Source organism: Giraffa tippelskirchi, chromosome 5, assembly GCF_054371585.1.
Source record: "Giraffa tippelskirchi isolate mGirTip1 chromosome 5, T2T-mGirTip1v1.2.pri, whole genome shotgun sequence".
NCBI classification, from domain to species: Eukaryota; Metazoa; Chordata; class Mammalia; order Artiodactyla; family Giraffidae; genus Giraffa; species Giraffa tippelskirchi.
In genome coordinates, this window is record NC_137279.1 from 162,147,262 (window position 1) to 162,291,440 (window position 144,179).

Below are 144,179 nucleotides of genomic sequence, written 5' to 3' on the forward strand. Positions count from 1 at the left end.
GAGAAAATAATAGCAAACGAAACAACTGATGAAGAATTAATCTCCAAAATATACAAGCAGCTCATGCAGCTCAATACCAGAAAAACAAACAACCCAATCAAAAAATGGGCCAAAGAGCTAAACAGACATTTCTCCAAAGAAGACATACAGATGGCTAACAAACACATGAAAAAGATGCTCAACATCACTCATTATCAGAGAAATGCAAATCAAAATCACAATGAGGTACCATCTCACACCAGTCAGAATGGCTCCTATCCAAAAGTCTACAAACAAATGCTGGAGAGGGTGTAGAGAAAGGGGAACCCTCCTACACTGTTGGTGGGAATGCAAACTAGTACAGCCACTATGGAGAACAATGTGGAGATTCCTTAAAAAACTGTAAATAGAACTGCCATATGACCCAGCAATCCCACTGCTGGGCATACACACCAAGGAAACCAGAATTGGAAGAGACACATGTACCCCAATGTTCATTGCAGCACTGTTTACAATAGCTAGACATGGAAGCAACCTAGATGTCCATCGGCAGACAAATGGATAAGAAAGCTGTGGTACATATACACAGTGGAATATTACTCAGCTATTAAAAAGAACACATTTGAATCAGCTCTAATGAGGTGGATGAAACTGGAGCCTATTATACAGAGTGAAGTAAGTCAGAAAGAAAAACATCAATACAGTATATTAATGCATATATATGGAACTTAGAAAGATGGTAATGACAACCCTATACACGAGACAGCAAAAGAGACACAGATATAAAGAACAGAGTTTTGGACTCTGTGGGAAAAGGCGAGGGTGGGATGATTTGAGAGAATAGCATTGAAACATGTATATTACCTTATGTGAAATAGATCACCAGTCCAAGTTCGATGCATGAAAGCGGGCACTCAGAGCTGGTGCACTGGGACAACCCAGAGGGATGGGATGGGAAGGGAGGTGGGAAGTGGGTTCAGGATGGAGGACACATGTACCCCCGTGGCTGATTCATGTCAATGTATGCAAAACCCACCACAATGTTGTAAAGTAATTATAGTCTCCAATTAACATAAATAAATTAATTTAATTAAAAAAAGTTTGTAGGTGTTCTGAGTGCTGAAAAGACATCACAGTAAGGGGGATGGTGTGTACAACAGCGAGCTCATCCCAGCCACTTTTCTCTTTTCTCAGAATAGATTTGTCTACAGGATGCACACAGTCAATGTCCATTTGGAAAAGGCCTGCAATGCAGGAGACCTGGTTTCGATCCCTGGTTTGGGAAGATCCCCTGGAGAAGGGAAAGGCTATCCACTACAGTATTCTGGCCTGGAGAATTCCATGGACTGTATAGTCCATGGGGTCGCAAAAAGTCGGACACAACTGAGCGACTTTCAATTTCACCTTCACTTTGCAGCTGCCCGCCTTTGCCAGAGAGCAGTGGGTAAGTTTAATTCAGGGTGAAACATGAGGAAATCCATTACATCTGCCATGCCCTCCAATCCAGCCCATATCAGCTATCAAGTGGACATTGCAATCCCCATTCATCTGATTTCTGTATCTAACCTTCAGCTGGTTCTGAACTTGGGAGAGGAAGAAAGAGGTGTGATTTATCACGCTCCTCAACTTCTATAAAGAAAAAACATAGAGACTTATGAAAAAGCATAAGAGGGGGACCTAATTTAGATGGGGGTGGGTGTTGGGGTATAGTATGAAAGAAAACCTCTTTAAGTGTCATTTAAGCTAACCTCTAAAGAAATAGAAATTGACCAAGGAACAAGGAAGAGGTAGGAGGGTGCATATAAAGGTTCTTAGGCAAGAAACAGTCTGTCTTGTTTGAGGAACTGAAGAAGTCCAGTGTGGGAGTTATTAGGACTGATACTTTAGCTCACTGCCTTCCAGGCAAATAGGATTGCATTTCCTGGTCTGCTTGTGGCTAGACTTGTTTTAGCCAATGAATTCTAAGAAGTGTCATGTGACATCCCCTGGAAAATGTACCTAATTGCCTGGCTAAAGCCCTTCAGGGAGCCTGATAGGCTACAGTCCAAGGGGTCACAAAGAGTCAGACATGACTAAGTGGCTAACACACACACAAAGTCCTTCAAAGCTCCCTTTCCCTCTACCATGAGATCTATAATATTCCTGAAAGTACCTCCTCCATCAGACTGGATCCCAGAGGAAGGCAAAATGATCAGAGTTCCTAACAACCCTTGACGGATGTGGAACAGAAAGAAGAAATATAACTTTTTTGTCACTAAGATCTGGAGTTGTTTTTTACTGGAGCATAACTAGGCTAGCTTGACTGATACAATCACAGCCAGTGTAGCTGCAGAATAGTGAGGGGATAGGTACTAATTATTTCAGACTGGCGAGGTAGGATAGCTGAGATCATGTAGGATCTTACAGGCAAAGTAAAGAATCTGGATTTTATCCCAAGTCCAATAGCACGTGCTTAGGGAGGGTTCAGTGGGGGAATTTGACATGTTCTAAATTTTATGTATTAAAACAAGTTACTGTTGCTATTTGACTATTAAAATACCCCCTAATCCCAATATGTGTATATTAGTGTTAGTCGCTCAGTCATGTCCGACTCTTTGTGACCCCATGGACTATAACCTGCCAGGCTCCTCTGTCCATGGGATTCTCCAGGCAAGAATACTGGAGTGGGTTGCCATTCCCTTCTCTAGAGGATCTTCCCAACCCCAGGGATCAAACCTGGGCCTTCTGCATTGCAAGCAGATTCTTTATTGACTAAGACACTAAATATCAGTATTTTCTAGACTGTTTTTAAGAAAACCATCAATAAGCATTTACTGAGCACCTTCTCTCCTTCCATGTGCCAGGCCCTGCATTAAGCACTGGAAATACAAAAAATGAGTAAGACACAGTTCCTGTATTTGGAGTCAGGGTTGTAAGCAGAATACGTGAGGTACATTCACAGCTTCAGGTGTGTACCCAGAATGAAGACAGTCAAAGAAGATAATAACTACTTGAGGGTGGGAGCAAGCTTCAGAGGGAGCAATTATTTGAGCAGGGTCTTGAAGGATGAGTAGGAGTTGGCCAGATAGCATTTTGATTAAGGATATTTTATAATAAATGGAATTTAATAAATGGAAAAAAGAATAATAAATAAATGGAATAAATAAATATAGTAAATGGAAAACCAGGAAAATGTTAGAGCTATGGAAAATGTTTAGGGTAACTGAGACTATGGAATGGGAGGAATGCGTAGTGTAGGGTGTGGTAGACTGTATTACTATTTGCAAATACTTGCTGCCCCTCCCCACAGACAACAGGCTTGACCACGTGAACTGCTTGCAGCAGAAGCTTTAAAGCACCATGTTCTTCTCTCTCTGACATGACAATAAGCAATGTTTCAGAAAAGGTCCCAGACCAAAGATGATGTATGTGAAGCAGAGACATGGCCAGCCCATAATGGGCATGCAGCAGGAGTGAGGAATAATTCTGTGGTTGTCATTGGGTAAGATTTTTGCATCACTACCATACCATTACCTGGCCTATACAAACGCGTGCATTTCCAGCTCTTAACTTCCAAGCAGATAGTAGGATTGCACTTTCCTGAACCTTTTAAGTAAGACAAGGTCACATGACTAGTTTTAACCAACACTATATAAACACAACTAACATATGTCATTTCTTGGAGACAACTTTTAAAGCCAATACAAATTCACCTTTCTTTCTTTTTCCTGTTAAGGTGATTGGGTGATTGTAGAAGCACACACATATCAAGATGAAACCTTCAGACTCTTTTTGAGTGAGTATATTGAGAAAAGCCCCTCTGATCTTGAACAAGTAGTATGAACAAGAAATAAAATTGTTTTGTTAAGCCACTGATATATTAGGGTTATTATGGTGGCAAATCTAGCCTGTCCTGACAGACATAAGAACTGGCACCTAGACACAGGGTAATATAATAACAACAATAATCGAAGTGTTTAGAGGTCAGTAATTAAGAATTCTGTTATCAGAAGGTAAAAGGATGGTGATCTATTTGGTGAACTGTGATAATCTAGAAGGCATATCATGAACCTAATGAACTAAAGCAAGAGGTTGTAAAACAAAATGTTAGTAGCATGTGTTGGTGGCTGTTAGATGCACTTAGAAACATTACAAAAAAGATGTGAGCTCAGAGAAGATTTGGCCAGTTTGTAAGCAGGAATAAGAGTGCGGACAAACTATAAATTCAGAGATATGAAGGGTTAGAGGAAGGTATTGTTTCTCCATCTCAACTAGTAAAATATAAAATTAAGGAAGGTTTTCAGCAAGAAACGGCCAATGAAAAACAGCCCTGAAGTACGGCTAAAGTCAAAGGTATGGCCTCAAACCTATTGTTAAAACTTCTGGATAAATTAAGATGTCACTCAGCATATCTTTCAATTAGAGAAAGGGGCTCTGGAAAAGGAAGGAAAAGTAAGACTCTCCCACCTAAGCCCAATAAGCCCAAAGCACTCAAAAACCAAGTCAGGAGAGAGAGACAGAGAAACAGAGAGAGAGAGAATATGAGAATGAGGTGAATGAGAGAGAGATCAGCAGCCACAACATCAAGAAAGCAAAGAAACATGGAAACCACGGATGCTTGTCTAGAAAAGAACTGGCTGCGGCTACTGGCACATAGAAAACCTGGAATCAAATAGATAAGAAACGTACACTTTGGGGAGAGCTACACTGCCAAAAGAACATCAGTCTGGATTAAAGGAAATTGTATCCCCCCACGTCTATCCCTATTTTTAAAAGCTGATTTTAAAACCTATTCCCTATGCCTGCTTTATATGTAGAGAAGGAAGAGTCTCTCAGAGTACGAGGCCAGGGGTCACAGAAAACAATGGCCAGGGCTGCTACACTTAGGGAGCAGAATCCAGGTCTAATCAGGGTGTTGGGTGAGGTGCGGGATGGGCAACATGTCTGCTCTGTGGATTACTGTTCACAGTAGTGTCTCCTTCCTTCACTTTGGTGTATCCATTGCAGTTATCCTGTCTGTCCCACTGTTACACCCTGAGGGTGTGCTGAGCAGACATCTTGCCTTTGGATGAAGAGGCACATCTGGAGCCAATATAGAGTCTACTACTTATCACCCACTACCTGGAAAGTGAGCTCGATATACTGTGACTAGATGGGTCTGCAGGGTCAACCCCCTTGAGGAGAGTGTGAGGGAATTCTGCCTGAGGGAGGACAGTAAGCCAAACACTTAGTGAACAGAAAGGGAGACTGTTCGAGTCATTAGTGTTGTTCCCCAAATATTCCTGGCTCTCTTCCTTCAAGACACTTGGCAGGATTACAGAGCTTTAAAGTCAGGCAAAGCCACGTGACTAGCTCTGGCTAAGGATGCGTGAGCAGAAGTGCAGTGTGTCACTTCCAGGTGGATGCTCTGAGAGCCAGTGGATGATCTGCTGCCTCCCCTCCACCCAGCTGAGACAGTAACGAGACGTATGCATCAAGATGAAGCCTTCTTCAGCCCAAGTCCATGGTGAATGGAACTCCCCTGCAGACTCACAGTGGGGACGTGGCATGAGAAGAAACAAACTTGCTGGGGTAAGCCACTGAGATGGTAGGGTTGTTTGTTGCGGCAGCAGAGCCCAGGCTTTCCTGATCCTCGGAGTGAGGGATGGGGCTGGAGAGCAGGAGGCAGGCTGTGAAAGGGCCCCCTCCCACACAAAGGCATCTGAACCCTCTTCTGGTTGTGAGGGGAAGCCAGTGAAGGCTTCCAAGCAAGGGCGTTAACATGAAAAGATCTGTTATTTTTTGGATGAAATATGCTATTTCTCAGCATAAGGAGAAAATCAGCCTACTAAACCACATAAGGCAGAGAGGAACACATAGAACCCTTAGGCAAAAGATATATATTTATATAACGTCCTAAGTTTTGAAATTTCTAAATACAGGAGCTCTGAAAAGAGGCTTTGAAAGGAGCTACAGAGAACTGGGCAAGACAATTTCTCCCATTGCACTATCTAAACACCGTTTCCTCTGCAGACAATCACTACTTTACAAGAAAGTCTCCCATAGCAGAGAAGATATAAAAAGGGAATGTAACAAACATCTGAAGTCAATTTCCAGCTGCCTGTGTGACCTGAGCAGGATACTTAAAGTCTCTGGGCCTAGTTCCTCATATATTAAATCTGGATAATAATATATGTAGCTCAAGATAGTTGTGGGGGATAAACAGCATATATAAATTTCTCCGGTGAAGGCCTGGCTGATAGTAGGTGTTTACTATATGACATCCATTTTTACTAGTTATCATTACAATTATTTTTTTTTAAAAAAACCCGCATTTTCAAAAGAAAATGATTCAGGGCAACAATATAGAGGAAAATGTTCCTTCCTGGAGAAAAGTAACTGGATCTTGTCATCACTGTATTTCCCACCCCCACCTTACTGCCTGGCTCACAGTAGCCACTGTTTTCCCTGCTGCATGCGGGAATGAGAGGCAAGTAAAGGAAGTAAAGGAAAGCTGTCAAGATGTCCCTGACACCAGCTGCTGCTGGACTGCTGAATCTCAACTCTCAAAGCCACAAATACCTTAAAGCTCCGGGTTATAAACCCAAGGCTAAAGTCCCCCAATCTCAGAAGCTGAAAAGCCAGAATTAGGACCTAGGGACATAAACTGCTGCAGGTCCAACGTCAAACCACGGTCCTGGAGAAAACCCTGGAAGGAGCTGAGTTCTGAGCCTTTCCTCCCTCACCCTCCTCACAGGTTAAGTTCACCTGTTCCTGCCAAGTCACAGTCTTATATCCTGGCATTCCATGGACGCTCTGAGAAGCTCCGACGCAGGGCAGGGAAGGGGGCTGTTGGTGACCACCTCCTAGCCCTGGAGGCGATGACTCTACACTAACCTAGGACTGTGAGGTGGGTCTCACCAGCCCCACTTGCAGATGAAGGAACTCAGGGAAGTTCTCTGATTCGCTCCCTTCACACCGCGGCAGCGTTGGCCAGGAGAGAACCCACGATTCCAGACTTCGGTATTCTTTCCACCCTACACTTTCGTCTCTAAGGGGTGCGGGGTTGGGGGAGGAGAAAATAACAACCACTAAAAAGGAACCACTTACATGGGTCTAGCGCTTCCTAGAGGCTACACAGGATACGGGCCCACCACCCGGTCGGGAGCAGAGCAATTTTAAATCTTTATTCTACTCACTCGCTGCGTGACTTTTGGCAAGTGTCTGCTGCTCTCGGACTTGTTTTCCCGGAAGCAAATCGGGGCGAGAGGAGTGGCATGTGCGTGTGTGTGTGTTTGTGTATACGTGTGATGTGCGGTGAATCTATGCATGTTGTGCGGGGGCGGGGAGTAGACGATCACCGGGGTTCCCCGAGTTTCGGATTCCCTAAACGCTCGTTCACAACTAGGCGCCGAGTTGCCCCCTAAATCCACCTCCTGTAAGAAACCTCTCCGAAGCAAAGATGCGAACGCCCGCACCCTTTCTCCCACGGTCGAGAGGGTGAGGTGGGGGTGCGGAAGGCACTTAGCCGAACACCCAATTTCAAGCAATGCAAATCACTGGGCTTCCAGACAGAGCCAGACAGTCGCTATTGAACTTGACCAGGAGACAAACTTCAGGGCATTCTCAACGTGGGGGGCCGATTCTCACGAACTGCCCCCAAATTTAAAAGCCACGTTCACTCGCCCCCACAGGGGACTTATCAGAGCCACCTTAAGGGCGGTACTCCCGCCTCCCGGAAGTGCGGGGGGGCAGGGGCCCGGGCGCTCAACCGGCCCGGCCCGCCCCGCGCGGCGGCGAAGTGCCCGCGGGTGACATCGAGCTCCCAAGTGGGGAAATACCACCCGCCCCGCGCCCTCGGCCCCAGACACCTGGCTCGGTTTCCCCGGCCTCCTAGGTCCTAGCATCCGTGGCACTCCCGTCCGAGCCCTAAACTTCAACCCACTTCCCTCAGAGGCTGGGAGCGCCCGAGTCCGCCCGGCTCGCGGCAGCCACCGTCACTAGACAGTCAAACCCCAAGACGTCAGCCCACAATGCACCGGGCGGGCCGGGAAAGACGCGCCGGGAAGGGAGGGGGAAGAGAGGGGCGCGAGTCGCGCGGAGGTGGGGGGGAAGGAGGAGAAAGAAGGGCCCAACTGTAGGAGGGCAACGGAGCATTACCTCATCCCGTGAGCCTCCGCGGGCCCAGGGAAGAATCTTCTAGGGTGGGGTCTCCATGGCGACGGGTGGGCCCGCCCCCCTGAGAGCGAAGCGAGCCAATGGGAAGGCCTTGGGGTGACATCATGGGCTATTTTTAGGGGTTGACTGGTAGCAGATAAGTGTTGAGCTCCGGCTGGATAAGGGCTCAGAGTTGCACTGAGTGTGGCTGAAGCTGCGAGGCGGGAGTGGAGGTGCGCGGACGCAGGCAGGCAGACAGACAGGCACAGTCAGTCGGGAAGGACTGCAAATCCTATTTTCTTTTCCAATTTCTCTCCAACTGCCCGGAGCTAGCGCTTGTGGCTCCTGGCCTGGTGTTTTGGGGAGCGCCGGGAGAGCCCCTTCTCCAGCCGCCCCCAGGCGGAGAGCCCCGCTGCGCGGGCGCTGCTGACAGCGCGGAGAGCGGCCACTGTCCGCCCGGGGAAGTCCGGAGAGCGGCTGCAGCGGCAAGAACTTTCCCGGCCAGGAAGACAGGGGACAAGTGGCCGCCGGGTCCCGGAACGAACTTTTGCAAACCTTGCCTCCGCCCGAAGCTGCCGCGGCGGCGGTGAAGACGAGGAGGCGGCGGAGAGAGGAGGACGTGCGCTCCGCTTCGCTCGCACCGGTTGCTGAACTTGGGCGAGCGCGAGCCGCGGCTGCCGGGCGCCCCCTCCCCCTCGCAGCGGAGGAGGGGACAGTCTTCCGAGTCGGGGCGGCGGACACCCGCCGCCGGCCGGCCACCGCGGGGTCCGCGCTCCCTGCTACCACTGAGAAGCGAGTTCGTCCGCGGGCTCTGAGGAACCGCTGCGCTCGAGAGAGCTCCGTGAGTGACCGCGACTTTTCAAAACCGGGCGGCGCGCGCGAGCGGACAAGTAAGAGCGCGGGCGGCGTCTTAACCCTGCGATCCCCCGGACCGAGCCGGTGAGGAGGGCGTCGGGGGGGAGCTGCCAGCCGGCGGGGGCGCGCGCTCTTCCAGAAACTTTCCTTGCTTGCCGCCCCGGGAGGCGCGGGTGTCCCCCGCTTGCCAGCGCGCTGTTGCGGCCCCGAAACTTCTGCGTGCAGCCTAAACTAAGCCCACGCGAAGTGACGGACTGTTCTATGACTGCAAAGATGGAAACGACCTTCTACGACGATGCTCTCAACGCCTCGTTCCTCCAGTCTGAGAGCGGCGCCTACGGCTACAGTAACCCCAAGATTCTGAAGCAGAGCATGACCCTGAATCTGGCCGACCCGGTGGGCAGCCTGAAGCCGCACCTCCGGGCCAAGAACTCCGACCTCCTCACCTCGCCAGACGTGGGGCTGCTCAAGCTGGCGTCGCCCGAGCTGGAGCGCCTGATCATACAGTCCAGCAACGGGCATATCACCACCACGCCGACCCCCACCCAGTTCCTGTGCCCCAAGAACGTGACGGATGAGCAGGAGGGATTCGCCGAGGGCTTCGTGCGCGCCCTGGCCGAACTGCACAGCCAGAACACGCTGCCCAGCGTCACGTCGGCGGCGCAGCCAGTCAGCGGGGCGGGCCTGGTGGCCCCGGCGGTGGCCTCGGTGGCAGGCGGCAGCGGCAGCGGCGGCTTCAGCGCCAGCCTGCACAGCGAGCCGCCGGTCTACGCCAACCTCAGCAACTTCAACCCCGGCGCGCTGAGCAGCGGCGGCGGGGCGCCCTCCTACGGCGCGGCCGGCCTGGCCTTTCCCGCGCAGCCCCAGCAGCAGCAGCAGCAACCGCCGCAGCCGCCGCACCACCTGCCCCAGCAGATCCCAGTGCAGCACCCGCGGCTGCAGGCCCTGAAGGAGGAGCCGCAGACGGTGCCCGAGATGCCCGGGGAAACGCCGCCCCTGTCTCCCATTGACATGGAGTCCCAGGAGCGGATCAAGGCGGAGAGGAAGCGCATGAGGAACCGCATCGCTGCCTCCAAGTGCCGGAAAAGGAAGCTGGAGAGGATCGCGCGGCTGGAGGAAAAAGTGAAAACCTTGAAAGCGCAGAACTCGGAGTTGGCGTCCACGGCCAACATGCTCAGGGAACAGGTGGCCCAGCTTAAACAGAAAGTCATGAACCACGTTAACAGCGGGTGCCAACTCATGCTAACGCAGCAGTTGCAAACGTTTTGAGGCGAGACTGTCGGGGGCTGAGGGGCAACGGAGAAAAAAATATAAATAACGCAGAGAGACAGATTTGAGAACTTGACAAGTTGCGAGAGAGACACCGAGGAAAAAAAAAGTGTCCGAGGACTAAAGCCAAGGGTATCCAAGTTGGACTGGGTTGCGTCCTGACGGCGCCCCCAGTGTGCACGAGTGGGAAGGACTTGGCGCGCCCTCCCTTGGCGAGGAGCCAGGGAGCGGCCGCTCGCGGGCTGCCCCGCTTTGCGAACGGGCTGTCCCCGCGCAAACAGAACGTTAGACTTTTCTTTAACATTGACCAAGAACTGCATGGACCTAACATTCGATCTCATTCAGTATTAAAGGGGTGGGGTGGGGGAGGGGGTTGCAAACTGCAATAGAGACTGTAGATCGCTTCTGTAGTACTCCTTAAGAACACAAAGGGGGTGGGGGAGGGGAGGCGGGAGGGAGGTTTGTGAGAGCAAGGCCCAGCCTGCAGATGAGCTCTTTCTGGCCTGCCTTCCATAACTGTGTATGTACATATATATATTTTTTAATTTGATGAAAGCTGATTACTGTCAATAAACAGCTTCATGCCTTTGTAAGTTATTTCATGTTTGTTTGTTTGGGTGTCCTGCCCAGCCTTGTTTGTAAATAAGAGATTTGGAGCACTCTGAGTTTACCATTTGTAATAAAGTATATAATTTTTTTATGTTTTGTTTCTGAAAATTCCAGAAAGGATATTTAAGAAAATACAATAAAATATTGAAAAAGTTACCCCTCCCCCAACCTCTTTTCTGCATTATCTGTAGATTACTTGTCTAGGTGAAGTTGAAAGAGTTGAGTGTCAATTAAAATCACTGTGGGTGCTTCTTACTAGCAGGCCCTGAAAACTGTTGTCTGCTGGACTTGAGAAAGAACTGCAGCTGATGCTCTCATCAAGTTACGCTCTTCCCTCCCCAGCATTCTACATAGAGTTGCTTACAAAGGATAGTGTGGCATTTCAGAAAGATGAGAGAAGGGAGGTTGTGGTGGAGAGGGACAGCCCACTGGGAAATCTAACATTTTAGTTTGGATTATATCAAGTGGCATGTGCTGTGACCATTTATAATGTTAGTAGAAATTTAAACAATAGATGCTTATTCTCAAAGCAGGAACGGTGGCAGATTTTTACAAAAGCTGTATCCTTCCAATTTGGAATCTTGAACAATTCCTAGATAAAAGAGATGGTCTTTGCTTATGAATATTTATAGCAGCATTCTTGTCACAATAAACGTATTCAAATACCAATAACAGATCTTGATTTCCTTTCCCTTTTCTACTTTTTTTCTTCCCAAGCTCTATTCTGAAGCTTTTCTTTTCAGTTGCTGGGGTTAACATTACTGCCATCTGAAGTTATTTGGTAATTAAGAAGCAAAGAATTTAGGAAAAGTCAACACAGAAGTTGCAGTCTGGATGAAACAGTCTCCCTGCTTCATTCATTCTCTCTCTCTCTCTCCCCCTACTTCTCTTTCCACTCACCCCCTCCCTGAAATAAACACCTGTGCCTAGACAAATTACCAGTATAGCAGTTTACTGTTTCAAATTCTTCTACAGTTTCTTCATTTGTCTCTAAAATAACCTTGCTTAAATTATTATAGACTCTCAAAAGATGGTAATCTAGATACTATAAAAAGATTCACAAGAGAAAAAACACTAACATAAATGCAGTGATTGCTTATGTATTAATAAATCAAACCTTCACTCTGGGGAAATGGCAAACTTAAATTCTGTCTGCAGATAAAACTTAGGAGATCAATAAGGCAGAACTCAACAAGGGAACAATTTTTGCTTGGTTGCTTTTAATCCCAAGAGCCAGTGTGATTATCAAGCAGCAAAAGCAGTTTGATATCCAGGAATATTTCACAAACCACTAATTGAGGCAGGCCGTTTGCTCATTAGCAGTGTTCTAGTACCCAACAGGCCTGAGAGTGCTAATATCCTGCCTGTGGCTGTAAATCCAAAGAAACAAAGAGTCTTTCCTTGGAAGGATATCTAGGAGTGGAAGGATTGGACTGAGTTGTTACCTATCAGATACTCCATTGTAATAATACTTCTTTAACAAAGGATTACTGGGAGCAGAGAGGAGTTTGCCAAACAGCAAATTTGCTGATGTCAGCAACCCGGAAGGTGAGTTTATTTTAACCATAAGTAGGAATAGTGAGCAGAGGGACAATAAAGCACTCTGGGGTGGGGCTCTGTGGAAGCTAAACAAGAGCCAACTAGAAAAAATAAGCAGGCTGGGGAATTAATTACCTGCAGAGGTAGACTAAGCCCAGACAACAGAGCAGCACAGAAAAGCCACACCACTCCCCAGTTTGCTTTAGACTCTGACGTTTAAAAAAAAAAGCCTGAAACTCATACCTATGGCTACCCTTGTTTGTTTCAATTATGGCTTTGAATGTATATCCCTGAAACTCTTAACAATAGAGACAGAAAAAAGTAATTGTGGCAGAGGAAATTCACCAATGATCTCCTATAAAATTTGGAGACAGAAAATCAGATACTTGCAGACACTCAAAAGTCAATGTTAAAAAGTCAATGTTATTTTTGACACTCAATGAGTTGTTGTTTGGGTAACACTAACAGTTGGGGAAGATGAAACCAGTGGTACATGAAACCATGAATCCTGTTTTACTTTGTTTTATGTATGTATATTTCAGAAATTCTTAACTCTTTGTGTCCACTGAGGCAGAGGGCTCATGAACTCAGTGAAAACGCCTACAAAATTGTGTTTGCATATGGGTGTGTACGTATGTACACACATACACACATACTCCCCTAGGGAGAGAGATATTAGCTCTGTTTAGTTCTCAAAAAGTTCCATGACTCAAAAAAGGTTAATTTCTAAGCTGAATGCTTATACATTCACTATGAAAAACATATCTGTGTGTGAATTTGAATTTCGTGCATTTTCATCTCTTCATGCTTCTTGTACACATTTCTCTGCCTGGAATACTTTTCCTTCTGACTCAACTGCTTAATCCTACCCATTTTTCAAGGCTTAGCAAAAGTGGCACCTTCTCTGTGGTGCCTTTCGTGCTAACTCCCTCTTCAGGTGGAATGACTATTCTCCATTGAACATCCCTAACATTTTATCAAAACTTCTGATAGAACTTAGCAAAGGATTATCATTGTGAACCTCTATGTGTCATAGTCAGAACCTACCCTATTCACCTGTGGACCTCAGATTCCTAGTAAAGTTCCTGGTTGCATAGATGTTCATAAAATAAATGTGTGTTAACAGGATAGATAATTGAACTTAAATGCTCCAAAATAATTCTTGGTTAATTTCTTCTAGTGCAGCATACTTCATCCATTTCCAAGTGTACAACTCCAAATGGATTGAAGACCCTCAGAAAAGTCAAGTCTGGACAATCACCAGGTACTAAAGCCTAGTTCTCAATGAGTACTCTTAAGAGAATTAAACTGTTAGCACCTTCATTCTTCCTGGCTTCCCTGGTAGCTCAGTGGTAAAGAATCTACCTGCCAGTGCAGGAGATGCAAGTTTGTTCCTTGGGTTGGAAAGATCCCCTGGAAAAGGAAATGGCAACGCACTCCAGTAATCTTGCCTGAGAAATTTGGACAGAGAAGCCTGGCAGGCTACAGTCCTTGGGGTCGCAAAGAGTCAGACACAACTAAGCAACTAAACAACCATTCTTCCCCAGCCACACAGAGTGTCCCTTCCCTCCTCTGCTAGTGCAGGTGGGCATTTTCTTATATCAAATGGGCCTGTTTGAAGCATTAGGCTTGGAGGTGGAGATGGGGAAGGATAAAATGTGATCATTAGGCAGGCACAAAAAATAGTTCTAGATGTAGCTTTATTAAAACCAACTATTTCGTTGGTAATGACAGAAAGAACTTTCTGTTTATAACATTAATGTATTTCAGGGGTCCAGAAGTTAGTACTCAAGGTTTGCTCGATGGAGACATGCTGATATATCTAATACCCATGTAATTTTATTACTAGAGAAGATGCACATCTATTGAACCAAGGAAAAAAATGTCTTTCAGTCTTGCTCACCCCTTGCTCCCACCACCTACTTCTGTATGTATCAAGTAGAATGTTATAGAAGAAGGGAAGAGGGTTAGAAGCTGGGATAGCCACAGAAGGTGAAACAATCCCTTCCTAACTCTGGAATTTGGCTCCACTTATTTGGTTTTGGACTTTTGACATTGCAAAAGGGCATTGCCCTGGGCCTACAACCCGAACCCTGTTCTCCAGGAACTCCAGTCTGGTGTGGAGGAGTACAGAGATGAAGCAGAAAGAGGTGCCAGATGCAGGAGGAGGCATCTTTATCAGGAAAGACTTCACAGGTGAAGTGACATGTTGGTGGAACTCAGCAGGCAGAAAAGGAAGGAGGAGAAACGTGTATGCAAAGGCATAAGGCATCAGAAAACATGTGATGGGGGACTTGTAAGCTGCTTGGAGAGGCTGGAAATAAAGATGTGAGAAGAAAAATGAAGGAGAAGAAGCAGAAAAGTTTAAGGTTTCATTTGTGAAGTACTGTCTGTTCCACGCCAAGAGTTTGCTTGCTATCCTGGTCTTTATGGAGAAATACTCAAATTGAGACTGATTAAAGAAAGCTGAACACTGAAGAATTGATACTTTTGAACTTTGGTGTTGGAGAAGATTCTTGAGAGTCCCTAGGACTGCAAGGAGATCCAACCAGTCCATCCTAAAGGAAATCAGTCCTGAATATTCATTGGAAGGACTGATATTGAAGCTGAAACTCCAATACTTTGGCCACCTGATGCGAAGAGCTGACTCATTTGAAAAGATCCTGATGTTGGGAAAGATTGAGGGCAGGAGGAGAAGGGGACGAAGAGGATGAGATGATTGGATGGCATCACCGACTCAATGGACATGAGTTTGAGTAAGCTCCGGGAGTTGATGATGGACAGGGAGTTTTGGCATGCTGCAGTCCATGGGATCACAAAGAGTCAGACGCGACTGAGCGACTGAATTGAACTGAGGTGATTTAAGAGTTCAACATGTCAAGAGTAGAAAAGAGAGGTTAAGGAATTCCAGAGGGAGGGTCAGCACAAAGGGAAGCCTGGGGAAAACTCTAGGGTACCCTAAGTGTGACGGGAAGGCCTATCTTCCTGGATTCAGGTGAGCAGAGGAGAGGAGTGAGCACTGAGATTGGTACTGACCAGTTTATACTTTTGTCCTCTCCACTGTGCTTTCATCCCTTCAATTTCACTTTATTTTCACCACTACCCTGAATGTATCATTGTTAGTAGCTGTGTTTCACAGGAATAGAAGCTGAGGCTCCCGGTGAGTTTTAAGAGTTTTTGTTGAGGCTCTTCATTCAGTGACTGGTGGGGCCATGATTAGGTCCCCAGCCATCAAGAACCATATTGTTTTCCTCTATTGTTCCACAAACCAGATGCCTGGTGATCCCAGGACACCTTGATTCTGCAGTAAGGACCCTGAGGAACTGAATTAGTCATCAGAAGGTTCTTTGATGTGCACAGCATCTGAGCAAAGGTAATCAGATAGTCTCCTGGGATATTTCATCCATGCTAGTAATGTCTAATGAACTCTTCTTGCCCTGATGCAAACCCCTCCACTCTGGAGGGACCAGAATATTAGTGCTGAGAAGCCCTGACAGTTTCTTGCTATACAAACTTCCTTCATGTACATCCACTAAAAGACATTGCCTGATGGTTGCTTCATCATTCCTTCAAAAAACTGGGTTACCAGATCATTGAGTTACTGCCTTCTTGGGCTATAAATATTCACTAGCTACCTGGACAGAACCTGGGTGTTTCCCAGGCCTCCTCGGGACTTTCTGTCTGTCAGCTTCTGCTGATAGCAGATCTCTTCCAGGTTGTATTTGATTCATCCTGTATTCATGTTTGGAGAGAGGAACATCCTGACCTTATGGCAAATCTTGAAAAAAGATAAGCAGGCACCTGGACCATTATATAATCTAATCACGCTACCAGTTAGGATGCTTACACAGGCCAGTAACAGAGGCACAATTTAAACAAGGTCCCAGGCGAATGTAGTGGCTGAGCAACATTATCATGGGCTTTCATCTTTTCCTTTTACCATCTTCAGGGTGTGAGAGATGCTCCTTGTGTAGACTCAAGACAGCATCAATAAGGACTTCCCTGGGAGTCCAGTGATTAAGAATCCACCTTCTAATGCAAGGGATGAGAGCTTGATCCCTGGTCGGGAACTAAGATCCTGCATGCCTTGGGACAAGCTCCATGTACTGCAACTACTAAGCCTGCATTCCACAAGGAAAGATCCCGCGTGCCAAAGCTAAGACCTGATGCAGCCAAATAAATAACAATTTTTTAACAAATAAGTAAAAATCAAGGCTTTGATAGCAAGAAATAACTGAGTTGGAGGATGGCTTTTGGACTGGTAGATAGTCATTAGTGCTCTCCACCAGATATTTCCGGTTTTCTTCTTGGGTACAAGGTAGGGTAGTACTTTCCTATCTTCTACCTTTTGGATGTTGAGTAAGAGGCCTTGTGACTTTGTCAGCCAGTGAAATACCAGCAGTGGTCACGTCCTTGATTTCCTTAAGAGGAAGTGTGAGATTTGCCACATTTCCTTTTCCCTGGCTTGGCAACTGTGGAAGCACAGAGATGGAACATCTATTAACCTGGTCCTTAAATGACGTTGATGCAGATTAGAGTCCCTCCCCACCCCCAGCATCTACCCTAGACATTTAACAGGTGCAAGGATTGAACCTTTGTTGTATTAAGACACAGAGAATTGAGGACATCTTGTTATTGTAGCATTACCTAGACTTTCCTAACCGCTCTAGTAGGAAACAACAGTGTCTGCCACATGTATAATCAAATTAAAAAAACCTATAAAATATTCAATATACATACCAGTTACTAAATTTCTACTATGTAGCAGACACTGTACTAGGACTTACAAGGTGAATGTTAAGGTTTTATTGTAATACATGAGAAAATGGAGGTTTCTATCTTGTTCAGGTTAAAACAATAAGTAACTTGGGGAAGCTCGAAGTGAATCCAGGTTCTTCTTAATTCTAGAGAGGTTGCTTTGCTCACCTATGACCTTGCCCTTGAGTAGTACTGCCACATGAATTTATATCTCGGTGGAACTTCACAGCCTCCCTACCATAGGCATTGCTATCACTGCATACTGCGAATGAGGAAACTGAGATTCAGAGAAGAAAACTAACTTGCAAGACTACAGAACGGGGAACACACCAGAGACTCTGCCCTTTCCATAGTTCCTTGCTACCCTTCTGACCACATGAAGAATCGAGACGTTATAAGTTAGAAGAGAGAAGTGGAGTTTTAGGACTTAGTGGCGACACAGAGACTTTGGAGTTAGGTGCCCAGGGGTTCAGCCTGGAAGCTCAAGGTGGGAGGTGCAGATCAATTTCTTTAATGTTGCTAAGTCCTTCTTTCGTAAAAATGAGGCCAGCCATGGCTACCTCAGAAGGTTGCCGAAAGGTTCAGATATATGCTGGAAGGTTCAGATGCCCTGTATAGAACAGGCAAGCAATAATTAGTCATTTTTCCACTGTAGATTTGTTAACTTAAGAAGAAACGATCAGGAATCCCACCTCCCTGCCCAAGCTAGTGCAGATGCATACATACACACACACACACACACACACACCCCACACCCCACACCACCATGACTGAAATGAAAACGTTTTCCATTAAGATTCAACAAGGTCTCCCAGGACCTGCTTCTTGGTCATATAAGGGCTGGCAGGTCCTCTCTGTGGGCTGGAGAAAAGTTTTGTTTCCCCAGCTGCACTCACAGGGGAATACTCTGCAGGCACAGCGTTGGGAACCTGTTTGGCTTGGCTCAGAGGCCTGTCAGCACATTCAGGAAGTGAAGTCAGAAGAGGCAGGATTTCAAACAGCCAGCTGCACATGAATGCCCGAGCGGTGAAATGCCTTATCCAAGCAGGGTGCCTCTCAGCCTGGGTTGCCCTGAGAGCTGTCAAATGAGCCTCTGAGGATGGCTCTGGACCAGGAAAGGAAGAAGCGGTTGGTGGCACACAGGGAAGGGCCATGACTTCACAGCAAAGCAGCCAGAAGGGCTATGTGGGGTCATCTCAGCCATCTCTTCTCTCTCAGCTTGCTGGGGAAGAGTTAGCTTCATCCTCAGTCTCCACGTGATAGTGTCCAGCCACTCCCACTTTCTGTCCATAAGAATAAGTGAGATGGAGGTAGCAGTTTCTCATGTCCTCCCAGGATGGTGTTTCTTTGATCTGACTGGGCCTCATATCCACCCCTGAACCAATCAGACATAGGACATACTGTTAATAATACTAGGTTGGCTGAGATGTAGGTCAATTGCCCACCTCTAAAACCAAAGTATTGATGGGAGTTCCATCAAACCACATGGCCAGAGAAGAGAATAAGGGAGAAGATCTTCAAAGGACAATCAGAACCTACAAAGGAGTAGGTGCTGGAGGTCAGACAGATTATTATTATCTGTTGTTATTATTATCAAACCCATACCAGGATGAAGGGGCATCTACTCCACTTCCAAAATCAGGTTGGCACTCACGATCCACAGTTTTACCTCTTTTAATGAATTGGTGAGTCCAGATATAAATCAAGAACATGCTTCCTTGGATGGAAAATGCTCAGGAGGGATGTATTCAATGATATAAACACATAAAAATATTCTGTAGAAAAAAATATTAATCTTAGTTGCGGTTATGATATTCACTGTAAAATCTTGACATAGGCCAATTAAAAGAATTGAATATCCTCCAAGCAAGATTTTGAAACATCAAGAACATCCAAGTACGTCTACTTCTGGTCTGTGTTTTTCTCTACTTACCCTGCTCATTGAACTGTATCAGTATCAGTTTCTACACCAAGATTTGCACAATTCAATTGTTAAGGTAGTAGAAGTAGAAAAAAATCTGAGATCAATCATCATCATAACTGAACCCTGAAAAAGGAGAATCCAATATAAAATGAAATATACTTTTTCCTCCCTACAACAAATCTTTACTCCCAAGAACCAGAATGTGAGAAGGATCTTTGAAAATCCTTAGAACTGACTATAAACATAAGTGAATGATAAATCCAGTGTTGCAAGTAGGAAATGCCAAGAGAGGTTGATGAGTATCTACTGTGTGGCTTAAGACATTGCTGGGAGGTAATATAGTAACCAGTTCTTGACATAAATAGTCTTAAAATCTTTCCACCCGAGGATAGCATTATGAGACTTAATGATTGTCACTCTCTTAGAAGGTCACGTGGCTCTATTCATTTACCCCGTGTTTATTGAATTCATTCATCTCCTCTGTCCAGGCACCTGCTAAGCACTGCAGGTGAGAAGTTATGTAAAACCTGGATCCTGCTATCAAAGTCAGGTGGCTTCAATATATAATTGTCATGACAGAGGTAAATATAGGGTACTTCAGGAATAAGAACCCAACCTAAAGGAATTCAGCAATGGCTTCACTGAGGAGCTGATTTAGAATTGTATCTTAAAAGAGATGAGTAGGCGTTTGACAGGAAAATGGGGAGATAGTGCTCCAGGGAGATGAGACATTGGGGACTAAAATAAGTATCAACTATTCACAGACAGAATGGAGGGAGTTCCTGCCCACTTATTGTCAGGTTAAAAAAGAGAGAGAGAGAGAAAGAGACACCAAACAAATTATTAAAGATATTATCACAATTATTTTATCCAGCCCAGACCTTTACAGAGTACTGCAGAAAATGTGTACAGCAGTGTCTGCAGAGACTGGGGAAGCCACAACCCAAGCCTTCACTGAGGGATGAGGAGGGGCTGGCCTCAGTCCAGGAAATTAGGGAGGCCTCCTGGAGGAAGTGACTTTTATTTAAACTGAGACCTGAAGGAATTAGTCAGACAGATGGGGTGAGCGGGGAGACACTGCTGTCTTAGGCTAGAGCATATGTTAGAAGTAACGAGAAGGGGCTCCCCTGGAGGCTCAGTGGTAAAGAATCCACCTGCCAATTCAGGAGACACAGGTTTGATCCCTGATCTGGGAAGATTCCACATGCCATGGAGCAACTAAGCCTGTGGGCCACAACTATTGAGCCTGTGCTCTGGAGCCGGGGAGACACAACCTCTGAACCCCCCAGGCCCTCGAGCCCGGGCTCAGCAACAAGAGAAGCCACCACAGGAAGAAGCCTGTGCATTTCAACTAGAGCAAAACCCGGGCAGCAACAAAGACTCCCATAGCCAAAAATAAATAAATAATTTATTTGTTTTAATTTTAAAAAAGAAGTAGCGAGAAGACCAATTTGTTTAGAATGTACCCTTCCCTCAGGGGAAGGGGTTGAGTGGAGGAGGAGGTTATGGGGCAGGTTGATCCAGAAGGGGTGCAGTTAACATGGCATGTCCAAATATGGCACCCAAACTCCAAGTCTTAATCTGAAAGGCTAGATGACAGTGAGAAAAGAGGACCCAGTTTTTTTTTTTTTACCATTCAGTTTTATTAATTAACATATACTAATTTCACATAGTCTAAATAAAGCCTTTTACAGTCCATTCTGCGATACTTGATCAAAATACAGATTACAAGCATACGGAAAGATTGTCATTCCTCTGACATAATGATTTGAGATTTGTGATTTCTGTGGTTTACAAAACAGAGGCTAATAATTTAGTAAACATGGACATAAATTAATTATGTGATTTTTTCCAGGGAGGGTTTCTTATACTTTTTCTGGGGTGTTGGTGAATATGTCTTTATTTCAATCAAGTCAACTAATATTCATGTCTTCTCTCTGTCGATATTATAAAGATACGTCAGGAGTTTAGTGAACTGTCATTGTTTTATCCTTAGAAAGCAAGTGATGTAACTATTTAAGATTTAGAACAAACCTCTGCCCAGTCTTTGTCTGAAAGTCACACTCTTCATTCTTAGGGCAGAAGCTCCAATTTCTGGCTATGAGAGACTGATCATAACATTAGCTGTTTATGAAGCTCTTGTGATGTGCCCAGACCCGTGGTAAACGCCTTTTGTATTACCTTGTTTCAACCTAACAATAGCCCCATCAGGTAACCATGGCAAGCTTGTTCCCAGGTGAGGAAACTGAGACTGAGCGGTTACAGAAAATGGCCAAGGCCCCGGGACTGGAAGAGGCAGGAGCAGGATTTGGCTCCAAAGTTGAGCCCCTGATCCCTCCATCAAACCGCTTCTGAAGAAAACCAAAAGCATTAGAAATATTGGAAAATTCCAACAGCTCAGCAGTATCACCCTCCCTGCATGGTACTTTGACAGAAAGTCGGTTTACAATGATATTCCTTTTCCTTAATGTGGAAGGTGAAGGGGAAACTCCAGGGACCCTTTTATTTTCTTTCCCATTCGTATCTGGGCTTTATGCCCCTGCTGTTTTGAATTCCATTTCAAATGAAAAAATAACTAAAAACCACACTCAGCCAAGCTATTTGGATTTAAAACAGAGCAGCAGAAACCTGGAAGGAGTCAGGATTCTCCCTAATATATCAAATATAGCAGCCAGCGCCAATCTGAGAGGCTCTGCTCCATTCCGTAAAGAGAACTGGCCGCATTTTGAAAATGGATGAGTTGAGTTCACTGTTGTGACTTGTCTGAAGGTCTGGAGGCCAGGTCTGGTTTTGATCTGACAGGCCTGGGTCTCCAAACATAGGTTATTCCTTTGCAAAGACTCTGGGAGTCGGCACATTTGCCAGGTACAGACCTGGAACAGTGTCCCTTTGAAGACTTCCCGGGTGGATCTTAAATGGGATTTGGTGCCCATTGTGGAATCACAGTAATGAGCTGAAAAACAGTGCTTTTCATTACACCGGCAAATCAGTTAGCCCCTCTGTTTGCTCAGGTGTGTGGCTGTGTGCCCCATGCCCTAATCTCTATATAGTAAGAAAATAAATATTTTTAAAGGGAGAGAGGATTGAAGATGAAAATGTCACAACTGGTGGGGTGGGAAAAGTGAGAGAGAGAGACTAGTCTCTTTAAAGTAAGATAATGTATTTGACATCACTACAGACAGTGACTGCAGCCATGAAATTAAAAGATGCTTGCTCCTTGGAAGAAAAGCTATGACGAAGCTAGACAGCATATTGAAAAGCAGAGATATCACTTTGCAACAAAGGTTTGTCTAGCCAAAGCTATGGTTTGACTAGACTCCTAGGTCCAGTACTAGGTCAGGGATGTGACATTTGGACCATAAAGAAGGCTGAGTGCTGAAGAATTGATACTTTTGAACTGTGGTGCTGCAGAAGACTCCCTAGAGTTCCTTGGACTGCAAGGAGATCAAACCAGTCAATCCTAAAGGAAATCAACCCTGAATATTCATTGGCAGGACTGATACTGAAGCTGAAACTCCAATACTTCGGTCACCTAATGCGAAGAGCCAGCTTATTAGAAAAGATCCTGATGCTGGGAAAGATTGAGGGCAGGAGGAGAAGGGGGCGACAGAGGATGAGATGGTTGGATGGCATCACCGACTCAACAGATGTGAGTTTGAGCAAACTCCGGGAGACAGTGCAAGAGAGGGAAGCCTGGCGTGCTGCCTCCATGGAGTCGCAGAGTCGGACACGACTGAGCAACTGAGTAACAACAATGTATTTGATATCTGCTCTCTTTACTAATTGGTCACCGTCTAGTCCGTGTAGGAAAAAAGAACCTGCTAATGCAGTAGCAAGATTCATTGAATTAGTTACTGAATATATCGCACTCCTCTCCGGAAGACGCCGTCAGACTCCGAACAGTGCCAGTAGATGGCGCCAAAGGGCACGCGCAGTGCTCTGCTTCTCAGGGTGTAAAGGATTAGAAAAAGCCCAGGCAACAAATTTAGCTGAGACAAAAGTACGGGCACCGTTTGCCTTCAGGGGAACCAAGCATAAACACAGTTTTACAGAATAGGGAAGCATGTGCACTGAAAATGTTCTTACCCCACCAGCCGGAGTCCAGGAAGTAAGCAGCAGATACTGTTTACAGGGCAGCTCTTATTTCAAAATCAGTAAGAAGGCTCACAGCAGGTAGCGAGCTCTTGAGGATGAGCACGGAATTTCTAAGAAGCCCAAGCTGCGATGGAGCTGCGGAGGGCTTGGCTTGGGGAATTCACTGGATTAGACAGCAGAGGTTGTAGAAATAAACCCATCTGTCTTATTAGAGAGACCAGATTGGTATACTGGGGGGGGGGGGGAGTTCTGGAGTTGGACAAAAATGAGTTAAAAACCCTACTTTTGTGACCTTAGGCAAGGCTCTTTCCTTTACTGAACAACAATTTACTCATCCTTGGAATAGATGTAATAGTTGTAAAGCGTGGTTGGGGAAGGGGGTGTGGAGAGTTGATTTATGGAAACCACTTAACACAACATTTACTATTCAGCAATCTCTAAAAAATTCTTCCAGCCGTGGCACTAACCCATTCATGTGGGAATTCAGACCATTCCAGGTGGACAAGACAACTTTCCCAGTTGTGTCATCACGGTGTCGATACACCCTGTGGGCTTATCACGCTATTTTTGCCTCTTATTTATTTATACAGGTCATTAGATTGTGTACTGCTTTAAAGTAAGGGCTGTTGTAAAAAATTCACCTTGAATTCCCAGAACCTACTAGGGCCTCTGTAACATAACATCTGTTGAATAGACAAGTTTTTCTTATGAGCAAGTTGTTCCAACCCACCAAGTTGAGTGATTCAGTTACAGTGATATAGCCACATCTCACTTTTTTTTTTCTTTATTGTGCTCAGGGAAGAAAACAGAAAATACTACAAACTCAGTGATGAAAATTAATTTTGAGGGTTTTTTTTGTTTGTTTTAGCCAAAGACCAAATAGAAGCCAGATGCTAAGTGGCCATTTTCAGTATTGGCCAATTCAACCAGCCAAGAGTCAAATTCCAAGACAGAATTACAATAGGAGGCGTAATTCTATGATTTAATGTCATAGCTTAAGACTTGGACATGCAGATTGTAGTTTGTCTAGGCCAAAGGGAGATGCAGAGAGATGAGAGGAACAACCTGGATGGAACCAAATGACAGGAAGCCAACAGGATGAGAAATACCATGGTGGCCAATACCTAGGCGGATATGGCGACCACAGAATTTGGCTATTGTGAGTCGTATAGACTTGGTCACTAAGTAGCCCCTTTGATTAGGGCAAGTTACTTAAATGCTGAAAGATTAAGTTTTTTCATTTATAAAATAGGGTGCATTAGTCAGGATAGGTTAGCCTACAGTGTAATAACAAACTCTGAAGTCTCACTGACTTCGCAAAACAAAAGTAAATCTCTCATTCACCCAAAGTCTCACAAAAGGCAGGTTAATGGAAGCTCTTCTACAACTAGTGACTCAGGGATCCCATTTTTTTCTATCTTGTGACACTACCACCCCATTTCACTGTGTGGCTTCCAATGATGCTGTGACAGGGAAGAGAGAGCTGGAGAAGGCACACGGGCTCTTAAGTGACAAGTGTCATTTCTACTCAGAGCCCATTGGCCAAAATCAGACACATAGCCCCAACCCAACTTCAAGGTAAACAGAAAGGTCGAGGAGCATAGAGATAATTGGAGAGTACTATCTGTGTCTGCCTCATGAGATAATTATTAAGATAATTAAATCAATCAGGATTAGGTCCTATTGAGTAAAACAGAACAGCCAAATAACAGTGACTTTAAAAATGCTAGACATCTATTTCCTCTATTGCACAAAAAGAGAAGAGAGATGGTGTGGCAGCTCTCAGTCTTCAGAAGCATGGGTGCCTCTGTGCTCCCCTGTTGTTTGCACATGGCTTCCATCCTAAAGTCCCTTCATGGCGATAAGGTGCTCTCCGAATATCAAGTCCCCATTCCAACCAAGACAGAGGAAACTATCAGGGCAATAAAAGGCACCCTATCAGCTTTAAAGAGCTTTCTCAGAAGCTCACCTAGCAATTTCCATGTGTATTTCACTGTCTGCTTCTAATTGCAAGGAAGTCTGTGAAATACAGTCTTTAACGTTTGTGAATGGGTGAATGAGCACTGGGTAGGCACCTATCAGTCTATGCCAAAATAATAATACTCAACGCATGGGATAATAGTGAGCACTTTACAAAAGAGCTTTGCCCATGACCTGGCCATTAAATGTATGTGTCCAATAAATGTTAGCTTTTCTCATTGCGTATATGCTGATTTGCTTCCATCCTGTCCGACTCTTTGTGACCCTATGGACTGTACCCCTCTAGACTTCATCTGTCCATGGGATCCTCCAGGCAAGAATACTGGAGTGGGTTGTCATGCCCTCCTCCAGGGGATCTTCCTGACCCAGGGATCGAATCTGCATCTCTTCAGTCTTCTGCATTGGCTGGTGGGTTCTTTACCACTAGCGCCACCTAGGAAGCCCCAATCAGCTATATATTCCAGTACGAAAGAAAGAGTTTTTTTAAAAAGGACTGAATCAACCTATTGATACGTGATCACCATGTGAGAATAAATGGTCTTAGAGATTTAAGAACTACTTCCTTTGATATTAACTATGAGATGTAAGATTAAAAAAACACTTTCTGAAGTCTCCATTCCACAGCACCCCTGCTATTTTAAGAGCTAGCTTTGATCATTAGCTGGCATGAAAGTGAAAAACCTTTCTGAAATACTGCGCCCTCCCGTCCGCTTTCCAAGCAGGCAGTCTTGTTTATATATCATTTCTCCCGGATGAATCATTTGTAGCAAGAGTACAGCTTCCACTTGTCCATGAGAAATTGTTCAAAACAATCCTTCTCACTCTGCACAAAACCTCAAAAGTAACAATAGACTTTCAAAATAAGACTGCTATTTGTCAGCCTCTCAAAGTCAGGGAACAGATGAAAGTACTATGTGCCATCAAGAATCATTTTGAAAGAAAAAGCAAAACCCTCCTGGTGATCGCTTATTTTTTTTTGAGCTCCCACCCTCTACCTTCTGCAAAGCTAGCTAGCTTTTACATTATACTTCCTGCAGAAGCCTTCCAGTTCCTTTTGTTTCGGGTTTCAAGGTGTTATTTTCACATGAAGCTTCCTGAAATCCATGCAGACTTATCATGGGGGGAAAGGAGAAGGCTGGTTTAGGGGCCAGAGTTTAATTGCCCTTTGCATCTGAGGAATCTGAATCCGCAAATCAAAGTTAGGCGGAAATGTAGAGTCATTTCTCAATACTGTGTTTATCTGATATGCTGAATTTATGTAGTGCTGTACAAAGACCTTACAAAGAAATACATTTTCTGCAAATCCCTGTCAAGCCCTCAGGAACAGAGAAGGGGTAGGTAAAGAGACAAGGGCTAGAGAAGATACCAGAAGTGGAGAATGGTGTCTGGACCATGGCTTGTGCAGAGATACTGTCCCAGAGGCCTTATGTTAATTCTCACAAACCTCTTCAAAGTGAGTGTTTTTATCTCCATCATATGGGTAGAGAAAGTGAAGCTCAGAGAGATTAAGTAACTTGCCCAAGATCACACAGCAGAAGAATGGTAAGTGCGGCCCCAAATCTAGGTTGACACTGCCTAGTACCTGTGCTCTCCAGGTGTGCCTTGCTGCCTGCAGTAGTTCAGTTTATTTCTTGTTAGAGGGAAGAGCAGCAAGATGTGGTGAGTAAGGAAAGTGAGGATTTAGTCCCAGCATGGCGCCATGGGACAAAGCATGCCGTCCTCCTGGGCTTTAGTATTCTCACCTCTAGAATGAGAAAGTGGAGCTGGATGGTTCTTAAACTGCTTCTGCTCTCTGATAGTCTGGGTTTTCATATCTACTTTCATCAAAGGCATCCAACAAAAGAATCAAAATAACAGGAAGGGTGAGCCACAGGCAGGATCCCTCCCTGTGGGTCAAGAGTCCAGGAAAGGCCAGAGACAGCCACTGCAGAATAAACAAACGGAGCCTGGTGTTCCTTTCAGCCTCTCATTTTCTCATCAACTTCCCCAGCCCCTTCTCCCACCATCCAGGTACCCTACTCCTGGCTTTACCACTTCTAACTCGCCACCTGCCCCCACAACTTACGGCACCCCAGCCAGGTTTGCCTGAATGCGTGCAACGCTGTTAAAAGGTCTAGTTATTTTTAGTGTTGCCATTTGCAAATTTTAAGAAGATCCTTCTCCAAACTGGGTCGATATAGCTCTGAATCAGGATGTGCCACTTAATGTTCAGAGTACAGACTGACTCCCACTACCTGCCTTTCCCACTCAGCCAGGTGCCTTGTGCAGTGTCCAACTCACACAACTGTCTGCGGCAGCCCTGAGACAAGGCCAACTGTTGATTCTCTTCAGTGAATGATATTTCATCCATCAACTTCATTTCCCATGTTCTATCCACCATATTATTGATTTAACTCCAGTTAATCTCTCCATCATCACCACCACTTTGGTCAAAAAAATATAACCTTTCTTCTGAACTACAACACTAAGTTCTAACAGGCCTCCCCCTTATCTATAATGTACTGCCTTTATTCTTATTGTCACAGCCAGAACATATATAAGCAAAACTAGTCTAACACTGAGGGCTTGCAAACTGGAGGATCTTTTCAAAATATAAATTTGACCGTTCTCTTTCCAGCTTGAAATTTTCAGTGGCTTCTCCCTACTCTTAGGAGAAAGACAGAATTCTATGGCTAGGGCTCCAGCATGATCAGTCCCCTCCCTATGGATCTAGCTTCAGTTTGCCTCTCTTTCCTTTCAGATCTCTCTCCAGTGCCTCTGGAAAGTAGCTAAATGAATTGAACTGAACTGAACTGAACTGAGAGCACTGGTCCTTCCCCCGCTCCCTGTGAACTTCTGTTCACACTTTAAGCATGTAAAAGTTCAAATGTCAGCAAGACCTTCCCTGGCCCCCCTCTTGATGGGCTCCCTTTATGATAAGTTCCTTAGCAACAAAGGCATTCTTCCCTTCTCTACACTCATCAGTTACAATTTCACATGTATCTGTGAGATCATCTGACACCATCTCTTGTCTTTCCAGCCAGCTGCAAGCTGCATAACAAGCACACTGCCTGGGCTCATCATTGTATTTCTGACTCCTTAGCATCATGTCTGGCACACAGTTTATAGCTGATAAATATGTTTTGAATGAGTGCAGGTTTGTCTGGCTTGAAGAAACCAACATTTAGCAACGACTGGTTTTGATACTCCCTCAAGAAATTTGCAAGTTTAACTTCCCCAAACTGATGGTGTAAACGGAAGAGGAAGAAGAGCAAATCACAGAAAATTAGTAATTGACAAACAGCTCCCTCATAGTTAGGCAACTCTGAACCCACCGTCTGTGACGCATTGTGGTTAACTGGTTTCTAGCAAATATTTGTTGAATTGATGGATAAAATCCAATCATTCAAGGCCCAGACTAGATGCTACATCTGCTAAGGAGTCATGTCTAATATGTACCAGTCTCCAGAAGTAATCCCTCTGTTCTCTATATGTTTAGAGCATTTCATCCTTCCCCCTGATGATAGTTTTTATCTTGCATTATTATCTGAGTATCTGTCTCATCTCTTAGAACACATTGTTACTGTCTAACTTATTTCCACTCTGACTCTCCATCCCCCAAACAGTGTCTATCTACGGTAGTGCTCAAATCAAGTTTGGTGAATGAATGAATGAATGCACAAATGGATTATAAATAATGCTTGAATTAGTACTCTGTCTCAGGGATACAGACTGCTAGCTCAAGTGTGTTCTGACTTTCCTGATCTTGTATTCTCTTCAAAAAAAACTAGGAGAAAGGATTGCTTAGGATACTTTCAATTACTTTAATTGTCCATCATTTATTAAGATTCCCTTGTAAGAATCAGGTTTTCATTTCCCTTCCCCCAATCAAACATCTTCTATTCAGGTGATCTTGACAGTTTTCTAATTTAAATCAAAGAACTTCCAGTTTCAGATAGGTGTTCCAAATACTCCTGAGGTTCAAAATCCAGCGTGGGAGAGCTCAGTACCCACCATATAACCATCTAGGTAAATGTCCTTATGGTATGGAAATTCCATTTAATAGCTGTCAACACTTCCCTTGAGTCTCTTATTTGTACCAGTTGGAACCATGCATTGATATATAAAAAATTTACCCTCTTTACATATCTCCCAATTGAAAGGCAGTTTAGCTGATTTGTCAGGGTGGTGAGAGTCTCGAGTTATCATTAGGATTCAAATATGTGCACAGCAATATATTGATACCTTAGAGTTATCAAGTTTCAAAGCAGAGAGAAACCTAAGGGGTTATTTAATCTAAACATCTAGTTTACAGGTGATGAAACTGAAGTCCAAGGAGAGAAAGTGACTGGTCAAGTGGCTTCTGGAGTTGAGATCCAAACTCAGGTTTTTGGAGTCAAAATATGTTTTATATCCCAGTGAGGTGCCCAGCTTCTTAAATACTTTATCACTGGTTATCTCTAACAACATCCCAAGAAAGGTGTATCACTCACATTTTATGGATGAGAAAACTAGGCTCAGAAAGCTGAAATGATTTGTCTCAAGGTTTTCTGGCTAATAAGAAGCCCTCTAAATAATAAAGTTGGAATTGAAACTCAGCTCTGTTCAAATCTGAATATGAGGGTGTTCCACCACATTACAGTGCTAAGGGTCATCAGAGCTTTGTGAAGAGCACCTTGCTACTGAGTGATGGATCTGAGACCAAAAGAATACAAATTCCAGACTAGAAAATTCAAGACTAGAGATGCCATATGCTCCTGTGTCCCCAACCCCACCCCCACTACAGAGCACCACCAGCTCCCTGGATTCCTGGACCAATCTATTCACAATCTTTATTATGTGTGCAGATCACCTGGGAATCTTTTTAAAATGTGGGCTATGATTGAATGTCTTTTTTTTTAAATTATTTATTTATTTTTTTACTTTACAATATTGTATTGGTTTTGCCATACATTTGAATAAGTCTTGAGTGGGGCCTGATTTTCTGCAGATTCTGAGATGCGCGGCGGATGCAAATGCCACTTGTTCTGGAGCCATACCTTGTGTCACAAGCCATACCTTGTCCTAAAGATATGACTCCATCCTCAGAGGCTGCATCTCCAGACTGCCAAGCAGCAAGATTCAAAAGGTCAAGGGAGGGCAGCTGTGGTCAAGTAGTCGAAAGAGGCACAATATTTGCATACTTGTCATTTGTTGAACGTCTTACTGTATGGTGGGCATAATGCTAAGGACTTCACAAGTCTAATCATATTTAATCACCACTGTCATCCTCTGAGTAGCTATCGATATCTGTATTTTACAGATGAGGAAGCAGACTCAGAGTTTAAGCAACTTCTCCAAATTCACATGGTTCTGTCTGATTTAACAGTTCATGCTCTTAACCACAGTGCCAACGTCTTCCACAGTGAGTGTTTCCTTTACACCCGGATCAAATCTGAATGGCTCTTTCAAGGAGGAAGGAGTCTTTGAGTAGATATTCATGAGCTGATGTGGACATCACAAACCCAACCCCAAGGTGCCAAAGAGTCTCTTAGACCAGATGTTAATCAACTTGCTAGAGAAATGTGCAAAGGATTCATTCACAGTCAGGCAGAAGTAAGCATAAGTAGCTTGGGTGAAAAATTAAAAATAACTTGCATGCTCAACAAAGAGGAATGGTTAAGTAAAACAGTATATTAGGCAATGAGCATGCTAATCAGGCAATGGGTATTCACATTGCAGATAATACATTTGTTACTACAGCATGACCTGAATTTTGTTGGAAAAAAGATGTGTGTGTATGTTTGCTGCTGCTGCTGCTAAGTCGCTCAGTCACGTCCGACTCTTAGCAACCCCATGGACTGCAGCCTACCAGGCTCCTCCGTCCATGGGATTTTCCAGGCAAGAGTACTGGAGTGGGTTACCATTGCCTTCTCCGGCGTGTATGTTTATACATAGGAAAAGATTGAAATGACATATTCCAAGAAACTAGTATCAGTAACTTTTAGATAGTGTTAATATTCATTTAAATTTTTTTTTATTTTTATACTTAATCTGTACTCATTTTTCTATAAAATGGTATAGCATATGTATTTTTTTAAAGAAAAAGTAAATATACAAGGCAGGAAAAAGCTGAAAAAGGATAACAAAAGTAATTATACACTAAAATGTATTATTTTTATACATTAAAATACATTTATTTTATATGTTAAAATGCATTATAAAGTTATAAATATTAAAACAATTTGGAATTGGGAAATAGTAGAATAATAAATCAGTAGAAGACAATAGAAAACAAAGTAAAAGATTTGCATACATAACAATTTCTTTTTTCTCTTGGAGTGAGAACACTTTCCTAAAACTAATACAGAGCTATGTTATGCCCCCCCAAATACGATATATGCAGTCAGTAGATCATTGACAGGGTAGGAAAAATATCTCTAACAGAGAGAAACATATTTCTAACACATATGACAAGTAAATAAGACTAATTTTCTTCAAATAATTTTCTTTAGATAAATTTAATAATTTATCTATTAGAGCACTGATAGATAAAATGTTTTTATAACTGAAGAGAAAAATTGCCAAAAAACATGAACAACTATTCAAAAAAGAGGGAAAAGAGTGTGAGAATGAATGCCAGTTCCAGCAGCATTTATAAAAGGGCACCATTCATGCCATTGTTCACCCCAATGATTAAAGTTTTTACGTAATAATCAAGGTAGAAATTCAAATCAAACCAGAACAAGAACAATCCCATTAGTCACATCTGAACACTAAGGGCTTCATCAGTAGCTTAGTGACAGAGGGATAGGAAATGAATGCCCAGCTCCTACTGTGCACAATTCATAGTCCATTGTATATAATTAGGCTTACACTGACTACATAATAAAACATAGCAGTAAGGGAAGTGAGATGGTATGAGGAATGAAAAACAGACTGATAAGGGACTACAATCCCAGCTCTTCCTCTAGCTGTGTGTATCCTGGAACAGCCTCATTAAACCTCCCTTTCATCATCTCTATAAAATGGACACAATAAATCCTGTTTCACATATGTAAAGCACTTAGCACCCTCACTGAGCACTGAATACAGTAGTAACTGTTATTACATCACCAGGATTATTATTAGCACCCATGTCCCAGGTGGCTCAGTGGTAAAGAACTCACCTGCCAAGTAAGAGACACATGCCAAGCAGGAGACACAGGTTCGATCCTTGGGCTGGGAAGATCCCCTGGAGAAGGAAATGGCAACCCTCCCCAGTATTCTTGCCCAGAGAATCCCATGGACAGAGGAGGCTAGTAGGCTACAGTTCATGGGGTTGCAAAGAGTCAGACATGACTCAGTGATTAAACAGCAGCAGGGCAGAAATAGTGCCCATGCTTTTCACCTCCCCTATGGTACTGAGCACAGAGCAAGTCCCTGTGATGGCTGGGTTGGGGGCTGGTTTGGGGACGACAGAAGATGAGATGGTTGGATGGCATCATCATCTCGATGGACATGAGTTTGAGCAAACTCTGGGAGTTGGTGATGGACAGGGAAGCCTGGTGTGCTGCAGTCCATGGGGTCGTAAAGAGTCGGACATGACTGAGCAACTGAACTGATTCAAGGAGTGCTTTCTGTGTTCTGAGAATAATGCTAAGTATTTTACCTGCCTTGTTTCAATTAATCCTCACCCCAGATTTATGAGAGATGAGGAGATACTCTTATCCCCTTTCTACAGATGGGAAGACTGAAGCAAATAGAAGGTAACTACAGAAGTTAAGGACTTTATGGTTTATAAATGATGGACTAGAGCCTGGAACCCAAGTCTGTCTAACTAGGATCTTGGCTACCATGTTGCCTCTCTTGGAATGATTTTGCAGATGTGTCTCAAAAAGTGAAGGCTTCCCAGGTGGCTCAGTGGTAAAGAATCTGCCTGCCAATGCAGGAGAAGCGGGTTTGATCCTGGCATCAGGAAGATCCTTGGAGTTGGTAATGGCTACCCAATCCAGTATTCTTGCCTGGGAAATCCCGTGGACAGAGGAGGCTGGCGGGCTACAGCCATCGGTCGCAAAGAGTTGGACATGACTTAGTGACTAAACAACAGCCCAAGAAATGAAGTGACCTGCCCAGGATCACACAGCTAGTAGGTACCAACACTGAGACTGGAATTGACGGTTTTCCAAGTGCAAAGTCACATGCTCCCATGACACCACACTGCCTTCCCCAGTCCTGTAAAGACTAGCTTCTATCTAAGTGCCTCTTCTCTGAGCCCAGAGCCTACTGCTGTCCCTGTCCATTGGTTGGTGGCCTGGAACCACGCCTGACTTTTCTCAGCTCCTTTCCCTTAGGACTGGGTTCTGGAGTCTGTCCTTGCTGCTCAACACCTCCTGCATGTGGACAGATCTTCCCCAAAGGTGGCAAATTCCTACCTGGTTCCAGAGAATACAAACTGGAGTTTCCTCGCCAGACACACCCACCTTCGAGAATGAATGTAAATGAGTTAGAAGTAAACTAACCCACTTCCTTGGCTTCTCTGTTTGGTCTCCTAGGTTGCCTTGCTCCTAAGCTGACTTGAGTGGAGCCAAGAGGTCAATCCCTCCATCTTGCCTTCTCCCAGTTTCATCTTCCTGTTCACTCAGTCATGCTAGGTATCCATAATGCCTTGTACTCAAGCCTGACCCGTGACAACTGTGCGATGTTGTTTTTCATTATGTCGCTCATCTCCAATTATAAAAGCAACAGGCTCATTGTGCCATTTCCCACTGTTATGACAAACCATTCCTCTTCACAGCAAATGCTGCAGAAACATCAAGGGAGGAGTTACGCTTGAAGTTTTATAACTGGCATGAGTACTAATTAAAAATCCTCCAAGGTGTTCAAAGGATGCTACCACTGGATCAATTTGCAACAGATTCTACAGAGGAAAAGCAGACTAAGAAATAGAATATTTAAACCCTGCGAATCATTTCCTTGGTAAAGCTCTCTGTATCTTGTCAGAGGAGCGAGTCATCTTCCTGCATGAAGTGTTCATACTCACTTCCGGTGAGTAATGAGAGGGGCATTCAGGTCTGGACACAGCCACTGTGCACGTGGTGGAGCCCACGGCACTCCAGCTTCCTTTTCAGAAAGCAGAGGTGCTGCCTCCAGGGCCCCATTGCTTCTGGCTTTTCTCCAGGCTTCAAAACAGCCAGAGTTTCCGAGGGGCATCTGCTGGTGGCATCTGCCAGCTCTCCATCCAGTGCATCGTGGCGTCTGTGACTGAAAGCAAGTTCCCACTGGAAGCCATTGCCCTGTGTCTCTGTGCTGGCTGAAACTCATGCCAGCCCCAGGAAAGCTCTGTGATGCTGGCAGGCAGCAATCGCTAGCAAGGAGAACTGCAAGGACCCAGCCTTAGCTTGGGCTGCAGTAGCACTTAAGGGCAAAAATATAAACCGACACAAACTGATTCATGAGATGAATGGCTCAGTCTATTCAGGAAGCTGGAAAACACATACCACAGATCTGGTGGAGAATGCAAATGCATGCCACGCACAGAAGGCTGTATGTTATCTAGATCAAGCACGGTATTTCCAAAGAGATAAGGAAGGAAAAGAACCCATTGCTCGGAACAGTAGATGAAGCAGGACAATGGGAGATTTGAGGTGTTAGAAACTCCCATCCTGCTTCTAATTTAGGTTAATCATAAAGCCTTCAAATGACCCCATAGAAACAGCCTGGGAGGGCAGTTTTGTCCCCCCCCCCATTTTACACAACCTGAGCTTCGAAGATCACACCAGTAGTCGGTGGTCTGGTGGCACAGGAACCCACATCTCTCAGACTCCCAGGCTCTGAGTTACCTCAAAACTCATTTTGTTCTGAAAGATTTTTATTGAAAACCACCTGTATGCAGCACCCAAGCTTGGAGCAGACATCCTCATGAGATGTTGAATGAAAGAAAGAAAGAAAGGGAGAGAAGAAGATGTCCCACCATTTTTGCTTTCCAAGTGTGTGACCTTGAAAGTGAAAGTCACCCAGTCGTGTCTGACTCTTTGCAACCCCATGGAGTATACAGTCCATGGAATTCTCCAGGCCAGAATATTGGAGTGACCCACTCTCCTTTCTCCAGGGGATCTTCCCAACCCAGGGATTGAACCCAGGTCTCCCGCATTGCAGGCGGATTCTTTACCAGCTGAGCCACCAGGGAAACCCAAGAACACTGGAGTAGGTAGCCTGTCTCTTCTCCAGCAGATCTTCCAGACCCAGGAATCAAACAGGGGTCTCCTGCATTGCAGGTGGATTCTTTACCAACGGAGCTATCAGGAAAGATCTTGAGCAAGTTGCAAATAAACTGCCACTACTCTCGGGTATCCTGTGATGCACAGGGAACCATGGGGAGGGTGGAACCAGATCCTGACCTGACTCCATCAGCAACCAGAAGGGGGAGGGACATCAGGGGGTCACCAGGCCCCTCTGGCTTCCAGTTATTAATTTGTAAAACACTGGACTTATCCATAAGGACTCTTCCACCTCTGATATGGTTTTATTTTACGGTTGAGAGGTTGAAATTAGATTATTGTAAAAATCTAATTTTTGTTGTAAGATCCCCATCATCTCAGATTTTCTTCATAGATGTGGTGATGGACTAAAGATCTTACCGTTATATAAGAGACTGCCCCCTTAGCACCTAACACTTCACAGCTGGGCAGGATTGCCGCCTCTCCCTCCTTTTCTGCTTTGGAATTTCATGAAGTCCTGGGTGGTGTCTCCTCCAACTAGGGTAACACACAAAGCAACTCTCACAAAGACCAGTCTGTTTGCTTCAGTTTTTGAATCAAGGCCCATCTCTGATCTTTAAGGAATTACAGCAATATACACACAGGGAATTCTGTGGGAATAAAGTCTGTGTCTGTTTGTTATCCAGCTCCTAGCCTGTGTGTAGCAAATGCTACTACTACTAATAGTAGTAGTAATACTACTATTACTGGCTCAATGCACGGCAAATCTGCTACTAATACTACTGCTGCTATTACTCCTGTAACTACTGCTGCTGTTGCCACTACTAGTACTACTGGTTCAGTGCACGGCAAAGACTACTACTACTAACTACTATTGCTGTTACTACTGCTACTATTGACCCAGTGTATGGCAAATACTACTAATAGTAATAATAATAACAACAGCATCAGCAACAACAGATTTAGAATTCAGTAAGCACATATTAGGACTTCCCGGGTGGCGCTCATGGTAAAGAACCCACCTCCTAATGCAGGAGACGTAAGAAACACAAGTTCAATCCCTGGGTCAGGAAAATCCCCTGGAGGAGGTCATAGTAATCCACTCCAGTATTCTTGCCTAGAGAATTCCATGGACAGAAAAGCCTGTAGGGTTACAGTCCACAGGGTCACAAAGACTCAGACTGAAGCAACTTAGCATGCATGCATGCACACTAGCATGCAAGCACATATTAAATGCCAGCCTTTACGCTGCTTGCTTTATATGCATCGTCTCACATATTTTCCTTCAACAACTCTTGGAGGGAGGTACCATTATCATCCCTGCTTTACAGATGAAGGAATAGATGTATGAAAAGGTTAAAATACCTGCTCAGAGTTACACAGCAACAAGTGGCAGAGTTGAGATTCAAACCCAGAGAGCCTGACTCCCAAGCTTGTCCACCTAGCCTCCAATGACACTGAGCTGCATTTTGAATAAACAAATGAATGTATGCAAGGATGGGGGAAGGGTAGGACACAGGCTTAGAAGGCACGCAGTCCTGGGGTTTGGACATCAGCCCTGCTACTTACCAGCTAGGACCAAAGTCCAAGTCTCTGTTGCAGCAAACTTTGGAAGCACTTCTCCTTTACCACAGTTTTTGTTTGAAGTCCCTTTCCAAATCTGCCTCTTCTCAGCTAAAGGCAAGTCTACAAACACATATGAAATGCCCACCAATGTTGAGTATGTCCCTGGGCCCTGGGGAGAGATGCACGAGTGAATGGGACAGAGTCCTTGCCCTCCAAGAGCAGAAGCATCTCAGGTGTGAACACGGAAACAGCCACTCACCAGGCACATGGGACCCACTCTGCAGGACATGGGTGCAGAGGAAGGGCTGATTAACACTCAAGGCTCCATCATTGGCCCACAGCTGCCTTCTGGAATTACATCTTGGGTCCTTTGGGCTTATAAGACATTGTTGGGTGATTTATTATAGAATTTAGAGCGAGAGAATTTTGAGACCATTCTAATCCAATCTTTCACTTCACAGGTGAGAAAACTGAGGCCCAGAGAGGTGAAAGTCGTAAGTAGCAAGGGACAGGATCTGGTTCCGACCCAGACCTCTCGACTTGCCTGTCTTGCTAAGTTTCAGCAGTTATGAGATGCCCCAATCTTCCTCTCGTTTATCCTTCCTCCTCCATTCATACTCTCCATCCTCATTCAACTGGTTGTGATCATGCAGGACAGGGACTGAATACATATAACATTTCTCAGTGGGATACTTGAAATTAAATAAACATTAATTTTTGGACTCATTTCCAGAAATCTCTCCAGCAAGAACCTTTATTTATCTAGCTGAAGTGCCAAAGACTCAGTTATCACTAAAATCTGCCTCAGATGAATCTTGTTTGTAAAATGTAGTAGATGGAAAAACTCCTGATCCAGGATTTGGGAAGCCGATTCTAAGGTCAACTCTTCCAGGAGGTGGCCCAGGACTGTAGGCACATGACTCAGCTCCCGGAATCTCCAGCAGTTCTCTGACTGTAAAGGAGAAACCTAAGCCCAGTGGAAGCTCCATGAGGTTGAGGACTTGGTCAATTTTTTTGTCTCTCCAGGGCCCAGAGCCATCCCTGGCATCTGGTAGGGACTCAACACATACTTCTTTAACATGTGGACTATCTTCAAAGTCTCTAGCTTTTGGTGAATAGGAGTCCATAAAATCACTTCCAAAATCTAAAGTTCATCTTTTGGTTTTTTCCTCTCCCACCTCAACCCAGTCTCTTAGCAACAATGGGGAAGAGTTGCCGGTTCTGAAGCAGTTCTCAAGTTGTGTGACCTGGCAGCTGCGAGTTATTCTGTGGACTCATACTATCATTTTGGCATCACTCCCCCTCTGCTGTCACTCCCCGGGCCTCCTGCTCAAAACCACCCATTCAGTGCGGGGTACAAGTCCCAAATTTGAAACCGTAAGCATTTCCTTGCATCTTCCATGTGTCAGTTGATTGAACACCAGATTAAACATTTTTTAAAGCAACTAATCATCACAACCATTTACCTAGCACCTACTATGTGTCAAGCAGATTCACACACTCCCTCCTGCTTTATCTTCTCAACAAGCCTGGAAGCACCCCCTCTTACAAATGAGAGAATGGAGGCTCAGAAATGTCAATGAACTTCTCAAGATCATACAGTGAGCAAAGGCTGTGACCAATATGGGACCTCGATCTTCTGTCTGATTCCAACCTTATAGGTTTTAAAATCTGATTTAGAAGAATCTGGAAAGTGTTCTAAAAGGCCCACAAGAACAACCCAGTGAAAAAGGAACAGAATGGCATTTACAGACCATCCAGTTCTTTCTCCACCTACTTTAGTTCCACTCTTAAAGCTGAAATAACTTGTTTTCTGTCGCTCCAGTATCCAGAGCTGACACTAACAGCTGGGAGTTAGGCTCAAGAGAGATCAGTTTGGAATGAACCTTTTAGCGCATTCAGTCTAGCCCCAATATTTTAAACTGTAGCCCAGAGAGCTTAAGAAGATCACCCATTTAATCAGGCAGAGTCAGCCTTGTTTCTACCAAATCCTAAGCTTTTTATCTGAAAAGGGGCAATAATACCTGTATATTAAGCTGTGACTATGAAGACCAAGTGAGATAATGTCTTCAAAGTGCTCAGCCTGGTGGCTCAGTGGGAAAGAATCCACCTGCCAAGCAGGAGACATGGGTTCGACTCCTGGATCAGGAAGATCCCGTGGAAGAGGAAATGGCAACCCATTTGAAAATAAATGGGCAACCCAATGGAAATAACCCAATGCCAGGAATATCAACAACTCCAGTATTCTTGCCTGGGAAATCCCATGGACAGAGGAACTGATGTGCTTCAGTCCATGGAGTCACAAAAGAGTCAGACATAACTTAGTGAATAAAAAGTGCTTAGCGAGGTTGAGACCTGACCCTTGGTAAGTTCAGCAAATGGTAGATGCCACTGACCCTGAACCTCGGTCTTTTTGTCTGTAACTGGGGCTGGCGAGGGCCCCTAACTCATATATTAGTTAAGGAAATCCAGTGAGCTCTTGGATGTGGCAGAACTTTGCTGTGTTTGCTTCACAAACGCTAGCTTCAATCTTCTGGCACTGACAGGTAGACGTTTTCACGTGTTTCTAGATGATGTCCGAGGTGGGCAACATCAAAGTCAGGTTGACAGCATCTGCCCCAGCCTCTGATGATTATGGATGATTATGAAACTGGAGAAAGGAAAGACAGGAAAAATCTGAAAATTTGTATCCCCATATAAATTTTACCTTCTCACTCTTCTCTTCTTGGCATTGCTTAGATTTCAGCGAAACCCCAGTGGTGGCAAGGAAGGCTCTAAACTGGAAAGGCATGGAGGGATTGGCACTGTCTGGACTAGCACCAGATAGTTTGATAAAAGCTTGATAAAAGTTTGATAAAAGCACCAGATGGCTTGATAAAAGAAGTCAGGTGCTGCCACGTAAAAGGCTCATGATGCAGGAGGGAGCTGTATGCAAGTGTGTCACGAGCCTAGAGAACTATGGGTTTTGCCCACCACGTGAGCTTGGATTGCACTGAAGGACAGCAAGGGCCCGGCCACCGTAGTCTCTCTCATCTCCTCCTCTTTCTATACCTTCTGTCTAGGCACTCTTTTTCAGGATCACCCCTGCCTGCCCTTGTGTCTTTTACCTGGCTTGTTCCAGTCTCCCAATATTCAATCTACTTTTTAAAGGCTACACCATCGGGAGGAGTGAATGGGAGACGGGGAAGGAGTGATAGGTTGTGTAGACAAATACACGAAGGAGTTTGACTGTGGGAGGATGGAAAGAAAATGAATGGCTCTTGAGGAGAGTTGGATTAAAGCTGTTTCCTTTTTTAATGAAGTGGTGTTTTTTCTCAGGTGAAAGAGACAGGAGCCCATTTAAATGTTTTTGGAGAGGAGCCAGTGGAGACGAAAAGGATGAAGGGACAGGGGCTAAATCAATAGCACAAGGTCCCTGAAAAGAGGGGATGGGGTTCAGAGCTTAGGGGCAGCCACCAAGGAGGGAGCTCTCTTCCGTGGTGATAGGAAGGGTGAAGGGAAATAGGGATTAAAGGTGAGGCACCCTCAGTCCAGACATCCACAGACACACACAGTCCAGAGTTCAGCACAGGCTTCCTTCTCCCTTTGCACAGCTGTGGCCTCCTGCCAGGTGCCACCTCTGGTGCTCTGAGTGCCTGAATTGCCCTCACCACAATCTGCAAAGTAGGTACTTCTAACCCCCGTGGTATAAATGTGCACATCAAGTCTCAGAAAGCACATGAAATTGCCTAAAGTTACACAACTAGTGTTCTTAATGAAAGGAGTGCTGAGGGGCTTCCCTGGTGGCTCAGTGGTAAAGAATCTACCTGCCAATGCAGGAGATGTGGTTTGATCCCTGATCTGGGATGATCCCACATGCTATGGAACAACTGAGCCCATGCGCCACAACTACCGAGCCTGTGCCCTAGAGCCCGGGAGACACAACTACGGAAGACTGCATGCCTAGAGCCCATGCTCTGCAACGGGAGAAGCCACCACAATGAGAAGCTCGTGCGCCACAGCTAGAGCATAGCTCCCACTCTCCCCAACTAGAAAAAAGCCCTTGCAGCAATGAAGACCCAGCACAGCCAAAAGTAAACAAATATTTTTTTTTTTAAATAATGCTGACACCAATACAGTCCTAGATATGTGTCACATTCCTTCCTAAGTCCTTTATATTCATTAACCTATTTAATCCTATGAAGTAGTTACTATTACTATCCTGATTTACAGATGAATAAATTAAGACCCTGGAAGATGAGGGGGTTTTTTGCCCAAAGTCAAACAACTTTAAAAAGCACTGAACCCAGTCCATCCACCTTCCAGTTCAGTAGCCTGGACCATGTTGATTATGGGACACACAGAAATGGGGACTAAACTCAAACCCTCTTTTGTCTGGCTCCCAAGGCCAGACTTTTCTCATTATGTCAATGCATGAGGCTAGGTAATTAGCCTTCTTCTCTTTTTTTCTGTTTGGCCATGATGTGTGGCTTGCAAGGTCTTAGTTTCCTGACCAGGCATTGATTCAATCCATGCTCTTGGCATTGAAACCACAGAGGCCTAACCACTGGATTGCCAGAAATCAGCATTTAGAATTGAATATTCTGTATGGAGAGCCAATTAGTACTCCTGAGGACAACTAAAAGATACACAGGTACCTCCATCAGACTTCCCCCAATTTTTCATTGGCCAAAACTGGGTGATAGGAATCTTTCAAATTCCCTCATTGCTGGGGCTGTCTCTATGGTGGCAGTGGACAAGTGGGGAAGGTTGAAACTGGCATACCTTTAACCAAGCCAGTGTCTGCCACAACCATGCAGGGAGATAGGTATTTTACCTAAGGCTTCATTCATTCATTCAGTAAATCATTGATTAACCATAAATTCTGCACAGCACTGTGCCAGCACTGGGCATACAGAAGGGGGAGCTCCTGGTTCTTGCTTTTTAAGGATCTTAAAGACTCCAAGACGGATACTTAGAGTGGATACATGAGTAGACTTGTCTATCTCATCATGTGGCAGCAACCTATAGTGAGCTGTGTGCAAAGGGTGCTAGAAAGGGGCAATACTCCGTCTGTCCAGAGGAGGGAGTAAGAAACAGGCTTCACAAAGAAGCCATCACTATTAAGGAAAAAAAAGTTTGCCGGATGGACAAGGGAAGTGAGGGCTTGTGACTCAGGCTGAGGGGACACATGTGCCCAGTCACGGAAGCAGGGAGAAGGATGCAAATTCTAGAAGCTTGGAAGGGTGAAGTATGGCTTCAGCAGAGATACCAGCTTTGGGGGAAGGGAGGGTATGAGGTATAGCTGAAGGGGTAGGCAGGAGCTAGACCACGTCACAATGGGTACTGTGTACCACATATAGGAATTTAATCTCTAATTCTTACTACCACCCTGGGAAGCTTGTCTAGTCCTACTTCCAACTTCAGATAAGAAAATGGCCTGTGTCCACCACTGATAAAAACCAGGGCCAGGGTTTGAATCAGGGTGGCCTGAAGCAAAGCCCACACTCTTTCCCCTACACCATAAGAAAAGAGGTTTCTAAAGCTATTGCACCCTAGTATGTAACCAAAAATAAATAAATAAAAGCCTTTTTTGCTACGGTGGCAGTGGCCATGTCATTCCAGAAACTAAGATTTGTTCTCTTACAAATGAGGGGTCAGTGTATTTTTTTTCCCCTGTTCATTATAAAGGCCTGCTTCCTACCAGAATGAATAATGAGGTTGTAGCTGTCTGCATTCAGCCAAAGGAAGACGCATAATTGTATTTCTTCCCTGATGGAAGAAGCAGCTGTGGCACTAATAAAAATGACTGCTTTTCAATTCTTTCAACAGAGTAAATAAAACTCCCTTGTGATTAACAGCAAATTGGTTTCCTACAGAGTTGTCAAACCTGAAGGGATGTGATAAGGGGGGGAGGAAGAAGATGGGGGAATGCTTGGTTAGTGTGCTTTCTTTGAGTATATGTTCCAAAGGTGCTTTGAGTAGGAAAGATTCTTTCAGGAAATTCCCAAGCCTGGCAAAATAATGGCATGGGGACCAAAGGGGAAAAGGGGGTCTTAGTTGTTAACAACCACAGTCTCTAAGGCTTTGAAATGTGGGGAACCAACTCTTTCTCCATTCATTTATTCTATTGAATATCTATGAAGTGCTTCCTAGTATTTTATTCAATAACCGAATATTTACTGAGTGTCTACTGTACCCAGGCACAGTGCTGTGCTTCCAGGGAAGAAAGGTGAAGAAAATCCAGTTCCTACCCTCAAGGAGTTCACAGTCTAATGAAAAGAGAGATGCTCATTGCTAGGATTCTAGTGATAAAGTCTACATGGAAATAAAAATAGTGGATTTTTATAGTTTTTTCTCTCACTTGACAAATAAGGCAAAGAAGCTGTTTTGCCCCCAGCTTCATGTGAAAGAGTTACAAACCAAGGCCAATGAAAGATCAATCAGAAATGAAGATAATATAGCTTTGAAATGGTAACAGAAGGAAATGTGATTGTGTGTGTAAAATACTGGTGGATGAGAACAGTATAATTTGAGGAAGTTAGGAGTGAGTGGGATGTAGGAGACCCATAGGGGCTGTGCAGGTACTACCAGGGCTAGCAGTTGGTATCACCCCAGCTCCTGGTACCACCCCAGGTCCAAAAGAATAAGGGAGGGAATTGACTACAGGGACCTGGAAGGGAAAGAGTTGTGTAGAGAAGATGACCTTGAGAGGAAGTGACTGACAGTTGAGAGTCAGATCTAGACTAAGGCGACCAAAGAGGGAAAGTGTCAAGGAAATAAACACCTAATCTCATTCTCCTCCATCCCAAGACTTTTTTCAATCTTATAGGTCAGGGAAGGCTTCCTGTAGTGGAACTGAATCTTGACAGATGAATGAGAATTCAGTATGTGAAGAGCAGAGTGAAAAAAATCTCAAGTCAGAAAATATAGTCTGAGCAAAAGTAAAAAGTTTGGAGGTAGACTGAAACCAGATCCTGAGAGGGACCTTTATTTTATGGGCAGAAGTTTGACTTTTGTACCCAGAGCATTGGAGAGCAATTGAATAATTTCAAACCATGATCATATTTGCATTTATAAAAAAATTCCCTTGGCTGTAGCATGGAAGATGGATTGCAGAAGGGTTAATATTGGAGAAGAGACAGGCTGGTACAGTAAACAGCAGATAAGAGGTGAGAGACTTCCCTGGTGGTCCAGCAGTTAAGACTCTGCACATCCAATGCAGAGGATATGAGTTTGATCCCTGGTCGGGGAACTAAGACAGTAGTCACATATGGATGTGAGAGTTGGATCATAAAGAAGGCTGAGTGCCAAAGAATTGATCCTTTTGAACTGTGGTGTTGGAGAAGACTCTTGAGAGTCCCTTGGACAGCAAGGAGATCAAACCACTCAATCCTAAAGGAAATCTACCCTGAATATTCATTGGAAGGACTAATGCTGAAGCTGAAGCTCCAATACTCTGGCCTCCTGATGCGAAGAGCTGACTCATTGGAAAAGACCCTGATGCTGGAAAACATTGAGGACAGGAGGAGAAGGGGGTGACAGAGGATGAGATGGTTGGATGGCATCACCAACTCGATGGACATGAGTTTGAGCCAGCTCCGGGAAATGGTGAAAGACAGGGAAGCCTGGTGTGCTGTAGTCCATGGGGTCGCAAAGAGTCGGAGACGACTGAGCAACTGAACAACAACAACAAAGGGGTGAGAGCCTGGACCAACACCAAACTCATGGAGACAGAGAGAAGGGGACAGTTTTTAAATAAATGAGGAAGTAGAAATGATGGTTGCTTGAATGGGAGAAGTCTATGCAGCAAAGAGGGACATAAAGATTGACTCTCAGTGTCAGTGGATGGCATGTTTACTTGGGTTAGAAACAAAAGCAGAACAGGTTTGGGGGAGGCAACAAGACGGCTTTGGTCTAAGACATACTGTTTCGCGTGCCTTCAGGACACCTAGGTGGAGAAGCCCAAGGTGACTCAAGTTCAGGAGAGGGAGAGAGCTGGGCCCAAGGAGAGGCAGAGCCATGTGAGCACTGTGCTGATTAGGCCATAGACATACACAGGAAGAACCTGGAGAGCATAGAGAGAGAGAAAGGAGAGGGCTCACAGGCTAGATGAACTCCCACTCTCATCTATAGGATGAGCATGCCTCCTTCTCTGGGTTGTTGTGACATTGAGAGGGGAGATATATCTGAACATCCCTTGGGCAGAGCAGAGACTAAATACATTTGCAAAAGCAGAGAAAAGGTACAAATGCTGAGAAATTAGATTTTATACTGTGTTCAGAGAACAAAGCAACAGCTGCTTTACGCTTAATGAACATCACAATATGATCTCTGTTCTTACTTCCTGACATATCTGTCCCTCCTTGCAGCTTGGACAGTAAGAGAAGGGCGGTGAGTTCCCAGAGCTGTTTGTATCTCACATTCAGCTAAGTATTTGTAAAACAACTAGCATATCATAGGTATCCACTAAATGCATAAATATGGCTGATTGATTGTCTGTCAGGGAAAACAAACGAAAAAATAAAAATGAGAGAGACCCCAAGCTGAATATAGTCCCAATTACCCCTGCACTTCTCCATGACTGATAAACCACTCACTCTCTGGGTTCTGTCCCTCCCCCACTGGGGACACATGATTAATGTCCTTTCTCTTTTGGAGAGTGGTGGTCCGAAGAAGATTAATGAAGTCAGAATCCCTTAGAGATACTTGAGTAAGAAATGGGGCGTATTGTTGTCGTGTTTTAATTAATTTGAAAATTATCCTATATTGTTCAAATGGCGACTGACTCATCAAAAGTGGGTGTTTGGAAGTGATAAATGGAAAGTCTGAGGATTTTCTCATTAATTAATTTGGCTGTGAAAATAAGCACTGGCCCACATTCCCAGTGAAATAAAAACAGACCAAAAGGTAACCAAGAAGCCGGGCTAGTGTGGAATGGCATCAATTCTGCCCTGAGGCATAGACTCACACTTTAAGCAGCCAAGAAATAATTTTACATATGTAATATGTAATATATTACTTTAAGTATTTTCCAAATTTTTTGCAATGTGTATATGTCATTTTACAATACAAGCTTAATTAAAAAAACGTTAAAATAAAAATATTCTTCATACATATATAGCATATAGAATACATATCTCATATGCAATAAGTAAAGTAATATAGAGTAAATTCTACATTTGCTTTTCTCTTTATATATGCTTTGAGACTTTTTAAAGTTAACATTCCGCAGTGTGATTTGGTCCTTTATTCTGTTTACTTTGTTTAGATAAACCAGGAGTCTTTACGCATATGCAACAGAAACTGCACTTGATGGATACATACCAAAAGGCACTGGAGGGAGGAATGTAAGGGAATGCAATATTTCAAAAGGAAAACAAGGGACCAGGCTTAGAAAGACAGGAAGAGGAAGCAAGCAGTTCCTGGAGTTTGTCAGAAACTACGCATGGGCTCTTCCAGGAGCACCTGTGACAACCAGTTAACTCAAAACCACTCATGTGACCAATTAGGAAGGGAAGGCCTGGTCAGCTCAGCAAAGGCCATGCTTTGGCCTGTGGCTAGAGGAGAGTAGGGCACTTTGCTAACTGTCCTAGCCAGCCTGTACTCAAAGGACTTTGAACATGCTCCCAAGTGAATCATAATCCTAGACCCAAAGGAAATGGCATGGGTATTGGACAAACAAAAACAGATGCCCATCACATTTGTAATAGTTCCCTCTCCCCGTCCCAATTTTTTAAGGTATAATCTACATAAAAACAATGATAATTCAAATCGAGCACTGCCCCATTGCTGAATAGCTCTGATTGTTAGAAAATCCTTCTAAGGTGTTGACTCCACTGCTGTTCTCCCATATCAGAGAGGAGTCAGGATGGTGGTAAAACTGAAAACTGTCTTGTTTGAGCATCAGTCGAGAAAGCTGGGGGAGAGGGGAGTTTGGAGGCAACAGGAAGACACAGGGGTGAGATGAGCTGTCATCACTATGCTACCAAAGGGCTGGCTGCCATGAAGCAAAAGAATGAGGGCTATTCTTTCTTTTCCTGAAGACCACAGTTAGAACCAAGAGGCAGAAGTTCAGGGGAGGCAGATGTCATTTCAACAATTGGTTTTAAATTTTAGGAATTAGAACTGCCCCTCTCTGGAAGGTAGGAAGCCCATTATCTCAAGAAGTAGGCAAGTAGGAAGTCCAGTCCAGGCTGGGGTTGGGTTATATGATTTCTAGAGGATTCTTTGAACCCTAAGGCTCTATGATCCTTTGTTATTTGCAAACCTAGTGAGTCCTTCTGAAAGGCTTCCTCACCTTTCACAGCTACTCAGTCATATTCATGCCTCAGATGGGCCTTCCTTCTCCTTTTCAGTCACTTTGCTTGCAAACCTGTGTTTGTGGAAGAATTTCCCACACACTACTCACTGTGGGGAATGTTGGGATTCTCAACAGGGCATGGCAAGCAGGAGAAGAGAGGAAAAGTACAAATGGTAAATTAGAAGTAACTCTTAGATTTCAATTCCAGCTCTAATACTTATATATCATGGGATCTTGGGCAAATCACTGGGCTCTGTGACTCTCATTTTATTCATATGTAAAAAGTGGATGGTGATACAACAACAATAATAATAGCCTGCCTTACAGAGCTGATTTTAAAAATAGGTAATACCTGGTTTTCATAGTATCCTAATGTTGTGCTAGATTATTTAGATACATTGTTTTCTTTAATCCTTCCAACAGTCCCATGATGTGTAGATTCCATTATTCTTACTTCCCAGATGAGAAAACTGAGATTTAGAGTGTGTAAAGCCTTTCCTTAAATGTTGGAGCTAAAATGAAAATCAACAGGTCTAACTCTGTAGGCTGAGTACTTCGTAATGCCAGCCCATGTTTGTCAGAATGACATGAAATAGCACATATCATACTGGACTTATTAGAGGATCTGTTATCCTGATAAGAAAACCAAGGCTCAGAGGGGTTTAATTAATCTGTTCAGAGTTTGAGGACAGGGGTAGGGCGGTAGGAAGGAAAATGCAAATGTGGGGTGGATCTGAGGTAAGAAAAGGCTCAGGACTGTGGCACGGTGGGAGAAGATTCCAGACCATGGTTTTTCACCTGCGCTGCACGTTGGACTGCCGAAGGTCACTTTAAACAGCACTGATGACTGGATCCCACCCCTCGAAATTCTGTTCACTCAGTCTAGTAGGCAGTCTGGGCATCAGGATTCTCAAAAGCACTCCAGGATATTTTAATGTGCGGCCAGTGTAAGAATAACTGATTTAGGACAAGAGTTATTGGAATGTGGAGGGATTGAGGCCACTCCAGGCACAGGTAGCAAAGACCCTATATGTCCTGTTTTTCCCCAATAATGCCATTATCTTTGCAGGATGCTTCATGTTCCAGGCACAACTGTGCCCTCAGCATGACATCTAGTAGGCAGTCACAATGGAACGGGATGCTCTACTCAGAGAATGAATAACTTGCATAAAACCTCCACCAGATAATAGTGCTTCCATTAGACAGATGGGGAAACAAAGGCCCAGAAATTTTCAGGAGCTAAATCTCTCTGGCTTTGTACTTTCAAGTTCTGTCTATCTGCCAAAAAAATTGGGAGTCTGAGAAATAAAACCGGGGCCTTTCCTCTCTCCTTCCTCCCTCCAAAGCATTGCCTTGCCTCTTACTGTTTCCGCCCTTCTGTGGCCCCTCCACCTGCTGGGGAACATCAGCCTTCCAGGAGAGAGGAGAAAAGGGCTGAAGCTTCCTGACTGAAATGTGGGCAGGAGTCAGGACCAATTGCCATTTTTGAGAAACCCTATAACCCTGTAAATAAGGATTCTAGCTTGGTCTCAGAGCCTCACTCTACTGTGAATTTGAGTAAAGCACTTCTTAAATTTAGGGCCTTTTCTTCTCCACTATAACATAAAGAAAGTGGACCAAAATCTGCAGGTCTCAAACTAAAGTACTTTGGGGTCTAGGTAGATGATGTACACCCATGGGGCAGGCTAGATGGGGATCGTGGGGAAGCAGCAAGCATATGCCTTGTCCGAAGCGGTCAGGATTTATTGAACACCAACCAGTTGTCACCACATAGGCATGTAGGCTCAGAGGTGTGAGGTCTGATTTGTTACTAAAGAAATGCTAAGAAACCTTTATTTATGTGCACTCTCCATGGATGGAGGAGCATGGTAGGCTGCAGTCCATGGGGACTTCACTTTCACTTTTCACTTTCATGCATTGGAGAAGGAAATGGCAACCCACTCCAGTATTCTTGCCTGGAGAATCCCAGGGATGGGGGAGCCTGGTGGGCTTCCGTCTATGGGGTCGCACAGAGTCGGACGCGACTGAAGCGACTTAGCAGCAGCAGCAGCAGCCTCTTAATCTAATGTTAGTCTAATAATAGTAGTAGTAGTAAAGCATAGAAAACAAAACATGAATGTGGACTGAATTTAGCCCATAGACTGCTTCTTCGTGACCTGAGGGTTAAAGAGTCTGAAAGACTGTCACGTTCTGTGATTTCTAAACAAGGGGACCTGACCCAATATTACAGAACACAAAAATTGGCATTTCTGCACTAGTTGAAAGTTCTCTTTAGGAAGTAAACCCAAATGGCATCCTCCTTATTATTAATTCCTAATACTTTGGCATGCATTTATTTCTATGACCCTTGGGAACTTGTTCTCCCTCCAAAATCTGACAACCATGTTTGAAAGAGAAGGACCATCTGCTTTATAGAGAAACAGTGCCCTCTGCTGGAAGAGTAAAGCAGAAGGCCGCCTTTGGCTCTGAGGTCATCTAATACTTGAAAGATTTGTTTGTTTTCACTTGAGACAGAGTTAATGAAGAATAATAAATAAAAATCTAAATGCATATTTATGGATGGTTTGATGTATGTTAGGCAGAAATTGAGCTTTCATGTATCCATTTGGGAGTAATTACTCTTAATCTATTAAAAAAAAAAAAGTCCAGGATTAGAGAAAGGAAGAAAACATTTGTTACATCAACTGACAGCAATCTGGAATGCACAGACAAGGAGAGGAAATTGGAGTCTAGGTCTCCAGACTATGTTCTGGAAAATCAGAGCCTTTACAATAATGTATTGCAAATTTATGGTTTTTCATAGTTACTCTCACCGCAGCCGTTTAATAAATCCTCCCAATAACTCTCCAAGGCCGGCATTATTGTCCTCATTCGACAGATAAGGAAAATGAAGCACAGAGAGTCTGAGTGACCAGATGGAAACTTTTTATCAATTAAATGATAGAAACAAGCTTAGGCTAGTTGATTAGCATCTCTAAGCCTCAATTGCCCTATTTGTAAAACATGGATAAAAATACCATCCATGTTTGCAACAAAGATTAAACGCAAAACACGGCAAGGCACTGAACATAGCGCTTGTCCAAGAGTTAGCCTGGTGCCCAGCGCCAGCAACTCACTGCAGTGACCAGAGGCAAGATCATTTATTCATTTACTTTTGGCTGTGCTGGGTCTTCATTGCTGCCTGCAAGCTTTCTCTAATTTCAGTGAGCAGGGGCTCCTCTCTAATTGTGATGCTTAGACTTCTCATTGTAGTGGCTTCTCCTGTTTCAGAGCACCGGCTCTAGAGCTTAGGCTCAGCAGTTGTGGCACACAGGCTTAGTTGCTCTGTGGCATGTGGGATCTTCCCAGACCAGGGATCGAACCTGTGTCCCCTACACTGACAGGCAGATTCTTTTTGTTTTTAAGATAATTCAAGTTGTCTTTTTTTGAGTTTTTTTTTAATTGGAGGAAATTTGCTTTATAATGTTGTTTCTGCTGTACAACAATGCAAAACAATCGTAATTATATATATATATATATATATATATATATATATGCCCTCCCTCATGAACCTCTCTCCCCTCCCCCCCACCCCACCCTTCTCAATCCTTACAGAGTACCAGGCTGGGCTCCCTGTGTTATATAGCAGTTTCCCACGAGCTATCTATTTTACACAGACATAGAGAATGGACTTGTGGCAGGTGGATTCTTAATCACTGGATCACTGGGGAAAACCCAGAAGCCCAGATCTTTTAACTGCTTGTCCTAGGACTTTCCCACTACGTTCCACACTGTCTTGTATGGTCAAAATAGTGACCACAGTGCTGCTGAGATCTATAACACTGGCCCCAAACCCTAAAAACATAGCCCAGATTCTTTTTTAACATAAGTGGCTTTGTCAACAGGTATGAAGATCTTTATCTGCATCATAAAGATAGAATATTCTAAGTGAGGGGTGTTATCTTTCCTGTGAATTGTTCTCCTATGTCCAACGACTGGTCTGGTAGATTCCTGAGCTCTACATTTGAATAGGAATATTACTATGTTGGACTTCCTAGGTGGTGCTAGTGATTAAGAACCAACCTGCCAATGCTGGAGACATAAGAGATGCCAATTTGATCCCTGGGTCAGGAAGATCCCCTGGAGGAGGGCATGGCAACCCAATTCAGTATTCTTGTCTGGAAAATCCCATGGACAGAGGAGCCTGGTGGGCTACAGTTCATGGGGTTGCAAAGACTCATACACGATTGAAGTGACTGAGCACATTATCATGTTGAAGTGAAGTGAACGTTGCTCAGTTGTGTCCGACTCTTTACGACTCCATGGACTGTCCGTAGAATTTTCCAGGTCAGAATGCTGGAGTGGGTAGCCTTTCCCTTCTCCAGGAGATCTTCCCAACCCAGGGATCAAACCCAGGTCTCCCTCATTGCAGGCAGATTCTTTACCAGCTGAGCCAGAGGGGAAGCCCATTATCATGTTGGATGATACCCAAAAGAAAGGGGTGAGGGGTCCAGGACCCACATCAAAGAGTAAACATTTCTCTACTCATCCCTTTACTTGTTTACTTATTCTGCAACATTTATTGGGTGCTTGTTTTGCCATGTGCTAAGGTTAGGTGCACACATGCTAAGTCACTTCAGTCCTGTCTGATTCTTTGCAACCTTCGGACTGTAGCCCGCCAGGCTCCTCCTAGGCAAAAATACTGGAGTGGGTTGCCATACCCTCCTCCAGGGGATCTTCCTGACCCAGGGACTGAACTCGCATCTCCTGTATTGGCAGGCATGTTCTTTACCACCAGCCCACCTGGGAAGCCCAAGGATACAGCCAGGAGTAAAACAAACATAACCTCTGGTCTAATGAACCCGAATCTAGAGAGGATTCCTACGGTCAAAAAGTAACAGAGGGCATCATGTGAAGAATGGATTTGGGCCAAGGATTTGGGCAGAACTCTTTTAACTGACTGGAGGGGCAGGTGGGAGGCAACTGGCTCAAATGTGTGAACTCCTTATTGCTCAGCATTCCTAAGAGGGGTCTAGAAGGCTCCTGAGAGGTGTTAAATGAGATTCAAGATGGAAGTGGGTTGGAGCAGGGTTTGGCCACTTTGATTTCTCTCAAACCTAGCTGGACACCATGGAGATGTCAACATTGACCAATCTGTTCTGGAAAAGCTCCCAGGAGCTGCCTCCATAGTGGAGGAGAAAAAACAAGGCCCTGAGTCCTTGGACTTTGGCTTTCTCTCCTGAACTTCCATCTTCTTGATGCTTCAGATCTTTCTTGGTCATAGAGAATTCTTCTGAAGTATGTCCCTCAGCAGAGCACAAGGGGTGTGTGCCTGCTAAGTCACTTTAGTCGTGTCTGATTTTTTGCGACCCCATGGGCTTCAGTCTACAAGGCTCCTGTGTCCATGGGATTCTCCAGGCAAGAACACTGGAGTGGGTTGCCATTCCCTCCTCCAGGGGAAGTTCCCAACCCATGGATCGAACCTGTGTTTCCTGCATTGCAGGCAGATTCTTTTTACCACTGAGCCACTGGGAAAGCCCAAAACACAAGGGAATTGGCAACAAAAGTCCTTAGTGCAGGACAAAGACTTTTCTCAAAAGCCCATAATGGGGCAAATTCATTTTCATTGTTTATTATGATGTAAAATATAAGCAATAAGAGTGAGGGGAAAAAATCACCCAAAGATAACCACAACTAAGAGGACTTCTATTTTTTCCTTTTGTTTAGTATTCTTTTTTTTTTCAGGTACAGAAAATCACACCAAATCCTGCTTTTTCACTTACTAATATTCAAAAGAACTATTTCTTTAACATTTTTATAAGTTCTTCATTATAATCATATATTGAATTGTGTAATTATTATTCTATTATTTTTATTAATATATAATATTATACAGAATAAATATGCCATAATTTACCTATTCATTCTCTTATCATTGGCCACTTTCAATTTTTGACACTATTCAGGTGCTATCGTAGAAGTTTATACAGGACATAGATTTGGGGTAATAAAGGAAGAAATAGTGTGCTCAGTGGGGAGGAAGGAGGTTGGTGTTGGGTAGAGAGTAAGAGAGCTGATAAAAAGAAACAGAGGAAGTGACATAGACTTAAAGATCTGTAGCTGTTCCCCCGTGTAGATGTTCCCAGTGAGGGTAGCAAATGTGCAGTCAGGCATACAATGGTAAGACATCCTCCTTGGAGATCAGCCCCACACTAGTGACCAGCTAGGGACCTCGGGAAAGTAATGCCTCCGAGCCTCACAGCACGGCTATAAGAATCACGATGAACTAGTAGATACAAAGGTTATATAAAATGAGATATTGTGAAAAGGGCTCAGTGCCATGCCTCGTTCTCAGCATGTGCCCAACAGAGGCCAATTGTGCCAGAGAGTCTCCTGGTGACTCACAGCCACTAGTCCTTGTAAGTTCTCCCTTGTAACATGAGGGCTGGAAGCCTGGCAGCTGTGCTTTAATAAAGTACCTGATCCCCGAGTATGTTAGTTTGACAGGGCTACCATAACAGAGAATATACACACACAATAGAATATTACTCAGCCATAAAAAGAATGAAATAATGCCATTTGTGGAAATGTGGGTGGACCTAGAGATGATTTTACCAAGTGAAGTAAATCAGAGAAAAACAAATATATGATACCACTTATATGTGGAATCTAAAAAATAGTCCAAATGAACTTATTTGCAAAAGAGAAACAGGGTCACAGAAATAGAAATCACACTTATGACTACCGAAGGGGAAGGGGTAGGAGAGGGATAAATTAGGAGTACAGGATTAACAAGTACACATTACCATATATCAAACAGATAAACAATGAGGATCTACTGTATAGCACAGGGAACTATACTCAATATCTTATAATAACCTATAATGGAAAAGAATTGAGAAAAAGAATATATATATATATATATACACACACACACACACACATATGACTGAATCATTTTGCTGTACATCTGCAACTAACACAATATTTGCCTATTGTAAATCAACTATACTTCAATAAAGAAAAGGGATAACCCTCTCTTCTTGGCTTGCAGTTGGCCACCTTCTCCCCGTGTCTTCACATGATCTTCTTTCAGTGTGCGTCTTAATTTTTTCCTATAGAAACACATCAGTCATATTGTTTAAGTTCCACCCCTACCTTAAACATCTCTTTAAATGACCTTATCTGCTATCACTCACATTCTACTGAGGGTTAGGACTGCAACATGTGAATTGGAGGCAGGGGATTCACAGTTCAGCCTCTAACCCAGAATGTGGGTTAGAGACATAGGTAGTATTTGAAAGACAGAAGAGAAGCAAAAGACATTTTCCTGGTCTTTGGTTGGCATAAGATTTCTCCAATGTCTGCAGCTTCCAAGAATCTTCTTGAAAATCACCCATTTTCTGCTGCAGACAGCCCAGATCATTAGCAGTAGGTTCCTACAGTTTCTGCACTACTGCTATCTTGAACACTGGCAGTGGTTTCTCTAACCCTTATTCCCCTACATCTTCTAATAGCTTTGGAGGCATCTAATTTCCTGTACAAATTAATTTCTATTTGAGATACCTACAGTGGTCTTTGATTTATTGACTGAATCTTGAAGGCTACAGTAACTATTATTTTAAATGGGGTGGGATGGTTGGTGAGTAGAGTTTCAAGGAAACCGTTAAAAAGAAGACAGTGGCAAGTCAGACATGAATAGATCCTGGAGAAATTGAAGACAGGATATTTGGAATTCATTCTATGGTCTAGGACATTATAGATTTTTCTCACTGAAACATCTCTAATAGCAGAAAGCATAAGCCCCCATGGATTCTGACAGCAATTGCTACAAGTAAGAAAATTCTTTGAAATCTTTAAAACTCACCCCAATTTTTCATGTGTATTATAGTATGTTCATATGTTTTAATGTAAAATAACATTTTTAATTATTAACCATCAAATAAAATGAACATTCTAGAGTGATGCTACGTTTATTCTATGGTTTTGAATACTGTCCGGACCTGGTCACTAACCACAGCTTGAGAGCACAGTCCAAAGCAATATGGAATCACTGAGTGGTTCTAAGGAACAAAGTAAAATAACGCAATTGCTTTTGAATGATCTCTGTGCTGCTGTGTGGAGGGTGGGAGGAGGCAAGCATGGGAGCAGGGAGATATGTTAGAGGCTGTTGTAACAATCCAGATGAAAATGATAAGACACCAAAATTAGGCTCTGGAGCCAAGGTACCCAAGAGAGCTTGTGCAGGTAACTGTCACCTCTGACTTCAGCAGAAAAACAAAGCAGGTCAAAACATGTGACAGCCAAGGTCCTTCCCAGTCCAAAGGTACTGGGATTTCTTTCTGCTTCTCTTTACCTCGTGCTCACCTCTTAATCCATTATTAATTTGCATAGTTTATTTCATGTAATGGTCAGCCTCACTTAAAGAGGATTTTTGCTGCTAGTTTGCTAATGAGACAAAAATCTGTAGACTTGTTTGTTTTAAAGCTGAAGCGGAAGTTCTAGATCTAAGAAAAATTGGTCTTTTGATAGAGGTGTCTAGTAATTTCCAATTCTAATTTGACATATAGAATATGCCATACATACCTGGCATATAGGAGGTACTCAATAAATACCTGTTGAATTACCAAGTGAATGAATAAATGACGAGTTCCAATGCATTCACATGCATCTTATAACAAGTCTTCCCTTATGCTATCTGTGTACCTTACATTATCTTGGCACTTCAGCCCACAGTTTAAGGCCTTGTTCATATATGTGCTGTTCCCTTTGCTTACAATGTCTTTTGCCTCTTAATCCATCTGGAAAATGTCTGCTCACTTGTCACAACTCAGCTTAAATATCACATTGTCAAAGAAGAGAATAGATGTGTAGGTTGAACACACGCATTTAGAGTCACACAGACCTTGGTTCAGATCCAGGCTTAAAGATATATATAGTGAGAGGGTGTTCCAATAATCTTTTCTCATAAACTCTTGGTTTCTTAAATTATAAGTAAAATGAGAAAGAAAAATCATTTTGCCAGATCCAGCCATCATTTTCCATGGCTGTGAGCCATAGTTCTACAGGCAGCCCAACTTGGTAACAGCACCAAGCTTCATGTCTACTTTTGCTGAATGTCTCAAACTTCTGCCCACATGGAAACATGGCCATTGGCTGGATAGCAAATATATCTGATGGCACAAAATCTCAGCCATATCCTAAAAGTACCAGATCTTTAACTCCATCCTCAATTTGACTTGGGTCAAAAATGTTCCTGATGTTTGTGCACCACTATGCCCAGAGGATTGCATGCTTTGGGTTGACCGAGGCTGGTCAGTACTCCTCAGGAAACTTGAAAACTGTCGTTATTCATATGTGGTTATTCAGAGATCCATGTGGAATTTATGACAAGACCATAGGGAATCAATTGAAAACGTAGAACTCTTTCTTCTTCCACCAAATTCACACCTTCACATTGCACCTGAGTCCACCTGGATGACCCACCAAACAGGGCTCATGGTGTGTTTTACCCACTGTCAACCTCTGGGTTTTTAGGCTCACAGGTATGCCTAGCTGCAACCTTCACTCTCAAGCTTGTTTTCCATAAGAAACCCTGAAGTACTTAAATTATACTTTTGTCATTACACATCCAGAGGCCTAAACAAAATGAAATATATTTAGAAGGCAGGAAATCATGGACAGCTTGAAGTAAACTTCAAAGTGATACCAAACCCATTAATATACAACTTGACTTTCACATTGCAAACCTAGCATCAATATCATCCTTCACAACAAAATAAGTTTTGAGACTCACTAGATTTCCGCCCTTAGGCAAGTTTCCTAAACTCTCTTGGTTTCAGCTTTCTCATTGTAAATTGTGAGTAATAATTCCCATTGTGAGACCTCAGTACAGTATATTAACAAACCTGGCACACGGGAGATGTTTAGTCAACAGCATCTGTAATTATGTCTTCAAAAACTCTTCCGTTCATGAGACGTGTTTCCTTTCTCAGCACCGCGAATACAGAATTTCCTCGCCTATTGACTGGGTAAAATAATACCAAAGTCATAGGATTGTTAGGGTTTAAGTAGATAAGACACATAAGATTTACAGTCTCATCACATTGCATTATCCTAAAATTGAACATGCTTCCACTAGAGTCTTTGAGTGTTTCATGTATGTCTTTGGGAAGGATGGGTGAATAACATGTGTTGGGTGCCTACCACAGGCCAGGAGTGTATAACGTGCTTTTGATACATTATCTCCTTGGATCTACCCCCAGACACTATAGGAGAAATTGAATCCCCATCACAAGATGAGAATATAGATGCTATGGAAAAGCTGAGGAACTCACCAGGTGTGATGCCATGTTCTTTGCATCATTCTGCAGCATAACTGAGGCCAAACCAGATGTTCCATAAGTGTCAAAGCATGCTCCCACTGATGATGAGACCCCTCCTCTGAGGCCAAATGTTCCCTAAAGCTCAGTACTTGAGAGCACCCTGGGGCCAAATTGCCTTGTCTCTTTTGCTTTCCAACACTCTAACTTTGGATACATTCTTAACCATTCTGTTCCTCAGTTTCAATCAATTGTAAAATGGAAATCACAATAGCATCTACCTTATATGAGTGCTTTTCTTGAGAATAAATACAGTAATGTTTGTAGATTATTTTGCATAGTGCCCAGAGCATAGCAAGTTCTCAGTTAATGCCTCTCCTAAATAGATAGGTCTCAGAGCCCCTTGAGGAGCACTGCTGGAATGATGCATGAGACAAATGCTCAGGGCTGGGGCAATGGGATGACCCAGAGGGATGGGATGGGGAGGGAGGTGGGAGGGGGGTTCAGGATGGGGAACACATGTAAACCCATGGCTGATTCATGTCAATGTATGGCAAAAACCACTACAATATTGTAAAGTAATTAGCACCCAACTAAAATAAATAAATTTATTAAAAAAAAAAAGAAGCCACCTATCAAGCTGTGGGAGGCCTGGGCCTTGGAAGCCTGCAGACACTTGGATACTATTGCTGGTAGGAAGCGGGGCTCATTTCCAGCTGTAACGGCCTCACAGTTGACAAAGGGATGGTGTTCATTTCCTTCAAAAGTTGTTTGGCTCTCTTCCCAAGGCTTTAGGGCAACTGCTGTTTCAATAGGAAGCTCTCTGAAGCTGTGAGTCAACAGTTGCTCATCCTGGGAGGTGATTCACACGCCAGAGTGTGCGGTCCACAAATGGTGTGGGGGTGGTACCTCTGGGGGAGGGATTGACGTGCCCCCAAATGAGTTGTTTGTGATCACAGGCTACTCATGAGCAGACACGAAAACAGATGTACCAATTAATTTCTTGTCATGTCCCCTCCACACTCCTTCAGGAGAGGCACAAATGTTGCTCAGAAAGATGTCGAACTTGGACATGAGCACAGTCATTCCCCCCACCTCGCAGTCCTTTACAACAGGAAGGCTGTTTAAAGAGTCAGAATGAGGAATGAGAGATTTGGATCGTTTCAAGATTTATGTTATTCATTTTGAGGTAAGACGGGTGAATTCCTGAGAAACTGGAGAAGGACTTTGAAGCTGAAGGCAATTTCAGTGGGGTGAGAGTTTTGCCCCTAGTTTTTCACTTGATAATGAAAACTTTAAGATAAAAAAATAATTAACCTATTACTTATCTGTCAGTTTCTTCCAATAGACTGTGTACACCCCAGGGGTCCTAATCTTAGATTCAGGACTGTTAGTCCTGCGTTGGCCATGTGCCAATAAACCTGGATCTGAATCTGAGTTCTAGACAAGTTACTTAACTTCTCAGGGCCTCAGTTTTCTTCTCTATAATATGGAGACTCAGAATAATACAAACCTGGTAGAGTTATTAAGAACATTCATTGATCTAATAACAGTTCTACTCAAAATGGGATCCACGGATCAGAGCTCTTCCATCAGTTGTTACCAGTCCTTGGTCAGGGACATACAAAAAGTGAACATAATCTTTTGGGAACCACTACAGCAATTGCACATTACAGCAATAGTTTTATTATATTCAGTGAAAGTATCAGCTCATAGTAGATAAAAGGTAGAGGATGAGTTTTGCTCATTTAATATTGGACAAGAACAAATATTGGGCCAGTATAACTGTCATAAAAGTGATTCTTTTGAAATCTGCCAGTTCACAGGCATTTAAGGTGCTCTTGATGTTCTTCATAAAAAGAGAGATGAATGACAGCATTGTTGTTGTTCAGTCACTAAGTCTGGTCTGACTCTGTGTGACCCCACGGACTGTAGCACACCAGGCTTCTCTGTCCTTCACTATTTCCCAGAGTTTTCTTGAATTCATGTCCATTGTGTCAGTGATGCTATCTAACTATCTCACCCTCAGCCTTCCCCTTCTCTTTTTGCCTTTAGTCTTTCCCAGCATCAGGGTCTTTTCCAATGACAGCATAATGTAGCAGAAAGAACAAAAACTTTGGAATCAAGCATAACTGGGTTTGATTTTTAACTCTGCCACCTAGTGACCGGCAAGTTACCTAATCTCTGGACCTCAGCTGCCTCACTAGTAAAATGGGAATTATAATCCTAACTAGGTAGGGTCTTCATGAGAATCAGCAGTGGTATTTGCAGTGTGCTCCTGACATAGAACATTTCAATAATTGTTAGCTTCTATCTCCCCCATTTTTCCATGAAAAAACTTCCGTGAATAAACTAAATTCAGTTCAGTTCAGTTGCTCAGTCATGTCCGACTCTTTGCCACCCCATTATCTGCAGCACACCAGGCTTCCCTGTCCATCACCAACTCACAGAACTTTCTCAAACTCTGTCCGTTGAGTCGGTGATGACATCCAACCATCTCATCCTCTGTCACCCCCTTCCCCTCCTGCCTTCAATCTTTCCCATCATCAGGGTCTTTTCTAATGAGTCAGTTCTTCACATCAGGTGGCCAAAATATTAGAGTTTCAGCTTCAGCATCAGTCCTTTCAGTGAATACTCAGGATTGATTTCCATTAGGATTGACTGGTTTGATCTCCTTGCAGTCCAAGGGACTCTCAAGAGACTTCTCCAACACCACAGTTCAAAAGCCTCAATTCTTCGGTGCTCAGCTTTCTTTATGATCCAACTCTCACATCCATACATGACTACTGGAAAAACCGTATCTTTGACTATATGGACCTTTTTCGGCAAAGTAAAGCCTCTGCTTTCTAATATGCTATCTAGGTTGGTCATAACTTTTCTTCCAAGAAGCAAGCGTCTTTTAATTTCATGGCTGCAGTCACCATCTGCAGTGATTTTGGAGCCCAAGAAAATAAAGTCTGCCACTGTTTCCATTGTTTCCCTGTCTATTTGCCATGAAGTGATGGGACCAGATGCCATAGTCTTCGTTTTTTGAACGCTGAGTTTTAAACCAGCTTTTTCACTTTCCTCTTTCACTTTCATCAAGAGGTTCTTTAGTTCCTCTTCGCTTTCTGCCATAAGTGTCATCTGTGTGCCATCTGCATATCTGAGGTAAACTAAAGACAGTCACAGTTGTTATTCAGTTTCTTGGTCATGTTCAGCTCTTTGCGACCCCATGGATCACAGCATGCATGTTTCCCTGTCCACCATCTCCCGAAGCTTGCTCAAACTCATGTCCATTGAGTCAGTGATGCCATCCAACCATCTCGTCCTCCATTGTCCCCTTCTCCTCCTGTCTTCAATCTCTCTCAGCATTGGGGGCTTTTCTAATCAGCTGGCTCTTCGCATCAGGTTGCCAAAGTATTGGAGCTTCAGAGACAGCCACAAATTTTGTACTATTCCTCTCAATGAGAGGCGGAGTTTAATTTGCCTCCCATCAATCAGAGCTGGGCTCATCTCTTACTTGACTATAGAATGTAGCAGAGTCATGTTCTAGGACTTATAAAACTAGGTCGTAAGAAATCTTGCAATTTTCACCTAGGCCTTTTAGAAAATTTTCAGTGCCATCTGCTATGTAAAGTGAAAGCTGCTCAGTCGTGTCCAGCTCTTTGTGACCCGATGGACTATACAGTACATGGAAAACTCCAGGCCAGAATACTGGAGTGGGTAACCTTTCCTTTGTCCAGGGGGTCTTCCCAACCCAGGGATTGAACCCATGTCTCCTGCATTGCAGGCAGATTCTTTATCAGCCGAGCCACAAGGGAAGACCAAGAATACTGGAGTGAGTTGGAGTGGGTAGCCTATCCCTTCTCCAGCGGACCTTCCCAATCCAGGAATTGAACCGGGATCTCCTGCACTGCAGGTAGATTCTTTACCAACTGAGCTATCAGGGAAGCCATCTGCTATGCCAGTATCTGACTACTCTATGTCCTCCATGCTATGAGGAAGCCCAAGCCAGAAAAGCAGAGAAGGCAGTGGAGGAGAGGTGCCCCATCATTCTCCCGATGGACCACTCATCCCAGCCCAGGTGAAATGAATAATGAGTGAAGAGGTCTTCAGATGACTCCATTGCTAACCACCATCTCTAATGATAACCACGACTGTGTGAGAACCACCCAGCTAAGGCTATCAAATGCAGACTTCTAAGAGAAAATCCTGTATTATTGTTTTAGCCACCACATTTCAGGGTGGTGTGTCAAGCAGCAGTAGATAGCCAGAACATTCTGCTAGAGTATAATTTCTGGTCTTTCTGCACCTTACTAACTTATCAGTCAGTGATTGGTGGTTTGTCAATAGTTTAACCTCCATTAGTCAGTTTACAATCCTGTACTGGCCAAGGTTAAGGTATTCAAGACTGCTGTTTACACATGGCGAGCTCTGTTTCCTTTTATAGTGACCTGTGAGCTTTCTCCTCCTTCTCCTCTGTGAGGTGAGTGGCTGTTCCTTGGTGGGGAGGGCTGCTTGCCTTGCTGATCTTACCTGTGATTTGGCTGGTAAGTAAAGAGGAGTCTATTTGGTTGGCCAAAAGTTTCGTTTGGGTTTTTTCCATACCATGTTACGGAAAAATCCGAACAAACTTTTTTGGCCAACCTAATAATTGAGTCTATTTTCTCCAGTCCAGATCTGATATTTCCATTGCCTTCATTTTGACTCAACTGGTTCAGAACCAATAGTGGGGAGTGTTGGGACTGGCATTGCAGAGGGGCCCCAAGCTCTCTAACAGTACTGACATTCAGAAGAGTAAATGGTTAGGTACTAAGCAGGTTCCCAACTTGCCCTGTACTCTTACTGATATGGAATTCTTGCTCATGTTGCTAATAATATCCTCAAATAAATATCCTCAAATATTTAATATCCTCAAACTTAGAAACAAGCTAAAGCACTTATAATCATTGTTGGCAAGTTGCTGGTTTTCTCTTGACACGTTTGACAGTTTGCTTACATTACTTCTCTCAAAATTCAAAACAACTTTCAGCCAAAGCCAAGCTAATAACAAAACCCTGGAGAATGCCATTGTATCCTCTATACAACTCAAACATGACTTCTAATTTCCTTGGCCCCTGGGAAGTTGACAGTGTGTATCTGCTTTATTGAATTTGTTGGGCCTTTGTATTTTTTTTTTTTTAATTTTTGTTACTGTTGTGTTGATTCCAGTTATCCTCGCAGCTCAAGACATAGATGGAGGACATTCTGTTAAAGTGACAAATACAGTGTTTCCCACCTCTTCCCCATGATTATTTTAACTCATTTATACCTCATCCCTCAAGTCATTCATCCAGCCTATCTTTATTGGGATCCATGTCTGAATCAGGACCTGTTCTAGGTCCTGGACATACAACTATAAATGAAGCACTTTCAGACCCTTGCCTCATAAGCAGTGCTTTGAGTGATGGAGCAAAGGAGCAGGCAACAGGAATGCTATTGTAGAATGCTCCAACGAAGAAATACATAGAGTTCTGAGGAAAAAAAGCAGAGGTACCAAGGTCATAATTTTCTGATAACTGTCTTCATTGAACATTCAAACGCAAAATTTGAAAAAACTTTATGTCTTAGCTTATGAGTGAATTTTGCCATTGTGTTTGGTATTCCTCCATTGCCTTATTCCAGGAATCAGTGAACTAAGATGGACTGGAATGGGTGAATTTAACTCAGATGACCATTATATCTACTACTATGGGCAGGAATCCCTTAGAAGAAATAGAGTAGCCATCATAGTCAACAAAAAAGTACGAAATGCAGTACTTGGATGCAATCTCAAAAATGACAGAATGATCTCTGTTCGTTTCCAAGGCAAACCATTCAATATCATGGTAATTCAAGTCTATGCCCCGACCAGTAATGCTGAAGAAGCTGAAGTTGAACAGTTCTATGAAGACCTACAAGACCTTCTAGAAGTAACACCCAAAAAAGATGTCCTTTTCATTGTAGGGGACTGGAATGCAAAAGTAGGAAGTCAGGAAACACCTGGAGTAACAGGCAAATTTGGCCATGGAGTACAGAATGAAGCAGGGCAAAGGCTAATAGATTTCTGCCAAGAGAACGCACTGGTCATAGCAAACACCCTCTTCCAACAACACAAGAGAAGACTCTACACATGGACATCACCAGAGGGTCAACACCGAAATCAGATTGATTATATTCTTTGCAGCCAAAGATGGAGAAGCTCTATACAGTCAGTAAAAACAAGACTGGGAGCTGACTGTGGCTCAGGTCATGAACTCCTTATTGCCAAATTCAGACTGAAATTGAAGAAAGTGGAGAAAACCACTAGACCATTCAGGTATGTCCTAAATCAAATCCCTTATGATTATACAGTGGAAGTGAGAAATAGATTTAAAGAACAAGATCTGATAGACAGAATGCCTGATGAACTATGGATGGAGGTTCGTGACATTGTACAAGAGACAGGAATCAAGACCATCCTCAAGAAAAAGAAATGCAAAAAGGCAAAATGGCTGTCTGAGGAGGCCTTACAAATAGCTGTGAAAAGATGGGAAGTGAAAAGCAAAGGAGAAAAGGAAAGATATACCCATTTGAATGCAGAATTCCAAAGAATAGCAAGGAGAGATAAGAAAGCCTTCCTCAGTGATCAGTGCAAAGAAATAGAGGAAAACAATAGAATGGGAAAGACTAAAGATCTCGTCAAGAACATTGGAGATACCAAGGGAACATTTCATGCAAAGATGGGCTCAATAAAGGACAGAAGTGGTAGGGACCTAACAGAAGCAGAAGATATTAAGAAGAGGTGGCAAGAATACACAGAAGAACTGTACAAAAAAAGATCTTCACGACCCAGATAATCACAATGGTGTGATCAATCACCTAGACCCAGACATCCTGGAATGTGAAGTCAAGTGGGCCTTAGGAAGCATCACTACAAACAAAGCTAGTGGAGGTGATGGAATTCCAGGTCAGCTATTTCAAATCCTAAAAGATGATGCTGTTTAAGTGCTGCACTCAATATGCCAGCAAATATGGAAAACTCAGCAGTGGCCACAGGACTGGAAAAGGTCAGTTTTCGTTCCAATCCCAAAGAAAGGCAATGTCAAATAATGCTCAAACTACTGCACAATTGCACTCATCTCACACGCTAGTAAACTAATGCTTAAAATTCTCCAAGCCAGGTTTCAGCAATACATGAACCATGAACTTACCAGATGTTCAAGCTGGTTTTAGAAAAGGCAGAGGAACCAGAGATCAAATTGCCAACATCCACTGGATCATAAAAAAAGCAAGAGAGTTCCAGAAAAACATCTATTTCTGCTTTATTGACTATGCCAAAGCCTTTGAGTGTGTGGATCACAATAAACTGGAAAATTCTGAAAGAGATGGGCATACCAGACCACCTGACCTGCCTCTTGAGAAACCTGTATGCAGGTCAGGAAGCAACAGTTAGAACTGGACATGGAACAACAGACTGTTCAAAATAGGAAAAGGAGTACGTCAAGGCTATATATTGTCACCCTGCTTATTTAACTTATATGCAGAGTACATCATGAGAAACACTGGGCTGGAGGAAGCACAAGCTGGAATCAAGATTGCCGAGAGAAATATCAATAACCTCAGATATGCAGATGACACCACCCTTATGGCAGAAAGAGAAGAAGAACTAAAGAGCCTCTTGATGAAAGTGAAAGAGGAGAGTGAAAAAGTTAGCTTAAAGCTCAACATTCAGAAAACTAAGATCATGGCATCCGGTCCCATCACTTCATGGCAGATAGATGGGGAAACAGTGGAATCAGCGGCTGACTTTATTTTTCTAGGCTCCAAAACCACTGCAGATGGTGATTGCAGCCATGAAATTAAAAGACACTTACTCCTTGGAAGGAAAGTTATGACCAACCTAGACAGCATATTAAAAAGCAGACACATTACTTTGCCAACAAAGGTCCATCTAGTCAAGTCTATGGTTTTCCAGTGGTCATGTATGGATGTGAGAGTTGGACTATAAAGAAAGCTGAGCACCAAAAATTGATGCTTTTGAACTGTGGTGTTGGAGAAGACTCTTGAGAGTCCCTTGGACTGCAAGGAGATCCAACCAGTCCATCCTAAGGGAGATCAGTCCTGGGTGTTCATTGGAAGGACTGATGTTGAAGCTGAAACTCCAATTCTTTGGCCACATGATGCAAAGAGCTGACTCACTGGAAAAGACCCTGATGCTGGGAAAGATTGAGGGCAGGAGGAGAAGAGGAGGACAGAAGATGAGATGGCTGGATGGTATCATCGACTCGATGGACATGGGTTTGGATGGACTCAGGGAGTTGGTGATTGACAGGGAGGCCTGGCGTGCTGCGGTTCATGGGGTCACAAAGAGTCAGACATGACTGAGTGACTGAACTGAACTGAACTGATTGCCTTATTAATAAAATCTTATGCAAAACAATGGCTGAAGATGGAAAATGAATCTCGAGTAATATGTATTAATGTAGATTGCAATATACATTATCTTAGTTAAGCCCCACCACCTCCCTGTGAAGGGGCCTATCATCTCTGTTTTACAGAGGAGGAGGCTGAGACTTCTACAGGTTAAATAACTTGCCTAAGGTCACACAGCCAGTAAAAGGTAGAGACAAGATATAAGGATAGGTCTGTGTAAGTCCAGTTTCATCCTCTCACTACCATATTTCATAATAGGAAAATACCTAGAGAAATCATACTCACCCTTAACATTTTGCTGTTAATTGTGGACATGTTCATTTAACATTTGATCTCAATGTTTCTGAGAAATGAGGTTATATCTGTACATTAATTTGTAAATCAAGGTTCTGTTCAGAAATCCTACTTGAAGTGGATTAAACCAAAAATCTAGGGGATTACTGGCTAAACCCCAGAAATGAGAGGAATGAATCTGACCACAGGAATGACTGCAGCCACAGATTCAAACCTCATCAGTGCTGTCTCTTTCTGTCCCTCACCGCCATGAGATGACGGCATGTTTTCTGATCAGCATTTTAGGTGGTGCATTCACATTCTAGCAGCTCCATGCCCAGAGGCTGAAGGGCTACTTCCCCAGAGCATGTTTGAAAAAGCTCCAGATAAGGGCTCCTACTGATTCAGTTTGGGTTGTTCTGACCAAGAGGATGGAATACAATGAGTGGTTCTGCTTGTAACTGACATGGATAGTCATTGATGAGCTAGATCAAGAAAAAATGTCCATTTATAGAGTGGAAATCACTTTTACAAAGAGCTCTAGGACCGGTTACCAGGAACTGAGATAATAGCAAGGAAGAAAAATAAAATGCTATTTGGTTATCAGCCTCACGGACAAAGCAAGTGAAATGGAAACAATTATATTAATCATGAGAGCACCATAAATACAAAGATAACCACAAGGACATACCCATTAAAGTAGACTTCAGACTTTAAATATTTAGAATGGCAGGGGAAAAAAAGCACTGAAAATGACCTAAAATGTCCAACAATATGAAAGCCATTAGGTAAACTCTAGTTTATATTGTCTGTTGATGTTATGCAAAGATATGTTTACGCAGAATTTGGAGTAATAGAGACAAACCTGTACACAAATGTTGAGAGAGGCATTTTTTATAAGAATCAAAAAATGGAAACAATTCAAATGCCCATCAGCTGAAGAATGAGTAAACAAACTAATACAATGGAATGTGTGTGTATGCTAGGCAAGTACCCTGGAGTGGGATACCATGTCTTCTTCCAGGGGATCCTCCCAATTCAGAGACCAAACCCATTTTTCCTGTCTCTTGCATTGGCAGGAGGGTTCTTTACCACTAGTGCCACCTAGGAAGCCCACGCAATGAAATATTATTTGACAATAAAAAATAATGAAGTACTGATTCATGCTACAACATGAACAAACCTAGAAAACATTATGCAAAATGAAAGAAGTCAGTTACAAAGGACAACATATTGCACCATTCCATATATATGAATCCATATATATAAAATACCAAGAATAGACAAATCTGTAGAAACAGAAGGTAGGTTAGTGGTAGTCTAGGGCTGCTTCCCAGGTGGTGCAGGAGGAAAGAATCCACCTGCAATGCAGGAGACACAGGAGACGTGTGTTCAATCCCTGGGTCAGGAAGATCCCCTAGAATAAGAAATGGCAACCCACTCCCAATATTCTTGGCTGGATAATTCCTTGGACAAAGGAGTCTTGTGGGCTACAATACATAGGATTGCAAAGAGTTGGACACAACTAAGAACACACACACACACACACACACACACACACGCAGGGTTGGGAAGAGGAGGCAAATGGTAAATGATTGCTGCTGGATGTGGGGTTTCTTTTTTAGATGAAGAAAATGTCCTAAAATTAGATAGTGGTATTACCACAAGCAGAAGAATGAAATTTGTCCTTTATTTTACACCACTCACAAAAATTAACTCAAAATGGATTAAAGAGTTAAGCATAAGATCACAAACTGCAGAACTCCTAGAGGAAAACATAGAGAAAATTCCTGGCAGCAATTTCCTGACATAACACTGAAAGCGCAAATAACAAAGGCAAAAATAGATAAGCTGGACTATATCAAACGAAAAGTCTCTGCCCAGTAAAAGAAATAATCAACAAAATAAAAATTTATAAGATTAACAAGTTCTGGGGACCTATGATTACAGCTAATTATACTGTATTATATTTTTCTTACCACAAAAAAAAAAGAAATAGTAGCTTTTTGATGGCATAGAAGGGTTACTATGGTGGTAATTATTTTGTCATAATGTATCAAAGCATCAAGTTGTACATGTTGTACAATATTGTTTATCAATTATATCTCAATGAAGTGGAAAAAAATAAACAAGTAAGAATCCTTAATGATCTTAAAGCTAAATACACATAAATAAATAAAATCAGTGATGATGGTTACACATTCTATGACTTTGATAAAAACACCTTCAGTTCAGTTCAGTTCAGTCACTCAGTCATGTCCGACTCTTTGCAACCCCATGAATTGCAGCACGCCAGGCCTCCCTGTCCATCACCAACTCCCAGAGTTTACCCAAACCCATGTCCATCGAGTCGGTGATGCCATCCAGCCATCTCATCCTCTGTCGTCCCCTTCTCCTCCTGCCCTCAATCCTTCCCAGCATCAGGGTCTTTTCCAATGAGTCAACTCTTTGCATGAGGTGGCCAAAGTATTGGAGTTTCAGCTTCAACATCAGTCCTTCCAATGAACACCCAGGACTGATCTCCCTTAGGATGGACTGGTTGGATCTCCTTGCAGTCCAAGGGACTCTCAAGAGTCTTCTCCAACACCACAGTTCAAAAGCATCAATTCTTTGGCACTCAGCTTTCTTCACCATCCAACACTCACATCCATACATGACTACTGGAAAAACCATAGCCTTGACTAGATGGACCTTTGTTGGCAAAGTAATGTCTCTGCTTTTAAATATGCTATCTAGGTTGGTCATAACCTTCCTTCCAAGGAGTAAGCGTCTTTTAATTTCATGGCTGCAATCACCATCAGCAGTGATTTTGGAGCCCCCCAAAATAAAGTCAGCCACTGATTCCACTGTTTCCCCATCTATTTTCCATGAAGTGATGGGACCAGATGCCATGATCTTAGTTTTCTGAACGTTGAGCTTTAAGCCAACTTTTACACTCTCCTCTTTCACTTTCATCAAGAGGCTCTTTAGGTCTTCTTCACTTTCTGCCATAAGGGTGGTGTCATCTGCATATCTGAGGTTATTGATATTTCTCCCAGCAGTCTTGATTCCAGCTTGTGTTTCTTCCAGCCCAGCGTTTCTCATGATGTTCTCTGCATATAAGTTAAATAAGCAGGGTGACAATATACAGCCTTGACATACTCCTTTCCCTATTTGGAACCAGTATGTTGTGAATTTTATGGTATACAAAATATTTCTCAGTAAGATTATCATGAAAATATAGTAAAACTCTTATTGGAGAAACAATGACAAAATATAATGGGAAGAATGTTAATGGTTTTCCATTAGCGACCCCGTAGACTAATAACACTGAGACAAAAAGCAGGTGATATGGACTGAATACCAATGTCTGCCTTCCCATTTCTTATGTTGAAGCCCTAGCTTTCAATGTGATGGCATTTGAGTGGAGCCTTTAGGAGGTGATTAGGTTTATATTGGGTCCTGAGGGTGGAACCTTCATTATGGGATTGAAAACTGAAGTGAAAGTGAAGTTGCTCAGTCATGTCCAACTCTTCAGGAACCTATGGACTGTAGCCCACCAGGCTCCTCTGTCCATGCGGATTCTCCAGGCAAGAATACTGGACTGGGTTGCCATTTCCTTCTCCAGGGGATCTTCCCGACCCAGGAATCAAACCCAGGTCTCCCGCATTGCAGGCAGACTTTTTATCGTCTGAGCCACTAGGGAAGCCATCATGGGATTAGTGTCTTTATAAAAGGGTTTTCCCAAGTGGCGTTAGTGGTAAAGAATCCATCTGCTAATGCAGGAGATACAGGAGATGTGGGTTTGGTCTCCGGTTCAGGAAGATTCCCTGGAGGAGGGCATGACAACCCATTCCAATACTCTTGTCTGGAGAATCCCACGGACAGAGGAGCCTGGCGGGCTAGGTCGCAAAGAGTCTGAAGCAACTTAGCAAACATGCACACTTTTATAAGAAGAGAAAGAAGCTCCATCTCCCTCTCTAGGAGCATGCACTGAGGAAAGGCTGTGTACGGACACAGCGACAAAATGGCTGTCTGCAAGCCGGAAAGTGACCCTTACTAGGCACCTTGATCTTGGATTTCTCAGCCTCCAGAACTGTGAAAAATAAATTTCTGTTGTTTAAACTATCCAGTTTCTCGTATTTTGTTATAGCATCCCAAGCAGACTAAAACAGCAGAATACAAAATTCAAGACAACTGTAACTATGTAAGACAAATGTACAGAAAAAAAAGCACATGGGAAAAAGATACGTTTGCTCTATTCTAAGTGATACTTTTTTCAAACTTTTCTATCTTTTCTAGGATGTTTTGTAAAAAACTCATTTGCGCTCCAAGTGCTCACAGGCCAATGTTCATTCTGCATTTACTCCATGCCAGGATCCATAATTTTAGTTGGTCTTTGTAACAATCTTATGAGGCAGGAGCTATAAATTCCTCCACAGTTGACCCTCTCTATCCATGTGTTTTATATCTGCAGATTCAACCAACTTCAAATAAAAAATAATTGAAAAAATTTTCAGAAATTTCCAAAATGCAAAACTTGAATTTGCTGCACTCACAACTATTTACATAACATTTATATTGTATTTGGAATTATTTACATTCATTGTATTAGGCATTATAAGTCATCTGCTGCTGCTCAGTCGCTTCAGTCATGTCCGACTCTGTGCTACCCCCATAAACGGCAGCCCACCAGCCTCCGCCGTCCCTGGGATTCTCCAGGCAAGAACACTGGAGTGGGTTGCCATTTCCTTCTCCAGTGCATGAAAGGGAAAAGTGAAAGTGAAGTTGCTCAGTCGTGTCCGACTCTTAGCGACCCCATGGACTGCAGCCTACCAGGCTCCTCCATCCATGGGATTTTCAAGACAAGAGTACTGGAGTGGGGTGCCATTGCTGTCCCCGTATAAGTCATCTAGAGATAATTTAAACCATACTGGAGGATATACATAAATTCTGGGCTTCCTGGGTGGCTCAGACTATAAAGAATCTGCCTGCAAGATGGGAGACCCAGGTTCAATCCCTGGGTTGGGAAGATCCCCTGGAGGAGGGCAAGGCAATCCACTTCAGTATTCTTGCCTGGAGAATCCCATGGACCAAGGAGCCTGGCGGGCTATGATCCATAGGGTCGCAAAGAGTCAGAGAAGACTGAAGTGACTTAACACACACAGCACAGTGCTGTCTTTCCTTCTCCCTCATGGAAAAGGAATTTTAAGGTGCTGCAATAAATGGATTGTCCAACTTATTCAAGAAGCATCTTGCATCAGGTTGCCTCTGACTTAGGGCTTCTTCCTCAACCTGCTCCAGCTCATCTTCACATCTCAGCAGCTAGCACCTGCATCCCTTGCATTGCTCAGGCAGAAAATTTAGGAGTTATTCTTGTTGCCTCCCTCTTCCTCACACCCACAGCCCATCTGTCACCAAATCCTGTTGATTATACTTCCAAAATATATCTCAGTTTCATCTGCTTCTCTCTGTTGCCACTACTCATGTCCAAACAACTATTAGATCTCATCTGGATCCCTGATCTCCTCCACTTTCACAATACTCTCCCCAAAATACACACACACACACACACACACACACACACAATCCATTAACTACCCATTACCCAAAGTGGTCTTTTAGAAAAATATGCAATATCATGTCACTTTCCTGCTTAAAACCCATAAATGGTTTTTCTATTGTCCTCAGAATATTATTAAAAATCTTCCCTGATGCTTCCACAGCCCTTCTATGATCTGGCCTCTAGCCACCTCTTGGCTTCATCTCACACCATTCTCTATGTTATTCATCACATTTCAGTCTCAACAGACAGCTTTCAGTGTCTGACTGTTCTAGGGCTTCCATCAGCTACTAGCCTAGAATGTTCTCCCTGCACCACCCACCCTCTTCCCTGATCCTAGTTTGGCCAGTTCCTGTTCATCCTTCAAATGTCAGCTTAAATGTCACGTCCTCAGAGAAGTCTTCCATGATTTCCCAATCAATATCAGCTCTCTCTGGAGGCCAGGGATGTTTTCTTGCAAAAAAAATCTAACTCTAATTGATTTAGTTAAATAAGCAGTTTTTCTCAGATAAAATCTTTAAATGAATCTGTTGACCTCTGGAACATAGAAGTCTAGCATTGGTCTTGTTGCAGGCACAGTGGATCCAGCACTCAAATTTCAGAACTGGGTTCAACTCCATCTCTTCATTCAATCTTATATTCAACAACTATTTATTGTCTCTTAAGTACCAGGCACTGTACTAGATGCTGGAATGTGTTAATTATAAAAATCCTTGTTTCATGGAACTGTCTTTGTAGCAAAGCAAGATGCACAAGAACAATAAAGATACTAAATAAGTAAAGTTTACCAAATATTAGAAAATGTAGCTAATATGAAAAGTATACATAATAGTACAGAGGAATAGTACAGAGGAAGGAAATGGGACTTGCAATTTTAAACAGGGTAGTCATGGTAAATCCCTGGGTTTCCCAGGTGGCACTAGAGGTAAAGAAACCTGCCTGCCAATGCAGGAGATGTAAAAAACATGAGTTCGATCCCTGGGTAGGAAAGATCCCCTGGAAGAGGGCATGGAAATCCACTCCAGTATTCTTGCCTGGAGAATCCCATGGACGGGATTCTGACAGAAGGGCCTGACAGGCTAGGGTCTATAGGGTCGCAAAGAGTCATACACGACTGAGGGCTTAGCATGCATGTACAGTAAACCCTTATGAGAAAGTGATTTTTAAGCATAGTTTTAAAGGAGGTGAGGAAAGAAGCCACATAAATATCTGAGTTAGAGGAACCTCCAAGCTGAAGGAATGGCCAGTAAAAAAGCACTCCACAACAGTGTGTCTGCCACCTAGAGGACCAGAAAAAGAGCAAGTGAGGCCGGAGTGGGTGAGGGAAGAGGGGAGGAGATCACAGCTAACGGGAATCTCCTCCTGGAGAGTTTCACCAGCCACTGGAGAGTTTTGAGTAAAGAAGCTAAAAATCTTACTTCTAAAAGAATCATTCTGTGTTGAGTGTAGATTTCAAAGGGGAGAGCAAGAATAGAAGCAGGGAAGCTGGTTAGATGCTGTTGTAGTCATCCAAAGGAGAATGATGGTGGCTTGGTCCATAGTAAGGGCAGGGAAATGGTGAGAAGAGGCTGAATTCTGGACACATCTGACAGATCTGATATGAGGTGGGACAGAGGCCCAGGATAAAGACTTCATTTCCCAGGATCCCCTGAAATTAGGCAAAGTCATCTAATTCTAAATTTTGGCTCATGGAACATAAGCAGAAGGAGGTGGGCAACTTTTCAAAGGGAAGAGGTGCGCTCTCCAATTTGCCCCTTCCCTCTGCCTTGCTGGCTGACATTCAGCTATAATGCTGGTAGCTGCCTTGGGTGCTTCCATGTTGTATCACCCCAAGAAGGGAAGTATCTTAGGAAGCCACTGGGTGACCCGAGGAGGAGTGGCCACATCAGCCATGGTCTGCCAATGCATGGCTTGTTACATGAGAAAGAAAGATACTTCTGCAGTATTTAAGCCTTTTTACTTTATGTCTCTGCAGGAGATGTCAAACGTCCATCATACCTAACACAATGGCCATGTGTTCTTTATCCCACAAGTTCCAATGTGATTTCATCCTGCAACAAGTCTAGGTCAACCCAAGGTGATATTTTGATGGCAGAAATTATGTCTTTTAGAAGTATCTAAAAAGAAGTCCCAAGTGTTCATATCTTACTTTTCATCATGAACTATTCAGTTCATAAAATACTTAGCATTATTTTATTTAATTCTTGAGATAGCACTGTGAGTTGAGTATCATTCTCTAGTGTGATCACCAGGGGGTATGGATCGTATTTTAATCATCTTTGTATCCGCAGCCCCTGTATCCTGGCATCCAAGGGTGTTTAGTAGATATCTGATTAAGTTAATTTATAGATGCTTGAATATATGAGAAATACAGTTCCTGTAATTTCAAGATACTTTTAAAAAGATTCAAAGCTGTTAAGTGATTTGCTCCAGGTCACAAAGTTCATAACAAGTGAAGACAGAGAGCTATGCCCTCTGAGTTGACACTTGGCTTCAGATTTTACTCAAAGAGGGGAGGCAGGAGAAAGATGGTAAAAGGGGGAAAGAAAGTGGAGACAAAATAAAGAGGGAAGATAAGGGGTACTAAGCAGAGACACTCTCCTTTGCTGGGATATATTGTCTGAAGGGTAGAAGACAAATGTTCAAAGGAATTTCTTCATTTCCATGTCCTTGGATGGAGCATTGCAATACAGTAAAATCACATTAAAAGCCCAGCCTCTCTCTGAGGCCAATGTACAGGGCAGGCTTTTGAGCTCCCAGCCGTCTGAACTCCAGAGCATCTGCCAGTCACTTTCCCTCTGGCACATTCCTGACCCAGATACTCTCTCTGGGCAACAGATTCTTCTGTAAGTAAAGATCATTTAAGAAAATCAGACTAGCAAAGCATTAGCTGCTTGTGTTTGCCAAGAATAGAAATGAGTGCATTTTTTCCCTTAAATCATTCTTGTGTGATTTTAAGCCTTCTTGCTTGTGCAATCTGAAGGGGAATCATCAGACCCCAGATTTTGTGTTTAAATCATTTGATAGCTTTAGAGACAGCTTTAGAGCCTGTCTGTCCTACTCATTTAGCCAGGAGGACATGGGCAGGGCCGTATGATCTCAGATATAATATAGATTGTGATAGTCATCTCAAGCTGCAACTGATAGCAAAGGGCCATGATGACCAGGAATCACACAGCTCTCCTCCTCGGGCAGGCGCCAAAGCCCTGGTCCCTGGTTACTTTCTCAACTCTACCTCACAAGCAAGCTAGTATCCCTGTGAAGGAGCAACTGTTTTGAACACAGACCTACAGCAGATGTTATGGTCAAAACCAGACACCGTGTGTTTGCAGCACAGCTGTAGCCAAGAACAACCGTTGCCTGAGGCAGCATAACATTTGTTAAGTACCTACCATGCGTCATACCCTGGGCTAAGCCTTTCCTCTTCCATTATCTTTATTTCATTTTGTTTCGTCTCATTTCATCCTTCCAGTAGCCCTCCAAGGTAGGGATCCATACCCACCATTACAGATGATGAAACATACACCCAGCTAGGACAAGGACTTTTCAAATGCACTACACCAACAAATGCAAAGCCAGAATTCCCTCCTGTTCACTTTTCACTCCCCCATTCACTGTTCATTCTGGCAAACATCACCTTTTCCATTCAGAGAATCCACCTAAGCTCTGAAGTTAGGACAAACAGGGAGCAGACAAAATAAAAATGAAGATGAAATCCCTGCAGCAGGAGTATGAGGGCAGGTGTGTGTCTGTTTGTCCTCTCCTGGGAAGCACTTCAGATGACGGTGCTCTCTTCCCAGGGCATGGGCAGTCTACTGCCTGGGCCAGGAGGGAAGGTGTAGACCGCAAGGGCAAGGGGGTAAAGGAGCCCCTGCTCTGGGACTAATGAGGTGTAACCATTGCACCCCAGGCATCAGAGCCTTCCAACATCCCCAGCTCCTTTTATGCCAGGTCCAAATTAAGCCTGAAAAATCCTAGTGGTCATAGTCTATTTTCAAAGGCTTAGCTGGATCAGTCAGAAGGATGCTCCAGAATCTTCACTAATGTGCTGAGGCCTGTTTCCAAGACATGGGGCTTAGATGCCAAGAATCTTACTAAATATCATCTGGGCTGCTTAACAGAGGAAAATCACAGCAAGTTCAAGGTGTTTGTGACTGGGATGGAAATGAGATTCGGTGAGCATGAAATTAAATCAAATAAGAGCATGGAAAACCCTGAAAAATCCCTTCCTGCCTCAAATGAAAACCACAGAAAATGTATATGAATAAGTTCTTGATGTCCAGTTTTTTCCTAAGTAAATCCTTTCAAAGGGTTAGAATAGTTAAGGACAGCATGTGGCCTTCTGAACACATCCTCCCGTATAAACAATTAACACAATATCTGTACTTTCAAATTAATTTTTACTATCACCTGGGTTGGGAGGATCCCCTGGAGAAGGAAATGGCAAACCACCCCAGTATTCTTGCCTGGAAAATCCCTTGGATGGAGAAGCCTGGCAAGCTACAGTCCATGGTGTCACAAAGAGACACGACTGAGCAGCTTAAAAAAAAGTCATGTATAAACTGATTTTTTTAAAGAGGGCCTTGGTTTTCTCACAAACATGATAGAATATGATCTGTGACATGGAGACATACACAAAACACACTGTGGAAAATCTTCAAACACTTTGACTTCTCAACTCAGTATAAATAAAAAGATGGTAACATAATATTTTTGTTGATACTGACTAGCGGCAGGTCTATTTTACTACATTATGCAGGGTTCTAAGATGGATAATGAAATTCTCATCCTAAGAAATGCCCTAGTCTGAGGCAGAACATTAAAAGCTATGTGACCCAGGGTAAAGATAGATAGAGATCTGCTCAGATTAATTCAGAAAACATTTGTTGAACATATATCAACTATACACACACCAGGAATTGTACCAGTGGAACAAAATGTTAAAGTTGAACAAGTCAAGTTCCCACCTCCCCCAGAGCTCACAGTCAGACAAAGGAAATGAAGTGGCAGGCATCTAATTCAAGATGCCCATTTTCTCAAATCTCTGAAATCAGGATGCATCTTACAATTAACAACATGTCACAATGTAATTGGCAATGCTTCTTCATTCTTAATAGCACATAAAATAAGGAAATAACTCACTATCCATTATAATGAAGTCAAGATTTGATGAAATGTGGTCATTACTGTATAAATCAGAACATAATACTAAAATAAAGAGGTCCAAAATTCCTTTTCAAATGTACATGTACCACCCCTCCCTGAAGAGTATTTATAGTTGAGGAATTTAAGTTCTAATGGGTACATAAAAATAAGCAAGGTAGGAATAATTACACAAAAGCACGTGTAAAACATTTTTGTTCATAATTATAAAGCAATGAAAATTCACTGCTATTTACTAATTAATAACAGTGCATATACACAATTCATTTCCATTTACTTTACCTGCCTGACATTTTTCAGGATCCCCTCTTTTGGTCACAATAGGATGGTTGTAAATTGTTTTACACACCTGTAGATAATATTTACACTAAGAACAGTTTTATTTTCCAGAATTTGATCTTCCATCCACATATTCAATTTTGTCTTCAACTTTCAGCATGGCTGAAATTTATTATCCAAACTATGTGCCATTGATTTCCCAGAGAAGAAGAACAATGTAGATGCTTATGATAAAATATGAACAACAAACAAAAATTTGAGGGAAGGGACATTTTTTCAGTATTCTCAGCTGAGTATATCTGATAAGTATATTTCAATCAACAAACCTTCCCACTGGTAATTTCCTCTCCCTCATGCCCTGCATACACCCAGGGCTTAAGCCACAGCAGGTTATTGCAAATCCCCATATGTGCCTTGCCCTGATTGTGCCTTCATGTCTTTGCTCCTGCTTTTTCCTTTTGCCTGCAATGTGCTCTGCCTGTCTCTGTACTTGGAAAACTCACGCTCGACTTTCAAAACCCAGGTCTAACAATGCTGTCTTAGCCTGGACATCTCCAAGAAAAAAAGACGTGAGACCAGGACTTGAAGAGGGTAATTTAACCAAGTGCCAAAGTTTATAAATGAGGACTGGAAAGAGTTTAACTATGAAGAAGTCAAAGATCGTAGAAAAGTTTGTTATTGCTTTGTTCCTTTCTGTGGGCGAGTGGGGCTTCATCCTACAGGGATCATTTGAGGATCTGCACAGGATGCACTTCAGAATTATTACCTGTGGGATGGGAGAGAGGGGCATCAAATCTTGCTCCCCATTAGTCATTATTGCCTTATGGGATGTTAACATCCTTGCTTTCTCAGACTGTGCATGCATCAGAAAAGTCCTGGTACAGAAAATGAGATACTAAATAATCTGTAATGCTATCAGATTATACCTGAATGATGGTGGTTGCCATGGCAACAGCTGGAGTAAAATGTGGGCTAAGAGAATGAGGCCATGAAGAAGAGGTCTTGCTTTCCCAACATGTACAGAATTTGTCTTTCCACATCAGACCTCCACAATACCAGGCACAGGCCTCTGCCTCGTGGCATTTGTCCTGTTATTTTCTAATGAACAGTTTCTATATTGGGTATGAACTTCTTATCAGTGCTGGCAAGATGAATCCAGCACAGTGACCAGCATAAACCATATAGACTTAGTCCCCCATCCCCAATAGAGTCAAAGCACATATGTTGTTTTGTTTTATTTAACTTTTTTCTCTTGGTTATTTTTTCTTCTAGTTTTATTGAGATATAATTGACATACAACACTGTTAAAGATGTATAACTTCATGATTTGACTCATATACGTAGTCAGTCTTGTCTCTCTTTGCATCCCTATGGACTGTAGCCAGCCAGGCTCCTCTGTCCATGTGATCTTTCAGGCAAGAATACTGGACTGGGTTGTTATTTCCTACTCAAGATTTGACTCACATACATAATAAAATTACCACAGTAAGTTTAGAGAACAACCATCATCTCATACAGAAACATAATTTAAAAAATACATGAAAAATTTTTCCTTGTGATGAGAACTCACAGGATTTACTCTCTTAACTTTCATATATTAACATAACATACAGCAGTGTTAATTATATGTGTCATGTTGTCCATTACATCCCTAGTATTATTTATCTTAGAACTGCAGGTTTATACCTTTTCACTACCTTTATTCAAATCCCCCTCTCCCTCACCACCTCCCTGACTCTGGTAACCACAAATCTGATCTCTTATTTTATGAGTTTAAAACACACATTTTCTTTTATTTTTTAATTAGCTATCTTATTTTAATTGGAGGATAATTACTTTGCAATATTGTGATGGTTTTTGCCGTACATCAGCATGAATCGGCCACAGGTATACACGTGTCCCCCGCATCCTGAACCCGCCTCCCTCCTCCCTCCCCACCCCATCCCTCTGGGTTGTCCCAGAGCACCAGCTCTGGGTGCCCTGCTTCATGCACTGAACTTGCACTGTTCATCTGTTGTACATATGGTAATGTACATGTTTCAATGTTATTCTCTTAAATCATCCCACCCTTACCTTCTCCCACTGAGTCCAAAAGTCTGTTCTTTACGTCTGTGTCTCCTTTGCTGCCCTGCATGTAGGATCATCAGTATCATTGTTCTAAATTCCATACATATGCATTAATATACAGTATTTGTATTCTTCTTTCTGACTTACTTTACTCTGTATAATAGGCTTCATTTTCATCCACCTCATGAAGACTGACCCAAATGCATTCCTTTTTATAGCTGAGTAATAGTCCATTGTGTATATGTACCATAACTTCCTTATCCATTCTTCTGCCAGTGAACATCTAGGTTGCTTCCATGTCCCAGCTATTGCAAATAGTGCTGCAATGAACTTTGGGGTACATGCGTCACTTTCAGTTCTGGTTTCCTCAGGTAATATGCCCAACAGTGGGATTGCTGGGTTGTATGGCAGTTCTATTCCCAGCTTTTTAAGGAATCTCCACACTGTTCTTCATAGTGGCTGTACCAATTTGCATTCCCACCAACAATGTAAGAAGGTTCCCTTTTCTCCACACCATCTCCAGCATTTATTGTTTGTAGACTTTTTGATGATGGCCATTCTGACCAGTGTGAGATGATATCTCATTGTGGTTTTGATTTGCATTTCTCCAATAATGAGTGATGTAAAATACACATTTGAAATTAATGGGAAATTTTATGGTGGTTGGTCTCTCAAGTAGTTGACATGACTGCTCAAAAAAGACATTATGATGTAGTGGGGAAAAAAGACAGGTGGACTGAAAACAAAGTCAGCAGAGACAAAACTGTGATGACACATGATCCTGGGAAAAAGGAATCATTTTGACAGAAGTATCAGTTACATTTCATGGGATATTTTTCTGAAGAAATATGACATGTGTCATGTGATTCTTAAGAAACAAAATGTATTTTCAACCACTCAATAAAATCTTAATTTCAGTGAATTCATACTGCTGAAATCTAGCTTTAATCTCATTAGCTCCCTGCAATGACTCCCAGATTCACTAAGCATAAGAACTAATGTTCTTATAATGACACCTAAAACACTACAAAATGTGGTCGCATTACTAGTCTGGCTTCTTCTCCAAATACTCTCCTGTTTGCTGGGTTTCCTTCATGCTGGCCTCTACTAGGCACTCTCCCACCTGGAGTCTTTGCACTGGTTGTTTCTCTCACCTGAAGCCTTTCTCCTGACATCAGGGGGGCACCTCCCTCAGCTTTGCAAGACTCTGCTCAAATGCCAGCTTTCTAATAAAGCCTACCCACAGCCCCCTCTTTGATCCTGCCTCACTCTGCCACTCTGAACTTTTGAGCCTCTTATCCTGCTCTCCATTTTTCCTTTTTTCTTAGCATTCAATCACTTCTAACAAATATACAATTAACTAATTTGTTTATTGTTTATTTTCTTTCCCTCTCTGCTAGGATGTGAATTCCCCCAAAATAGGGAACTTTGTCTTTGTTATTCATTGTCATATCCCAAGCAGTCTGAACAGTGCCAGACTTATAACAGGTGCTCAATAAACACTTTATCGGACTGAACCAAATATCTTGAAGCTCTGGAGATAATATGCTTCCTCATGCAGAAAACAAGTCATTGATGAAATTCTCCAAACTTTGACTGTACACTCACTAAGTGCTAGGCATGGATAACCTAGACATGATCCCCATCCTAAAAAAGGTCCCAGGCTATTGTGGACACAGGTGTAGTCACAGATGATTACAGGCCAGAGAGATGGCACCCTGACACAAGTATGCACATTGGCTGTAGGGTTGCAGAGAAGGGGATCTATGTATATGAGTAGTCAGGAAGATGGTAAGTGAGGAGACAACACTAAAGCTGACTTTTCACATAGAAATGGAGCTACCATGATGATTAAGGGAAGGACATTGGACTGGACTTTGTGCACATGAATTCTATCACATGTGAGTTATAGAAATGAGAGTCAGTGTGGATGTTGATCTTCAACAATCCTTTAGGATCAATGTATGGTAAACCATTTTCCTCAGTAGAATTATCTTCTGCCTCCCCTCATTTCCCCCTAAAAGTATAGACTATAAGTAGTCAGGCAGTAGAACTTCATGTGTCTCTCCCTCAGTAATGAAAAGGGACTTTAGGAATCTGTTTAGGTTTATAATTTTCCCCTTCTCTATTGGGTTTTGTACTTTTGGTCAGGATCATAATTCAGTTACTATATGTATTTCTCCTTTAAAATATCCATTGATTATGTGTTTATAAAGTTTTTTGTTTCCAATTAAAACAAAACTCTGGCCTTATTCTTTCCACTTGATTCGCCCATCCATTCAACACTTTTTAAGTGCCTACTACGTACAGGCATTGTCAGGGAAGACCAGAAGCATTTTCCCTTCCCTTAAGAAGACTTTAATAGTAGGATAGGCAAATGTGAAGAAAAGAGAAAGAACCCAAAGCCTCACGTGTTGTGTGAGAGAAGGATTTAGGGCAATGATCACAGACTGCAGGTCAGATGTAGCCCACCCAAGTGATTGTTTGGTTCAACAGTGCTGGTTTTTTTGTTTTTGTTTTTTTAAAAAACAAAACAAAGCCTGAATTGCTTTTCATGAATTAATCTTGATTTCTGGCTGGTCTTAAAAGAAAACTCAGATCTGGCAATTCCAAGCCAGAGCTTCAAAAGGGCAACAGAAGATCAGAGTTCAGGCAGGGCCAGCTCCTTCAGAGGAAGTGGTGAAGCACGGGAGGGAGGGAGAGAAGCAGACTGCCCTTGAGGATGTGGATGGGCTGGGGATGGGGGAAGAGATGCAGATTTAAAATGGAGGTCATGTTTTGTCTGTGGTCCAGTGAACTATGTGTAAACCTATGTGAACTCCAACACTGCCCATGACAATGTTTAACAAATGTCTGTGAGATGAGTAAGAGCATGATCAAAGAATTTTATCCTATAAGAGATTATTTCATAGGTCATTTTACAAATGAAGAAGCAGGAGTCTGGAGAGGCTGAATCATCTGCCAGAGGCCATGTTAACATGAGCCTGAGGTGGCTCACAGATTGTATCAAAGGCTGGAGGAAGCAGAGGGGAAGTTCAACATGGAACGTATAGAGGGCATCTGCTGTTTTACCTATCCAGCATCCATTTCTCCTCTCTCTGGAAATGGGACCCTTATTTTGCTTGGGGAGCCACCATTTCCCCTATTCCATGTGATGCTGGTGTAACTGAATCTACCTGGCTTCTGGGATGGCAAGTGACTCAAGTCTGGCCAGACACACTGGAGTTGCTGAGAAAAAGGCATAGTTTTTCCACAGGGGACTGTTGAGAAGAAAAGATGCAGTTCTGAATGATGCTATTAGTACCCAACCTGAGATATCTTCCTTGGTTGGTCAGACGGTAAAGAATCTGCCTGCAATGCAGGAGACCCGGGTTCGATCCCTGGGTCAGAAAGATCCCCTGCAGGAGGAAAAGGCAACCCACTCCAGAATCCTTGCCCGGGAAATCTCTTGGACAGAGGAGTATGATGGGCTTCAGTCCAAGGGGTTGCAAAGAGTTGGACACGACTGAGCAACTAACATTTTCAGACAGCATGATACAATGAAAAGATGATAAGCTATATTTCCTGGATAAATTGCTTAACTATTCTGAACCTTAGTTACCACATCTGTAAATGGAAATAAACATTGCCTTACCTCAAAGGGCTGTAAAGAAAGAATGCATGTAAAATGCCTGGCACACAGTAGGAGCTCATTAGTGTTGGCATCTTTTCTTTTCCTTCTGAATAATGCCAGATGGATGTAACACTACTGTAATTAAAGTGTAAGAAGTGCATTGGCAGACTTTCCTTACAACATATTGGGAACAGCTTTTTCAGTAGCTATCTTATGTGATTTCAGGGAATTGGGGAGGGAAAATAAAATAAAATGCAGCCTGCTTTCCTGGAATAATTCAAGCCATATCTAATGCTTGCCAAGTGTAGCCTATAATTCTATGTCTGCATTCATCTATTATCTCACCTCTATTTAGATAAAGTGGTTTTCCTTGCCACTAACTGCCCATTTTATTTTTAAAATGGGAGCTCTTTTGAATCCTTGGCAATCATTTAGCTGACAGTTTGGATCATAATGTAATAATAACATTAGTGAGCAGTTGTATGACACTTCCCGCTTTTAAAGCACTTTACAAATCTGAGCTAATTAGCATGGATATTAACATGCCAGCTTTTTTTGTGGATTAATATTGCCATTATACTCTGCTTTTTCAATAAAAAATGCAGTGATCTTTTTCTCACCAGAAATGAGGGAAAAGGAAATGAATAAGCTGCCTCTCCAATGGACTCAAACACAATGTAGCGGAGATATGAGACAGACACTTCATTGACTGAAAGTTCAGGAGGATTTACAGGTATGGTTCCTCCTGCTAATTCTGTTTTAGGATCAACAAAGGGAATAGAGTGTATTAATGGGGGACAGAAAATTTGTAAACCCAAGACAGATTTCCAGCCTTCAGAACACACTTTCTACTCATTTCTAGGCCTAAACACCTAAAAGAAGAACCTGATTGTGATTTATTCTTAAACCAAATGAGGAAAATATCAATTCACATAATATTGCAAAATACCCTATTCTTTCTGTTGTAAATGGGAATGTAACAAAGTAAGTGTAGAGTGAGAAAGACTTGGCTTGGAATCCCAGCTCTGGTACTCAGCTATGTAACTGCATCTGAATCTCAGTTTCCTCATCTCTAAAATGAAAGTGATCATACTTATTTTGCAGGATTCCTATGAGGTCTAAAAAAGATCCTGCCTTACACACTCTTCGAGGTATAATAGGTTGTCATGTTAGCTTTGGTTCACTCTCTGTCTGTAACTTATCTTCCTCCCTTTCCCCATCTAAAATTACTTTGACATTCATTCAGTTTATAGGAAAGCAGAGAGTCATGATAAATTAAAATGTTCTTTCTTATATTCATGTTACGTATTTTTAAGCAAATAATTAAATTTTAAAGGGACCAGGAATAAATACGAGTTCATTTTGATGGGAAAAATCTAAACATGATTACTTGAAAGCTTGTCTTTTAACATACTATGAAAATGTAGAGATATCTCAGTTAAATTTGATCATTTCATCCCGTGCTCTTTTCTCTCTCGCTCTCTCTCTTTTTTTTTTGGCCATGCTGTGAGGCCTCTGGGACATTAATTCCCTGACCAGGGATCAAACCTAGACCCTCCACAGTGAAAGAGCAGAGTCCTAACCACTGGACCACCAGGGTATTCCCCCAGAGTGTGTTCGTTGTATGAAATTAGTAAAACGTGATGCGAAGAGGTGTGACAGTGGGAAGGCTGCTTGGGACAGTTTTACCTGTCAAGGCTTCCTTGAGCCCACTTCAGTGTCTGGCTTATCTTCTCAATGCGCATAGTGGTCAGACCCGAGAAGCTGACTCACACTACTAGGAAGGCTTGCAAGATTGATTTGGCCACCAGTCTGGGTAATTGTTCCTCCCACTGAACAATTTATAGACTGCTGCTCATCTATAAATCTCACATCAGCATAATCAATCCAATCTCTTGTTTCTGTGGGAAGATCATTCACAAAATCTGAAGATTGCTATCTGAGAGGAGAGTTAAGTATGTTTTCAATGTAATGGTTTTGTACTATTAGTCATGGCCTTGTGTGACCATTTACTCAACAGAAAATAAATGCCTGTAAACTTTTTCCTTTTATTGCTTAAAAAAATGATACAAATAACAAATAAACAAATTTTCATTGTTAATGTGCAAACTTTGTTTTGTTATTGTAGTGATTATTTTAGGGTTTGTGCTATACAACCTTAATATGTAACAATGATGAAATATTCAAGTGATATCACTTTATATAATAACTTCACAATAACATACAGACAGACTTCATTCTATTGCACTTCACAGGCACTGTATTTTTTACAAATTGAGGGTTTGTGTCAAGGCAGTGTCAAGCAAATCTACGTGTACCATTTTTCCAATAGCATTTGCTCACTTCATTTCTCTCTGTCACATTTTGATAATTCTCACAATATTTCAAACTTTTCAGTATTATTATATATTTATTATAGTGATCTGTGATCAGTGATCTTTGATGTTACTATTGTAATAGTTTTTGTTTTGTATTTTTTAAATTATGTATTTTTAGACATAAAGCTATTGCACACTTAATAGGCTACAATATGATATAAACATAACTTATGTGCACTGGAAAACCAAAAAATTTGTGTACTCACTTCATGTAATATTCTCTTTATTGTGGTGGTCTGGTACAGAACATGCAGTGTCTTTGAGGTACACCTGCACTTGTATCTCTCCCTTTCAAGACTTTATATTATTGTTCTCATATATTTCACTCATATATATGCTATTAATCTCACATTACATTGTAATTACTTTTGTTTAAACAGTCAATTCTCTTTTAAAGAGATTTAAATACTGATAGGAACAGACTGAAGGGACAAAATAGGGAATTAAATAGTTAATCCCACTAGGGGATTTTAAGTAGAAAAATACAGAAGATTCCTGTAAGTTAATAATTACTCAAGAGAGCAGATTTGCTTAACCACAAAACCAAGTAGGCTTGTGTAGCAACAAAACTTTGCAACAGAAGCACAGGACATGCCCCAAAACAATAAAACAATGGTTGCATGAGACCCACATACTGTCCAGTGAGCTCAGTACATTAATGATCCCTAGAACATGCTCTCCACACACATAAAAAACAGTAATTTGTGGACCTAGCTTGACCACAAAGGGACAAGAAAACTCCCCTGCTCAACCTGGAGGAGGAGCTGATGATGAAAACATTCAGTTCAGTTCAGTCGCTCAGTCATGTCCAACTCTTTGGGACCCCATGGACTGCAGCATGCCAGGCCTCCCTGTCCATCACCAACTCCCAGAGTTTACTCAAATTCATGTCCATTGAGTCGGTGATGCCATCCAACCATCTCATCCTCTGTCGTCCCCTTCTCCTCCTGTCTTCAACCTCTCCAAGCATCAGGGTCTTTTACAGTGAGTCAGTTCTTCGCATCAGGTGGCCAAAGTATTGGAGTTTCAGCTTCAGCATCAGTCCTTCCAATGAATATCCTGGGTTGATATCTTTTAGCATGGACTGGTTGAATATCCTTGCAATCCACAGGACTCTCAAGAGTCTTCTCCAATACCACAGTTCAAAAGCATCAATTCTTTGACACTCGGCTTTCTTTATAGCCCAACTCTCACAACCATACATGACCACTGGAAAAACCATAGCCTTGACTAGATGGACCTTTGTTGGCAAAGTAATGTCTCTGCTTTTTAATATGTTGTCTAAGTTGGTCATAACTTTTCTTTCAAGGAGTAAGCGTCTTTTAATTTCATGGCTGCAGTCACCATCTGCAATGATTTTGGAGCCCCCCAAAAAAGAAAGATAAAGAAGGTCAAAAAAGACAAAGAAAGTCTTCTCGCTCTCTTTACTTTTTCTTTGATTATAAAACTGTAGCCCAGTATGTTATCAGGGTGTGGCATTTCTAGCCACCCACGTGTAAGCCTCACAAGCCTCCTGTTCTAGTAAATCACTTTTTATCTACCACTTTGCTCTCACTGAATTCTCTGTGCTGAGACATAAAGGACTATGGTATCAGAGCTCTTCGGAGACCCCTGAAATGACACTTAATGGTTTCGATACTAAGAAAAAAATCTTGTACATTTACCATGTTGTTACCATTCCCTGTACTCTTCCTTCTTTTACATGGATTCAGATTTCCATCTATCATTTCTTTCTGCCATATCATTTCATTTCTTTCCATCATTTCTTTCTTTAACATTTTTTGTAGTAGATAGGTTGATGATGTGTTCTTTCAGATTTTGTATGCCAAAAAGGCTTAACATTGCCTTCATTTTTGAAAGATAGTTTTACTAGATATACAGTTCTCTAAGTTGCCTCTTTCCTTTCAGTAATTTTAAAATGTTGATTTACTGTCTTCCTGCTTCCATTGTTTCTGACATGAAATTTATTGTCATTCTTATGTTTTTTTCCTTTGTAGAGAATGTGCCTTTATTCTCTGAAAAGTTTGCTTTTCATCACTACTTTGAGCAATTCGATTACAATGGGCCTTAGTATAGTTTCTTTATGTTTTCTAACACCTAGGATTATTTGATTTTCTTGGATATGTGAGCTTATAGTTTTCCTGAAATTTGGAAAATTTTTCCTTTTTTTCCTTCAAATACTTTTTCTGATCCCTACCATCCATTTTTCAGAGCCTCCAACTGAGCGTGAAGTTATCCTACAGCTCACTGACTTTTCTGCTTGTTTTAAAGTGTTTTCATTTCTCTGTATGTTTCATTTTGGATAGTTCTTTGTTTATATGCTCAAGTTCACTAATCCTTTATTTTGCAATGTCTAATTGTTACATATTTGATATCTAGTTGGCAACCCACTCCAGTATTCTTGCCTGGAGAATCCCAGGGACAGGGGAGCCTGGTGGGCTGCCGTCTATGGGGTCGCACAGTCGGACATGACTGAAGCGACTTAGCAGCAGCAGCAGTGTGCATATGCCAGCCTCCTAATTTATCCCTCCCCCACCATTCTGGTTTGGTAACTGTAGTTTGTTTTCTGTGTTTGTTTGTCTTTTTCTGTTTTTTAAATGGGTTCATTTATATCTTTTTTTTTAATCCACATATAAGCGATATCATAGGATATTTGTCTTTGTCTGGCTTACTTATTTTTGTATTCTTGTAAGTACTCTTGAGCTTTTTTGTCGGGGAGAAGGAAGATATAGTTAAATTTACTGGAAACAGTTTCATCCTTTCAGATCCTGTCTTTAAGCTCTGTGTGAGTATCAGTTTCTTCTAATTTTTTCCCATTGGTTCTTTCTCCACATTAGCACAGGGTCTTCTATTTTGTAGTCCCTAGAATTTAGAGCATTACTTTCAAATTTTAACTAATCAATATTCTCAAAAATGTGGTATAGGAGAGTATTTAGTCTGGGATAAGTGTCACCCCCTGTGATCCTAGAAGGATGGAGAATGTATTAATAGAACTTATTACATTATCTTGAAATTGCATGTGTGACAGATTTTATGAGAGCAGTGAATGAGTCCATCTTGTTCAATGCCATTTCTCTAATACTGAGTACGGTAGGAATATAAGTATTTGTGAATTCTGAATTTTTTATTCTATTTTCAAATGGGTGAGAAAATGGGTCTTTAAACAAGTTGCAGAGTTTTGTTTTTTTTTTGCAGAACTCTAGAACAAGGGATTTTAAATAATAGACTGGGCCTCAGGAATCCACTGAGGTTATGTGTGGGGTTATAGCTATATCTTTGTAGGTGCATGCATGAGTGCTAAGTTGCTTCAGTTGTGTCTGACTCTTTGTGACCCCATGGACTGTAGCCCGCCAGGCTCCTCTTTCAATGGGATTCTCCAGGCAAGAATACTGGAGTGGGTTGCCATGCCTTCTCCAGGGGATCTTCTGGACCCAGGGATCGAACCTGAGTCTCCTGCAGCTCCTAAATTGCAGGTGGATTCTTTGGGCTTGGGCTAAAGCCTCACAGAGCCTGTTTCACATAAGCCACCAAAGCAGTAGCATAGTGTGGGTTATGTGTGGGGATGCTCCAGGCTAGTCCCCCTATTTAGGAGGACTTTATATCTAGAGGCCTTGCGGCATATTTGAGTTCTGTGCAGGACTTCCTTTCCTTCTTCCCACATATATTTTAATGCCTACTGATGGTGGCACTGGGCCAGAAAGCCTTCAGTTTGTTGTTGCAAGAGATGCTGTTCTCATGGTGTTCTGTGTCATGGTCTAGTGTCATTTGATATCATGTGTATCCAAGGTTCCGATCTGGCCTGCTATGTAAAGATCAATAAAAGGCATCTATATCTTTTGATTATCTGGGTATGCCCATATTTCTACCTTACTGTAAATCACATCCAACAAATACCTCAGAATGCCTACTCTGTTACAAGCATGCCAGCTACCACTAGAACTGGTCGTTGGATAAGTCCTTTGGCAACGGGTAAAGCATCCTCGCATGCAGATGACACCACCCTTATGGCAGAAAGCGAAGAGGAACTAAATAACCTCTTGGTGAAGGTGAAAGAGGAGAGTGAAAAAGCTGGCCTAAAACTCAGCATTCAAAAAACGAAGATCATAGCATCTGGTTCCATCACTTCATAGCAAATAGATGGGGAAACAATGGAAACAGTGACAGACTTTACTTTCTTGGGCTCCAAAATCACTGCAGCTGGTGATGGCAGCCATGAAATTAAAAGACGCTTACTCCTTGGAAGAAAAGCCATGACAAATCTAGACAGCATATTAAAAAGCAGAGACATTACTTTGCTGACAAAGGTCCATCTAGTCAAAGCTGTGGTTTTTCCAGTAATCACGTACAGATGTGAGAGTTGGACATAAAGAAGGCTGAGTGCCGAAAAATTGATGCTTTTGAACTGTGGTATTGGAGAAGACTCTTGAGAGTCCCTTGGACTGCAAGGAGATCAAACCAGTCAATCCTAAAGGAAATCAACCCTGAATATTCATTGGAAGGACTGATGCTGAAGCTGAATCTCCAATACGTTGGCCACCTGAGGTGAAGAGTCAACTCATTAGAAAAGACCCTGATGATGGGAAAGATTGAAGGCAGGAGAAGGGGACAACAGAGGAGGAGATGGTTGGATGGCATCACTGACTCAATGGACATGAGTTTGCACAAGCTCCAGGATGTGGTGAAGGACAGGGAAGCCTGGCATGCAAAAGTCCATGGGGTCGCAAAGAGTTGCACATGACTGAGTGACTGAACAACAACAACAACAACAACAACAACAACAACAACGACAAAGCATTTGCTGGTTGACCTAAGGATGGGGCAACATGCAGTATCTGAGTATCTTCCTCTTTGAAAAACTTTCTCTCAATCTTCTGCCATCATATTCATAATACAGCTCATCTATGGCCTGAGCATAAACAAGAGTGAGATAGAAAAAACTCACAACAGTGTCAGAAGACGACTCATTCCATGAATTGATTGACTCATTCATCAGTATAATATTTATTGAGCACCTACCGTGTGTCAGACACTTTGTTAAATGATGATAGTATAAGGACTAGTGCAAAGACTAGCAGATACAGTACTTGTCTTTAGTGAATTCATCAACCAACAGTGGAGGCAGACAAGTGAATGAACAGCTACAATAATGGAAGTGACAGACGCTAAGGGAGAATAATACATAAGGCCACTATCTAATTTCTTGAGAAACCATTAATTCTTTGAGAGAAATGGCATTTGTCTTTCACAGCTTCCAACTACATGATGTGTAGAGCGTAAGCACTCAGTAAAGAGTCAAAAGGCCTAGATTCTGGTCCCAGCTGTCTTTGACCAGCTATCTATCCTTTCCATTAGTCATTTCAGTTTTCTGAGCCTCAGTTTCCTCCTCTGTAGAACTGTGACTGATAATATCAGTCCTGATTAACTCACTGTGTAATTGTGGAGATCAATGGTCATGAGAATGATATTTTAATTAATTGTAAAGATCTCTACAAAATAAAATATGCAATCATAAGTTATATTCTTAATTTTTTTTGATAAAACAGATGTTCAGCACTTCAATAAGTACTGAATAATTCCTTAAAAAAGAAAAAAAAGAAAGGAAAGAAAACCAGCAGGAAAGGATCACTGTTGCCACCTTCACAGTTCAAAGTAGGTCTAATTTGATATTTTCAGCACTCTAGATAAAAATTTTAGGTCTTCCCTGGTGGCTCAGACGGTAAAGAAGATCCCCTGGAGGAGGGCATGGCAACCCACTTCAGTATTCTTGCCTGGAGAATCCCCATGGACTGTAGCCCACCAGTCTCCTCTGTCCATGGGGTCGCGAAGACCGACATAACTGAGGGACTAAGCAGCAGCAGATTTTTTATTATTATCCCCATTTTACAAATCAGAGAAGTAAGCCGCCAAAGAATTTATGCAGGAGCACAATCTCTTCAAAACCCAAGCCCGGGCTGCTTGCCAAGGCTTTTGTTGAAGCTTAGTCTTTTAAGTTGTGCCTGACTATTTCGGGTGACCCCATGGACTGGGCTTCAGTCCATGGGGTCGCGGAGAGTCGGACACGACTGAGCGACTTCACTTTTCACTTTCATGCATTGGAGAAGGAAATGGCAACCCACTCCAGTGTTCTTTCTTGCCTGGAGAATCCCAGGGACGGTGGAGCCTGGTAGGTTGCCGTCTATGGGGTCGCACAGAGTTGGACACGACTGACGCGACTTAGCAGCAGCAGCATGGAGTGTAATCTGTCAGTTTCCTCTGTCTACAGGATTTCTCAGCAAGAATACTGAAGTGGGTTGCCATTTTCTACTCCAGAGGATCCAATGTAGGGATCGAACTGGCCTATCGCAACCGGATTCTTTAGCACTGAGCTACTCCTCAACAAAAGCCAAAACCCCAGAACTCCTTAGCATCTTTTCTCTGAAACCCCGCTTCCCCAGCCTGGAAGGAGCTGGCCGAGGCGTCGACTCCGCCCCATGACGTACATGGCCCCGCCTTCATGCCCTCCACCTCTCGCGGGATCTCTCGGGAGGACGGCTGGGGTCAGGTCCCATCATGGCGGCTGAAGAGGCGGATGTGGATATCGAAGGGGACATAGTGCCAGCGGCGGCACAGTCTGGGTGAGCGGTAGAGACTGGGTTTGCAGAGACCAGGAGGGGCACGGTTGTGAGGAGGTAGCCTATAAAGGCCGCGGTTCTGGCAAAGGCCTGGGGAGTGGGAAACCATCCGCTGGGCCAGGGTCTCCTGCCGGCCAGAGAGACGCGCCTCGCCCATCCCGTCTGTTGGCTCCTCCTGATCCCAGAGGGCGGGTACCGTAGGCTAGCGTGGGACAGCCCTTTTGCCGGGATCCTGTGAGGGCGCTAACAGCGCCTAGCACATTGCATACTCTTAAGCAATTAGATTGCTTCTTCCCTTACTGCCACCCCAGATCCCGCCCTCTTGTCACCGCCCAAAAAATAGCTAGAACAAGGGCGGTCCCTGGATGGAACCGAGCTCAGGAATCCTTGTTCCCTCGCTTGCAGGCCGTGTGACCTTGGGCGTGTCATTTTATCCCTACTAGCCTCTGGTTTCCTCCTCCACGTAGGGATGGTTGTGAAAACGTCCCGACAGGCAGTGTGATCTAAAAGAAAGGGGTGGCACTTAAGAGTTGGACAGCCGTGTATTGACCCTGCTAGTTACTAGCAGTGTGACTTTGGGCCTCAGACAACTCATGTGTTAGCTGACTATCATGTAATGTACCTCATACGGTTATTGTGAAGATCAAATGAAATAATTTTGGGATGTGCTCTAGTATAAGAGGTGCTCTTGAAGTGTTGTGTTCTTTACCGTCCCACCAGGGATGGTATTTTGAGGACCCAGTGAGAGGTCACCATTTAGTACCAGTTCCTGCAGAACAAGCCAGTGTGATTTTTAAAAAGCAGCCTTCAGCTTCAGACATCTAGCTGTTTGACTCCTTGCTTGCAGAGAAAGAAATTGATACATGCGGTTTTAAAGATGTGCTTTCAGAATTCTCTTTTGGTAAATAGAAGAGGCCTAGAACGGTCAGGATCAGAAGACCTCAGTTCTCAACTCAGCCAGCTATGTTGCTTATAACTGAACAAATTCATTAGAAGTCTCTACATTGAGCCAGGTAAAATTGTGAGGCTTAGACCATTTTTGACCTGTAAAATAGCAATTTCACATGATCCAACGTAATAATAGCGCCTTTGTAAATGTAAAGAAGAGCACCAACCCTGCCCATGAGGGACTGAAATAGAGCGTCTAAAGTTTTCCTGAACTTAAAACACTATAAAAATGGGAAGTAACTAAGTCTCCTTCAAATGTTTAGGCAAAACAGTACAAGTCTATACAAATGAACAGAAAGCCTTTGATAACAATCTTTCACATTTGTGTAGATCAAGTTAATCTTGACCGAGTGCTTTTGCATGCATGGTTTGATTTACTTTCCACAATAAGTGTATGAAATAAGTGTGAGGGATTCTTATCTGAAGTTCAAGAGAGATGAGCTGCCCTTGGAAACACTAAAGATTATCTGAGAGCATTGACTCTTCCCCTTTTTCCGTGGGTTTTTCTTTTATTTGTATGATTGTGTTTTAGTTCTCTTTTTCTTTTTTCTTTCCTTTCTCTGATTATTCTGTTTGAGCCCAAAGTCTACTGGTGGCACTTACAGTCACATTAGTCTCATGAAACCAGTAACCGGTTGTTGGTTCCTGATGGTCATCGTCATTGTCTCACACAATTCTGTAGAGCATCATGAACATTACAGTCTAGTGGCAGTTGCTCCCTAGTGTTGGTACTCTAATCATGTGGCATTTGGTGTGAGTGAACACTTAGATGCCCCTCTGAATTGTTCAGTTGTAGCTGATCATAACATCTGTGGAACACTTGAGGGTTAATTGAAAACACGCTTTTAAGTCCTCGCTGAGGGCTGGTTACCAAGGTTAGAAGATGCATTGGAATGTTTTGTTTCCCTTCTACCATCCTTTCTCATCCTCTGTTTCTTCTACTTGTTCTTTAAGTCATAGTAATCCAAGGAATTTTTGTCATAAGACTTCCTACTAACCCTACAGTCCATCTCTCAAGACTTAAATTTCTATCTGTTAAGTTGGACCATATGAAATTTTCCCAATGTTCGACCAATTTTGACCCACACAAATGACAGTTAATCTTAAATTCCACCTAATAACAGGCTGATATTGCCCAAATCTGTCACCAACTCAAATCTCTTCCCTGATCTTCAGATCCATTTATCCGTTTTCCTGAATCTTTTTGCCCTTGGGTGACCCACAAGTTCCTCAATCTCACTTGATAGAAACTTTCCTTACCCAACCTGCCTCTTCAAGTTCCCTAGTTCAGTAAATGGCACCATCCACCCAGTCATGCAGGGAAGAGACCTAGATTTTAACCTTTTTCCTTACCTCTCTCCTATGAGAAATTCTGTTAGATTCTGAGTATCCTCTCAGATGTGTTCACTTGTTCCTATTCACACTGCTTGTGTTTTAGGTCTAAGTTACTGTCACGTCTCTCTAGTATCTATATAATCACTCCCTCTTAACTGCTTCTTGTCTCTTTGACCCTCTTCTAGTCTTTTCTGAAGTCAGAATAGTCTTTTCTTACATCCAGATCTGATGATGTTACTACTCCCAACTCCCTAGAGACCTGTGTGATCCATACCCCACCTACCTGTTCATTCAGTCATTCAACAAATATTGAGTATCATTTATATGCCTAGCTCTGGGTTTATAGCACTCATCCAAACTAAGCCCTTGCTCTTGTAGAACTCACATTCTTATTGGATGAGACAGACAATAAAGTTTATATTTTAACAGTTTCTAAGAGGTATATATTCTTACTACTAGACTGGGAAAAGTCACTAACTAGGAAACTTTTATAACTTCAAAACATACAGAAGCACATTTTAAATTTAATTATATCACAGATTGGGCCTCCTCACACTTAACTGTTCATATGAAGTGAACAGTGTGATTTTCAGTTCAGTTCAGTCACTCAGTCGTGTTTGACTCTGCAACCCCATGGCCTGCAGCACGCCAGGCTTCCCTGTCCGTCGCCAACTCCCAGAGCTTACTCAAATTCACGTCCATCGAGTCAGTGATGCCATCCAACCATCTCATTCTCTGTCGTCCCCTTCTCCTCCAGCCTTCAATCTTTCCCAGCAACAGGGTCTTTTCCAGTGAGTCAGTTCTTCGCATCAGGTGGCCAAAGTATTGGAGTTTCAGCTTCAGCATCAGTCCTTCCAATGAATATTCAGGACTGATTTCCTCTAGGATGGACTGGTTGGATCTCCTTGCAGTCCAAGGGACTCTCAAGAGTTTTCTCCAATACCGCAGTTCAAAAGCATCAATTCTTCGGCGCTCCACTTTCTTTATAGTCCAACTCTCACATGACTCTCATACATGACTACTGGAAAAATGATAGCTTTGACTAGACGGACCTTTGTTGGCAAAGTAGTGTCTCTGCTTTTTAATATGCTGTTTAGGTTGGTCATAGCTTTTCTTCCAAGGAGCAAGCATCTTTTAATTGCATGGCTGCAGTCACCATCTGCAGTGATTTTGGAGCCCCCCAAAATAAAGTCTCTCACTGTTTCCATTGTTTCCCCATCTAAATGGTGGAAGTAACTATGACTCTCTTAAGTGTGACTTTAGAGAGTTCTAGTTAGTTAAAAGTCTGAGAATTAACAAAGTTGAATCCCTCATGGACATAGGAAAACCCCCAGATAACCCAAGTTAATTTTTGTTATGTGAGTTAAAACATAGGATTTCTTAGATCTCTTCAGTGTACTGTCCTCCTTCAAGTATTTTCTTTTGTTTCTTGTATTTCGTCTTGCTTTTTCTTCCATTTTGCGAGTGGTACTGTTAATGGGTGGCTTTTATGCATTAGATATAACCGAGTCATAAAGTTGAATTCCTGTATAAATGTGCATATTCATGAAAAAAAATCTGAAGTGTTGGTTCATAGCCACAGAATAAGTTGTGTGTGGTTGCTGTTTAGAGGTAGTTTTCTCCTCATGGGAGTTGTTATTCTTGGGAAACAGAGAAGTAAACAAACTTAACATTTAGCAATTGAAATAGGATGAAGAAAGGAACTAAATATTTGCTTAACATAAGAAACCTGTCAGTCACGGTGCTGTGTAAATTATATTCATTAACTGGTATAATTTCACTTTCATACCTGTTTTCTCAATTATTACAGAAGTGATGAAAATACAGCATCTGTTTTACAAGATCATTATCTTGATTCATCATGGAGAACTGAGAATGGTCTTATTGTAAGTATTTTATGGAAATATCAGGTATATTAAGCTATTACTCAATGCCCAGAGTATCTCTCTCTCTCTTTTTTTTTTAACTTGGTGCTAGTTCTCAGTGGACACAGAGGTAATATAGTGAAACCTTTTTCTTAACTTAAAAATAAGAGGAATTTATTCTTTTTTCTTTTGACTGAAAAAATGGCCTTCTGGGAAACAGCTTTGGAGCCAGCTAGATTTAGGTACAAATTGGTGCTCTACCACTTATCAGATTTGTGAACCTCGGTTTCTACGTCTAAAATATGGGGATTGTTGCATGGTTCGTTTCTTCATTTAACAGTTATTTATCGAGTACTTGGGCTTCCCTGGTGACTCGGTAAAGAACCCCCTGCCACTGTAGGAAATGTGGGTTTGATCCCTGGGCAGGAAGATCCCCTGGAGGAGGAAATAGCGACCCACTCCAGTATTCTTGCTTGGGAAAGCCCATGGACAGAGGAGCCCGGCGGGCCGCAGTCCACGGGTTCACAAAAGAGTCAGACACAACTTAGCGACTGAACAACAACTATTGAATATGTGCCGGACACCAGGCCAGGTTTTGGGGGAATACAACCATAATCAAGACAGACATGGTGAGGGAAGCTGAGAAGGTGACATTTAAGTTGAAAATAGGAGTAGAAATGTAAAGAGTAGAGGAAAAATACTATATGCAGAAAGAACAGCAGCTCAAAGGCTGTTGTTGAAACCCAGTATCTAGAATATAGTAGGAAAGGGGGAGAAGTGACAGCTGTGACAAGGTTGGGGAGGCAAATGATGGCCCTGTCATACTAGTAGGAAGCAGGAGAAAAATAAAAAAGACTAGTTAGGAAACATTTCTAGGGATCTAAGCAAGATTGGATGATGGCTTGGCCTCAGGTTGTGGCAGAAGCTGACAGATTTGAATTACGTTTTGGTGGTAGAACTGCTTGTTATATTGGGTTTGGGGATTGAGGGAAAAGGAAAGAATCCAGGATGATTCCTGAGTTTCAGGCTGGAATAACTTGGTGACTAGTAATGTTGCTTACAAAATTGGGAGGGCAGGAGAGAAGCTGGTGAAGGTTATGTTTTGGTAAATTTTGTTTTGAATATGTTAAGTTTAAGAAGCCTATTAGGTATCCAAGTGGAAATTTTAAGTGAGTAGTTGTAACAGTCTAAATAGAGCTTGGAAAAGAGACTTGACTGAAAATGTTTATGTTTTTAAGAGTTAAAAAGAAGTATGGAGAGATTGTGGCTTAAGGGGAAAAAGGGAATTGTGGTGAGTTTTGGAAATATTAATAGGTGAGGTATCTAACAAAATGCCTAGTATCTTAATAGTTCCTCATACAGGATAGCCATTATTACTTTATCATGAGTAGGAGCCAGAGCCTAGGAATCTAAGGCTCAAGTCTCTTCTGTCCCACTTGAAACATTAGTGAGTGCTTCTATGAATGCATCTGTGAAGTAGTGATGCCTATCTCATAAAATTATCATGGGAGTCCAAAGATATGTCTGTGTGCTCAGTAATTGGTAACTTTATTATTTGTAATCATATTATTGTTTATTTGTAATCATATTATTGTGTATTTTCATTTCAACTTCAAACAGGAGTTGGTTTCAAAAAGCAATAAATAAAAAAAATTATTCTTCCTTTTTTTAATAGCCTTGGACTCTGGATAGCACCATCAGTGAAGAGAACAGAGCTGTCATTGAGAAAATGTTGTTGGAAGAAGAGTATCCTTTATTGACTATGAAGAAAGTAAAGATTTCAGGGTTAAAAATCAGTTAATGCAAAACTTAAGAGACCACTGTTAGTTGCTAGATATAATGCTAGTATATAATGTTACCACTAAGTCTGAGATATGACTCAATACTTTTGAGTTTCTGTTGTCAACCAACTCTTTTTATTACCCTAATATTGAACAGAAATTATAGAGTTTTGTTGTTTTGTTGTTTTGTTTTTATTTTTTATCTTTTTGCTGTGCCACATGGCATGTGGGATCTTAGTTCCCAGACCAGGGATTGAACCCATTCCCCCTTTAGGGGAAGTGTGGAGTCCTAACCATAGACCAGCAGGGAGTTCCCTATAGAGTGTTTTACATCAGCTAGAATCGTTAGTTGGAGTCCAAATTTTCTAGTCCAGACCTCCCATTTTCAGTTGTATAAGATATTAATTCGTCCAAAGGCACAGAATTGGAATATGTAAAAGTTCTCACTTCTTACTCTAGCAGTTTACAGGTGTTACTGGGAGCAATCTAAGTAAAAAGCACAAAACTATAGAATGAAAATTTTTTTCTTCCAGAAGTTGTAGGCCCTTATTCACAGTTCAGCTACTGGCTTCTTTCCCTGTTTCTTTCATCTATTTGTGATATTTGCAACTTAAATTTTGGGGAACTCATATATTTTTTTACGTGTAAAATAAAAGGATTGAATAAAAAGTTTTCTGATTTATAAAGATTATTAATACAATTCTAATAAGTAGTGAGTGGTTTGTTTTCAACTCGTCTGTGTTTGATGGATTTTTATCTCCTTTTTAAGCCAGAATTTCTGTTCCTTTTACTCCCAGTTATTTCTGTGTTGTTTTCAGGTTGTCTGTGTACCTTTAATTATCATAGATAAACCCCTTTTAGGCTTTTTTACTCTCCAACTCTCTGCAAACATTACAGCTATAGCCTGGATCATTGCTTTTCGGTAGAAAAATAGTGCAAGTCACATATGTAATTTACAGTTTTCTAGTAGCCATGTTTAAAACAGAAAATTAATTATAATAACATTTGACCCAGTACATTTAAAATACATTTCAACATTTAATATGTAAACATTGAGATGTTTTGCATTCTTTGCTTTATACTCTCTGAAACCCAGTGTGCATTTTATATATTTACAGTACATCTCAGTTTGTGCTAACCACATTTCAGGTATTCAGTAGCTACACATGTGGCTATTGGCCAATGTGTTGAACAGTGTCATTCTAGATTAATGAATATTTAGGTAGTCAGTGGTTCACTTCCAGACTTGGGAACAAAATAATGATAGTAAAAGCTATGTGAGCTCTTGGATAAACAAGTAATGTTTTCTTCTATCCTTGTCTTCAGCACCTAGTATCTACCATGGCGCCTCATGTACATGATACACAGTCAATATTTGTTAAGTGAAGAATCTAAAAGTATAACAGTATAGGCTAGGTTTAATAAGTCTGAGAGATTTGACCCAAGCATTCATTATATTTGTCAGGGTAGAGAACAACCCTAAACTCTTCCTTCAGAAACATGAAAGCAGATACTCCTGAATTATCCTGGATGACCAGTTAGATTCATGTTAATTCTCCGTATGTGTTAGGAAAAAAAGATTTAAATAAACCATTGAGGATATATCTTTTCTTAGCCACTTCTAATAGGGAAGAAAGAGAAACTAGCATTTAGGTAGTACACATTTTGTGCAGGTACTATGTATATGTAACTTCACATGTAATATTTAATCCAGATAAAAACTTTTAAGATACAAACATTTTTGTTATTACACACCTGGAAAATTTTTTGAGAAGAATTGGTTTCACTTGAATTTAAGTGTGACTTTCAGGATGTGTGAGTGCCTGCTTTATACAGATTGCATAAGAATTTCTAGGACTTTATTATTGTTTTAAAAGTTTCTTTAATAATTATATAGGTATTACTTATCCAATAAGTCACTTCCAGGAAAATTCTGGCTTGATCAAAAGGAAGATGATAAAAAATACTTGAAGAGGTAAAATCAATTTATAATACTTCAGAAAGTCTGAATTGTATTTTTAAAAACTTCACAAGCTTCCTTATTTTCTTTTTTCATGTGGTGCAGTCTGCAGAAAACAGCAAAAATCATGTATGTACTTATGTTTTATACTTTAAAATCTTTTTGATTAGTTAAAAATTATGGGAAAATTAAACAAGTTATAGTTGGCCTGTGGAAAAATCCTCTTGACCTTGGGTTTACAAAAATATAAAATCAAAATTTCTTGTACAAATGTTGGAATGTTACAAGATAATTTTATTATATTATTTATTTGTCAGAATCTTTATGGCCCTACATAGGCAATTTTATTAAACTATGGAAAAGGTGGTTTTCTGGGGATTTGTAGGGAATTTTTTTAAGCTGCCCTCTAATATATTAGAAATTGACTTGATTTTTGTTTCCCTGTCAGTTAATTTTCAGTTGTTTCAAATAAAACTTTAATTTGAATTTGTAGTTTTTAAAAATTATCTAGAGAAGTTAAGTATTAACTGTTTTATAAACATCCTTTCCCTATAATTGAAGAAGGTTTCATGTTGTTCAGTGTTTCTAAGCTTGCATGTTTATAATCCCTTAGAGGGTAGACTTGTAATTACCGAGAGTTTGAGCACTGAACAGACTTTGGCTTTTGCATTTTGCTGAACAAGCAACAACAACTAAAAAATGAAGTTAAAGAAAAGATTAATGGGTCACTTCAATTAAATTAGTTGGCTTCATCTCAATTTTATTTTTAATTTCTTAATGTCCTGCATTTCAAAAGCAATAATTATAGTGTCATAGTACTTTTACCTCTTTTCCAGCTTGATATTTACGTAGATTTACATAGAAGAATCAGAGAGATAATATTTCTGGAGCCAGTTTTCTCTCTGACAAGCCTCTCTGGTTTTGGAGATGTATTAACATTTGCTGCTTTGTATCCAATCTAAGGAAGCCTATTTGTTATCACATTGACTTCCTTTGGTGTCTTTTAGTGTTATCTTCACTCAGACCCAAGGATTATGTCTTTGGGGGCTCCTGTCCTGAGCTACAGAAGTATATAAGACAGGATAAATCTGGTCCCCCAGGTGAAGGCTGCGGCCTGCTTTTTCTTTTCTTCTTTTTAATTCTTAGACTCAAAAAGTATTAAGTTTAGCCCATGGCTATCTATAACCTTTAGCTGCATAAATACAGAATGTTCCATTTCAGAAATTTTTTTGCAATTCCTCTTTTTCCCCTCAGGGTACACTCTCCTACAAAACCAGCCAGTTACTCAGTAAAGTGGACGATAGAAGAAAAAGAGCTGTTTGAACAAGGGCTGGTAAATAGAGCAATTTTTAATTTATAGTGAAATAATTCTAGAAGCAAATATTGATAGAATTATAAGGTTAAATTAATTTAGAGAGACCGAAAATTTCATTTTAATTAACAGTAATTACATTTATAGTTTTTCTGTAGTTAAATGATGTAGTTAGAATGATTATGTTTGTAGTGTAGTATGAGAGAATTCCTTTTAACTCATACTTAAGTTACTAAAATATTAAAATATTGATAGATTTGACTCAATATTTTAGATAGTTTTTCACCCCTTTTTGGTACTAATGAAACCCAAGAAATTGTACTGTATCTTTATACGTTTTACCAACCACCTGGATTGAAAGGCAAACTTATTTAATTACCTGATCTTTTCTCTTGGGAAAAAAATTTGTATATTTGGAACAGTCTGGGTGATCAACTGAGTTTTTTTTAATTCCAATTTTGGCATTTGTGCACACAATCTAAATATTTTAGTGGATATAGTTAAAGACCAGAAACATTCCTTTTGCATGAATGTTTCACTGAGATCTATTTAAATGTCCACAGTTGCATAATGGAAAAAAAAATGTACACGTTTCTAATTATGAGAAAGTGCCTTAATATAATGAAACTTAACAAAATATGCAGGAATTGTTTTAACTGTCTATAGTAGATTATATTTTTTTCTTTAAGGTACATATTACTCAATATTAATTAATTTTGAAATTATATATATTTATATATTATATATATAGAATATTTATGTAATATTATGTAGGATTCATGAATGCAAATTGAAAAATGGTTAAGATAACTACAGAAACTATTTTGAGGGTTATATCTCCTCCTGAGATTTTTCTCTACTTTTGATGCTTTTTATATTGATATTTTAGTCTATCATGTGATTATCATTTATATAATCTAATTAACCAGTCGTATATTTAAGATTGCTGACAGCTTTGGTTTTTTGTCCATTACCAAAGATCAGAATATACACACAAATGGATTGTGACTCTGGGGGTTGTTATTGTTGACATTGGTGGTAGTTATAGAGGCTTAGCTCCATGGTTAGAACTCAAATGGCACCTAAAGTTGTAGGGTGTTAAGTCTCCTTCTGACTCCTATCTCAACCTTTAGTTTTCTTTGCCTTGTCACCTGTTCTTGTGAATCCTTCCAGAGATAATTTGTCCCTATTAAAGCAAATGTCTTTATTTAGGTGCATATGTAGACATCTTTATCTATCTGTGTGTATATAAAGAGATATTTTAAACCTAAAATATTTTCCCATAAAAATACATGGAACCATATGTTGTATTCTCAGCCTTTGTAACCCATTAGTATCATTTGCTTATAATCTGAATTCTCTCAGGCTTGAGAGTAGGAAATTATGTGGTACTGAATGATGAAAAAGGTTTTTCCCTTCTTGTCCCTTTGCTCTATTTTTAAATTGGTGAATGTTTTCTTTGCTTCTCTTGTTAGTGTCCCCTCTCCAATTTTCATAGTGCCCAAGCCCCTAGAATCCTAACTGCTGCTGCTGTTGCTAAGTCGCTTCAGTCGTGTCCAACTCTGTGCGACCCCATAGACGGGGGCCCACCAGGCTCCCTCGTCCCTGGGATTCTCCAGGCGAGAACACTGGAGTGGGTTGCCATTTCCTTCTCCAATGCATGACAGTGAAAAGTGAAAGTAAAGTCGCTCAGTCGTCTCCCGACTCTTAGCGACCCCATGGACCGCAGCCTACCAGGGTCCTCTGTCCGTGGGATTTTCCAGGCAAGAGTACTGGAGTGGGTTGCCATTGCCTTCTCCAAGAATCCTAACTAGTCACACTTTATCCAGATCTTTCCTGTTTCCAAAAGTGCTCCATGCTACCAAATTACGTATTTGCCTTCATTACACAGTGTGTGCTCAGTCACTCAGCTGTGTCTGACTCTGCGACCCTATGGACTGTAGCCTGCCAGGCTTCTCTGTCCATGAAATTTTTCAGGCAACAGTACTGGAGCAGGTTGCCGTTTCCTGCTTCGGGAGATCTTCCTGACCCAGGGATCAAATCCGCTTTTCTTGTACCTCCTGAATTGGCAAGCAGATTGTTTACCACTGTGCCACCTTGGGAAGCCCTTAGCACACAATATAGGTAACTAAATCTTCAGGAAGTTGATCTCAGGTATTAGTTAAGAACTATCATAAGTTATTAATTTATACTTACTAATTTTCTCAGAAGTTATTTTCAGTTTTAAGAAATTGTCCATATGTCAGATTTTCTATTGAATACCAGAAATAAGTATGTAAGTTAAAGTTTATCATTTAGGTCAGGATAATTTATGGCCGTTAGTCATGACTCTCTGGCATGTAAATCTGGCCCTGAGATCAACTTCTCTGAGTTGTTGTATTTTTGTTTGTTTGTTTTTTTCTTTAAATAGTTATAGGAAATCTAAAAAAGGATTGTTGAGCTTCTTTGGGAAATGGAGAGTATCTTGTGTTAAAGATAATGTAAAGGAGATTTATGTGTCAAATGATAGACTTGATAATTAAAAATACTGTCTAGCTTTAAAATTATACTGCATTCCTGTCTGTACTTGAAAACACACCAGAGCTCCCTCAAGTTCTCAGTTTTTCCCTTCACAGCTTTGATGTTAGTAGGTACACAGCCTTTGACAGGGAAGGGATGTAGGGAGGTGTTGGTTGAAGGTCACTTTATTTGTGATTCACTCTTTTAAGTCAGTTTACTGTCATATCTGTACAATGTAAAAGTTAGAATATGTAATGGATATTTTAATATGGAATCTGAATAAGAAAATTTTTTTGAAATTAGTGTTGGAACATAGTCAATTGATTCTATAATTGGAAAATAGAAAATACAACCCGCCTCCCTTTCAATGCACTTTTTTGTTGAGTTATCTTTAAATTTGGAACATCATAATATATAATACTAATACATACTGTAGGAGTGTATAGAAGTGATGGATCTTCATTTTGGTAGCTATAAAAAGAAATTTCTAAATCATCTTGGTCTGCTTTCAGAAGTCAAGATTCAAAGAGAAGATCGTGGGCTTTGACTTTAAGAGTCTTAACTATATATAAGAGACTTCATTTGTGTGCTTTAGAAAACAAAAATAGATCATTTTAGTTTTTTTTTTAATATGGCAGTAATTTGGAATGTTAATTAAGCTAATCAAAAGCAATTTCTTTTCCATTTTGATAACATAGACTAAATTTGGCCGAAGGTGGACCAAAATTGCAAAGCTAATTGGAAGTCGCACTGTTTTACAAGTGAAGAGTTATGCCAGACAGTACTTTAAAAATAAGGTAAGCAGGATATAAATATCCTAGTGATCATATTTAAAATAAATAAAATTAATAAGCATAAATAGTTCTTTAATTCAGGCATGCTTGCGTACATGCTAAGTCGCTTCAGTCATGTCCAACTCTTTGTGATCCTATAAACCGTAGTCCTCCAGGCTCCTCTGTCTGTGGGGATTCTCCAGACAAGAATACTGGAGTGGGTTTCTCCAGGGGATCTTCCCAACCCAGGGATTGAACCCATGTCTCTTACATCTCCTGCATTGGCAGGCGAGTTCTTTACCACTGGTGCTACCTGGCACTAAAGTCTTAATGTTCAGAGTGTTTATAGTGAAAGTATTTTATACCCATAAAGTAGCCTATAAATGTTTGTTTTCAAAAATCTCAAAGCATATTTTCAATGTATTGAGTATTGCTGTTAAATTGGTATTATTATGTTACTCCACTTAATTTCATGCAGTTAAATAGGGCAAATTATTAGTTGCTCAAAAACATCCTATAAAGCAAATAGTATTCCAAAGAAAACCTTAGAGGTCATTGCTTCCTGGAAAATTTTTTTCCTTTTTAAATATTTGCATTAAACTTTTAAGAATTATTAGAGCTTAGGGACCAAAAATGCTAACATGATTCTAAAATCTTTTTAATAGCAATGAAATAGCAATGAAGCAATTACTGTGAAGAACTGTCTGAAAACTAATAAATTGCAGTGTTCAAAAATGTACAGTTATGGTCTAATTCCTTAGTCTTAAAAGTAATTTGTGCTGTATTCAACCATGTAGTTCTGATATTTAGAATTTTTCTAATATGTTCTGCTTGAGTACTGGAAGCATAATTATATAGAATTTGAAAGTGTCTTAAGTGAAATTTGGTGCTTTCTTTTCATGTAAATTGGGTTGACCCTTGAACAAAACAGGCTTGAACTGAGCAGATCCACCTATACGTGGATTTTTTTCAATAGTCAGTAGTACAGCACTGCACAATCCACTGAGGCGGAATTGCAGATGTGGAACTGCAGATACTAAGGAACTGCATAAAGGGAAGGCCAACTTTAAGTTATATGCAGATTTTCAACTGTATGGAGGGTTGGTGCCCCTAACCCCCTGTTGTTCAAGGGTCAGCTGTATTGGGTTTCACCCTGTATACAAGACTTATCTAATTTAGTGTCATTTGGTCATAGGAAGTAAGTAATGGAATGAATTCATTGTAAATCAATCAGTCTGCTCCCTCTTTTAATCAGCAAAAGCATTTTTCAGACAGCCTACTAAGGTCAAGGTATTACGAGACAGAATAAGCCTAATTTAGTTATTCTTACCCCTGCTTCTCAGGCTGGTACGTGCAGGACTTCTTGCAGTGTCAGTTTTACTCAAAGGCTTGAAATGAAAGGGTACATTTTAATATTAAAAGAAATATTAATATATAATGAAATACAATGCAAAATTTTGTCTGAAATTTCAAGCTAAAAACAAGAGACTTCAAATAAATAGCTGGGTTGTTAAAGGCTATTTCAGGCTAAATGTCCAAATTTCCTTTTCCCTCCTGCTACCCTTTCCTTTTCCTCTACATAGTAAGCCGGTTCAGTATCCTTAGAGTCTGTTGTGATAAAGGCTCTATACATAATCTCTTTAGAAGTTATTATGCCTTGGGTATGTTAGTCATTTGCAAGATTTTTCAAAGTTATATGTAACAAAGATTTTATTTCAAATCACATATACTCGTTAGCATTCATTTTCTTTTCCTTACTGTATTACAACATATTTATGTTTATAACAGCAGATATGATAGTTTCATGTCTTAAATTATAAGCTCTGTAATATTAGAGCTACATTAAATGAACATGCAAAAGCCAGTTTGTTTCTATTGTCTTTGTATTTAAATGAAAGATGCTTTTAATTTACTCAGTAAATATATGTGTGAAATAGACTCCTTCAACTAAAAGGAGTTTTAAATGATCTGCTGAGGTATCAGATATTCTGAGAAATAAGCCTTCACAATATCTTAAAAATACCTTGTATGATGGTTTTTGGTTAATTCTCTGTGGTTGATCTGAGCCAGATTCCCATTTTAAAGTTCATACTGAAAATTAAGTATTAATAATAGGTCATAATTATTTGATTAATAAAAGTCACCAGACCATGAATGAGTCAAATATATTTATGGAAATTTGAAGTGATGATCTTTTACATTTAAAGTGTAGTTGTAACCTCTTCAGAAAAAGCACAGTAAAGATATACCATTGACATGTACTCAGTTTAGTAACTTTGTATCTTATTTTTTGTGTGTGCCAGTGATTACATTTTAAAAATGTTAATATTATGGAGATTTTATCTTGATTTTTAATAAGGTAAAATTAGATGGTCCAGAAAAGGAAACACCAAATCAGAAGAACAGCAGTGGCTTCCAGATGAAAACTGAAGATGAAGGCACAGAGGCATGGACACCATCAGGTTTAAGGGGACGTGCTGATCCCAACTTGAATGCCGTAAAAATTGAAAAGTTATCCGATGATGAAGAAGTAGACATCACAGATGAGACCGATGAGTTGACTTCTCAAGTTCCCCAAAAGGATCTTAGCAGTGATCTCTTGTTAGACATCTCTAATAATAAAAGACCTGAAACCAGTAAAGGACTGGTTTCTGACAGCCAAGAATATCCCATTTCTAAATCTTCCAAGGAGTATCTTCAGGATATAAAGCAAGATGAGATGGAAACACTTTCAAGCTCAGGAATTAGACTTTGGACTGAAAATTACACCACCAGTGACCAAAAATTAGTTGAATTAAATGATCAGAAATGTGATAAGCTGATGAAGAACTGTGATAAACGTGATGGGAATGGAATAATAGATGATGCCAGACAGTTGCCTTCTCCAGAGCCTTGTGAAATTCAGAAAGACTTGAGTGATAATGAATTGCTTTTTCATTCCTCCTGCCAAATGGAGGAGGAGAGCCAAGAGGAAGAAGAGCTTAAGCCACCAGAACAAGAAATAGAAGTTGATAGAAATATCATTCAAGAAGAAGAAAAACAAGCAATTCCTGAGTTTTTTGAGGGGCGCCAAGCTAAAACACCAGAACGCTATTTGAAAATTAGGAATTATATTTTGGATCAGTGGTAAGGAAAAATTGTATTTTAGATGCTATTTTAAAGCTTATGATACTCTAAAGTATGTACGTGTGCCTATGCAGAATTTAGTATTTTACAGTCCTAGTGTTCCAGAGAGCTTTAACATATTAATACATTTCAGTAGGCAAGACTTGGTTTCTCATAGTGAAACCGTTTGAAAATTTTGGGAAATGTTGTCATCTATAGCTGTCTTAACCCATCTGTCTGTTATTTTATTAGAGTCTGTGGTCCTAGAAGAAAAGGGATAAATCATTACCTTAAAAAGCAGTTTTGTAGGACAATGTTAGGAAGATACAGAAAACACTGCTGAACTGGAGGAGGGGAAGAAGGTCTATCTTAGTTTATGGTGTACTTTGAAGTACAAAGAGAAAACTTTGGTGACAAGGATAGTATCATTTAATGTGGCTTGATTTCAGAAACTATTCTAAAAATCTGCCTTAAGTGCTTTTGACTTTGAACTTGTGACATAATGTGTTAATAATTCCCTTATGAGAATATAGGAATTTTTTTATATATTCAGTTTACCTTCTAAATTGTCAGTACCTTTTATTTGAATTACTTAGTGAGGGATGGGGAACAAGCCAAAAAACTTCCCACCTTATTAGCTTAAGTGCTCTGAAAGTGATTTGCATTTTTCATAATAGTTTAATTAAAACATTATCAAACATTCATGATTGTTACTGCTTCAGGAGCTATAAAGTTGTGTAGAGCCATCTTTACAGAGGGCTTCTGTTCTGACCTAGAAAGATTACCAAAGGAAAAAACCAGGCTTGTTAAATCAGTAACTTTCATTTTACCCACATAATATTAAGCATTTTGACATCTAAAGAAAGCCCTATTCTAAAAGAAAAAAAAATTTTTTTTCTCGCTCTTAACTCTTGGTTATTTTGCAAATGATTGAGGTTGGGAAAATGCTAAGTGAGGGTGGTATCAAAGTAAAAAAATACCTATAAGGAACCACTCCTGACATTTACACAGTGTTTTATAGTTTACAGAGAGCTTTTCTCTATCTGATTGCTAACAACAATCCTATAAACTAGGCAGGTGGTGGTTTCTCTCTTTGATAGAATGAGCTTGAGGTCAGGAGAGGTTTAGGGAGCTTCTTTGGATTATACAGACTGGTTGTTGACAAAAGAAGGACTTCAACGCAAGTCTCGACTCTGTACATTCTTTCCGTTATTCTACATTGCCTAGTTCACATTTAAAACAGACAAATTAAATTAAATCTCCCTTGGTATCTAATTTTGTTTTTGGAAATAAGAGCGTGAATTGCCAAAATTGAAGTACTTGAAAATAATGACTAAATAAAAAGTGTCTATGTAAATTATCAAAGACAATTTAATGTTACTTTAATCAAATTTCATTTGTTACTTTGAATTTTGGATTTACAAGGCAGAATAATTTATATGGGTAGCCTAAATTATATGGCAATAGTTTCCTAATGTCATTGCCTTAGTTCATGAAACCAGTTAAATATTGCTGTTTCAGTATGATGATTTAGCCGAACAGTATGAAAGCAAAAAGAAATGTTTTGAACAGGAACTCAAACCTATTCTCTTCAGAAATAGAGCAGAGTATTTAGAGACTGGAGGCGGTGTTAAAAAAAAAATTGAAGAGTTCAAGTTTTAAAGATAAAAAAAGCCCTGCTAGATTTGTTTGTAGCTAGAAGATCCTTTCCGTAAAAGCACATGCAATTGACTCCCTGTTTAGGGGGCTATTTTATTAAAATAGTAACCAGTATCATTGAATACTTACTAAATGCCAGACATTGTATTTATCTCTAGTCCTCTTTGATAGCCTTGTCCTCATTTTACAGATGAGAGAAATGAGGTTGAGAGAGGGAACAGAGCTTGGTCCAGGTCACATTAGGTGGAGGTGATTGCAGAGAATGCAGTCTTGACCCATTATTTTCACATTTAGCACTCTGGGCCTTGACTGACTTTTCACACTGCCTTGAATGCTTTTCCCCACTGGATTTTGGTGACTCGCACTTCCCCTTCTCTTTCAGTTCTGCTCAAGGGAGATTAAACGCCTTCTTTTTCTACCCTGTGTCTACAATAGCTCACATATTTCCTCCCTCTCATTCTCTTACCCTGTATTTTATATATCTTATAGAACTTCTTACCACTGAAAATATTAAATTTTTATTTGTGTTTTGTCTCCCCTCTCCCCACCCCCCATGATAAATATAGGCTCCATGTTCATTGTTAATTGTTTTGTCCCTCCTGCTTAGAACAATGCTTGGAATACAGAGACAGATTGAAAGAATGAATCATCATTATATCATAAACATATTTCTAGAGGCCTTACCATTTGTTCAGTGCTGTACTAATACTAAACTCTTTGTTTAAAGCCTTTTGATTTGTGTAATCTTTAATTAGACCAAACAGTTTATAGTTTCATAGTTTTTTGGTAGCTGGGTATACCCTGCCCATTCCACCTTTCCTGCCTTCATTTGTATAGTGTATGTACTTTTCATTCAAGACACACTGAAATCCCACCTTTTTAATGGAACTTCTGATATCCTCCCACACCCCAGATTATCAATACTTTTTACCCTCACTGACCTTCAGAATTTATGATTTTAAATTTGGTTTCTGCTTAGGTCTTCCCTGAACACCCTATCTAAAATAGTCTGTACCTCTCTGCCCTGCTGAATCCCCTTATCCCTCTTCTTCTGTCTTCCTAGCACTATTGCTACCTGACAATACAGTATATATTATTCATTCATTTATTGACTTACTAGAATGTAAGGTCTGAAACTTCAGGAACTTCAGATTCATCTCTGTATCTGTGCCTAGAACAGTGTAGGACACAACATATATATTTGTAGTATAAAGATTAAGGAATTCCTATGTTATGTAATATATCCGAACACTCAGTTTATAAAGTCTATGTTTGAATCCTGTCACTTCCTTAACCAAGTGCTTTAATTTCTCTTACCTTGTTTCTTCATCTCAAAAGTAAGAATAATAAAATCTACTCTGTAGAGTTGTATATAACCCTTAGTATGGCATCTGTTATAAGTACTCAGTAATTGTTTGCTACTCTTATTAAGTTCCATTACTAAGACTTTATGTTGTACCATCTAGCGTGGTATATTAAGTATATTTAGTTGTTTTTGTTCAGTCGCTCAGTCGTGTCCAACTCTTTGCAACCCCATGGACTGCAGCATGCCAGGCTTCCTTGTCCTTTACCATCTCCCAGAGCTTGCTCAAACTCATGTCCATTGAGTCGGTCATGCCATCCAACCATCTCGTCCTTTGTCCCCTTCTCCTGCCTTCAATCTTTCCCAGCATCAGTGAGAAAAGTGAAAGTCACTCAGTCGAATCCAACTCTTTGTGACCCCATGGACTGTATACTGTGTACAGGCCAGAATACTGGAGTGGGTAGCCTTTCTCTTCCCCAGGGGATCTTCCCAACCAGGTATCAAACCCAGGTCTCCAGCATTGCAGACAAATTCTTTACCAGCTGAGCCACAAGGGAAGCCCAAGAATACTGCAGTGGGTAGCCTATCGCTTCTCCAGCGGATCTTCCCGACCCAGGAATTGAACCAGGGTCTCATGGCACTGCAGGCGGATTCTTTACCAACTGAGCTATCAGGGAAGCCCTCCCAGCATCAGGGTCTTTTCTAATAAGTCACCTCTTCATATCAGGTGACCAAAGTATTTAGGAATTGTTTTATTATGTCAACCTCTTCTTTCTTTCAGTCTTGGACGTTTCTTGATTCTTTAGCAGGTAATATAGTATCTGTTTTCCACTGAGAGCACTTAATATTACTGGCATAATGATTAAAACTAATATATAACTTTTAAGCATTTATAAGGTAGCTTGTAATGAAAAGATGCTGTCCAGCAAAGTTAAAGTAGATGAACCTAAGCAATGTATTAAAAATTGGAATGTCTAATACTAAGCATTTTCAACATATTATGAATGTGCCCTTTTTATTCAAAGATTGAGGCTTGCATTTGGGTCTATAGATAAATGTGCTTCTAACTTTGGAGTCCTGGGATCTATGGAATTTAATATTGGGGAAGAAATGATACTTGTAAAAGTCACACTGTACTTGTTAATGAGTGTATCATTGAAAAGTATTTTATTTCAGAAAAAAAGTACACTTAGGTATTATGTATTAGCGTTGTATATATTACACATTTACATATTGAAAAGGGGGTACATTTTAAAAATATTTCAAGTATTAAGAGTTTCCCCCAGAAGTCGTCTTTTATGTTTTTATTTATCCAAAATAATTGTACTTCCATCTCTTAGGGAGATATGCAAACCGAAATACTTAAATAAGACCTCAGTACGTCCTGGCCTGAAGAACTGTGGGGATGTTAATTGTATTGGACGGATTCATACATACCTCGAGTTGATAGGAGCAATCAATTTTGGATGTGGTAAAAATAAAAACCCAACAACATCTTTTACTCAACGTTTTTTATCCTTATAGCACCCATTAACTTCTTTGACAGTCAGAATTCAAGTAGCTTTAGTATTGATAGAGAATACAGAAAGGTGCTCGAATGTTACAGAGTAAATGTATTGAGGTTTTGTTTTAAAACAGATTTCTGTTGATAAGCTATATTTCCTTTTAACCTGCAGTCAAGATTGTTGATTTTAAAGGAAAAATACTAAGTAGTAGAAATGACTTAAGGATGCAGTTCTTTGTCAAGTAAAAGTAAATTTTATTAAAAGTCCAATCAAAGCCCATTTAATTTGGAAATACTGTATTAATGCTAGACACATTGTCTAGCAGTATTTAAATAAAATAATTTATGAGCCTTTATACTTAAATGTAATAAAAGTGCCAAAATATTTTTTGTGGTAGAAAGTTTCTTTCACCCTAGTTTTTCTCAAATGTAAAGTCATGAATATGCATATTTTTAATGTATTCTGCCCTTTTATTGAGTTAACATGACATAATTTTGAAGAAAGATAATAGTTATAATAGTTGGAAAGTGATAAGTTAATTAGAATGTTGTAACCCATGGTTTGAGTGGACTATATTCTGTGTTCTGTGTCTATGAAAAGACAACCAGAAAACTTCCTACCAGAGATTATTTCATTTCATGTAGAGATAGATAGAATTTACAGTCTGCCCTGGGATCTGTCCTTCATTTCAGTGTCTTTTCTTGCCCAAAGCAAGGTACCAGGAATGGCTTTTTAGGAAAACTAAGATGTCATAGCTTCCCTAGCCACGCAAAGAAAAGTGAAATCGTGTTTACTGTATTAGAATACCAAAATTAGCAAAGTGGGCTTAGCACTCATTTAATCAGAAATTAAACAAATGACCGATTTCCTAAATGTTTCATTTTAATGAGATTTCCTTATGAAAACAGCATTACTTTCATGTGAGAACTACCAAGTAGTGCATCAGATGTGTATTGTGGAATAAGATAGAAACACAGATACTTAAAAAAAAAACTTAGAAATTAGCTCATAATTGTAGATGTATCTTCCTATTGGACAAATAATTCTAGAAAATAATAGATTATTTTGTTTTTTTCTGGATTCCAATAGAACAGGCTGTATATAACAGGCCACAACCAGTTGACAAAGTACGAATCAGAGACAGAAAAGACACAGTAGAAGCATACCAACTTGCCCAGCGTCTGCAGTCTATGGTAAGCAGTCCTGTGTCTCGCTAAATGATAGCGTGTTCTTTGTTCTGTTGAGTAAGGTGTGCCTACTTCTCTTCACCTGTTTAACAAATGGCCATCTAGTAGAAGAAGTTTTCTTTCACCCAGGCCCCTCACTTTTTGTTTCCATTCAGTTTCATGTTAATATATAGGCAAAAAACAGATCCCCAAAATCTAAAAATCATTCACAAACTTTACACAGAAGCATGATGTTTTGCTTAAAGTGGTCTTAGACTGCTTCATTTTGATATCTGTATCTAACATATAAAACCATACATTTAAGCTCTTTTTTCATTTCCATTTTCTTTTTGTTTGCTTAAAATTCTTGCCATAAGATTTAGCTTTTTGGAAGAGCTATTCAAAATATTTGTCTTTTTTAATTCTTGAGGTTTATGAGTTTTACAGGCTTCCATGGTGGCTCTGTGGTAAAGAATCTGCCTGCTAATGCAGGAGCCGCAGATTCAATGCCTAGGTCAGGAAGATCCCCTGGAGAAGGAAATGCAACCCACTCCAGCATTCTTGCCTGGGAAATCCCATGGACAGAGATGCCTGGTGGGCTGCAGTATGTGAGGTTGCAGAAAAATCAGACGTGACTGAGCAACTAAACGGCAACGAGTTTTACAGTGTTTTACAAATGCATGCATCTTATTTTAAAAATAGGTGGTCCAACAAGTCTCCCAAAAGGCAGAGTTATGCTATGGTCTTGTTGGCTTTTACTAATTGTTGCTGTTGTTTAGTTGGTAAGTTGTGTCTGACTCTTCCATGACCCCATGGACTCTAACCCACCAGGCTCCTCTGTGGGATTTCCCAGGCAGGAATACTGGAGTAGGTTGCCATTTCCTTCTCCAGGGCTTTACTAATAAAATAGGTGAAATTGGTAATAGGTAAGGTAAATAGGAAAGAATAGAAGATGAAAGAGCAGGGTTTTTTCCTCAGAGTATTTAGGCTCTAAAACATGTCTACCCTAGTTTTTTTGTTTTTAAAGAAAGAATGTTTTCATGTACAGTTGCTGGAGTTGGTGCTAGTCATACATATTCCTAAGTCTGAGATACAATTATTTTGCTTCTAGTTTTCATTATTATACCTCTGGCTGTGTGCTCTTTCTAGTTTTCTACCATGAAGTCATTTTTGTGGTGGTTCTTGGCCCTAAAAAATATTATTTTCCTACAGTTATAACTCCCATATGGTGAAAGGAAATGAAAATTAAAGGAGAAATCAGAATAAAATTTCAAAAATCATCACTTATTTTGAGCAGAATGCTAACTATGGAACATAAATTAATAAAATATAGTCAGGCATTGCTGATCAGGGATTACAATAATTTAATGGAGAAATTGATGTTTAGAAAATTATCATTTTGGTTTTATATATTAATGTGCTATGATTTCTCCAAGCTAATCTTGTTACCTTTTGCTTTATTTTTAATTTCATAACAGCGCACAAGGAGACGCAGAGTCCGAGACCCTTGGGGAAATTGGTGTGATGCAAAAGACTTGGAAGGGCAGACGTTTGAGGTAACTTTGATCCCTTCAGTTGACTCAGAAGTAAAAATTATTTTGTCAGTATACATTTGTGTATCTTTAATGTCACATATATTACACTTGTTTTATATGTCTACATGTATAGGTCTCTTTCCCATGTTAATTTGTTTGTCTAAAAGTCATTAATAAACAAAGAAAAAGATATTGAGGATGCAGTTAACTAGAAGTTTGACTGATTTTCAGAACTGTGATTATCTGTCCCAATATTCTGGTCTTTAGCTGCAGAATATCTGTCAACGTGCCAGGGAGTTGTGCCCTGTTCATTTCAGTAAACAGTTCTTGAATGATGTTCTGATATACCAATTAAAATGTTGTTCCGAGCATTAGACATAAATTGAATTACAAATATTGAAGTATTATTTCTACTAACAAAAATTATGGTTCTGTAAAGAAACATAGGCAGAGAATGAATTATGTATGTACATGCATGCACACACACACACCTTCTATGACTGTATAATCTGTTTGTCAACAACCAGTGCAGTTAAATGGGAAGAATGTATAAATGTGTACTACTGGCTTTGTTACGTTGGGTAACTGTATCGAATCTCAGGGTTTTATTTATAATCCCCTCAAAGGTTGAATTAAATGAAATAAAATGTATGAAGGTCCTGATACTCCGTATTCAGTAAGTCTTGCATATACCCGGTATTCAGTAAATGTTAGTTCTCTTCTTTCTCTCTTCCCCATTTCCTGCCCCCAGCCTCACACCTGAGCATTATTCTAGGCACAGCAGTTAGTGACACATGGTCCCTGCCTTGAAGGAATTCACATTTCTCGTAGGAAAAATAAAACTTTTGGTGAGTTCCATCAAATTGGTTCCAAGAAATAAAAGATTGACCTAACAGGTATGATCAGGGTAGGTTTCACAGAAGATGTGATGTTTCATCTGTGACTTGAAGGATGAACAAGAGAATCTCAAAATGTGGAAATGTAGATGAGGGACTCTCGGCTGAAAGAGACATATAAGTAAAGGTACGGACATGTACCAGACATGGGAAAATACCAGGTATAGTCTGGAAAAGGTATGTAGTTCATATGGGCTGGAGTATAAGACTGAGACATGAGTGTGTGCTTAGTCGCTTCAGTCGTGTCCGACTTTGCAACCCCATGGACTGTAGCCTACCAGGCTCCTCTGTCCATGGGTTGCCATGCCCTCCTCCAGGGGATCTTCCCAACCCAGGGATCAAACCCATAACTCTTACCTCGTCTGCCTTGACGGGCAGGTTCTGTACCACTAGTGTGACCTGGGAAACCCAATAAGACTGATAGTAGATACGAAATGAGAGTTATTTTATTTTATATTTATGTAGAATTTACTATGTTAGACACTACTGTCAGTATTTCACAAACATTAATTCATTTAGTTTTCACAGTAACATCATAGCATTGTTATTATTATTGTTCCCATTTTAAAGATGAGGAAAACAAACACAGAAAGCTTGAGTAACTTGACCAGAGTCACCCACCTAGTGTGAGGCAGAGCCAGGCATTGTCTCTGCAGAATCTGTGCATGTTAGCTTTATGCTGTGATGTCTGTCTCTTTATTAATTCTCCCTCTCAGTGGTTGATGGATGCTTTGATCAAATGGTGGGATTTTTTTTAGCATCTCTCTGCTGAGGAGTTGGCAAGAAGAAGAGAAGAGGAAAAATGCAAACCTGGTAAATCTTCAAAAGTACCAAGACCAACAAAAAGGTACAATGTGACATTATGCAAGTGTGATTTTGTTAATAATCATAAATGATTAGAAAATATATGGAAGGAATATCTGATATTGCAACATTATATTGGTGACTTATTAAGTTTAAAAATACTGAAATTAAAAATTTTTTTTATTTCACTGATTGTTAATTTGGGAGACCGTAAGCAAAAGTTTTAATTTGTTCATGTTCAATAAATATAGGATCCAACATATGTTGTGAGGGCCTTGTTTATGACAGGTGGTTATTTAACTCTTTAGACATTATAAACCAGTAACCTCATGAAATGACTAGTTCCCTCTTTGGTTGGTGCTGAATGTTAGTGAGGCTCTTTTTAATTTTTTTAATAATATAAAATATGTAGCTTGCAACATTAAGGGTCACTGTATAAATTAAATGCCTTGATTTTCTAGACCCTCACTTCCTGCAGATGACCCATAAAATAGACTAGTTTTGTCAGTGTCCCTTTTAAAACAAGATACCCAGTAACACCTCTTGGTTATTTTCAGTGGAAAGAGCCCTAATACTTAGCAGTTAGGTGTTCCTGGATAAGTTACATAATGTCTTTATAAGCCTTAGGTCCTCATTTATAAAATAATAACTATAATAGTTAGCACTGTTAGCTATGTTTTAAGCACATCATATATATTAACTCATTTAATCCTCATAACAACCCGATGAAGTAGTTAATATAATCATTCCCATTTTATAAATGAGGAAACGGAGAGGCACAAAGAGGTTATACAACTTGCCCATGCTTGTTAATGGTGGTGTTGTGATTTAACCCAGGCATTAAGGCTTAAGACTCCATGCTCCTAACCATTACATTATATATCACCACTCTAAAATTAAAATCAAACTTTAGAATTGTTGTGAGAATAAATTAAATGAGATAAGCTACAGTCCATAAACTAGGACTCCTCATCTCATGTCCAGACATTTGGTTTTCTGAATCTAAATGTGAAACATACTTACTGTAATTTTCAAGTCATTCTTCCAGTTAGGATCTTTTTGAATCCAGATCCACTTTTTTCAAATTAGTCTTTGTAGCTTTGAATCATCAACATTTCAATAAGCTTGCCTTTTACACCATTGATCACTGATTAAAATGTTTAACTGAAATAATGTGAACCTCAGACATCATTGTTGAATCAGCTATATATTACCACAGTTAACCCAATTAACCCATTCTTCATCTTATGCAGAATAATCATAGCAGATGTCTTGCTTACATTTAATAATATATTTGAGTCTGTATGAGTCTGCTAGTTTCTAGCATATCATTGCTATCAAAAGTGAAATTTAGGTGTATCTATCATGACTTATATTTTCATGAACCCATTATTCTTAGTCACCTCTTCACTTGCTAAAGGCTTGCAAAGCAGCTGTTAAATAACCTTTTCTAGAATTTTCCTCTGCTGCTTTTTTGGTGTTTTGAAAACAGGCCCGGTAATTGCCTATTCCTAGTCCTCCAGTAATTTTCTCATTCTCTACAGCGCCTCAAAAAGGGTTGATGGTGGTTTCGGACGATGGTTGTTTAAAGTGTTCTGGGATGTAAATTCTTTCTTTCTATTTTCTTATCTCTCTTGACCTTTTTTTTTTTTTCATTTTATTTGCGTTAATTAAGCACTTTCTAATTTGAACATCTTCTTCCTTCAGCAAACGCTTTTTAAATGCCTACTGTTCTCAGTATTTGGAATACAGTATTCAGCAAAACAAAAGTGTCTCATCTCCTAGCACTAAGTCTCTGGTAGAATAGGAACTAAATAGTTCTGCTCTTTTCCAGTTGTTAACATGAACATATTCCTTGTTTATTTGCTTTCTCTGAATGTAGCCTAACAGTTTTTATTTTTCTCAAACCTCAATTCTTGATTGGTCAAAGCCTTTCTAATATTTCTCTCATATTTACACGTTTTTGTATCTAGCTTTGGTTAGGTGGCCCTCTTTCCATCTTTTATACTTCATTTTAAAAGATGAATTTACGATAGAACTTTGTATATGTATTAATTTATTTAACAAAATAGTTTGTCACTTATTCATTCAGCAAAGATTTACTGAATGCTTCCTTTATCCTGAACACATTGTACTGACAGAAATGTTTCTGAGAAACGTCTGTCTTTCTTGAACTTCCTTTCCTATCTTATGTCAGATTTAGGTTTTCATTGAAACCTGCTTTCAGTGTAGGACACATCTGGCCATTTATAATGTTCTCTTTGGGTGTTAAAAGAAATGAAGACAACAAAATTACTTTCTCAAAGGTCCTGTTGTTTCTCAAATTTTCAGTCAAGTCCAAAAGAACCGTGCTTCTTTCCAAAGGGTTATATCGTAAATTCTCCTAGTTTATTATTTTTCCACTTGGACAGAATTTAGGTTTAGATTATTGGTATACATTTTCAAATTTGTAAATAAATTATGTTATTGAAATTATATTAGGAATGATTTTCTTTTCTTTTTCCTTTTCCAGCTCATTTGATCCCTTCCAACTGATACCTTGTAATTTTTTCAGTGAAGAAAAACAGGTACTATTCATTCACCACAGAATGACCATAAATAATACCCTCCTCTCCAACATGAAATATTCTTTTTCTGTGTGTGCAAGGCATGTGTATATGAAAGGTTGGATAAAGCAGGGTACACTACGGGTCAGATGAGTGATACAGATGGAAAATGAGAAAGAATTTCTCCAGGCTAGGGCTTTGAATTATACATATATTTCTTTAAAGTCTGATTTGTGCTGAGCCTTGGTTGGTAGTGAGAACTTGGTGTGATAGATAAAGGAGAAGAGGGTGGACATTCCAGTTAGAAAGAATAAAATCTCTATTTTTATGCTCCCCCATTTTTTTTTTTTTTTATATTTCAGGAGCCATTTCAGGTGAAAGTAGCTTCAGAAGCACTTTTAATAATGGATTTGGTAAGGATATTATATTGTGTTTACTTAGTTATTCTGATTTCCATTCTTGTGTATTTTTATTGCAGGCATAAGAGAGAGTATGGAAGACGTGTATTTTGGATCTTAACTATCCTCTTTTACAAGGAATCTAAAAATAAGTCTTTTCTTTTGGAAAAAAGCCAAACAATTGCATGTTTCCATATTTTAGAGAAAATAAATTAATGTGAGTTTTTGCAGACTGTTTCTCATCATTAACCCTATTTTAATTTCCTAGTATCCTTGTCTGCTGCCTTCTAGATAACTGCAACAAAGCACAACTCTTATAATTTGGAGGCTCCTTGCTTTGCACTAAACTGCTGAGATCTCCAATAGTTGTGTGTGTGTTTATGGTATTTTTCTATAGGAGAACCCAGAGTATTACTTTGTATCCTTATGATACCTTTCCTGTGTAGGGAGAGCAAGACAGTATCTTCATTTTGTAAATGTAAAAAATGGCATCTTGGAGTGTTTGAATGTTTGGTTCAGTTTCTCAGCCAGCAGTAAAGATAGGTTTTAAATCCTGAGTCTGTGTATGCTGAGCCTAGCATCTGGTTCCTCTACTGTGTTAATTCATTTTAGAAAAGTATAATTATCATACTTGTAAATGACTCTCCTATGATAAGTGAGATTTTTTCTGATATTTTGTCAGATGGATTTGGTGTATATGTTTGGACTAAATCTATCTTGTATTTCTTTTAGCATGCTCATGTTTCTATGGCAGAAGTGATTGGTCTGTTAGGAGGAAGATATTCAGAAGCTGATAAAATAGTTGAGGTAAGTTTTCTCTTAAAATTTTAAAAATTATTTAGTCTTGGTGCTATACCAACTGTTTTTATAGATCTCAGTGGATATAATTAACATATAAACTTTATGATATAAATGAGAATATGCAAATATAGAAAGTTATTTGTTCCCTGGGACTTCCCTGGTGACCCAGTGGTTAAGAATCTGCCTTGCAGTGCTGGGGATGCAGGTTCGATCCCTGGCCTGAAAACTAAGATCCTGCATGCCGTGGGGCAACTAAACCTGTGCACTGTACCACACACAGCCATGACAGAGCCTGCATGCCACAACCAAGACCCAATGCAGCCAAATAAGTAAAATTTTTTTTTTGAAAGGAGAAAGAAAGTTACGTGTTCTTAGAGGTGACTGAACATTCCATGTATTGAGCACCTGTTTCCCTTCTCCACCAAGAAGGAGGGAACATTGCCAGGCCTTGGTTCCATATTGCCTTCGCCAGTAAAAGCTTCAACTCCTAAGAGGCCACTTTATAATTGAAACTCAGAACACATCATTTGCTAGAAATTGCCATAAATAATAGGGGTCATTGAATGACTTTTTACAAACATTAATATGGGCTGACCAACACTTCACTTGTTTGTGTAGAAAAATGGATTTTGAGTTCCTAGCAAACAGTCACACTTTTGGAGAGTAATTCATTTGCAAGTTAAAGGCTGCCTATGATAGAAACAAATAAAAGACTTGGCTTTAAAAAGTTTCTGTTCCTGTGTATGAATTCTGTGTAGAATTAATAGGATTTCAGTATAATCATTTAAGGATTAATCCTTTATAGGTCTGTGCAGCAGAACCATGTAACAGTCTGAGTACAGGACTGCAGTGTGAGATGGATCCTGTCTCACAAACACAAGCCTCGGAAACCTTGGCTGTCAGGGGCTATAGTGTTATTGGATGGTATCATTCTCACCCTGCCTTTGACCCTAATCCTTCCCTGAGAGATATTGACACTCAAGCCAAATACCAGGTGTGTTTATAGGTCTTTGTGTATATAGTCTGTAAATAATTGCACATTCTCTCCCCTCTCATTGTTTTCTATTAATTAAATATGCTTTTAACATTTCTAGCAAAGTAATTACAAGAGTAATATATGTATTTTGTTTAATACAGACAAGCCATCACAGTAATGATGATAATTCTTCCCAGAGCCTTTAAAAATGATGGGGCTGACTAAGACAGAGACTGGGTACAACTGAAATAATTGGAAATATCATGTATTTTGCATCTCTGGAAAAAAGTTTTGTTTTATTCTGCAGTTTTATGTTTGAGAGCTGGATGTTTTTGCTGTTGGCAACTGATTGTAACTCATTACCATATTGGTAAAGATTACAGCTGAAGGGTAGTGAATATAATTCATAAATGTATTCATGGAAAATGTAGATTATGTAGGCCAGGTGATCTTTTCAGGTTGGGTTGGACATATTTTGGCCTGAAAAGTTTAGGGTATGGAATAAATTTAATCTAGTTGCTGTTTGGAAGTGAAGTTTCTAACACACCTTTGCATTCCCTTGTCCTCTATTAGGTGTATAAAATGTTGGTATGGATAAATACTGACCTTTAAGTTTATGTAGTTGAAACTAATTATACTTTTTTTTTTTAATTGTAGAGTTACTTCTCCAGAGGCGGTGCAAAGTTCATTGGGATGATTGTTAGTCCTTATAATCGAAATAATCCTTTACCTTATTCTCAGATTACCTGCCTGGTTATAAGTGATGAAATTAGCCCAGATGGCTCTTATCGTAAGTTTTCAACAAAAACAGTTCTACTTGTACTTTCATTTTTTTTGAATCTTACAAATCACAGAAGTTATACCTAGGTAGAGCAATTTGATGCAAAAGTCTGTGTCCTCAACTAGGGAATCACTGTTTGCATACCATGTAGTACAGCCACCCTCTTTATTTTTTTGATTTCCTTCTACAGTAAAGCCCCCACTGTTCTACCATGGCCACTGGGCAAAAACATTACAATGTAGTGATAACTTATGGCCAACTAATGTGTATATGAGGTCCTGGAGACATCGCAGTAAGCAAAACAGACAAAATCTCTTCTGTTTTTTGATAAATGCAATTTCACTTTCTCTGGAGTAGCATTCAAATGAATAAAAAGATAAAAAGAATAGTGACTACTCTACCACAAGCTCTCCATGACCTCCTAGTTTAAGCTCAACAGTGCTTATTTTTATATCTATCTCAAGAAAGAATTTGGTTCGTTTAGCCCATCATGACTCAGTTCCTTTGGGACTTATGTCTACTGCTGTTCCAATCAACTCTGGCTGGATAGGGAATTAGACTAAGAAAAGTAGTGATGTTTAAGATGGGAATGCAGATAGAAGTGAAAGAGGAAACAATTAACATCTCTAGGATATTCTCTTTTCATCCTACCACTGCTCCAGTTGACTATACTCTCTGGATCCTGTCACTCTGCGTTATATTCTTTCCCATTAGCTCCTGAGCCCCTTGAAGGTAGATACTATATTGTACTCATTTTTCTACTCTCAGTTTCTAGCCCAGTGCCTGGCGTAATGTAGATTTAACAAATTAATCTCTTCATTGTTAATGATGTCACTCAGATGCCCACTCTCAGTACCACTACCCTCCATCTCATTTACTATTAGTTTCTGTTCTCTGTGCACCTGCAACACTTGTCTCCTGCCTTCATGATTATTTTCATCTTTTAATGTAATTTATTTAGCCTGTCTCACTAAACTGTGAACCCCAGAGAGCAGGACCTACATCTTTGTATCTCCTGTAGCACCTAATCACTTGCCTTACATGTAAGGAGTGGTCAATGCTCTATATCATTTTACTGAATGAGTAATATTGACATTAACTTTTTCCAAAATGCCCATTTTGAACATAGCACACACACACACATATATTTGTGTATATATATATATCATTCTTTACCCCAGTATAATTTTACAAAAAGTTACAAAAGGGAGAATCAATAAAATTGTTTTCAGTTTAAATCCTGTCTTAATATCACATACTGCTAGGTTTTGGGAGTGAACCTCTACTGTGCTGTCTAATACATTCACCTGTGGCTACATAGGATGGCTTAAATTAATTAGAATTAAATGAAATTTAAAATTTAGTTCCTAGAATCCTACTTCTGGTCAAAATGAAGTAACAAGGACCTGTCTGATACAACCGAAAAACTGGAAAAAATATAGAAAACAATGGTATTTATAACATCAAGCACTGAAGGCTATGATTGCTGAGAGATGGGAAGCATAAAAGTGAGCCCAAGTTACCCTGGCTTATTAACTTAAAAGAACTTCCAGGTATGGCACAAAGAGGAGAAACCCACCCAGAGTCTAGCTGACTCCGAGTTGACATGATGGAGATAAGACCAAGGAGACCAGGGCAACTAAATTTGTAGGACAGAGTACCAGAGAGCAGAATGCCACCTGGAGAAACTCCAGAGATGTGTAGAAGATTCAAATTTAGTATTTAGCAAGAAGACCAATGCATGTGTGTGAAGAAACTACCCCAGATGAGAAGGAATCACCCAAAAGATTAGCAGGCTCAGTGCTGGAGGCTCATATAAGCTACTGTCAGACAGCACACAAGTGTCCATGTAAACATCACTGCAAAAATTTCTCTTGAGTAGAGCTGCCTCTTCCATTGTTAACATTGCTTATTAGGTCTTATTCCTTGGTCCTTTGCTCTTCTTGGAAACCTTCTGGTTCAAGAATTAATTAAAATTTCTCACAAGCCATGCGATACCTCATATTACAGTACTTTGAACCAGGTGCTTGACATATTTATTTGTTCATTTATTTATTAATTTATGTCTAATGGCTAATCATTTTCTCTACTTGTAATAGACAGGAAGTATACATAGTGATTAGTTTTATTCTGACACGTAAGTGGAAAAAAATAATCAGTGCATATATGTGTAATTGAATCATTTTGCTGTATACTTGAAAATAGCACATTATAAATTAATTATACCTCAATTTTAAAAAATAATAAGCCTATCAAAAGTAATCAGTACAAAAGGAAATTTTTACTGGTTTAGTGCCTTTTTTTAACTTATAAAATACTTATTACCAAATGGAGATGTATAATATGTGTGTGTGTGTATATTTTCTTTTTTATGAGCACAGACTGAAAATGCATATTACCTCTACTTTAGTCTCATTTTTTACTTCCATTAAGAGTAGGGATTTCTTACCTGGATTCAGATCCCAGCTCTGACATGATTTTGTTATTTCACCTAGAGCAGTTTACTTAATATTGCTCATTTTCCTTTGCCACATCTGTAAAATGAGAAAAAATTATTACCTTGCTTACGGGCATTGTAGAGACTGTCAGTAATGCATGTAAGTGCTTAGTAAATAATAGGTCTCAAGTAGGTAGTTACAATTATAGATATAGCTTGTGCTTACTAGGTAATCAAAACATATTAAGTAAATGATTGTTATCATAAAAGGAGTTTGTGTAGTAGCTTATGTACTGTAATGTGTCACTCTTCTTAAGTTCTTGGAGGGGAAAAATGAAATGGAAGAGAACTGAGAAATGAAAAAACTCAGCCATCATCATGCTGTTCCCTTCTCTCTTTGCATACACCTGAAAAAAAAAAATGGGGAGAAAAAGCCTTTTTAGAGCATATTGACAAATTGTGTTTGCATTGTATGGAAGTATAGTTATGATTCTTTTTTTTCCCTAGTACCTTCTGATTTGCTGGCATTTTATTTGCTTGAAAAGCTTTATGATGGCAAAAATGCAAGTTGAGAGGCAGTATGATGCAAGGGTTAAGAACATAAGCTTGAGCCAAACTGCGTGACTTCAAATCCTGGCTCTACCTCTTGCTAGTTATGTATTAATAAGTCTAAGAACAGGTTATTTAATAGCCTCTCTGTGGCTCAGTGTCATAAAAAAAAAAGGGAATAATACTGGTAGCTAGTTCATGTGGTGTTGGTGTTAGTCACTCAGTCATGTCCAACTCTTTGCAATCCCATGGACTGTAGCCCTCCAGGCTCCTCTGTCCATGAATTCTCCAGGCAAGAATACTGGAGGGGGTTGCCATTCCCTTCTCCAAGCTAGTTCATGTAAGTGGCCTTTATTGTTTTTCAGTCGCTAAGTCAAGTCTGGCTCTTTGTGACCCTATGGACTGTAGCACAGGAGGCTCCTCTGTTCTCCATTGTCTCTCAGAGTTTGCTCAAATTCCTGTCCATTGAGGTCAGTAATGCTATCTAACCTTCTCATACTCTGCCACCCCCTTCTCCTATTGCCTTCAATCTTTCCCAGCATCAGGGTCTTTTCCAATGAGTCAGTTCTTCACATCAGGTGGCCGAAGTATTGGAGCTTCAACTTCAGCTCAGTCCTTCCAATGAATATTCAGGACTTATTTCCTTTACGATTGACTGGTTTGATCTCCTTGCAGTCCAAGGAACTCTCAAGAGTCTCCTTCAGCACCACAATTTGAAAGCATCAGTTTTTTGGTGCTCAGCCTTCTTTATGGTCCAGCTCTCATTTCCATACATGACTACTGGAAAAACCATAGCTTTGACTAGACTGGCCTTTGTTGGCAAAGTGATGTCTCTGCTTTTGAATACGCTGTCTAGGTTTGTCATAGCTTTCCTTCCAAGGAGCAGACATCTTCTGGTTTCATGGCTGCAGTCACCATTTGCAGTGATTTGGGAGCCCAAGAAAAGGAAATCTGTTACTGCTTTCACTTTTTCCCCTTCTATTTGCCATGAAGTAATGGGACCAGATGTCATGATTTTCGTTTGAATGTCGAGTTTCAAGCCAGCTTTTTCACTCTCTTCCACCTTCATCAAGAGGCTCTTTAGTTCCTCTTCCCTTTCTGATAGTATCATCTGCATATCTAAGGTTGTTGAAATTTCTCCCGGCAGTCTTGATTCCAGCTTGTGATTTATCCTGCCCAGCATTTCGCATGATATACTCTGCATATAAGTAAAATAAGCAGGGTGACAGTATTCAGCCTTGTCATACTCCTTTTCCAGTTTGGAACCAGTCCATTGTTCCATGTCCAGTTTTAGCTGTTCCTTCTTGACCCACATAAAAGTTTCTCTGGAGGCAGATAGGGTGATCTGGTACTCCCATCTCTTTAAGAATTTTCCACAGTTTGTTGTGAGCCACACAGTCAAAGACTTTAGTGTAGTCAATGAAGCAGAAGTAGATGTTTTTCTGGAACTCCCTTGCTTTCTCCATGATCCAGTGCATGTTGGCAATTTGATCTCTCGTTCTCTGCCTCTTTGAAACCCAGTTTATACATCTGGAAGTTCTCGGTTTGTGTACTGCTGAAGTCTAGCTTGAAGGATTTTGAGCATAACCTTGCTAGCATGTGAAATGGGCACAGTTGTACAGTAGTTTAAACATTCTTTGGCATTGCCTTTCTTTGGGATTGGAATGAAAACTGACCTTTTCTAGTCCTGTAGCCACTGCTGTGTAAGTGGCCTTACATCCATACAAAACGTACCTCTAGGGACTTTCCTGGTGGTCCAGTGGCTAGGGCTCCATGCTCCCAGTGCAGAGGGCTCAGTTCCAATTCCTTGTCGGGGAACTATATCCTGTATGCCATAGCTAAGGCCCAGTACAGCCAAACTAATTAATTAATTAAAAATACCTTTATATAAAGCCTGGCACATAGTAAGCATTACACTAGTATTACTATTATTATTATTATATTGGCCTTTGGTAATGAATCACCTGAGCTTTTTAAATATACCACAAATATAACTACATGGGGATTTTGAAGGATATATGAGAAATTTCTAAGTAGGCTCATCTTTTGGTATTTTTTCCTTTCTAACTTATGTAAGTGATATCTATCCTTTGGACTTGTTTCCTCCAGAGTTTATTGTGACTCAAGTGTCATTACTGCCTCTCCAGAATTAAATCTAGTCCCTCCCTGCCTAGTCTTAGATCAGCACACAGAGGGAGGTGGAATGAATGTAGGCTTGGAAGTCAGGCAAGACTGCTGGAGTTTGAAATCCAAGCTCTTCTCTTTACTAGTGGAAACAGCTTGTTCATCCCGTCTCAGCCTCAGTTTTATGTGTTAAATAGCAATAATGCTACCTCTCTTAGAGCATTGTGTTGATAACCTGTGTTTAAAAGTCAGTGAGATGGAACATAACTTGGTTTGCCTAGGTCAATCCCTGTTTAAGCCTGTGGTTCTGGCACAAGTATATATAAGTGCCCGCTTTTACTACAGAAGCCTCTTGGTTTGGATGATGATTTATATGATCATCTTACCTGTCACAGTTCCTTGCATAGAATTGTCATGCAAATGGCACTGTTACTTTTCTTTATTAATTGCTTGGCATTAATAGGCTTGATGGACCAAGTTTAGCCAGGCAATGCATAATTAATAAATGCCTCCTATGTTTAAAGTGCTGCTTAGCTGGTATGCCAAGTTGTGGTTGTGAAAACACTGATGGGAATTGTAAGTAATTAAAAGGAGATTGGAGATTCAAGAAATAGTTGGTAAAAATGTGCTTCTTTATGCTTTTCTAGGTTTACCTTATAAATTTGAAGTTCAACAGATGTTAGAAGAACCTCGTTGGGAGTTAGTGTTTGAAAAGACAAGATGGATAATTGAAAAATACAGGCTATCCCAGAGGTATGTGCTGTGGTTTGAGAGGGTTGCACATCTGCAGTGTTCTCATTAAATTATGTTTTAGGGAAAACCCAAGTTAAATATAAAATTGTGATATATGGCATCAGTGATAGTTTATTACAAAACTAATGTGTTTATAGTATTTGTTTCATTGATTTGTTTTCATATTTCTTCCAACAGCAGTGTCCCCATGGATAAAATCTTTCGCCGAGATTCTGACCTGACTTGTTTGCAGAAAGTAAGCTTCCTTCAGTTTAAGTGGTTTCATTGTTCATAGATTCTAAAGCTATTCATCTTGATGTGTTTTCCCATGATGCCTGATGCTTTGTGGATACATTTTCTCTGTGTTTCTTTTATTGCTTTTTCCTTTCTAAAATTAATTTCTAGGAGATAATTAATGTGTTTTGTTGCCCATGCTTGCATATAGAAGTAATATTGTTTTAGAACAAAATTTGTCAATGTTGGCTGATTATTATTATACACAATGGAGAGCATTTTTCTCATTTTATTAAATTCAAAAGCACCATGTTTCCATTTAGCTTTAACAATTGATCATTTTTAAAAGTGGTAGTATAAATCTAACAAATTTAAATGGTCATTTCACTTAACTTCTGGTAGAAAATAAAAGTCTTGAATTATTTTATTTCACTTCTAGTTTTGTTTCTATGAGTGTATTGAGAGATTGGCAAGATTGGTCTTTCTTTTTTTCTTTTGGTAACAATTTGGAAATAGAAAATTTTAACTTATCAAGTTTCTTCTTTAATATTTTTTACCCCCTCCTATTGTAGTCACTTTCTCTGTTCTATCGGAAGATTAATATACACATTTCCCAGGAACTAGACGCTAGCATCCTATATTTGAAATGGTTGAATCTTGTATTTTAATGTGCATAGATTTTTATCCCATAGGATTCTTTGCTTTGTAAATAAAACTACTTAAAAAAAGCAAATCCACAAGTTTGTAGAAAGCGTGATACATACAGTCTCAAGTTTATCTCCTTATATAAAATCAGAAGGAACTAACCTAAGCATTCCTCAACAGTGGTTTCCTACACTTCAGCTGTACGATTATTAAACACAAATTTATCCTCAACCTCCTTTAAGGAGAATGTTTCCAATTTAAGCACTAGAATTTTTCTAAGTTAAGCACTATAAAATAGGAGATTTGGAAAGGGATAAAATGATAGTAATGCAAACCCTCTTATATTTTTATGTATTTAAATATAAAACTTTTCTTTTCAACTAGCTTTTGGAGTGTCTGAGGAAAACTCTGAGCAAAGTGACCAATTGCTTCATTGCTGAAGAATTCTTGACTCAAATAGAAAATTTATTCCTTTCCAGTTACCAAAGCAAGCCAGAGAATGGAGTGGCTGAAGAGAACTGTACTGTGGGGCAAAAGGAATTGTTAATGTAATTATCTTAAAGTAAGATATTTTAATCTTGACACAGTAGCTCCTACTTTCAGAGTTATAACCTTGAAATTATTGTTTAACTGTGGTACAGTTTTGATTTTTTTTTTTTTTGCTAGTTCATGAAATCCAGGCTTCACCACATACACCATGTGGCAAGAAAGAGAGATGGACTTGTTTTCGTATGTGGTACTCAGAGTGTTGTGTGAAGTGGAGTCCGCCTGCATGCTCAGTCCTCCACAGCCAGTCAGGGCGTAAACTGGAGGGTGGCCTCCCTGCTGACTTCAGGTTGATAAATGGATTGTGTCTCGAATTTTTACTTCCCCTGAATGAGTCGTTCCAGTTTTGCTGTCTCATGTCTCATTAGGAGCAGTTTCATTCTCTTCATGTGTTTTGTGAGGCTTGTTTATGGTTGCAGATGAGATACGGGTGGGTGGTCACTGAAGTAATGAACATGGTTGAGAACTGCTGGTTTTATGAATCTTAACAACGTGCTATGCGAGGCCAGGGGAGGCCTGGGGAAGAAACCTAAAGGAGAGAATCAAATTATCAGCTTTTTAATTACAGATATTTGCTTCCATTTTACTTTAGAACCACACTGCTATAGGATATGCCATTTTCTCAGCTGTAACATTTTGTCAGGCTTTCAGATACATAAAATAATTAGCTTCAGCTATAGGTGCCACTTAGACTAGTGTTTGTATAGTGCCACTTAGACTAGTATAAAACTCAGTTAACTAGAACACAGGTAATCATAACCCTTAAACTAGATATTTTATTTTTCCTCCTACTACCTGCTATGAGGAGAAAGGGGCAAATTACAATAAAGCTTAAATAAATCAGATTTGATTTTAAAAACAAAAAATCCTTCCAGGACATATTATATATTCAGCCCAGTTTTGTATACTTGCTGAATCTAGAATAGGGGTCAGTGGACGTTTTATGTAAAGGGGCAGTTAATAACTTAGGCTTGGCAGACTACGTACCATCTCGGTTGGTCATTCTTTATATTTTTTAACAACTCCTTCAAAATGTAAAACCATTTTTAATTCATGAGCCTCACAAAAGACAGGTTGCTGGCTGTTGTCTTCTAAACCCTGCTCCAGAGGATTGCATACATTTAGAATTTATTTTCAAGTGCATGAACCCGAGCCACTGAAAGGTCTTGCATCATCTTCATCAGTTTTATTGCATCTAATCTGGGTATGATTCTGTAATTTTACCTTTTTTTGGTTTAATGAATATCCAAGGAAAATAAGTCAGTATTGGAAGGATCAGTGAGCCAGTTTTAGATGATCTGGGTCTTGACTCAGTCTTGTGAATTGGGGGAATATAGTCTACCTTGTCTGGGCCTAAATTCGTGTGTAACTGAGGTCTAAATTACCTTCCCTGAGTCCTACCAGGTTTAAAATCTTGTGATTCATTCTAATCGTTGGACTTACTCAGCTGGAGCTTATATTTTGAGATGGTACAGTTCCAAAATTAGTTTTAAATGTTTTTTAAGGAAAGTAGTAGTATTTTCCATTTTTCTTTATGCATTTAGGATTAACAGTGAAACATAACTTACAAAGCAGTTACTTTGGGGACCAGGGATATTAGAACTGTAGACCAAAAATAGGAAAGCTGTGTTCTTACCCTGATTCTCTTACCAGCTTTGTTGTGTGACAATCACATAACCTTCTGGACCTCAGGCTCCTCACCTGTAATTCAAGGGCAGAAAGTGTGCTTCTGTAAAAGGTAGTGGTTCATTCCTTTGTACTCTTCCTTCTGACATGTTTTCTTCATTATACCTCAGGAACAGATCCTAGAAAGTGGTATTAATTAGCTTTCTTAATTGACATTTCCCTATTATATTGATGAATTGGGGTTGGAAAATAGTGAAAATTAAGAATTCTGTTCTCAGTCTGGGTCCTCGGCATGCTTGTGGGTCACTACATTTAGTAACCTAAGCCATACTATGAGGAACTCAAACATGGTACTGTTCAGAGTTTAACGCTTTGAGAGCACAGTTTTTTAAAGTAATACTTACTGTTTTTTCTGATGATAGAGTACATTTATCTTTTTAGAAGATAATTTTTAAAAAACAGAAACTATAGTTAACATTGTGGTATAAACCTTTCATTTTTTTTTAAACATCATGTAATTTTGATTACAGTCTGTGATATTTTCCTCCCCTCCTCCTCATTCATTCCTTTATATTTTTCTTATCATAGTCTTAAAACATTTTTGCAGCTCTCGGTGCCCACATTCCTATCACTGCCAACCTTGGGCTGCTGAAGGCAGTAGGAGTCAAGCCTTGAGAAGCACAGGAAGTCTCGAACTGAGTGGCAGTGTGGAAGTTTAAGAGGCAGGGTCTCAGAGGGAAACCTACCTCTAGCGATGTTTACAGAGTGGAGATAGGACTTGAAAACATCAGAGTGTCTTCATCCTGATTTGGTCCGTACTTTTGTGCAATGACAATAAAATAATGAGCTTAGTTTTGTTTTGTTTTTTTCTTTTTCCAGCTTGCCTACTGGAAATTGACATTACAATTACTTCACTAGTATTAGCTCTCTTTTACAGTCTCATCCCAAAGTAATATTCAAAAAAAGAAAATTCAGTGGAATAAGATTCACAAGATCAGAGGCTGTCGCCTGTGTAATTTCAACCTTGGGCCCTTGGCCCTCAGGGCTGCATTATAACTTTCGTGGGCCTTAGACACTTTTGCCTTTTTGACCCTCTTCTTCCATAAAAAAAACTACTAAAAATTAATGTTAATACTGCATTTGTATAAAATGAATTTAATATTGTATATGCATACGCATACATCCTTCCATCTGAAAGTGTTTTTTGTGTTATAAAGTTAAAAGAAATTAAAACATTTGGGAGGGCCTCTAAATGTATTATAAGCATGAGGCCTGGTGCCTAATAGCTCAGTTGGCCCTGCCTGTATTCTGTTACCCCTCCCCTATAAACCAACTTCACAAACCCTAGCGGAGCTTTGCCACACAGCCAAAAACACTGCAGTTCCTGTGGCTTTGAATCCACAGACATGAACTTTGGTCTTTACTGACTCCACCCACATTCAGGACTTAGTTGGAATCATTTATCCCCCAAATAAAGATGGGCTGCTGTGGCTAATCTTAGTTTTCAGGTGGATATTTTGTTCTGATTCTTAATACGAGCCATGCCTCCTGCCATCTTTTCTTCCTGCATTTCCCTCAAGGCCTTTCTTTTTCATCCCCACTCCCTCACTTGTCACCTGTCGGTGTGTAGGTATGAGATCCTTCATTGTCATGTGTTGAAAGCAAGGCCTGAAGAATAGAGTTGAACAAAAGCATTCTTGTTTCCCAGAAGCTGACTAATGCTGCCCCAACCTTCTCTTCGTGACTTTCCTCCCCCACAGGAGTGGGGCAAGGGCTGTGACATGCAGATTGTTTGGGCAGCAGAGGAGACTGTGGCCTCGGCATGCCACCCTGAGTGGGCCTCCTGCTCTTCAGTTTCCCTTCTTCGTGTTTATCTTGCTGGGTCCTCATGAACTGAGCTGGAGGACCTGGAGAAACCGAAACAGGCAGGAGGGCCTAGGACTGATGTTCTGTTCTGTCCCTACACCACCTGGAAGGTAGCTACCATCTCAGGACATACCCAGTTGGTGTTACCTATACTCTTCTCTACCCAGAGCTAGAGGCTAAATCCAGAGTCACACACTATGACATTTAGGAAAACTTACTTCACACAAGCACAAAGATAAAAAGACATACATTTGTGTCGTCATCTGTTCCATCAGAGTTAATACAGCATTTAACAAAGAAATTTGATCATTTCCATTTTACAGTAGTTTCCTAGCTTTCTTACAAATTAATACCATATTTTGCAATATTTCCAGAAAACCCACTGTAGAGAATAATGTAATATGCTTTAGCTTAATTCCTTACCTTTTCTTAAATGGTTTTAAGCATGCTGTTCCCCCAAACTCTGTTTTTTCATTTAACCTATAATTTGTGCTTTCTGGTATTTTCTAAATCTTTTCTTTTAAGCTTCCTTAAATCCTTTCTAGAGCAAGGCAAAGAGTAAGTGTGTTATCCCAGCTAAGTCAGGAGAAAGTCAGATATCCCAGAGAAGCTGTGATTATGCCAGGGGCTCTATACCAAACTAAATTTGAGAAGGTAAAATTAATTCATGATATGTGGGTTGTTTTATTCCTTTGACTATATTTATGAATATATTCATAAGAACTGTTAATTTCTGCCAAAAAAAAAATTGCCTCATCTGCCATCTTTGAGGTTTCCTGGAGTACTTTCCTAGGAATTAAGAAGCATGTTAACTATGATCTTATAGTTTGTATTCCTGTTTCATAGGTTACCACAGAACATTTGTTTCATATGAATTATAAAATAATATTTAGATTCTAGCATGATTTAAATAGATGGGTCATATATATCTTTAAATTTGTGGATCTGATGTGTAAATTGTGTATTGTGTATAAGTTTACTATGATTATTGATAAGCCTGTTGCTGTTGTTTTCCCCAAATGTTATTAATATCAGTGTTTATGGAATTTCTTTTATTAGTTTGAATCTTGGAATGTTCTGTACTAAAACGTAATTTAAACCATTTTGTACTTGAAATATGATGCCATGTTGTGTATATCTGTATTAAAGAATATTGTAAATATTAATGTTTGTACAACTATGAAAGCTTTTCCTCAAAATAAGTGAATTCTCCACCTTGTACTTAAATTGTGACATAAAATATCCAGTTTTAAACTTTGGGGTTTTATCTTATAAAAATTTAACGGAAACATTCTAAAAATTCTATATAAATAAAATTTTGAAAATAAAATGGTGAATCATTTGGTCTCTGTCTAAATTATTAGCAGCATACATGCTGATTACAAACAATGCCCCCATTAATTCAGCAAATACTTGTTGAGCATTTTAGGGATACAAAGGTGAATAAGGTCCTTGGTTCCTTCCCACAAGAATCCTACTACCTAATCCTACCACCTGATAAATGAGAAACATATAAAACTTGACATAGGTAAGGCACTAAATAAAAACTGGAACTGATTATAAATGTCTGTAAGACTTCAAGGGTAAGAGGTGTGTAGATAAATGAGAATTCTTTAGAATGTAAACAGTGAGACTGATTGCCTGGAAGAGATCACCTTTAAACCTTAATGATATTTGGGGAAGATGTTTCAGAAATAAGGTGACCTTGGAGCATAGACATGGAGGTAAAGAATGAGAGAGAGAATGATGAGTCTTCAGTTTAAGAGAAAAGTCTCACTGCGGAATTAACTCATTAACTAGTCCTTAACTTCCCAGTTCTTACTTTCTGCAAAACCTATCAGTTTGAAAAACGAAACAGGGTCAGACTTGGGTATGTTCAGTACATAAATATCTTCAATGTCTGTCCTTTTATTAAGGACTTCTTTCCATTTCAGCACATAAACATCTACTCATTCTTTGCAAGCAGTGCATAGCACTCTATAGTACAAGTTTGCCATTGACAGCTTTGAGCTGATGAACTTCAGATGTTCCCATTTTTCTATGAAAAGTTATTTTTGTTAGCACACTTCTAAAACTTCTCTGAATAAATTCCTAGATACTTCACTGCTTGATGAAGATCTGTGTACTCTTTATATTTTGTTAGCAATAGAAAGTTTTCAATTTCTACAAGTGAATTTTTCTCACAGTACAGTTCATTATCTTGTTTACAGAACCAATTTGAATTCAGGCTCCTAAATGAAAAGTAGGTGGCGAAGTATAATCTTAGGAGTTCTAATTCCATGAGGCATTTATTTCATCGGACATTCATTCCTTTGTACAGCTGTTACGGATTCCTGCTAATCGAGCATTTGCTATAATTTTGATTGGCCAGCATCATAGTCTGTGTATGGCTCCAGACCAGGATTGTCCACAGACCTATTTGTACTGTAATAATGGTTTTTCTAACTGTTGCTGATGTGTTTCTACATCACTGATTCCCAATTATCTTCCCATAGAATACTAGCTTAAAGTATTTGCAGCTGCTGCTGCTGCTAAGTTGCTTCAGTTGTGTTCAACTCTGTGTGACCCCATAGACAGCAGCCCACCAGGCTCCCCCATCCCTGGGATTCTCCAAGCAAGAATACTGGAGTGGGTTGCCCTTTCCTTCCCCAATGCATGAAAGTGAAAAGGGAAAGTGAAGTCGCTCAGTTGTGTCCCACTCCTAGCGACCCCGTGGACTGCAGCCTACCAGGCTCCTCCATCCTTGGGATTTTCCAGGCAAGAGTACTGGAGTGGGATGCCATTGCCTTCTCCTAGTATTTGCAGAGTTATAGCTAAATAAAAAAACCTGCCTTTGTTTTCTGTATTTTTTCTGTTATCAAAAACAAGCTTTATCAGTTAATAACTCTGATACCTGTTACCAGGTATAATCAAGGATTCCTCGCCCACCTTCCTCCATTAACAAGTTAACCTCAAAATGTAGAATTGGATAGTTCTGAAAGCAAGTTAACTGCTTAGATTATTTTACCCAGATTAGTGATTACTGAACTTTTTTGTGTTCCAAAACATCTGTTAGATAGAACTCAACAGTAGTTATGGGATCTTTAACCCTTAATAGGCTTCCCTGGGCAATGGCACCCCACTCCAGTACTCTTGCCTGGAAAATCCCATGGACGGAGGAGTCTGGTGGGCTACAGTCCATGGGGTCACCAAGAGTCGGACACCACTGAGCGGCTTTACTTTCCCTTTTCAGTTTCCTGCATTGGAGAAGGACATGGTAACCCACTCCAGTGTTCTTGCCTGAAGAATCCCAGGAACGGGGAAGCCTGGTGGGCTGCCGTCTATGGGGTCGCACAGAGCTGGACACAACTGAAGTGACTTAGCAGCAGCAGCAGCAGCAGTCTTCCCTGGTGGCTCAGATGGTAAAGAATCTGCCTGCAATGCGGGATACTAGAGTTCGATCCCTAGGTTGAGAAGATCCCCTGGAGAAGGAAATGGCAACCCACTCTAGTCTTCTTGCCTGGAGCATTCTGTGGACAGAGGCTACAGTCCAAGGGGTCACAAAGACTGAGCTTGGAACCATCAATAACTAGGAGATTGTCCACATCAGGCTCTCTTTGTGTAACAAAATAGTTCAAAGGATATCTTGATAAGATGGTTTTCAGAACAGAATTATCTTCCTAATCACAAAAAATGAGTGGACTAATCTTCCCTGCCTCTCAAACACACACCCTCCATAGAGTTTCCTTTTGTGCAAAATCTAATTAGGTTGTAACACCATAGAGTTGGAGGATATGTTAGGAAAATTAAAATGCTCTTGTAACACCCTCCCCCCTAATTTTCAGTGTCTTAACACAGTAGGTTTATTTCTCACACTGCAAGTTCTCTGCATGGCTCCCCTGGGCAGCTTCCCTCCCCTCCTGGTAATTCAGGTACTCAGATTCTTTCACATGTGGCTCTGTCCTGTGAGGTGTCCTGCCCAGGTGGGGTTCTTGGGGACAAGTGGATAAGAAAGAACAGAGAATCACACATGATAATTTACCTTGGCATGGAGTATTCACATCATTTTTGCTTTCAGTTTTTTGACAGGAACTAGTCATGGTCCCACCCTGACACCAAGAGGGGCTGCTCAGTAGAGTCCTGACTGTGCAACTGCTTCACAAAATTCTACATTGTGGAAGGAGAATATGAAACTTTGTTAGTGACCAGCCATTTCTGTTACTGATGGCTAGGGTTGGTTTTTTAAAACATTATGAATCCATCTTCAAATGGGCTCTAAATTACTGTGTCAGAGCCCTAATATTAAAGTAGAGGGCATTACCTGGTGGTCCAATGGTCAGGGTTCTGGGCTTCCACTGCAGGGACCGCGGGTTTGATCCCCAGTCAGGCAACTATGATCCCACAAGCTGTGTGACATGGTCAAAAAATAGAGAGGGAGGGAGGAAGGAAGAAAAGAAATGAATGACTTACCCCCCTCAAGTCAAAGAGTCTTAAAGATTAGAAAGGACCTTTGAAATGTTTGGGCTTAGATTCCTATCTTCTAATATGAAGAAACCAAAGTTCACAGAAATGAAGCAACCTGTCCAGTCACATAGGTCAAGTTTGTAGCAAGGTTATTTCTAGAAAAACTCCAGTTTTGCTATTGCACCATCCTTTTGAATGATTCCAAATTATTTTTAATTTCACAGCATAAAACACTACTCTGAAGATTTTACGTGCAATTCAAATGTTCAATATAATTCATGTTTTAATTTAAAATATAATTTTGTCTTTTAGAACTGCAAGGTCTAATAAATGCCCAGAATGTGAATTTTATGGAAAAGTTGACTAAAGAATTACTATTAGAAGTGATATAATTAATGGCACTTTATTGGCTTTATGTAAGATTAGCTTTATTAACTTTATCTAAGATTAAAGAACATCAAATCCTTGCTGTTTGCTTATAATCCACAAAGCTACATTTGTTCCATCATTTTAATGAAAATGTTAATATATAAAGCCACTAGAGGGCGCTCCATTACAGTCTATGAACTCGACGATCTCGGTCCTGTAGTGTTGATTGACTTTGCAAAGTCAGGGAAAGTTGCACATCTGGCTAAACTTACAAACACTGTAAAACATTCACTTGTCTAGTACCTTGATCCTGTGTGATCTTGGGGTGAGTGTCCTTGTTTCATGGTGTCTCCAAGTAGCCATTTTCATTTTTGAAGTTTTCATTTTGAAGGTATTATAGTAATAGCATGCATCCTTCTAAATGCTGTACATAGAATATCACATTTATTCCCTACAACATCCCTGCAAGAAGTTTTATTATTCCCATTTTAAACTTAATTTTAGGGAATTCTCTGGCGGTCCAGTGGTTGGATGGAGAAGGAAATGGCAACCCACTCCAGTATTCTTGCCTGGAAAATCCCATGGACAGGAGCCTGGTGGGCTACAGTCTATGGGGTCACAAAGAGTCAGACACAACTGAGCACACATGCATGCCAGTGGTTATGACTTAGTGCTTTCACGGTCAAAGGCCTGGGTTCAATCCCTGGGCAGGGAACTAAAATCCAACAAGCTGCATAGCACAGCCAAAAATAAATAAACAATAAACTTAGCTTTAGAATGTTTAAGTAAATTACCCAAGGTCTTGCAGTGAGAAGTAGCAAAAACAGAATTCAAACTGAGATCCATATGTTTTTACAATCAGCTCACCAAACTATCATGTTACTGGTTTCAGAGCTGCCAGAATCCTAAGAAACAATTCAGTTAATTCTCCTTATTTTGGAAGGAGAGAAATAATACCTGAAGCTGAGGAGTGACTTGTCCAAGTCAGAGATTCAGTCAAGGCCAGATTGGGAAATCAAGGTCTTCCCATTGTCAGGGTTCCTGGATCACATTGCATGGGAATCCCTGCCTTCTCTAGGGCAGTCAAAGAAATTCTGTGCTCACAGACGCTGCACCATGCTGCACCCTAACATGGCAGATGAAGTCATTGGATTATACATACAATCGTCTGTCGCCTAGACAACAGGGCTTTCCAGGTGGCTAAAGAATCAGCCTGCAATGCAGGAGACTTGAGTTTGATCCCTGGGTTGATAAGATCCCCTGGAGAAGGAAAAAGCAACCCCCTCCAGCATTCTTGCCTAGAGAATCCTATGGGCAGAGGAGCCTGGCAGGCTATAGGCCATGCGGTTGCAAAAGAGTCAGACATGACTTAGTAACTAAACAACAACCGAGAGAAAAGAAATGGACCTCATGGATAGCAATTTGCTCTAATGTGGTTCCCTGTCTTTTCTATTACAGCCAAGTCTGGGAGAAGCAAATTCATAAAAATACCTTGCATTTTCAAAAGTAATTAATCTCTCTGCCTCCAATAGGTCCCTCTACCTCCTCCACACTCCAGAAGGATTTTCTTTTTTATGAAGCATGAATCTGAAGCATGTCCTTTCTCTGCTGAAAATTCCCCAGTGGCTCACCAAGCTTTCTGCACCAAGTCCAGCTCAGAAGACCGTTATCCATCTCACCTCTTACCAGTCCTCCTGCCCTTCCAGTCCAACACACAGACACACACAGACTCACACACACACTTGCACTCTTTGCTCTAGTCATGCTGAACTATTGGATAAATCCAAACATGCGCCAGCTCCCCCTGCAGTCTGTCCATGCCGTTCCCCCTGCATCAGACACCTGCCCCCAGTCCCACTGTTGTCTTACTTCTGTGCAAACTTCAAACTCAGACACGACTCCTGCCTAGACGCCTGTTCTTCACTCTTCTGCTCTTCCCTCCAAACTGTGCTGATTCTGTCCCCTGAGCCCCTCTGACATCCTGTTCTTACTCAGGCACGCTGGATCTCACTTGTCTCTGTACTCTTCTGCCACCTTCGCTGGCCTGTGAGCTTCTGAATAGCATGGACCTTAACTTTTAAAACATTTTGTCCCCAGTGCCTATTATGATACCTAACATGGATTAACAAGGCACTGAGTGGCAGTCTGATGAATGAATAAACGAGTGAATGAATGAAAGAAAACAAAAAGCAAAAGAGGAAGGCAGATCTCTTGGTCGGGGGTGGAGGGGGAATCAGTTCTTTTACACTCAGATACCAGGTGTTTTTGTTTCCTACTATAAGGAGGGGTAAAGAACAGGCAGAACTGTTTGTTCTGAAAAATGAGCCCCAGAATGGAGTTGGGGTTGGGGGTGAGGGGAGGAGCTGAGGGCCTGGGAAAAGCAGCATGTCTTCAGTAGCCTAAGGGGCGTTGAGAGCTTCTGGAGACAAGAATCAACTGATTAGCGAGGGCCGCTTGCTCCAGAAGATGTATCCTCCTGCAATTTCCTCAGAAACACAAAGACAGGTGAGATTATAATGCTATAAACATAATTGCATTTTCTAATCAAAAGTGTAACAGAACTCGGATAATTGTGAGCCTTCAGTAACTTAACCATTTTACATCCTGGGTATTTTCATCACTGAAAGCTGCTGGGGAGAGGGGCGGGGGGAGGGTGCTCAAACATTTTGATCCATTGCTTTGCGTTCTTTTCTGCGGCATCTGCATGGAGGAAACAACTCGCAGTGGAAGAGCAAGCAACGAGGTAGCAGCCGTTTCAAGATGACAAAAGCACCTGGGCAACTTGAGGCCAGGCAGTGAAGCGGGCTCCATGTTCTGAGGGCAACTGGTGTTTCTCTGTTGGGCAAATGGGGACTATAAGGGCATCATCTCAGACCGTATGAGTGGAGCAGGAGAGGCAGTGCCAGCTAACATCCAAGCCCTTTCTCCACCTTGGCAGAAGCCTTTGAACTGCATTATCTTCTCATCCAGGGACTCAGCACAGCCCTGGCAACAAGTGGAGGGTGGAGTGTGCTCTGGGCAGACCCAGAATGGACTGATCTCTCCTCTGCTGGAGAGAGAAGAGCGACAACAGAAACCAGAAAAACAAAAGCACAAAACAGGCCTTTGTGGAACTGGAGGGCTCTTTTTATGGCTGTAGAAGGAAAAGAACAGCATCCTGCTGAACTTCACTGGTGGTCCAGTGGTTAAGACTCCATGCTGCCACTGCAGGGGGCATCAGTTCTATCCCCGGTTGGGCAACTAAGAACCCACGTGCTGTGTGGTGTGACCAAAAGATTTTTTAAAAAGAAGAAGAAAAGGATCCTGCCAAGCCCAACCCCCTCCCCAAGGTTTAGGTTCCTCCTGGCCCTCAGACACAGGACCCAGCTGTGCGTCTTGCAAGGCTCCGCATAGCAGGCATTGTTTTGGTTTTGCAGAGAGGCAGGGCCACATGGAGGGAGCCCTGGAATTTCAATGAGATTTCTCTGTAAAACGGAGCATAGTCAGAGAAAGCCATTCTGGGCAGAAGGCACTGGGGCAGCAGTGACATGGTGATAAGAGAAGACAGTGTCATGTGGGGTGATGTGATGGTTCCATGCAGTTGGTACACACAGTGTGTAAGGCCATGACCCAAGATGTGGAAACAGGGTCATGTCCTGAGGTTGCCAGGGGCCATCCTAGAGAGAGGTGTATCTGTGATCCTCGTGAGAAAAGATTCAGGCCGTCAACCTTCACCATCTTCAAAACCCAAAATGAAAGGGTTCCGCTAAGTCAGTAGTGTTCAGGCTTTTTTTTTAAGGTGGAGATCTTAAAATTTTAAGGCTTTCCAGGTGACTCAGTGGTAAAGAATCCACCTGGCAATGCAGGAGATGCAGGTTCGATCCCCAGATCAGGAAGATCCTCTGGAGAATGAAATAGCAACCCACTCCAGTATTCTTGCCTGGAGAATTCCATGGACAGAGGAACCTGGCGGGCTACAGTCCATGGGGTCACAAAGTTGGACATGACTGAGGCAGTGAGCACACACACATTTGAAAGCTTACATAAAAACCAAGCTCTTGTGACAGATGGTAAAACAAGTATTATATGTAAAACAGATAATAGCTCAAAAGCAGAAATAATCAATTGGCCATCAACTGGAAAATGGATAAACAAAATGTGGTCAATCCATGCAATGAAATGATATTCAGCCATAAAAAGGAACAAGATATCAATAGACAGTACAACAGAGATAAACCTTGAGAACATTGTGTTCAGTGAAAGAAGCCCGTTACATTCATGCATATGAAATATCCAGAAAAGGTCAATAACAGAAAGAGAAAGTAGACTGATAGTTGCTAGGGGCTCCAGGGAGGAAGGAATGGGGAGTGGCTGTAATGGATACTGGGTTTCTTTCTGGAGTAATGAAAATGTTCTGGAATTAGATGGTAATGATGATGATGATGGTTGAACAACCTTGTGAATTTACTCAGAACCACTGAATGTACTAAAACCCATGCTTAAAAATGGTGAATTGTATGGTATGTGAATTTTTGTCTCAAAACCAAATAGAACAAAAACCAAATAAAGCAGGACTGATGTGGGAGAAGGAGGACACCCTGTAGCCTTCACAGCTGCTTTGACCATTTTGTGTCCCTGCCCATCTCCCATCTAGAGCTTTCAAGCCTGGCTTTCAGTGCCCTGGGAGCGAAGTAGGGACTTGTAAAATTGAGAAAGTAAAATTTCACTTAATTTTCCTGTTTTCCCCCAATCCAAAAAAGTTTGGCTTTCCTAGTTTGTTTTCTCCAGATGCCAAACAGGCAGTGACCTAGTAGGGTTGGGGAGGGTCAGTTGCCCGCCGAGGAGGGAGCAGGAAAGCACCAAGGGGTAACTTCTTAAACTGCTTGTTTTTTTTTTAAAGCTGGAGTGGATTGCCATTTCCTCCTCCAGAGGATCTTCCTGACCCAGGGAACGAATCTCTGTCTCCTGCATCTCCTGCATTGTCAGGCAGATTCTTTACCACTGAGCCACCCGGACAGTAAGTGTAAGTGTTAGTTGCTCAGTCGTGCCCGACTCTTTGCGACCTCATGGACTGTCGCCCACCAGGCTCCTCTGTCCATGAGATTTTCCAAGCAAGAGTACTGGAGTGGGTTGCCATTTCTTTCTCCAGGGGATCTTCCCCACCCAGGGATCGAACCGGGAAGCCCCAGCCACCTGGGAAGCCCCTTTAAACTGCTTCTTGAACTTCTCTGCTACTTCTTCCCTTCTCTTCTTACCAACCCTCACCCTTTTAGTCCTATCTCCATCCCCAATTCCAGCTGTGCTGGGTGCTGTAGATTCCTGACCCTTGAGGGGTTAGAGAAGTTCTACAGGTAAATGGGTTACTTCTTGCCTTTCTCTGACTTTCCCTGGTCTGCTAAGTCAGGCCTCTCCTGTTTATCTTCTGCATCACACCCGTCAGTACAAACCAACCACCACCACTCTGCCGTGTTTTTCTGATGTTCCAGGAGAGCTCAGAGGTGAACTGTGCATAGTCAGTCTTTCATCTTTAACCCAGAGTTAAAGCCATGGCTTTCCATATTTCTTAAATTCCCTTCAATTAGCACACAATTTTATAGTTGAAAAAAGAGAGAGAATGAGAAAGGTGAACATTCTGGAGGTCAATGTGAAAGCACTTGGAAACTGCAAACAGATTTGAGAGTGAGGCAGGAGTCCAGAGAGACAGGAGGGCAGAGGTGCCGTTGGCAGAGATGTGGAGTCAGATTCCAGAAACAGGTATGATGTGATGAATCAGAGTTACGTTTCTCTGTTCTTAAGGGAGGGATCCATTTTTGATCTATGAACACAGGACACAGGGGGGGAAAGACCAGCTTTCCAGAATGAGCGCTTGGGTGTGCAGTGTCACCAGGGTCTGACCCAATGCCCCAGCTGCCCCTGACCTTGGAAGTTGGAGCCATGTGACACCCTATAGCTCTGAACCAGAACACACACCCTGTAGCTAGATCCTTGTTAACCGGCGGTCAATAGTCTCTGACATGCCCTTTGATGATTCTCTAGATCTCCTACCCAGCTCCCATCCAGAACCAAATGCTGCTTCACCCAGGCACGTTCATTATCAGTAAGGCAGTTAAAGTAGCCAACATCGTCTTCACCCCTGGAGCCTTGAGGTCAAGACTCAGGAGTAAGAGAAAGAAGCAAGTCTCAGCTCAGTCAGCTGCTCCAGGCTTACCCTCAAGTGGATCTCAACCCCTGGGCTAAGTGCAGACCTGGCCTGTCTTTCCAGGAGCTTTCTGGAGCACTTAAAAGCTTCATGATGAAAAGAAGCTCCTTATTAGAGAAATGCAAATCAAAACAACAATGAAGTATCACCTCATACCGGTCAGAATGGTCATCAGCAAAAAATTTACAAACAATAAATGCTAGAGAGGGTGTGGAGAAAAGGGAACCCTCCTACACTGTTGGTAGAAATGCGAATTGATACAACTCTGGAGAACAGTGTGGAGGTCCCTTAAAAACTAAAAACAAAACTACCATAAGACACAGCAATCCTACTGCTGGTCACATACCCTGAGAAAACCATCATTCAAAAAGACATATGTATCCCCAGTGTTCATTGCAGCACTATTTACAATAGCCAGGACATGGAAGCAACGTAGATGTCCACTGACGGATGAATGAATGAATGAAAAAGTTGTGATACATATACAGAATGGAATATTACTCCACTGTAAGAAAGAATGAATTTGAGTCAGTTCTAGTGAGGTAGATGAACCTAGAGCCTGTTATACAGAGTGAAGTCAGAAAGAGAAAAACAAATATCATATATTAATGCATATATATGGGATCTAGAAAACTGGTACTGATGAACCTATTTGCAGGGCAGGAAGAGAGGTGCAGAGGTAGAGAACGGACTTGAGGACACAGAGGGGGAA

General features: G+C 40.9%; 3 protein-coding genes across 50 annotated transcripts; all 3 read left to right on the top strand.

The window, feature by feature from the left end:
* Positions 1-5,326: 5,326 nt before the first annotated feature.
* Positions 5,327-83,514, top strand: LOC145505043 (protein CFDP2-like). 13 transcript variants are annotated; one of them, XM_081486717.1, is made up of 6 exons: positions 5,333-5,529; positions 13,547-13,630; positions 30,405-30,506; positions 37,308-37,340; positions 38,035-38,223; positions 62,623-65,861. In XM_081486717.1, the coding sequence occupies exons 1-5, from the start codon at positions 5,469-5,471 to the stop codon at positions 38,040-38,042; spliced, it is 288 nt and encodes a 95-aa protein (XP_081342843.1). In that variant the 5' UTR covers positions 5,333-5,468; the 3' UTR covers positions 38,043-38,223; positions 62,623-65,861. The 13 variants fall into 13 exon arrangements, 5 of the variants coding, with proteins under 5 accessions (XP_081342843.1, XP_081342839.1, XP_081342840.1 ...); XR_014052747.1 differs by lacking the exons at positions 30,405-30,506; positions 37,308-37,340; positions 62,623-65,861 and adding exons at positions 6,695-6,960; positions 15,639-15,739 and having other exon boundaries at positions 13,552-13,630; positions 38,035-40,143; XR_014052750.1 differs by lacking the exons at positions 30,405-30,506; positions 37,308-37,340; positions 38,035-38,223; positions 62,623-65,861 and adding exons at positions 15,639-15,739; positions 83,405-83,514.
* JUN (Jun proto-oncogene, AP-1 transcription factor subunit) lies at positions 8,278-11,496 on the top strand. Of its 2 annotated transcripts, XM_081486719.1 has the most exons (2): positions 8,278-9,590; positions 9,624-11,496. In XM_081486719.1, the coding sequence occupies exons 1-2, from the start codon at positions 9,211-9,213 to the stop codon at positions 10,216-10,218; spliced, it is 975 nt and encodes a 324-aa protein (XP_081342845.1). In that variant the 5' UTR covers positions 8,278-9,210; the 3' UTR covers positions 10,219-11,496. The 2 variants fall into 2 exon arrangements, with proteins under 2 accessions (XP_081342845.1, XP_081342844.1); XM_081486718.1 differs by having other exon boundaries at positions 8,278-11,496.
* An 8,178-nt stretch (positions 83,515-91,692) lies between the features above and the next one.
* Positions 91,693-131,581, top strand: MYSM1 (Myb like, SWIRM and MPN domains 1). 35 transcript variants are annotated; one of them, XR_014052766.1, is made up of 24 exons: positions 91,693-91,773; positions 92,618-92,783; positions 95,864-95,939; positions 97,594-97,664; positions 99,597-99,674; positions 99,765-99,788; positions 100,914-100,992; positions 104,169-104,267; positions 106,603-107,369; positions 111,651-111,781; positions 112,905-113,008; positions 114,460-114,537; positions 116,171-116,259; positions 118,729-118,783; positions 119,125-119,175; positions 119,893-119,967; positions 120,767-120,955; positions 121,595-121,727; positions 127,476-127,581; positions 127,759-127,816; positions 128,824-129,001; positions 129,106-129,274; positions 130,639-130,723; positions 131,200-131,581. XR_014052766.1 is itself a non-coding variant. In XM_081486731.1 (22 exons), exons 4-21 carry the CDS (start codon positions 97,648-97,650, stop codon positions 128,989-128,991), a joined length of 2,301 nt encoding a protein of 766 aa, XP_081342857.1. In that variant the 5' UTR covers positions 91,693-91,773; positions 92,618-92,783; positions 95,864-95,939; positions 97,594-97,647; the 3' UTR covers positions 128,992-129,001; positions 129,106-131,581. The 35 variants fall into 35 exon arrangements, 21 of the variants coding, with proteins under 21 accessions (XP_081342857.1, XP_081342855.1, XP_081342861.1 ...); XR_014052765.1 differs by having other exon boundaries at positions 131,219-131,581; XR_014052772.1 differs by having other exon boundaries at positions 128,919-129,001; positions 131,219-131,462.
* The last annotated feature ends 12,598 nt before the right edge of the window (positions 131,582-144,179 follow it).

Coding starts and splice junctions, on each gene's coding strand:
- JUN (XM_081486718.1), top strand. CDS start 9,211: ATGACTGCAAAGATGGAAACGACCTTCTACGACGATGCTCTCAACGCC.
- LOC145505043 (XM_081486713.1), top strand. CDS start 63,102: ATGGGTGAATTTAACTCAGATGACCATTATATCTACTACTATGGGCAG.
- MYSM1 (XM_081486720.1), top strand. CDS start 91,709: ATGGCGGCTGAAGAGGCGGATGTGGATATCGAAGGGGACATAGTGCCA. Junction 113,009..114,459: donor CCCAGCGTCTGCAGTCTATG/GTAAGCAGTCCT, acceptor ATTTCATAACAG/CGCACAAGGAGACGCAGAGT. Junction 119,968..120,766: donor AAGCTGATAAAATAGTTGAG/GTAAGTTTTCTC, acceptor AATCCTTTATAG/GTCTGTGCAGCAGAACCATG.